At 32.5% G+C, this 144,179-nt stretch overlaps 7 protein-coding genes across 7 annotated transcripts in view; 5 read left to right on the forward strand and 2 right to left on the reverse strand.

Annotated features, from left to right (window-relative positions):
- The first annotated feature begins 24,703 nt into the window (after positions 1-24,703).
- Positions 24,704-81,909, forward strand: LOC110860865. Its single transcript, XM_035860695.1, has 7 exons — positions 24,704-26,177; positions 45,340-47,927; positions 54,771-55,068; positions 57,920-58,164; positions 73,101-73,392; positions 79,006-79,231; positions 79,906-81,909. The coding sequence occupies exons 2-7, from the start codon at positions 47,549-47,551 to the stop codon at positions 80,905-80,907; spliced, it is 2,442 nt and encodes an 813-aa protein (XP_035716588.1). The 5' UTR covers positions 24,704-26,177; positions 45,340-47,548; the 3' UTR covers positions 80,908-81,909.
- Positions 81,910-104,714: 22,805 nt separating this feature from the next.
- Positions 104,715-105,516, forward strand: LOC110860866. Its single transcript, XM_022109980.1, has 3 exons — positions 104,715-104,893; positions 104,955-105,062; positions 105,141-105,516. The coding sequence occupies exons 1-3, from the start codon at positions 104,715-104,717 to the stop codon at positions 105,514-105,516; spliced, it is 663 nt and encodes a 220-aa protein (XP_021965672.1).
- A 3,448-nt stretch (positions 105,517-108,964) lies between these two features.
- On the forward strand, positions 108,965-111,367 carry LOC118439415. The gene is made up of 2 exons (XM_035860712.1): positions 108,965-109,319; positions 110,826-111,367. The coding sequence occupies exons 1-2, from the start codon at positions 108,981-108,983 to the stop codon at positions 110,841-110,843; spliced, it is 357 nt and encodes a 118-aa protein (XP_035716605.1). The 5' UTR covers positions 108,965-108,980; the 3' UTR covers positions 110,844-111,367.
- A 5,758-nt stretch (positions 111,368-117,125) lies between these two features.
- LOC118439401 lies at positions 117,126-126,990 on the reverse strand. The gene is made up of 6 exons (XM_035860678.1): positions 126,953-126,990; positions 124,713-124,849; positions 120,792-121,009; positions 119,536-120,402; positions 118,199-118,552; positions 117,126-117,421 (listed from the first exon to the last, which is right to left on the reverse strand). The coding sequence occupies exons 1-6, from the start codon at positions 126,988-126,990 to the stop codon at positions 117,221-117,223; spliced, it is 1,815 nt and encodes a 604-aa protein (XP_035716571.1). The 3' UTR covers positions 117,126-117,220.
- Positions 126,991-127,128: 138 nt separating this feature from the next.
- Positions 127,129-128,215, forward strand: LOC110860909 (collectin-12). The gene is made up of 2 exons (XM_022110029.2): positions 127,129-127,340; positions 127,624-128,215. Exons 1-2 carry the CDS (start codon positions 127,274-127,276, stop codon positions 128,079-128,081), a joined length of 525 nt encoding a protein of 174 aa, XP_021965721.1. The 5' UTR covers positions 127,129-127,273; the 3' UTR covers positions 128,082-128,215.
- A 4,169-nt stretch (positions 128,216-132,384) lies between these two features.
- On the reverse strand, positions 132,385-136,190 carry LOC110860908. Its single transcript, XM_022110027.2, has 5 exons — positions 135,654-136,190; positions 135,522-135,574; positions 134,836-134,992; positions 132,930-133,280; positions 132,385-132,633 (listed from the first exon to the last, which is right to left on the reverse strand). The coding sequence occupies exons 1-5, from the start codon at positions 136,152-136,154 to the stop codon at positions 132,433-132,435; spliced, it is 1,263 nt and encodes a 420-aa protein (XP_021965719.2). The 5' UTR covers positions 136,155-136,190; the 3' UTR covers positions 132,385-132,432.
- Positions 136,191-143,847: 7,657 nt separating this feature from the next.
- Positions 143,848-144,179, forward strand: part of LOC110860867 — a 546-nt gene continuing 214 nt past the window's right edge. Inside the window, exon 1 of the mRNA XM_022109981.1 lies at positions 143,848-144,179. This exon is cut by the window's right edge and continues 214 nt beyond it. Coding sequence (XP_021965673.1) covers positions 143,848-144,179 — 332 coding nt within the window.

Below are 144,179 nucleotides of genomic sequence, written 5' to 3' on the forward strand. Positions count from 1 at the left end.
TCTGACAGCTGGCACCAATGATTTTCGATTGTCCTTTGATTGAAAATATATTTATAAACACGAATTTAAAATTTATGAACTCTTTCACGTGTCACTGATTGTGGTATAAGAAACATTTTCAAGTTAAATAGGTAGTGGAGTCGTGGGAATTTCTTGGAAAATTAATGAAATAATTTTACATCAATAAAGTTGTCTGAATCACAAGTAAATATGTCAGAAAACATACAAAATTGTATATGTTTTATGTACAATTTTGATACTGATCTGTGCAGAAATTTCAAGAATACGCCATGGAAAATTTTTATGTGAAAGAATAAAGGAAGATTCCCATCGGAATCTCTTAATTTTTCCACACATAAATTTATAAAATAATTTACAAAGGTTACAACAAAGTGGACTAAAATTGCACATGTGCCTTAAAACGAAAAATTGTAGTTTTTTCGTACAATTTCGATTTCAAACTCAAAAATCTTGACTTGTTCGAGCCTTATCCTGCCACCGAATATCCAAGAATCGATCCGAATAAGCTCCTCAATAATGAAACTACGTGACGATTTATTTATACGTTACGAACAGGTACGTGAATATAAATAATTCACAAAATTATTCCTGGAGAAAGTATGTCTCCATTTATTCAAACAAGGGGAAAACATTCATGCCGCGTGATTTATGCTCTGCTCGAGACAAAACATGGATCGGGACGGGAATAAGGATTGCGAATGGAGAATAAACGAGTCCCTCGAGAAAGGCAGGAAGGCTGACGATGAGACCTTGAGAGAAAGTCGACGAACAGAGTGAAACATTTATATGCAGAGAAAGTGAGAGAAAGTCGGTTGCATTTTTCTCCGTGAAGGTAATAATTGTCGCGTAAATGGCAAACGTATATTTCATTTGGAAACTTTACACATGCCACATTGACGCGGATGTCTGTAAACTCTGTAAATTTACGAAGGTTTTCACAAGGTGGGAGTAAATCGAGGGAAGGAAAACCAAGTTCATGATAATTTGCAGAAAAATATATGTAGATTTTCTGAGCAAGGTGATTTTGCATAAATTTTGCTGCAAATTATCATGAACTTGGTGCATATATGACTTCACCGCGCGGTGATGATGTTTCTCACCTAATGGTGCAAAAATTAATACCAGTCAGTGATAATTTGTCACCATGCGGTGAAAAACATTACTACCATTTCGTGAAGTATATTCACACCGTCCGGTAACGATATTAATACGGGGTTTTAAGACTGTTCAATCGTCAACTTTGCATAAATGTGCGTTGCATAATTTATACTAGTATATTGCAATGTATTATTTTTTAATAACTAATATTTTCATGGAACTGATACTTTACGTGAATCTTTTCAAACTTCATGTTTTCATAAAAAGAGAGTAAGTCGAGGGAAAATGTGTAATAAAATCAAATATTAAGCACAAGTCGTGGCTTTAATTGAAGATAATAATTTTCAAAAATATAGGTTGTAATTAACGAGGAGGTTTATAAATCTCGACTTCACAACAATGGTGCCCAAAATTTTGATTACAAGATTACAAACGCAGCTAATTTTGTACATATCTGGGCTCATACAAACTTTACAATATTTTCAAAAATTTTCGTTCGACTTTGAAATTAAACATGAATTTTCAAGATTGAACTAACATCATAAAACAATAAGAGTCAAACTTGCATGCAAAACGATTCGTCTTCGGCTAAATCAATCCTTAATTGATTAAGACTACATAACAAATTTAATCCCATGTAATCCTAATACCGAATTTAATTTAATCCTTAATCTGGAAAGTATAATCCCAATAACATTTTTAGAATCGACCCTTTACCCCCATGCCGTTATCCCGGTATTGTTATTGACATTTGTTATTACATGATGTATTTTGTATTTTGTAAGAACTTAACGTTGTAGTAAAAATTGAGGGGAAATTAGATAAATTAAAGGAAATGTATAGGTGATAATCACAGAAATACTAATAATACCAAAAATTTGTGTATAAAAGTTGACAATTTTTTATTATTTACTTTTGACAAGTTTTTCTGAACAGTTTTTTTAAATTTAATTTTGAACAGTTTTCAAATCTAAATCTGATCAGTTTTTTAAATTTAATTTCGAACAGTTTTAGTTTTTAAATTTAGTTTTGAACAGTTTTTTAAATTTAACTTGAAAATTACAATTTTGTAAGGGGTTAACGTTTGTACCAATAGTATTCATAAAATTTGGTGAGTTAAAGTACGTAATCAGATCCCCATAGCATGCTTCTTGTGTGACGTATATACATAGTTTAAAAAATGGTTATTCCAAATTTTAAAATGTGCTAAATTTCACCAAAATTATTAACGAGTGAACTTTTTCCTTTACAAAAAAAGTTTTAAGAGTTTGTGTTTAGGATTAAAATTTAATTTTTAATAAGAACTTGACGGCTTTAAAATTAATTGAAATTTTGTGATAGGGGTATCAAAATATTTTTGCATTCAAATTTGCTAAGTTTCTGAGTATTAGGTGAAATCATGTTTAGTCGAATTATTATAACAGTTCAGTGACAAATCTGGAAAATTGTTGCAATTAAGATTAATAAATAGTGATTCAATTCACACATGTTTATGCTCGTTACCCTGTAAGAATTTACATATTGAGTGAACTCACATCACGAAAAGCTTCGCAAATTTATCAGATCAACATAACATATCTAGTGTTTTGGATTTCTTGACAATTCTCGCAAATTTTGCTGTTTGATCAGGGACAACCTTCGAACGCGGTATCTAACGTACTAAAATTTATCATAACTTTCCAGAAATTTATATTTCGTCTCTAAAATTTAACAAATTTGCTTGAACTAATTTTTTAACGAGTTTCCCACTTTCAAGGTACACACATGTTGATAACTGATAAGTATCTGGAAATTTACAAAAATTTAATAACTTGCAAAGATTACAGATGCAAACACATTCCTAAATTCCTTAATTTCAGTTAAATATTAATAACTTTAGAAGCTGAAAAAATATTAATAAAACTTTTTTTTAGACTCATGCTTGTAATTTTATATTTGGTTTAGAGTTTTTCACATTTGCTAAAATAATTTTAAAAATCTTGTAATCAAAATGGTGCCACATTTTTGCATTTTGTTAATAAGTTCTGTTATCAAAATATTGATTATTATAACCGTCCGATGACAAATCGTTGCTGTGAGTAAGATTACTAATTCGCAAATGTTTTATGCAGTAAAGTGTGGCAATTTAAAAAATATAAATTTTCAGCATTTTTTGAAATAGATTATTTCAAATTTTTCATTTAGTTTGACGCCGTATAAATACAATTTGAAAATTTTGAATAAAATTGTGTTGATAGGTGTCTTGTGCTGTAATGTCCAGTAGTTTTCTTAATAGTTTAAAGCTCAATCAGCTTTTTTATTCAACAACTTTGCCATTTGGAAGGAAAATCATGTACGCATTAATCTGTATAAAGATTACGGAGATAAGTTATAAAAAATATATTGTAAATTATCGAAATTAATGAAATTGTAAGGAATTTTATACGCAACTATGCTGACGCAGTCCTTGGTAACTTTATAAAATCCATACATTTATAAACTATTTTCAAGGAAAATTAACCAAGTTTATTCATTGCCAGATCAAGGACGCATTTTTTATTTTGAAAAAGTTAGTAAAATTATTTCACAAAATTTGCCGATTTTACAAAGTTGCCAAGGCCAACGTGTATTCCCTGACAGTAAAAATTTCTGCAATTAGAACACGTATATCTGAATGAATTTAAATATGTTATTAAATTTGAAAAGAAGAAATTTCAAATTTCATTTTCGTTTTAAACTTTGTAAACTTGATAAGTTTGAAAGTGAAAAAAGTCCATTTTCTATTGGATTACAGAATTGGAGATTTCCTGGAAATTTAAGGACCTATTTATGTACAGGACGTAATTGATGGGTTGCATTTAACCCAGTTAACTTTAAACTCTAAAAAACCCGATATCTAGGTCAATATCGGGCGGTGACAATATGTGACTACCGCCATGCTAATATTTATTATCGACTGGTAGTAAATTAGTTACCGCGCTGGGAATATAAGAGTGTAACGATAGGGTAAAAAATATTACCAGATTGGAATAAATTTACTACCGGTCAGGAACAAATTTGGAGGTCAAATTCCAAAAAAAAAAGATCACATCTTTTACCTGCCCACGATCCCTTTGCGACCTTTATTTATTCAACGTTGCTAACTCGTCTTAAGGTTACGTAGGATGACAATTTGATGTGCCATAGATTTTTAGTATCACTTTACCCCAATTAAATCTCATTAAACCCAAATTAAAAAATTACAGCAATTTCATAAATTTTCAGATTAATGCAACATTTCATCCTTTAATGCAAATTGAATTTTTGGTAGTACAAAATTCGATTTTTAAAAAATTAGCGAATTAATTTGTTCGGAAATTTATCGTGAAAAAGATTCCTGGCTGGATCGCAGTTAATCCTATCCTTCCCATGTTAATTATAATTTATAATATAAGCCAAATGAGGTCAAAATGAGGTCAAAATTCCACCAAAATTGATCACATCTTTTACCAACCTACCAAGGATCCGCTCTGAATTGATGATGTTGATGCCATCCTTCGAACCACGAAAGGCAATTTACTCAGATTCGAAATTCCAGGTTGAGAAGAGGAGATCTCTCTTTTTGGCAGAATGCAGTTTAAGTCAGTGTTCCGAAAATCGGCCTGCACAAAATGGAAAGACGTGAATGAAATCAAATGCGATTTTAAATTAAATTTTACATTAAATTTGAAATATCAAAATTCAAATTTAAACAATTTAATGATAAATACACTAAAAAATCAGTGGACAATAAGCTTGCCTCAAATTGAGACTCTCAATTTAAATTTCTAATAACTGTTTTGATAACGGTTTGCTACCGAATGGTAACAATAATCTAAAAATTATCTCTTCTAAGGAGAAAAAGGCGCCACCGTGATCTCCTATCTTTTCACAAGATTTTTAGTTTTAATTATCTGCAAATAATTATTACAACGTTAAAATTATGCATAATTTTAAATTGCATGCAATTTAAAATTTGGTAGAAATTCATTAGTATATATTTTTTTACTTTTTTAAAAATTTCCTAAATTATTAACCAACATAATGAAATTAACCATAAACTGCACTCCTCTTATTTCAAATCGAAACCAATTTAGGAAATACTTTGAGAAATAATATTTCATAATAAAAACAGTCAAGTTTTGGAATATGTGCATTTACAAATAAAAATCTTATCCTTTTACCAGCAAAAGTTTTCAGAAATTAACAGCTGAAAATTTCGGAAACCTTGACAAGTTGTTTATCTTGGAAATTTTTCACGAGTTAGTCCTTTCTAAATTTGACGCACTCTTAATGATCCAAAATCTGGTTTAATAGTATTTTTTAAGACTTCCACCTCACGAATTTAGTTTGTAATGTGTTTAATTGATTGAACTGGAACTCAAAAGATTGACCACTGGCTTAAATAAGTTTGCAAAAAACTAAGAAGAAAAAAGTTAGCAAGGAAAAATGTATTACTTTCGCACGATGCGTTTGTTTGTCATGAACAATTTTGCATCATAATTTTACACCGTTCACAAATATCCGATTGAACTATTAAGAATAAAGGAGTCGTCGTTTTTTATACGTTTTTTTTCTGTCATAAAAACTTTAGATCCCTGCGTAAAACCTGTTTCATTGCATGAAACCCTGTTATTTTCTGGTGGTTTTGAATCCTCGTTTGGCCACACATTTCTCTTCTCCTCAGAATCCTTGAGCTATTTGTGTGTGCTTTCTCTTTCCTTTAGAAACAAATGGTTTTCGATGTTTCAATCCTTTCACCTTTCACTTTCATCCCATTTTAGAGATCACAAGCAGAAGAATCCGGACTAAACTAAACTCCACTAAATGGAGGAGAGGGTGTGCATGCGGTGTGCGAGCAGTTTGTTAACGGGAAGTTACGGCTGATTTGGTAAATGGTAAAATGTGGTGGTAAATTGGTAAGAAATTGGTAAAAAATTCAATTAAAATTTGTTACTAAATTCTAAGGGATTGAAAGATATTGGGAAAATATTACCGAATTTGGTAACAATTGATAAATATTACCAAATTTGGTAACAATTGGTAAATATCCCTAAATTCGGGACCAATTTGTAAGCATTCCCAAATTTTGTAATAATTAGATAAATATTCTCAAATCTGGTAATAAATTGGTAACTATTCACGAATTTGGTAGTTTCACGTCAGTCCTAACATTTTGTTACCGAAGTGGAATAACTAAATTTCAGGTAAAATTACAACGGTAAATAATTACTTTTGGTACCATCGGGTTTTTTGTAGAATAAAATTATCAAAAATTTCAAAATTCTTGTTACCGAATGTGCGACCAAAAATCCTCTGGTAAAATATTTACCACAAAAACGATGAAGAATTTGACACAATTTATGAACATCCCTTTTAACCAGGAGCTTTCCCATCTTATTGAAGTGGACCGAACGGCCTGCCTGAATTTTTTTTAAACTGGGATGATCTGGTTTGTTGGTTTGGTGGCCGTCTGGTCTGGTCAGATTTATGGCTTTCTCTTCCTTTGCAATTTTTTTGTTTCGACCATTTTTTTAAGAGGTTGGTGAGGCGAGTGGAGAAAGTTTTTAGAGGGATTTTTGACAGCGAAAGTTTCTCCAAAGGATTTAAAATTGGGAAACGAAGGCAATTATAAGAAGGCTTATTTTATAGAAATCTTGAAAAATAGGGTTTTGCGTGGGTAGGGAAATTGGCAAAATTTATGGCTAGATATAAGATTTAAGATTTTTATTTGCCAAATTATTTGCGAAATATGAAAAATAGGGTTTTCATGCAAAGAAAAAATTGTCGTTGCTTATTTACGTATTATTTGGAAAGAGAATAAGAATAAGACGTTCAAACAGTAAAAAAAGAAACCAAAAATGTCAAAAATTCAACATAAATGTGAAAATTTTACCAAAAATGTAAAAAATTCAATATAAATGAAATATAATTTTAAATTACACTCTTAGAAAACTGGTATTAAATCATTACTGACCAGAGTACATAACCGACATGGTAATAATGAGCATAACCTTTTAGTAATGTTCTGGTAATGAAAAATTTACCACTCAGAAACGGCCAATCAAGTAAGAAGCTATACTATCAAATCAATACCAATACTAACTGTCTCTCTATCATAGTTATAACAGTGTATGCTTTCTTGCTACCATTTTATAGTAAATCGTAACCATAATCGCGGGGTAGAACTGAAATATTCATGCAACTTTAACACAGCTTGACTTTACACAGTGTGGAAGAAAAGGGTTTTATACTGAAAATTTAAATTCCCATTGTTTCGAAGAGAAGAAGAGAGGATTAGAATTGAGATTGATATCTTAAAAGAATTGGGAGAATCGTGTAACTAATTGGGTTAAATGTGGGGAAAGTGAATTACACACTTTGTCCCAACTAAAATGTAATCCTACTTGGCGAGGTGTGCACGAAGGATGTCATGGATTTAAACTTGAGGGAATATTACACTTTTAGAAACTTGGTTACGATTATAACCAAAAAGTAAACGTATGTGACTCTACCGCCGTGGTTATAAATTTGTCATCCAGTGGTTACAATTGTCACAGACTAATTATGAAGTTTCACAGAATTGGCATTAAATTGCCACCAGAGCTAATAAATTTATACCCAGTTGGTGACAAATTCATAACCACAGCGGTAGAGTCAAATAAGTTCACTTTCTGGTTATAATCGTAACCCCATTTCTAAGAGTGTAGGGTGACCCACACTCAAAATAATTTGGTGACAAATATCGTCACCGTGTCTGGTCAGGTTATGCCTGTTTAAAAATATTCATTCAAAATTCATTCATTGTCAAAATTGGAAAAGAATTATTCAATCATTATTCATTTATTCAAAATTTAAATAAATATATATTTATTCAATATCCATTCATTCAAAATTTTAAAAAAATCAATCAGTTGGTGAATTATTTATTCATTCATTCATTATCTATGGATGAGTGAATGTGAACAGGTAGTAAACATGGGGGTCTGGTAAAGAGTTGTCAAAAATTAAAACAAGTTTCTCAAAACAAAACTCAAATTTAACTTATTCTAGTAGAAAATTTTGGTGACAAATTCTCTCCAGTCTCACACGCGGTGACGATTTTATTACCAACGTCAATGAATAAATTGAGCCACAAATTGTGCGAAAGGCCCCACATTGAAAAAGCATAAGGATTATACATATAGAGCGAGGAGTATAAAATGGTGGGCCAGAATTTAAATTCGATTACACAGCCTAATTTATTTACGATAATGGAAATTTAGCAAATCCCGTATTAATCGGGTACAGCTATTAAAGAGAAAGTCTGGGATTGCTTGGACAAGAAATCAATTACATTCATTTTTGCCCAGATTCTTGCTGAAAATAGTTTAGGTTTAATGAACTCACAGCAGGTGACTGATTTTGGTGGAGAGGTTAAGGTCAATATTTTACTGCTAATTTTTGTTCCACTGCAAGAAATTGCAAGAAAAATAAGAAAAGCAAGGTGAAAAAATTCAAGTTGATAGAATTACAAGGTGTAAAAAATGCAAGGCGCAAGGAATGCAGGAAATGCAAGGTGCCAGAAATGCACGAAGTTCAAGGTGCCAGAAATGCAAGGTGCAAGAAATGCACAAAATGAAAGGTTCAAGAAATTCACGAAATGCAACGTGCAAGAAATGGACGAAGTTCAAGGTGCCAGAAATGCAAGAAATCCCAGAAACTTCCGCCACCTATCACCTCATGTTTTGTACTACATTTAATTAAATGAAGTGTTCGCTGTCAGATGGGGGTTATTTTTTACACCTACGGAAGAAATTACTTATGCCTGCCAAAAAAAACATTTCGAAGAAATTACTGCAAGAAATATTTTTATTGCAAATCAGAAATAGAAAATGCATTTAGCATTTCATCACAAAATTATCACTACTTTTAAATTTCGATTACTTTTCAAGCATTCCCTGAAGCGTATTTCCAATATTTTTTATTAATCAATATGTATTGAAGTTAAAAATCACTTTTTTTAAGTGCAGCCTTCACTCACTTTTATCTAATCTCACATTATTATTTTCGTTTCCTTGCCACTTCAGTTCTTATTACTTCCACGGCTTGCCTTTATCCGGTTGCTTTTAGAAGTTTACAATTCTTCAATCTTTTTATAATCTCCGAGAAAAAAAGTTAGGGATTATATTCCACGAACGAAAGAAAGGTTAACAGTCATCACATTTTTACCGTGGTGAGCAGAAGAGTCGTGATTTTTTAATACTGTAATTTTGATAAAATATAAAAACGTGAGGAATGAAGATATGAATTTTTGCCATGCTTTGAAACCTATAAAATATTTTTTAGAAAGCCTAATCAAAAAATAATTAAAAGATCCATCGTTTAGATTTTTTTGCAACAATTTTTAAAATTTTATTTCATTCGTCAGATTAAAGTCTTGCTAAATTTTTTATGGTCTAATTTTTATTAAAATAGTAAATAAGTAGTATTATAATAATTTCATCAAGTTGACGAAGGATACAAAACTTGAGAAATAAAGACGCAACTATTGCCACACATTGAAAACCTTTTGAATCTTTTTTTTGAAAACTCGAATCTAAAGAAAAGCACAAAAATTTGAGAAATAAATGTGCAACTTTTGTCGTGTTTTGAAACCTTATAAAATATTTTTTTTTTGAAACGTAATCCAAAATAATTTAAAAGATTTCTTTTTGGTGTTTTGTTTAGGTTGATTTTTTTAATATAAAATATTGTCTAAAATTTTGCTTTATTCGTCACAAAGCCAAATTGTATTTTTGCTCAATTTTTTATAGTCTAATTAATTTGAATTAAGATTTTAAATTATTATTATAATAATAACATTAAATTTTACGAAATATAACAAATTTTAACAAATAAACATACAACTTTTGCAAACTTCGAAACCTTTCAAAATATTTTTTAGAAAACCTAGTCCGAAACAATTTATAAAAGGTTTATGTGGTTGTAGTAAAGTTTTGTTGACAACATTATTTTAGATCGGATTTTCTTTGTCAAAAGCCCAGATTACATTTTTCATAGTTAAATTTTACTGAAGGTTTTGCACAAATATTATTAAAGTAATTTTACAAATTTGACGAAAGATTCAAATTTTGGAAATAAAGATGCATTTTTTTGTCATCTTTTGAAACCTTTTAAAATACTTTTTAGAAACCTTAATTCGAAACATGTTTAAAGATTGTTGCCTTTCTACTTCTCGGATCCATTAAAGTAACATTTTATTATTGCAAGATTGTTATAGTCTAATTTTAATTAAGATTGCAAATAATTATTATATGTTACAAAAACTTTACAAATTTTATGGAAGATAAAAAATTTTTGAAATAAATATGCAACTCTTTTGTCATACTTTGAAACCTTTTAAAACATATATTTTTTAACATAATTCAAACCAATTTAAAAGATCGATGTGGTTGTCTAGTTGAGGTCGAGATTGTGTTTATTGCATTATTTAAAATTGTCTTTTTTTATTAAAATGTCAGATTGGTTAATTATTTAATTGTCCAATTTCAATTAAGATGGACACTACACTGTAAATAAAGTTGAGTAAAATTGCCACCAAAGCAATTATTAAGTAAAACTTACCCTGAGAAAGGTAAAATTTACTCAAGGTTGAGCAAAAATCTTCCAACCTTGAGTAAATTTTATCTTTGCCAGGGTAAATTTTACTCAATAGTTGCTTTGGTGGCAATTTTACTCAAAATTGAGTAAATTTTAATCAAATTTATTTTGAGTGTAGTATTATTACAATAATTATACAAATTTGAGGACAAATTCAAAATTTGGGACATAAAGATCCACCCCTTGTCATACTTTGAAACCTTTTCTCAGAAAGTGTAATCGAAAACAATTTAAAAGATCCTTTTAAGGTATGTATTAGCTGAGTGAGGGTTTTTTTTAGATAGAATTATTTAAAATTGTGCTTTATTTGTCATTTAACTAACGTCATGGTCATTATATTGACAATTTTAGAGTTTAATTTCATCAAAAATTTGCTTATAAATATTATTTACAATAAATTTTACCAATTTGACGAAATATACAAAATTTTGGAGATAAAGATTTAACTTTTTTCATACTTTGAAACCTTTTAAAATATTTCTTTAGGAAACCTAAATCTAAAACAATCCAAAAGATCTGTCGATTGCCCTTAAGCAGAGATTCTTTGACAGCATTACTTAAAATTGCGTAATTTATTGCTAAAGTTTTTATAGTCTAATTTTAATTATGATTTAACATAAGTATTATCTTCAATTATTTCAGTAATTTGATGAAAATATCAAAATTTAGGAAATAGCGATCCAACTTTTGTCATAGTTCGAAACTTTTTAAGATGTTTTTGATAAGTTTAAATTTTAAAAAACAGTTTAAAAGGTTCAATCCAAGCAGAACGGCATAGAATCATCACCAACCAGTGTACATAACCGGCGCGGTGATAATGGGCATTACCGTTTAGTGAAAAATATACACCGTCGTGGTGATGAAAATTCACCACTCAGAATCAAATTATTACCAACGTGGGGAGAAGGTATCACCAGCACGAAATGTATATGTAACTTCACCACATTTTTAACAGTACTGAAGATAAATATGGAAAATCTGGACCAATTTTTTATTAAACCTGTTTATTTTTCACAATTCTACGCTTAATCACAATTAACCGCTGTAAGAAATTTGTGTAGTCACACAGGTATTTCTTTCTCAGTCGCATTTTATATATTTTGGTCAAAATTGTGGAAATTATCGTGTCATATGAACAAATAGGCGCAAAAATAAAGTACATTTTCGTAAAAAGTTATAATCATAATGTAATTTCTCAACATATTATACAAACAATGCAACAAAATCTGCTAAATCCTTTAAAATAAGTCTCTTTTCCAAAAAATATATTCACCGGTTTCAAAATATTGCAAAAGATATATCTCAAGTTTCAAAAATTTTGTGAAAATTTTTCAATTCCACATTTGACACAGATTTGTCCCAGATTTAGACATTTATATAATACAATAGTGAAGAAATTTCAGAAATTTGAAGATATTATAATTCAGAAATTTTGCACTGTTAGAAATCTGGTATAGTCAGGCAGCTATTGATTTCTCGGTATTAAAGTTGCCCCCGCTTGGTATTAAAATTATATCGACCCGTAAAAATTTACTACCGATATTACAAACTTTAATACCGAGTTATGCAATACACGGTATTACTTATCAATACCACTTTGGTACATATATTCATTTATGATTACTATTATAATAATACTGAATTTCTACGAATGTACCAAAATTAGTGCGTAATAACTCTGTGCCCCAAGTCCAACGCTTTATTTACATGCCCTGGGCAATGCACATATATACAACTCGTAATACTATATTTAGTAAATGTACCTACATACTCTCCATCCACGGAGGTTTGAACTTTTACAGAAATTGAGAATTGTAAGAAACGAGGCCACTGTCAGTCTCAAATTCCTTCAAATCATGTTGACGGGGAACTTTGAGACTGGCAGTGGCGTAGTTTCTCAGAATTCTCAAATTCTGTAAAAGTTCAATCCTGCGTGGATGGAGAGTACATCGTAAATTTTGCATTTGTTAACTGAACTGTACATGATTAAGGTTCGGCCTAATTGCGAAAAACAAACTAATTGCCAGTAACGGAATTTATTTTCCTTTGATCTTCCATTATTTTAATTAACTTCTGCACAGTCTTGCTTTCACTGTACACTATCTTTTTTAACCTTTCTTCTCATCTCAATTAAACGAAAAAGAGAATGTTTAATCATCCCCGTATTTGAGTTCCTTTTTCTCCATGGTTAAAAAAGCTGATGATTAACATCGGCCAAAAAATAATGACGGTGTTCACGCAGGCCTTGGTAACATTTGGTAGCATTTCACGTAAATTTTGTAATTCCATAACCACGTAAACTTACGAAGATCAGCTGATGAACCAAAAATATGTCTTTTATCTTCATAAGGTTTTTTACGTTCGTAGGAAAAAAATTAGCTTCGAGATGTTCCCAAATTTCGTCAAATTGTAGTTATGAACTTACGAAGGCTGACATGAATTGCCTTATTGTAAAATTCGTAAATTCTGCAAACTTACAAACTTCTACAAAATTTTACAAATATTTCTGAGGAAAATTAACTTAGATTTTTTAAAACTTACTCAGATCAAGGGTGTTATTTTATTTTTAAAACTTTGTAAAATTCGTTTACCAAACCTATCCGATTTTAGAAGCTTTCAATTACTGTTATTCGAACCAAGCGCCACTGTACCTAAAATATTTTTAAATGGTTCAAATATCCTTGAATACTTTAAACGGCGTACTGCAGTTGCAAAGTTGCAAAAAATCCTATCTTAACACATTGTACTTAAAATCTGTAAAATCCTTAAACTTCCAAACTTTTACAAAATCTGACACGCATTTGGAAGGAAAATTAGCTTACAAATTTTTGTAACCTTGCTCAGATGAAGGGCGACTTTTTATTTTGTACAAATTTGTAAAAAAAATTATAAAATTTACGAATTTTACGACTTTGTCAATGACTGGTCTTTATGAACAAGTGATAAAGTGATAAAGAGGGTTGTCACATCACCTTCGTCACCTTCGTAACTGTCGTAAATAGCGTAAATTTACGACATCTACGAAAATTCCAAGCTTACAAAGCTTCGTAAATATACAGAAGGTTGAGACATCTTTTTCGTGCGTAAAAAAATTTTGTAAGCATAAAAAATCATGATATTTCGAACACCATAGTTACCGATGTTATTAGGGAAGGAAAAATTAGAAATAATTTTTACAAAATATTTTTACGAAGGGTCTTTCACGTCAACCTGTCGTAAATGACGTAAATTTACGAATATTTTTTTTACGAATCCACAGTTACGAAGGTCGTGGGAACCCTCAATGAATCTAAATCTGATCTAAATTATGTTTTACAATAATTTAAAAACGCTGTGATACTTTAAACGGCGTAATGCGGTTACAAAAAAATTTTTCCCTTAGCATGAGACATTGCACCAAACTGTATTTTTTTGCTATGCGGAAAACCTTGTAAATTATGAATTGCTAAAATAACAAAGCAATTCTTAGTGACCTGCAAAATCGATGAGTTTTGTAAAATAATTTTACAACCTTTTACAAAATAACGATCTGAATAAGTTTATGTTACAAAAAATGTGTAGACTAATTTTCCTCCGAAATATTTGTAAAAGTTTGTAAGTTCTTGCGTGAATTGTCCCAACGGGAAACTTTAACTTTTTTAAGTGAGCCGCAATCAAAACGAATTTGATGGAAAATTCCTTCTGATGTTCCATTACTTTAATTAACCTTCCAATTCCTGTATCCTTCTATTTTCACTTTGGAACATCTTTTCCTTACTTTTTCCCATATAAAAAAAATGAACCAAATGTTTAATCGTCCCTTTCCTTTTGAGTTTCTCTCTCCCGAGCTGCTGATGAGCCTGGTCTCGTCGTGCCAGTCATGCATGCATCAATGTTAAACTATTAATTGTTTAAATGACCAGAAATCAAGATAATTTCGATAAAAAATTTTCAAAATGTATTTCCTTCTTGTCTTTCATTATTTTCTTTTATTTTATCTAACTTTGCTACAAGAAGATACGAAATCTTGATAAAAAATTTTTAAAATTGATTTCCTTCAATCCTCGATGAATTACTTAAGATTTTTTTAACTGACTTAAAATCAAGATAATTTCGATTTAAAAAAATTCAAAATTTATATCCTAAAATCTTTGAGTGTTTAATTTGATTTTTTAGTTGACCTGTAATAAAAATTATTTCCTTCTCATCTTCCATTATTTTATTTTATTGTATTTTGCTTAAATTTGGTGGTAGAAGATACTAAATTCTGATAATATTTTTTTTATTGATTTCGTTCAATCGTTGAGGAATTACTTGATTTTTTTAACTGACCTAAAATCAAGATAATTTCGATTAAAAAAATGTATTTCCTTAAACCTTTGTATATTTAATTTGATTTTTTAATTGACCTGCAATCAAGATAAGTTTTACATAAAAATTATTTGCTTCTGATCTTCCATTATTTTAATTAACTTCCAATTCTTCTACTTTCCTTTATTACATCTTTTCCTTACTTTTTCCCAGATGAAAAAATGAAGCAACTCTTTAATCGCCCCTTTCTTTTGACTTTCTCTCTCTCTGCCGAGCTGCTGATAAGCCTGGCCTCGTCGTGCCAGTCATGCATGCAATGTTTGCTTTGGCATTTATGAAGTGAACGGAAGTTAAGCGGAGTAAGTGGGGAAGAAGTGAAAGAACTTTCTCCCTTCTCCGTGCGTGTGTGTACTCGAGTCAAACAAAGTACTTGACTTATTCACGAGACACTTGATAATATACTTTCACTCGGAAGCGACTTCAGGATGACTTGATGAAATGGGATGCAATGAAACAAAATGGACACTCTTAAAAATTTTTGGTAAAAGGACCGGTAAAAGTGTGAATTTATGAAATAACCGGTAAAAGTATGAATTTACCTGAAAAAAATTTAAGGTTGTAGGAAAAATTATGAAGTTGCGGGTAAAATTATCTGAATCTCCGGATAAGGTTGTTCAAATTTACCGGTAAAAGTACGAAGTTGCCGGTAAGATTAATTATTAATTTACTGGTAAAATAAAGAATCTACCTGTAAAATTATCTGAATTTGTGGGTTAACTTATCTAAATCTAGCGGTAGAAGTATGAGGTTGATGAATTTTACCAGTAAGTTAATCATATTACTGGTAATATTAATAGTTTATTGGTAATATTTATAATTTAAATTTACCGGTAAAATTAATAATTTACAGGCAAAGTTAATAATGTACTGATAATGAACTCATAAGGTTGGGAATACTTCAGAATGGAAATAATTGGTAACTTGCGTATGTGGCATGTGGAATTGTACTATTTTTTATAAATTGGTAAGGATTTATTACCAGTAAATTTTATTCTTTGATCAAAATAAATTTGTTTTGCTACCAGAGAAATAAAAAGAATTTCTAACCTCCAATCTTATTAGTACTCGCGGATTGAAAAATAATAATATCGGCATCCCAGTTTTATTCCTACCAGAATTGGTAAAAATATTTTTTTCTACCAAATTATCTCCAATATTTTTTTCCAGAACGTTACCAAAAAAATACTCCCACCCATCTTTAAGAGTTTCGCTCAATTTTGTTTTTGCTGTTTTTGTTTGTTTGTCTTGGGGATAGTTGGAAAAGTGGGGAATGGAAATCCGGGCAGAATGGAAGTCCCGACTCCGGGCAGAACCTACTCATTAATCACTTATTGCAATATTTACCTACCCGCATAAATTAATTAGTTTGACGAGGCCCTACTTTCACCAGGACTGCCTCGTTTGCGACGTTGTCGAGGTGATAATGTCGTGGCGAATTTGCCATGAATTTTGGTCAATTATTGTGATGAATTTTGGTCAGAATTAGTTCATAATTTATGTGCTTCTTTTTATCATGATAAATTACGGCTAAAATTCTGACAATTTAATAAAAATATGTAGATACAAAACTTTTAATGGAAACATGTAAAGTTTTTTATTTTTACTTTTCCAAAGTCAAATAAATCAATTTTTTAATGTTAGAAGTATCAACTAAATATTTCGTTAATTACGTGAAAAATTTACTAATCTCGTGGTAAAGTTGCCATGAAATTTTGGTCAATTATTCACAAGAATTGATCAAAATATCACAATAATTTAGTGTGATGAATTCTGCTCAAAATTATTGCATTGTTTATGTGCTTGTCTTCCTTAGGATAAATTACAGCTAAAATTTTGGCAATTGACATAACTCGAAAAATTCTATAATTTATTATGTAAATATTTTTTTTAAAAATATTTTTCTCCCAGAGAGATTGAATTTACCTAAAATTTTAGAAGTTACGAAAAAGTAAATTATACAATTTTTGGCGTCGAACATATCAAAATTTTCTTGTAAGTTTAGCATAATAAAAAAAACAGTACTGATTTTGCTGCATTTTTACTCGAGCTTCGTAATTCGAAAATGAACAAGAATGTTCAACAAAAATATTATTTACGAAGTAATCGTCGATAAATATTTCTGAAAATGCGTAACATCTGAAAACATTTTTTATTTGACTCTGGGAAAAAAATAGAGAAATTGTTCATGTTTTCGTTTAAAATTTTGTATGCACATATTTTCTAATCAATTGCCAAATTTTTTAGCTGTAATTTACCATGAGCAAAATAACCACATAAATTATGCAATGATTAATTCTGATCAAAAATCAGCACTATAATTAACCAAAATTGCATTACAAACTTACCACGAAATTATTAAATTTTTCAGAAAGTTATTTAGTTGAAAAATATTTTTGAAATTGTGTAACATTCGAAAAAATTTGATTTGTATTAACTTTGGAATAAAATTTAGAAAAACTATACATGTTCTTGTTCAATATTTTATTTTTACATATATTTTTTAGTGAATTTCCAAAATTTTGGGGGAAATTTTCTCATGAGCAAAACAAAAACAAAATATGCAATAATTGGCGAAATTTCCATAGAAAATTTCGCATCGAAAATTTACTTGCGAAATTTTTAGCTGATAAATATTTTTGAAATTACATAACACCAGAAAAAACTTGATTTATTTGACTTTGGAAAAAAAGATAGAAAAACTGCCCAATATTTTGATCCATTTTTCCCCTGCTGTTGTAGCAATGTTATAACATTTTGATGGAAATCGGACGTCGCGTTTTAACGTCACTTCACTCACGGGTCCATCCTCTCGATCCGATATGATCTCTCCAACCATCCATACACCAGCCCCATTTATGTGTTGATCGACCAACTTTTAGCTCCACTAAAATATTGGTGGATAGATAGATACCGGATGACGCTGGTAAATAGGGTTGTACGTGGGCTCATGGCGATGGCATATATTTGTGCATTTGTGGCATGCCAAATTTGGCTCAAATTATAATAAATGGAAAAATCTCCAAAATTCGAGGAACTTATTTTTATTCCCAAAATTATGGGAGATTATTTACTTTGATGCAAAAAAGGTTGCCCTTGGGCACTTGCCGATGGTATTTTTGTGTTTATTTATGGCATGCCAAATTTGACTCGAATTGTAATAAATGAGTGGAAAATGGCAAAAATGTACAAAATTGGAGGCACTTGTTTTTATTCCCAAAATTATGAGAGGTTATTGTGATGCAAGAAATTTCCTGGGATTTATGTTCATATTAAAAATTCCTGGGAGTTACTTTCTGCCCAAAATTTTTGGTATTTTGTACGCTCACAAATTTGGGCAGTTACTTTAATGCCAAAAATTCCTGCGATTTACTTTCTGCCCAAAATTCTTGGTATTTTTTACCATTGAAATTCTTGTCAGTTATTGTAATACAATAATTCCTGAGATTTACTTTCTGTCCAAAATTCCTCTTATTTCTTACCCCAAAAATTAAACCAGCTATTTTAATGCCCAAAATTCCAGGCATTTATGTTCATTCCAAAACCAGCTGGGATTTACATAGATATTTAACATTCCTGACATTTCAAAATTCCTATTATTTTTACCCCCCATAAAATTCCCCAACATTTATCTCCACTCTCTCTCTTCCCTGCCCATTTTACAACTCTACTGGCAACGCGACCTCCAATGTAACCATCCAAAAGATAGTTGAGTAGATAGACACACATCGGATTGCGTAGAGAAAATTTGGTACTTTCTCCACCGACTTTCACCAACCATGCAGGGTTTTTGGGGTCGTTTTGATCTGGGTCGGTCTGCTGGCTGATCTTCTCTCCGAAAGTAAAGTAAGTCCCAGAAGGATCATTCTGTTCTGTTGGGCTGGCTGGCTGGCTGACGGTGGGGAAAGTAAAGTGAAAGTAGGCAAGAGCGAGTTTTTGGATTGGATCGACATGACGGGAAAAGGCCAATGTTTCGATTCATGTATACACAACGGAATATCGGGTGGATGGGGGATAGAGAGACAGGGTTTCTGAACTAGGTTTGAGCGGGGTTTTTTAAATTTTGAAAATAATGTGCGAAATTTTTTTTCTTAGTAACTCGGTAAGTGTTGTAAAGTAATTTTCAAAAAATTTACATATTAAGAAGACGCCCTTGATTTGAGTAATTATTTTAAAAAATTGGAAGCTAGTTTTCCTTAAAGAGCTAGTTTTCCTTAAAGAGCTAGTTTTCCTTTACGGAATTTACAAGATTACCAAGATTAGGGCTTATTGTATTTCAAGACAAAATTAAAATTTGCAATTGGTCAGAGTTAAATGCCAAACTTAAAATTTGGTATGTTTTTATTTATTCAACACGTATTTTAATAGATAGCGAAACAGTGATGGCAAAGCATTAATAGTGTAATTTTACAAATATGAAAACCTTTAAATCTTTTTTATTGCAGGTAAAATTATATAAAAAAATAATTTAGAGTTTTTATTGCCATGAGCGGGTACAATTTTTGGTACAGTTTCGAGTCACTTGGTCATACCACCCGTTTCTTGGCAGGAGGGAAAAAGTCGGAGCAATCCCACAATAATTTCCATACGCAACTTAGTCAAATAATTATTATTGTTGCGAAATATTATACTGAAGAATGCAGTAGTAATCTATTACCAGACGGTGTAGTACTACACTCAAAATAAAAATTTGTCGAATCAACACCGCCGGTGTCAATATGACTTAACCGCCTTGGTTACAATGTTGAATCCGAGTTTTGATGATTATGATACCGGTAGTTATAATGTCATGACCGGACGGAAAAAATTCATTACTACTCGGAATCACAATTGTAACCAAGTCGGTTAAGCCATATATTGACACCGTTTTGTTTTGAGTGTATATTTTATTTTATCACGACAAAATTCTACCATTTATTAATAGCGTCAGCTACTTGTTGTGACCGTTTTGTCCGTCCGTGGGCAGGATATTTCTAGAACGCTTCAACATAATCTAACCCGGTTTTCGTCATTGTGCTTCTAATTTTTAGTTCTCGGTCGACTTGGATAATGGCATAAATCGAACCACCTCCCACGTGTTGTCGCAAATTAAATTAAATTAAATCAATTTTCATATCGGGTATCATTTTAAAGGGAATTTCACCACGAATTAAACGACATCAATGCTTTAGACCCTATGATTGTGAGGATAAGTTGAAAGGTTAAAAACGTATAATTGTCGTTTTGTAAAGGAAATTTGAATCGGTCAGACGCTACTTTCTTATATTCGTTTATGAGGGTTTATTTAGTATTTCATACGGTTTTTGAGGATTCTGCACGTCCATCTATCTGTCCAACAGGATCAGGCATATGTAAAGTGGTAAGTTGGGTGGTAAGTTCTTCATTGCCACACAACATTACTAAATAACATCATTACATAAACGGTAATGCCCATCATTAGTCATTACCAGTGCTGGTAGAGTCACATATATATGTACTCCGGTCATCAATGATTTAATACCAGTTTTCTAAAAGTTCATGGTAAATATATATATTTCTTAAATCTTCCCCAAACCCCTGCTCTTGCAAGAAATGAATTTCTCCCAATTTCATTCATGCCCATCTGATAAGTACGAACTTTCTCTTTCCCCAAAATATTGGCTCCAGCTCCAGAGAAGAGAAAGCCTCCAAAAAAGTAGCTTATTCGACAGAATTTAGGGTAAAATAAACACATCTTCGTCCACACTTTCCCTAAAATCTCTACTGCCCAAAATTGCCCTATTTGTATAAAATTGAACCATTTATTTTCATTTTGGCCCAATTTTCACCCATATGTAAACAAATTTCGTGTAGAAAAGAACATGCGGGAATAAAATGCGACAGATTGCTTTCTTCTTCCGTATATTTTTTTGGAATAAATTTGTATTTACATTTACGCTCAAGAAGAAGAAGAAGAAAGAAAGGGAAAGTTGCCGAGTGTAAAATTTGGGCAGACTAGAGAGATGCAAAATCCGGGCATGAAAACAAGGCCAGACCAGATTCCATCTCTTACGAGAGACAGATAGACATGCAGACAAACGGAGAAAGCGGAGAAAGAAAGTGCAGTAGTTTAGGGTTCGAAATTGGGGTTAAGAATGAGCCAGGAAGTATTCGCTGAGAGAGGGAGAAAGTTTGTGACATAAAAAACGTGAAAAAAATCATTTAAATCAAGAGAAAAATTATACATAAAAAAACTGATGGTAGGGAGTTAAAAATGTAATCTTATAAAATTTCTAGTGAAAGTAGACTAACAAATTAAGTTTCCGTTTTTTTTTTATTCATTACAGAAATTTATTTTAATCAAGAGAAAAATTATACATCAGGGAAAATAAAATAACAACTGATGGTAATTACAGTTAAAAATGTAATCTTATAAAATTTCTGGTGAAAGTAGACTAAAAAAAATTAAGTTTCCCGTTTTTTTTAAAGAAATTTTTCCAGCAAATATTATTTACAAAATTTGTATTTGTTTAAAGAGAAAAATTTAAACAAGATTTGAGGACTTTAAAACAAGGCCAGACCAGATTCCTACGAGAGACATGCATGTAAACTGGAAAGCCGAGAAAGAAAGTGCAGTAGTTTAGGGTTCGAATTTTGGGGTTAAGAATGAGCCAGGAAGATAGAAAAGCGGGGGAGAAAGTTTGTGACATAAAAAAGTAGAAAAAAAATTAATTTCATGCATGGGAAAAAATTAGGGACAAAATTGTACAAAGAGGAAAATTGAAAAAGTGATGGGAAAAAGGAGTTAAAAGTTGAGAAATTACGTAATTTTTAAAGTTTCTGGTGCAAGAAGGTTTTTTAATAAAATTTCAATTTATCCGTGTTTTGTTTTATTTCTAGAAGTTTTTCCGGATAAATTGAATACAAAATGTGTACTCGTTTGAAGTGGACAATAAATTAAAAAATTTAGACTTAAAAAATTTAGAAAATCTGTACCTTTAAAAAATTTCTGGCGAAAGTGGATTTATTTTATCGAATTTTTTCCGCTTTTTATTTTATTTACAAAAATTTCCCCGAACAAATTAGCTACAAAATCTGTACTTATTTGAAGAAGATAATAGAAAAAAACCTACGACAAGGAGTTAAAAAAATTGAGAAAACGCATAATTTGTACAAAATTTCGAGTGAAAGTGTATTTTTAAAAAATCGAAATTTTTCCTCGTTGTTTTATTTTCTTTAATTTTCACGAACAAATTAGCTACAAAATTTGGCCTTACAAGAAATTAGAAAATTAGCTTGTAGCAAGGATTCAAAAAATTGAGAAAACGTGCTATTTTAAAATTTTTCTGGCAAGAGTAAATTTTTATATCTAAATTTTTCCTTTTTTTATTTTTAATTCTTCACAGAAATTTTCCCTCCGTCTTTTTCCTACCACACGACACGTACACGCCCCACCCTCACCGTAAACATATCCCTGCTTTGAGTTTTGTGTGTGTACTTGTTCTTCTGGGCCGTTATCTGGTGGACGGAGGAAACTTGGCTGTAAAGAGTAAAACTTTCTCTGTGTGTGCCTAGTTTGTAAAGCGGTCGGTTTGGTCGACTGGTTCCACTACTCGCTTTCCATTCTAATTCCATATTCCCAACAAATTCCCTCCTTTCCTCGACTCCAAACTGCAATGCAACTCGTCGTCGTACTACTTTTTCACATTAGAGGCGAGCAAGAAGACGAGAAGAAACAGCATACCAGCGGAATGGACAGGGTTCCGCTGGTGGAGAAAATTCGAGAAGATGAAAAAAATTGTTGGAAATTTTGTGGGAAAATTATTACGTACATTTTTAGAAAACTGGTAATAAATCATTACTGACCTGAGTACAAATATTGTTACCGGAACAATTTTAAAAATGTGGTATACACTCCTCCGTGCTGGTATTGATTTGATAATAACTTCTTACCAGATTGGCAGTAGTTTATTTCTGAGTGGTAAATTTTTTATTACCACAACATTACTAAACGGTGATGTCATTTATTACCAGTGCCGGTAAAGTCATATAGGTAAGTATGCAGTCTAGTGAGTAATGATTTACTACCTACCAGTTTTCTAAGAATGTGCTAATTCTGGGGGTAAATTGTTATGTATGCGAATAATTTTATTCGCATTTTTGTACACACGAATAATTTAATAAAATTTAAAAACTTGTTAGAATTAAATTTATACGCCATTTCAAAAACATTCTAAAATATGGAAAACCTTATAAAATTTTTTAGATCTCCTTCAATTTCTTGTCCTAAAGGAAATGATTGGGAAGTAGATATTTTTTTACGCTGAATAAAATTGGATAGATTTTAAACAATTTGGTTGGTGGTCAGAGCTTATAAAAATTTAGGTAGATTTTTTGGAATATTTTTGGAAAAACTTGTGTGACAAGGTTGAAGTGCGAAATTTGAAACTAAAAAATTTCATTTTTGCTGAGAAGGGAATAAAATTACACTTTAACTTTCATTAGTAGAAAGTACTGCTTAATTTGATGTACAATTAGCGAAATTTGCGCAGTTTATACACACCAAATAAGTAAAATGACATGATAAAACGAAATTTCCAAGAAGACTGACGTCCATAACTTGATTTTCAAATTGTTGAATAAGTATTGGTTTGGAATTAGATATGATTCTTCTATCAAAATTTGTGCTTGTACTTCATACTTGGAAGGAAATATAAAAATCGGAAATTTGTACGCGAAAATTGTGAAGTATTTTTTTCGTAAAGTGAAATTAAACAGAGTTATTTCTGTTCCACTATTTACGAAAAATACTAAACTATATATATTACTGTAGTCGAATGAACAAAGATTTTTCCAGAGATTTATGTCCCAAATTAATAAATAACTTGAAATTTGTAATAATAAAAAAACTAAAAAACGTTTCCTTAGATCGACGTCCATAACGTGATTTCGATTTAACTGAATAACTTTGTAAAACGAAATAGGTGCAAAAGGTCCATGGTTTAATTATTGCATAAAAAGAATCTTTAAACCAAGGAATAAAAGACTAAAATTATTTTTTACCGCTGATTAAAAAAAATTGGCAACCTCCCTCTCCAAAAAAGTAACAATTTTGATTGAAACAATATTTTTCAAATTTTGTATTCAAAATCAAATTTTGAAAAAGTTTTACCATTATGTGTCCCCCTCCCCTTTACTCTCTAAAGATATGACTACTGCTGTTTCTCCCCACGCGAAACCCCACTTTGCTCTCCTACTCAAAACCTACTTATAAACTTAAAACCATTTTCTGGCTCAAGTTTGACGTCGATAATGTAATTTTTATTTTACAGAATAGCTAATTACGTTAAAAAAGGTGGAATAAATAGATCTGTTATCTAATCGATACTCATGATTTATTGGATTTAAAAAATCTCTAAAAAGCATAACAAATACCACAATTACTTTAAAAAAATTGGCAACGTGACTCTCCGAAAAAATTGGCAACGTTACCCCCCAAAATTTTTTTGTTCCAAATAAAATTTCCAAATTTTCACCATCCTACTTTCCACTCTCTCTCAGAATACTCGATTATTGGCAACATCACTTTCCAAAAAAATCAAATTTTTTTTACACAAACCAAAATTTCCAAATTTTCCCCCATCCTCTCCTTTCTAACCCTGTTTTGCCTCACTCTCTGAGAATACACGACTACTGCTGTTTCTCCCAACATGAGACCCACTTTGCTTTCCCCTTCCCAACGCGACGAAGCTCCACGAGGAGTCTCGTTCTCGTTTTGTGGAGGCGAAAGTTAGACCAGACCAGCCGTGCCCGATGTTTTACTTATTGCGGTTGGTCTGCATTTTGCCTCCTTGTTCGTCCGTACTTTCACTATATCCTTGCTCCCTCGAAGAGATTCGTGTCAGTTGGAAGTTCACCAGGGATGGGACAACTGCTTCTTCCCGGATTGAGCAGATAAGTTGGAACGAGGACTTGTGTAAACTGTGCAAATTATGTATTAAGGTTTTGTTTTGTTACGAGAGAAAGTTGGTTGGTGGTGAAAGTGTAAATAAATAAGTTTCTGAGATTTGTGTGTGGGTGTGACATTGAGGAAATTTAAAAACTTAAAGTGAAAGTTGACAGGAAATTGAAATATTTCAGAAATTTTGGAGTGACTGAGGCAGACAGACAGACGGATAAGTTCGGACTTATGTAAACTGAGTTATGTAAACTGTGTAAATTATTGAGGTTTTGTTTTGTAAGGAGAGAAAGTTGGTGGTGAAAGTGTAAATAAGTTTCTGAGATTTGTGTGGGTGTAACAATTCATGAAAGGAAAGTGACCGAAAAACTGGGTGAAAGTTGGGAAGAAATTGAAATTTGACAGAAATTTGAAGTGTGGAACTGGGTGGCGAAAGTATGTACAAATAAACTCAAGGCTTTTGTCTGAATATGTAAATAAGTTGAGATTTGTGTGGGTGTAACAACGTGGATGAAAGTGAAAGTTAAAGGACAACTGAAAAAGAACTGTGTGTAATATTTCAGATTTTTGTCAGAAATTTGAAAAGTGTTGGATTTTTAATAGAAAATGTGTCATTGGTGAAAGTATAAATGAACTCAAGGTTAATTTTGTCTAAATGAGGAGAAAATTTGAAATTCTTAGATTTGTGAAAATTCAAAGAGAAATAATGAAATACAAGTTTCAAATTTGAAAAACTTTGAAAAGTGTCGGATTTGGAAGGATTTTCGAAAAGTTACTGCCTGGTTAAAGTAAACCGACATTATTTTATAAATCTAAGGAAAAGTGTAAAAACGGAAAAGTAAAAGTTCCACAAGTAAAATAGAATGTTTCTTTTCTGAAAAATTTTGAACGTGTCGGAATGGACTGGATTTCCAAAAGTGGAGAAAGTTGTTGTTTTCAATTTGACACTGAAAGAAAGACGAGCAAGTTGGTTGGTGCAGGGATATAAATAACTGGACATTTTTTTCATTCCCATATATATATTGTCATGTCAACAATAAAGTAGTGCGGGGAAATTAAGACAAAGTGAAAGTCGGATGGAATGAAAAATCTTTTTTTCACGAAAAACCCAAACAGAAAATATGTCTGAAAAAATGTGAATCTCGGACATAATCTGGTAAGCAAAAATAATAAAATACCACAATTTTTAGAAATTGAGAAGTTAAATACAACCAGGAATTAATATTGTGGCAATTCGCACATTCTATGGTAACTTTGTAAAATTCGTAAGTTTTGAGCTACTATTTATAAAATTTTGTAAAGCTTCGTACTTTTAGCAAGTTTACGGATTTTACAAATTTTGAAGTACTTAAGAGACACAGTCCTTGGTAACTTTGCAAAATTCGTAAGATTTAGATACATTTTCCATCAAAAAATTTTGTAAAAGTTTGTAACTTTGTACATTGTGGGGTAACCAGACTACTAATTAAAAGAGATAGCCAGGCCAGTGGCGGTAGAACATAATAGTGGCTAATTGCCGACTTTGTAAGTTTAGGGATTGTACAGGTTTTACAATGCGTAAAAGTAGGAATTTGCAATCCAATATTATATTTTACTTAATATTTTGCGACTGCAGTACGCCGTTTAAAGTATCTTAGTATTTTTGAACTATTGAACAATAATTAAGATAGGTTTGTTGTAAACACGTCACACAGTTATTGCAAACTCGTAAATTTTGTAAATAATTTTACAAATTTTTACAAAATGAAAAGGCGCCCTTCATCTGAGCTAGTTTACAAAAACTTGTAACCTAATTATATTCAAAAATATTTATACAATTTTGCAGAAAATTGTAAATTTACAAAATTTACAATGTTTCCAAGAACTGCTTGAATTGCCTCAATCTTATTCTCTAACCTGGTAAATCATAAGAAATAAAGTACAATTTTTTTTCGTTAAGCTTGTTGACCTCGAAAATAAATAGAAAACATTTTTTTTTTAATTTCTAAAAAAATGAAGTATTGCCAATATTTGAAACCGGTGACAATTTTTTTCGAATAATTTATACGACGTCTTGTACCACAGATTCTATTGCACTTAATTCCATCCGATTCCATTTCATCATTTCCGTCATAAATTACCTCCCAAAAAATATTTCCAAAAAATCAGATCCTGGGCAGCAAACAAATTTTCAGTTAATAAACTTCATTTCAAATTATTAATAAATTATTCCTGTCCTTCATAATTTTCTTCGTTATTTCAAATTACCTCCAGGTAATAATTAATTAACTAATTAAAAACGAGAAGAGTGAGTGAAATGAAATCATATTCACCTACTTTCACCAGCCGCAAGTGGAGTGAAACTACTGGGGTGGCATTAGAATAGAGAAGAAAGAAAGAAAAGTACGTAATGAAATAAACAAAGCAATCAATACACAGGTGACGATGTGAGTGTAATTTTACTCCTGGGGAAGTGCACAAAGGATGGGAGAAATTTTTCAGAAATTTTGAAAAATGTCAAAGGTTAATTTTGCAAAAAAAATTGTACTTTTGCACGTGGTATTTATGGTGTTCCATATTTGCCCCAAATTTTGATTTCTAACACATGTCGTATCTCACGTTATAAGAAATTTCATAAATAAGGTTTTACGACATAAGTTTTTTCTATGCAGAAATCCGAGGCTTTTATTTTTGTGGAATTCCAGTTCCCACGCATATATGTACCTGCACAAAAAATATGTTGGTAATAAAATCGTAACCACGTGTGGTCACTATTTGACATTGGATAAAGTATATTGGTGAAGATTTGTCACCGAATGGAATCAAAAAATTTCCGCGAAACTACAAAATTTGACGCCTTCCCGTTAGAAATTTATGAAGTGAAAGGTCGCTACATTTTTAAATTTCCAGGAAATTATTGTTACCTCTCTTTACCAACGTGATAGAGCCTTGTACTTATGCGGTGATTATTTTATTACCAACTTATTTTGAGTATGGGCATGGGCGATTTTTCCCGGGTCATACATAACTTTTTTGTCTGGAGTGTTGTAAACTTTAGGAAAATGCGACATCTTTTATGCACAGCCCATCATCCCGGAATTGGCGAATAATACGGATATTTCATACTCGCTACGCTACATCCATTCTCTCCTCGGTCTTTTGTTTTCCCGTGTATTTTCACTTTAGCCAAGAGAATAAAACCGAGTGAAAGTAGGGTTGCGAAAATTTTCTTTGTTCGAAAATTATTAATATTTACATATAGCGTGCGATTTCTCAAAATTGTAAATAGAGCTTTTAATTTTGGATTACGGATTATTTCATTTATTTATTTAAATTAAATTAAATTAAATTAAATTAATCAAAAAAAGCATATTTTTTCATGGTTAAGTTAAACGTCGTTTTTGATATTTTTTGCATTTTTACAATAGTTCAGAGTATACGCAGATTCGATAAACACCATGGTTTTTGTTGCCCGTTCTTTTTTGAGTTGATTTTTTAAAATTTAAATTGACTTTTAAGAAATTTCAAATTTGATAACAATTGTTTAAATAATTTAAATATTTTTGATTCCGGAAACATCGAGTATAAGTCAAGTTAATGATTGCCTATTTCATATGTGTTCCTAAAAATGCGTTTTTTTCATTGGAAACTTAATATTTATCAAATTTCTAACCAACCCTAAACCAAAAGATAAATTCTTGTTTTTTAAGAATTTTAATTTTTCCTCGTGTTCTCACCGTCCATATTTTTTTCGTGCAACCCCATGTTTTTAAGGAATTTAATATTTAACCATGTTTTTTTGTATTTTCTGTCAATATTTAAACCTTGTATGTGATCCTATTCTTCTCATGTTAATTACAACAACGTGCATAGACAAATATTTGTTGAAATTTCCGTGAAAATTTATCACATTAATTTCCAAATTCCGCGAAAACTTATCTCATAAATTTTCAAATTACTTGGAAACCTACCACATACATAAATTTTCAAATTTCCTGAAAATTTCCCACATAAATTTTAAAGTTCTCTGAAAATTTACCACATCAATTTTCAAAATTCTATAATACCTTATCACATCAATTTTCAAATTACTTGTCAATTTCCCACATCAATTTTAAAGTTCTCTAAAAATTTACCACATCAATTTTCAAAATTCTATAAAACCTTATCATATCAATTTTCAAAATTCTATAATACCTTATCACATCAATTTTCAAATTACTTGTCAATTTCCCACATCAATTTTAAAGTTCTCTAAAAATTTACCACATCAATTTTCAAAATTCTATAAAACCTTATCATATCAATTTTCAAAATTCTATAATACCTTATCACATCAATTTTCAAATTACTTGCAAATTTACCACATCAATTTTAAAGTTCTCTAAAAATTTACCACATCAATTTTCAAAATTCTATAAAACCTTATCATATCAATTTTCAAAATTCTATAATACCTTATCACATCAATTTTCAAATTACTTGCAAATTTACCACATCAATTTTAAAGTTCTCTAAAAATTTACCACATCAATTTTCAAAATTCTATAAAACCTTATCATATCAATTTTCAAAATTCTATAATACCTTATCACATCAATTTTCAAATTACTTGCAAATTTACCACATCAATTTTAAAATTCTCTGAAAATTTACCACATCAATTTTAAAATCCAATAAAACCTTATCACATAAATTTTCACATTCCTTGAAAAATTACCCCGCAAATTTTCCCCGAACCCTGCATCTCCCTGCTTAATTTCATACTACACATCATTTTAATAATGCCCCCACTTCCAGCCGTCGGCAGACACAGAGAGATATCTACAAACAAAAAACGGGATTATGTGATCTTCTGGCTGCCTGGCATTATTATTCGACGTGCTCATTTTCGGATGTGTATCCCGTGTCAAAATATGATTCTATTCATTAAGTAAATATTTCATGCTGTTGCATTAATTCAAAGAGAAAAGGCGAAACAGAACAAAAGAAGAAGCGATAATATGTTTGTTCTTGCCTTGCTGGGTGGGTGGGCGAGTGGGTTACTTTGTGTTGCAGTGGCCGCGGAAAAAGGGGGACGATGTCCCCACGATTGTTCGATGTCTCCATCATATGCCCATGTTATAGGCATACCTGTTCACCTTCATTCATTTGACTGATTGTGATAGTGAATGAACATGAAATTCTTTTCATTTAAATGAACATGACTGAATGATTCATTTCACATTCATTTCACATGAATGAGGGGATTTTTCACTCCTTTCATTTTTCATTCTAAGCTTGATACATGGGGTGGAATAAGAAATGCAGTCAGATGGAGTGAAATGAAATGAATTTGAGCGAAAATGACTGAATATGTATGAAAATTTTCAGTCAGAAATCGTAATGAATTTTGAATGAAACCCAAATTTTTGAACATAAACCCTTTCCCCCTATTCTACAATGTTAATGCCCCCAGATGTCCCGACAGCTCCCGCGGCCACTGACTTTGTCCATGCAGAGCTGTTTGTGCGAGATATGGATGGTTGGCGGATGTGCTAAAGGATGATTATGATGATGAAGATAAAGATGATGAGAAGAAGGAAGGAAGGAAAGAGACGCGATTAGTGAAAGAGGGAAGAGATGCAGAGGGCGGATATGTATTTATTTTCGAATTGTTCATTTGATGACGACCGACGGTGGTGTATTTTATAGGTTACAAAAATTTCAAAATGTTTTTTTTACATATTGTTACATATTTCTAGGTTTTCAGACATGTTTCCGCTATTATTTAAAAAATACGTAAACTTTGTTTTTTGAATATTTCTTTTCTCAAAAATATGTGTCTACTGTCTACAATATATTTTGTAAATATTTCAACAATGTGAGACGATGTCTTTTGCTCACAGAAATTTGCTCACAAATAAGCTTTGGATTTGAATAATAAATTGAACAATATACATTTTTAGAAAATTGTTGTTCACGGTTTTTTCATACAATTTCGTCTATATTTTGGCATTTTCATGAATATTAAATGCATATAAATTTGGTCAGCTTATCGTAAATACATATCCGTCCTCTGGAGATGAGAGAAAGGTCATTAAAAGAAGAGCATGGTTACCATGGCGAAAGAGTCAAGATTATCTACCCCTTATTAAAGAGCGTTTCATGTACTTTTCATCTGTAAATTTTAAAGAATTTGTGGACTTTCTGAAAAAAATTATAGGTTTAATAGAAATGCAAAAAAGTACAGAAAATTTGTAAATTTTAGTTGCCAGGATTAGCTAACGTTACAATAGCGATTCTTGTATTTTTAAATTGTTAGTTCTTTTGAAACTTCAAATTTGTAAATTTATTCGAAAATTAGGAGTAATTAGGGGCTTACAAAGGACATATTTTTATCCACAAGTACAAAACTACTTTTAATTTAAATACTGTTCAAATATTTCATTTTTTTATCTAATTTTATGTTTTATGCACGTCTTCGGTCACTTTACATAATTTCTGCGCATATAACTACCATTTTACATAATGGTCATCTTACATAACTATCAATTATGTAAAACCTAACTTGGCATATTGCAGCCCAGTCCTATTACCAAACTCACATCTAACTCCGTTAAATGTTACGTAGAACGATTGCTATGCAATAAAAATTATGCAATATGGTTGTTATGCAAAGGCAAGTTGGGTAAATTGACCTTTATGTAAACTCACCGTTCTTGAAGAAAAAATTATATTTAAAAAATCTGTACGACTTACAACAAAACAAAGTAAATCAAGATCTTTATACATTGTTTTTAATGGTGATTACTTAAAATTAATTATTTCCGACGTCAAAATAACCCAATATTGTATAATAGCCTACAATTAATGGAGATTAATGTCTACACTTTTTAGATTTATAGATTTTGAAAAATTTGCATATTTGGATTACTTCTCATTTTGCATTACTTTTAGCAAGTAGTTCGCAAAATAATCTTGCTAATTGATATACGCTCTGATTTTGTAACGTAATTCGTAAATTGTTATATACTTCTAAAATATGCAAGGTTTACATGCACTACAAAACATTACAATGAAATATTTGATTACAAATTTATCGTAAACGTACAAAAATCAGGTATGTGTTTCATTAATTTGTCAAAAAAGCTTGTGAACAATGAGTGAATTTAAGGTCGAATAACTCCCTCCTGTGAAATCATTTATGGAATAAGGTCCAAATTTCTCACACTTTTCAAGTTTTCGGTATAATTTAATAAAATTTGTGTTTTCAATTTTGCCAACCTGACCAATTTAATTATTTAAATCTACACTTTTAAATTATCGCGTGATTTTGTAGTCGTATTAAAAATAAATAAAATTCTTATTTACTTAATTGATAGAAAAGATAAATGCTGACTACACAGGGTGACGATTTAATTCGACACAATGTCTCTGACATAGATTTCAGATGAAATTAGTTGATTAATTATTCTGAAATCTATTAGTCACAACGTTAAAAATATTAACATATTTAAATAGAATTTTAAAGTTTAGAGTATTTTTAGTTCATGAATTAAATACGGAATCGATAATAGGTTGACTTATTAATATAACACATATTAACATATTTATTTATTTATGCATATTTATCTGATAAAAATTTTGCAAAGAACTTTTTAGACTGGTTTTTGTAACGTCGTAAACAACGTTCGATGACAGAAAAAATCAGCTATAGTTGAACGCCATAATAGTATTTTTGTTAAAATTTTGTGACGTAAATGTAGAAAGGTCTGGCAAGGTCGTCTCTTGAGGGTTATGCTGTTAAAAATACGTTTTCTAAAAATTGCGAATAAATAGGGCGCCTAAATTTTCGAAAATCACGATATTTTGCGCCAACACAATTTTCAAAAAGCTGTCCAGTTTTTGAAAATGACAGGTTAACTTCATAATTTCTACACGCTTGAAAAAATTTCGAAGCGAAGGTTAGATTACAAATTTATCGTAACCTCGCATAGATCAAATCATCCGAGTTTAATTATTTTGTTTGTAATAGTTTATTCCATTGTTTTACAAACGTTGCGCGGTTAACGTGTTTTTTTCACTAAAATAACCAAAGATAACAAAATTTTTCTATAATTTACATTACCGCAAATTACGCGAAAATTCACGCCATCGTTGATAAATAAGGAAAGCTGTGAAATTACACAGGATAAATACATATAGACAAATCACGCAGTCAGTGCTAAGTTTTGTAAAGTAAATTAAGAAAAAAACAAGCTAATTTTCCTTAGAAATATTTCTAAAATTTTGTGAAGATTTGCTAACTTGCAGAATTTACAATGTTACCAACGACTGCGTTAATTGTCTCGATATTAAAAATTGCAAGAGTTTAGTTCCAAACTTCATATTTGTTTAACTTTTCCTCACGAAACCTAACGAATAGATCCATTATGGAAATTTAAATTTCAGACTGTGGCTTTTACCCCTGTGGGAACGATTTATTGCTTATCAAAAAGAAAATAAGAATCAATAAGAATCGCAAAAAATCATTAAGAAAATAGCCAAGTCGTAATTCTAAAAAAAGTACCATATTACACTACTTGACAAAAATTACGAAGGAAAAGTAGCTTGTAATTTTACTGTGTTTGCACAATTTACGTAAATTATCCATGCAAATTAGGTAAAAATTATACAATATTAAAAATTGTAAGGGTTTAGTTCCAATTTTGATATATAGCGAAGTTTGGTTATTTCAATGTAATCACAGGTGCATTGGCTTTTCCCGAGAATGTTTGAAATAATTTGATACATAGGTCTTTCAAAATGTGGGTGTTTTACCGCAGTGGTAATGATTTTTTATAAATAATTGTGCCCCTAATTTATTTTGTGACTGAAGGTTTGTCGGAAAAGTGTTGACTAGGGTTGCACCGAGTACTCGGCCGAGTCCTCGGCCTAGTTTTAAGGTTTTGGCACTAACCTAACTCGGCAAAGTATTATGGCACTTTAATTTACTACTTTTAAGGTCATCATCATGCACCTATGTTGATAATACCTATATAGTGCTTCTTAAACTCCCATGCATATTAATTTTTGTTATTTAAGTGTCACCGAGAGTTTCACCCAGTACTCGGCCGTACCGAGTATACTCGGCATGGCCGAGTACTCGGCCTGCAGAGTGAGTTTTTTAAAATTCCAGTGGAACTTATATGTTCAATTAAGGTAGATATTTTACTTAAAGGTAACTCAAATAAATAGTATCCAAGTTGTTTTTAAGTAAAAAATCTACATTTAATTGAACATACTAATTCCATTGAATTTTAAAAAACTCACTGGTACTCGGTGTGGCCGAGTACTCGAACGGCCGAGTACTCGGTGCAACCCTAGTGTTAACAGCCTACAAAAATACGAAATTTGCATTATTTGACAAAGATTACGGAGAAAAGTTAGCTCGCTAATTTATTTATTGTAAATTTCATCCACACTTGTTAGAAACCTGGTATAGCCAGGCAGGCATTGATTTCTCGGTATTAAACTTGCTACTGCTTGGTATTAAAATTACACCGATCCGTAAAAATTTGCAACTTATAAGGTAAAACTGAGCTATTACTACATGATATATATCATTTATCAATTCCAGTTTGGTAGACTTATATATGAATACCGCTTGGTATTATTTTAATGCTAGATTTCTAACAGTGCACAGACGGCAATCGGCCGCAATTTATGTAATAGATACAAGTTTTTACTATACTTCAGAAATTTCACAATTTACAAAACTCTCAATAATTTTATGATATAATTGTTACCGGCGGAGGTACTATGGAATTTTGCCTCTTGGTAACATTACAGTAACAAGTTGTCTTCTGAGGGTAAGAAATTTCCTTCAGAAAAAAATTATCACCAGAGTGTTGGCATTTGGGCCTGACCATGATTTAGCCTCTATACATTAACCTTAGGTAATAAAATATTACCGAAGTGGTAGAATTGCATAGTACCTCTGCTGGTAACAATCGTATCAAAAAATTATTGAGAGTGTAGGATTAGCCTAAACTTATCCTTACTAAACGCCTTTGCACCTCCATTACCTGAATTTATTTAAATTAATTATCTAAAAATTTCTTAATATTTACTGTGGAGTTTAACTAATACGCTTATACAAAGTCATTAATACGATTTTAAATGTCGTAAATATACAATTTTTTCACCTCATTGTAAGATAGTTGCATATGTACCTGTTCACTTTGTAAAATTGAAATCAACTTCATTGAAAATAAAATTGGCTGATCTCCCTTTGGAATTAAGTAAGTATTTTTAAGATCATTTTTTTAAATTATGAGTTAATTAATTAATTATTTAATTATTTAAACTAATGTTAAAGTTACATATTTGTCTAACCCAGTAAATTGTGACTAGATTTGTACAAAATTGTCACATTTTTACTTTGGAAACATACAATTGATTTTCACAGAATGTTACAAAATTTGGGCAACTTCTACGTCACGCCACAATTTTATAATAAAATTGTTGCATGAAATAATTTAATTAAGATGACTTCAGTTCCTTTCATAATTTTTTGTCAAATAGTTCGAACGAAAACGTGATGAAAAAATTTCAGAAAATTTCCTTCCCAATTTCAGAACAGTTTGTAAATTTACGGATTTTACAGAGAGCGTACTCACGTCAACCTTCGCATATCTCGCATATCTCGCAAATTGAGCATAGCAACATAACTTGCGAAGTTTTGCGAAATATGCAAGATTTCGCAAAAAATTTGCTGGAAAACCATGGGATTTTTTTCGCAAATTTACCCAGCAATTGAGCATGTCCTTATTTCTCAAAATTATTTCGCAAAGTAATTCTGCAAGAGAAATTACAGAAATCTATGGAAACAATACCAAAATAGGTGTTTTTCTGTAGATTTGCGAGATAAGGGAGTTTTGCGAAGTCATATTTTGCGAATCCTCTCACGACAGAAATATTTTGATCTTCGCAAGTTTGCTAAATGAGTTGCGATGCGAAATAAGAAGTTGTCGTGAGTACGCCCAGAGTTACCAAGGACTGCGTTAATACTCCTCAATTCTGTCTGGATTAAAATTCACCCCCAAAAATCCAAATGGATAATTTTATCTTACTCACTTTCACTTTAACTTTCATCTAATTTCTCTTCGTTCATGTATCCAATCTCTCCTTGATTCAAACTTCCGTCTGACTATTTTTAATAAGCTTCGAGGCAATTTACGCAGTCCTTGATAACTTTGCAAAATTTGTAACTTTTGTAAAATAATTTTACAAACTTTGCGAAAAAAGAGACGCACGTGAACTGAGTAAGATAATTTCTCATCGGAAATATTTTGTCAAATTTTAAAGTTTTAAAGTTTACAAAAATTTACAAGATTACAAGGCCTGCTTGAATATTTCAAAAATCTGCTTGAATTGAAATTCACTCCACAAAAATAGAAATTGCTAATTAAATTTCTTTATCTTCTTCACTTTCACCTACTTTCACCCACTTTCTCTTCGTTAACGTATCCTATCGCGTCGATTTCTCCAATTTCTCCTCGATCCATCCATCCATCTATCCATCGACTATTTTCTGATCCAATCCAGTTGAGAAATTGTTGTATCGCAGTGTTGTTGATAAAATGGGATCCCAAAGTAGATAACCCAGGAGAGAAAGTTCATGGCAGGGGAGAAAATAGAGAGAAAAGGGGCCACCTCTTCCCATCTATAAGTTTAGTTTCCAATGCGAGAATTGGATACAGTGTTTCGAGTGCAAGTAACCAGTTGCAAGAAAGTGTTTTTTGCAGATATTTTAGCTCATACCTGTTCAAAAATTTAGTTTTCATTCAAAAGTCACTCATCCCGATTTCTGACGGAAGGTTTTCATTCACATTGAGTCAATTTCGTTCAAATGCATTTCATTTCGCTTCAATTAATCAGGCTTCATTTCTTACTTCGCCTCATGTATTAAGCATAGGATGAAAAATGAATGAGTGAAAAATCCTTCATTCCCAGTCATTCATCTGAACTGACGAAATCCTTCAGTCATTTTCATTCAAATTACTGGAAATTCATTTTCGTTCACCTTTAATCTCCATCGTTATCACTCAAATGAATGAAAATGAACAGGTATAAGGTCACGAAACTAGTTCCTGCCGATATACTTCATACGGCGCGTGGCTAGATGGTGCATATTTCTGGCACTTTATCCCAGTTTCTTGCACTTCATATTTCTTGCGTTTCTTGTTTTGCAGTGCAAGTAGAAACGTAGTCCACAAGAAACGAAACACTGATAGGAAATCAAACAGTTTTTGTATTTCTCTCATTCTGATTCTTGTCAGGTGAACGGGTGGAGAAAGTGGAGAAGAGAAAGCGAAAGATAGATTCGGAGGAGGAGAAAGGAGACGATGAAATGAAATCGAATTCTTGCATTCCTTTCTGGTTGGCATGCCCCGTTTGGTTTAGTTTACTGTCCAATTTGTTATTACTCTCTTTTTGCTTGGATACGGGTTGGTAACAAAATCGTAACCGTGTATGTACACTTAGAAAATTCGTATTAAATCATTACTGAGCCGGGTACAAATATGACTTCACGGGAACTGGTAATAATGGGCATTACGGCTCAGTAATGTTGTGGTAACGAAAAATTTACCACTCGAAACAAACCAGTACCAATCTGGTAGGACGTTGTTACCAAGTCAATACCAGTACGGGCTTTATACACCAGGTTTTTAACAGTCTACAAATGAAGCAGTCCCACGCTGGCCAGGATTTGTGACCGAATGATAACAATAATTTCAGAAGAAATTCCTTACGGTTAGAAATTCCTCGAATTAGAATTCGTTAGAAATTGATTTAAACGGGTCTTCAATTTCCCTGAAATTATTGTTGCCATTTGGTTAGTAGAGCCACATAGTGACAACACGTGGTAATGATTTTGTTACCAACCTATTTTTAATCTACTAATCAGAATGGAAAAAATTCGAGATTGAAGAAAATTGACTTATTTGACGCCGATTAGAATATTATTGTGTATGTTAATACGTTATAGAATTCAAGATACACTTCAAGAAACAGTTAACGGCAACATCGTCAAGATTTTGTATTGACTACCCGCGGTGACAATTTTATTACCAAATTATTTAAAGTGTGCATACACAATGTGACGGACGGATATGCCTCCCACTCTTGGTCTGATAAGCAACTGCGTTAACACGTGGCTTAAAATGCATCAAGAAATTAAAGATTGGATTGAAATCATATTTTTTGTATTTTGAAATAATAAGCATGCATCTGAAAAGTTTCAGGTTTTTAATTTTGAAATTTTCTTCAATTTAAATATTGAAATTTTCAATATTTTCAAAATAACAGCGTGAATCGAATTGTCAACTTATAAGTTGACTAATCCTACGGGATTAGTCCGAAATTATCCTTAGTCTAAACGTCCTTGGCAACACCATTATCTGAATTTAGTTTAATTATATGACTATAAATTTCCCAATATTTAATGTGGAGCATAACTCTTAAAAATCTTAGGTCTTTAATATGATTTTAAATATGGTATAGAATTTTTCAACATATAAAGAATCTAAGCTTCTAATCTTATCTTCTCTAGTTTGTAAATATCTGAAATTTTTCGATTTTCTATATTCGTTTGTGCATCGTAGCAAAATTGTGATTACAAAAGTTTTTTTGGAAATTCGTGTTTAATATTTATGCTAAAAAAATATTTCAGTGTTTTGCACATAAAAATGATGCTCATTGAGCTTTAAACCCATTTCTATGAGTAAACCAAAAATGTCGGAATATTAAATTATGTAACTCGCACATTTTTAATTTTAAATGATCCGCAAAATTTTCAAAAATCCCGGATAGATCTCTCTGAAAATCATGTCTAATATTTTTTGTCTTCCAAAAAGTTTCACAAAGACTACGCTAGTTACTTGAGGATCTTTTAAAATTTGAAATTGATATGAAATATATAAAATTAGATGAGAAAATTTAAAAGTTCAAATTTGTAAGAATTAAATTAGATTGTTTGAATCTATCAACATTTTTATACATTGCAAATACCCTACTATTAAATTTGGCGTTTAATTCTTACAAATTGGAACTTTAAATTTTCTCATCTAATTTTATATATTTCATATGAATTTCAAATTTTAAAAGATCCTCAAGTAACTAGAATCCTGATACGGCCATTTGCTGATTTCTATTGATGGATACTACCGTTTTATATTTGCGCCTTACTCCGATTTGGGCACACTAATATTTCTAAACATTTTTTTCAAAATTTTTAACGCAATTGTCTTAAAACCAATGTTAAGATTACACAAGAAAATCATTTATTGGTCAAATATGCGATAATGCGACATCCCTTAACGTTTTTCAGAATAATTGGGGACTTTAAGTTTAATATAGGTGCTAGTTGTCGACGGTAATTATTACAAAATTTACACAAATTGAAACAAAGTTAACGAGGAAATTCACGCAGTCCTTGGTAACTTTGTAAAATCCGTGCGTTTTGTAAAATATGATTACAAACTCCTACAAAATAAACAGACGCCCTTGATCCGAATTTCACAAAGATTTATAAGTTAATTTTCCTCAGAAATATTTGTATTTCTTTTTAAGTTTCCAAGTTTACAGAATTACAAGGTTTCCAAAGCCTTTAATGAATTGCCTCACTGTTCTATATTTCAAGGCAGAATTGCAATTTTTAATTTGTCAGTCAGAGTTACATGCCAAATTAAAAAATTATCATGTTTAAATTCTCCATACATTTTATTAGATTCTAGACGAGTACAGATAGGTGATTTAAATTTGAAAATTTACACATTTAAAAATTTGAAAATTTTTGTGTCGTGCGTTTCCTGCCGATAACACTATCTGATAAACTAATTCTTAATACCTAATTTTTCTCCACACTCTAAATAAAGTTGAGTAAAAATTTGCGATGACACAACTGATTGTGCAAAATTTACTCAACAAAGGTAAAATTTACTTAAGGTTGTGCGAAATTTTTACAACGTTGCACAAATTTTAACTTTCATTTGGTAAATTTTACACAACCAGTTGTGTCATCGCAAATTTTACTCAACCTTGAGTGAATTTTAATCAAATTTATTTAGCGTGTAGTAATTAGGTCGAGCTAACTAAACAAGTTGTTCGATTCATCCCAAATTTCGTAGCGGAGTCATATTTCCCTCTATTTCCTTATCTTATCTTCATGATAACACAAAGAGGCGAAACCAACCTTCTTCTTTTCTTGGAGAAAGCATCATCTCACTCACTCACACAAAGAAAAATAAATAAATAAATAAACGCGGCCAGGAAAATAGAATGGATTGATTGCCGTCTCGTTTCGTGGTTTGGTTCGGTTTTGGTTCGCCCGTAGAATTGATTCGGTTTGATGATGGGTATTATACTTTGGCCAATTTTATGAGCCAATTACTTCCACCCGTGAGGCGGCGAAGAATGGGAGAAGAAAGTTGGCAGTGAGATGAGATGGGACGAGATTCGGAGAAAGCAGAGAAAGCGAAGACAAGTTGAAAAGAAAATAAGAATGGAAATTAGGCAATAAATTGATAACTTGATATTAAATGAGGAAAACGAAGAAGAAGAAGAAGAAGATAGAACTTTTGGCAGGAAATTGAATGCGTGCACTGTTAGAAATCTGCTATAGTCGAGGAGGTATTGATTTCTTGGTAATAAAGTTGTTACCGCTGGGTGGTAAAATGACATAGGTCCGTGAAAATTTGCAGCCAATATGGCAAAACTTTAATACCGATCTATTACCACACGGTATTCCTTCTCAAGACCACTTTAGAGTTATATATGATTACCGCTTGGTATGATTTTAATACTGGATTTCAACATTGTTAATCAAGCAGGTATTGATTTCAAGGTATTAAATTTGCTACCGCTTGGTATTAAAATTGTAAGTTTTTTTACCAATATGGAAAAACTTTACCAAATTATTTCTAGACGGCATTTCTTATTAATACTAGTTTGGTAGAGTTATTTATGAATACTGCTTGGTATTATTTTAACACCGGATTTCTACACTGTTAGAAATCTGGTATAATCAGGCAGGTATTGATTTCTAGGTATTAAACTTGATACCGACTGGTATTAACTTTATTCTGGTCTGTAAAAATTTGCTACCGAAATGACAAAACGTTAATATCGAGATATTACTACACGTATTACTTATCAACACCACTTTGGCAGAGTTATTGTATATTAATACCGCTTGGTACAATTTTAATCCAGGATTTCTAAGAGTGTGGAAAGAAAGGAGAATGAATTTTGTAAAGATAGAACGGTTTAAAAAATTGATTAGATTGATTTTTTTGGTGAAGAAAGGAGGAAAATTTGAGGAAAAAAGTGAAGATAAGAAAACTGTGAAAGAGAAAGTTCAACACGATTGGATTAAAGTTTAAATTTTTTTTGAGGAGTGTAGAAAAATGTTGATAAATAGGACAAACCTGTAAAAAGTTGTATATTTTTTTTAGAAAAAAGAATCCAAGTTTACATTTTCTTCTAAAGAGATGGCAAAAGATTGTGTTGAAATTGATTAGATTTTTCTTGATACAAAAATAGGACAAGGATCTTCTCGTTTGTAAAGAAGAAAGCGAAATTAATGATAAAATTGTGGATGAAAGGTGCAGAAAATCTGGTGAAATTTGTATCGATCGAGTTAGTGAAACAAGTTAGTAAAAGGCCATTGCACAATATTTTGACTTAGCTGAAAAGGGGCATTCGAAAGCGAAATTTTAAAAATTGCTAAGATTACACAGGATGACGATTTGATAATAAATTAAATGAAAAAATAAATGAAACTCATTTGCCATTTTTTGCAATAAATTTCCTCAGAAATTAATTCTCCTATTTTTTCTAATTGATAGCTTTACATAGTTTTAAAAAGGTTGATTTTTTTCAAAACTCATTAAATTGATGCCATAATTGTAGAAATTTTCATTTAAAGCCATTGAATCGGGGTAGAATGAGATTAAAAATCTATAACGGACTTATTCCAATACCTTAAATTTATATTCTAAACACGAAACTCGCCAGCTTTACATTTCTAAATGTAACATGTGACACGGTTTAAAATTGATCGATTCGATTTATCTCGACAAAAGAAAAATCGAGGAAAAAGTTCAGTCGAGAAATTCTAAAGAATCTCAAAAACCGAGAAGGTCGGATAAAAAATCAATAAGCTAAAATATTCTTACATGTTTCTGCCGCCATGCAAAATTTCATTAAAAACCTGCCAATTTACAACGCGAAATTCAGCAGAACTATAAAATTCCAAACTAAGCATTTGATCAGAAAACCGTGAAAGTTTACAAGTCAGCCATAAACTCAGCCAATCGAGCTAAAATGTTTTTGAATTATATTTTCTGCACATGCAAAATGTATTTTTTTTCCTAAAAGGCTGCAAATTTGTACACGAAATCATGAGAAGTACCAAATTCTGCACCAAAACTTGTACCTAAAAGTGAAATCATGCCACCTTTTTTCATTCATTCGTTATTCACCTCCCAAAAAAATGCCCACAAAAAAGCTTTCACAAAGTATGTCTAACAACTAAATTAATCACATTCTAAATTCTGATCTCATGGTTTATTTTCACAAATTAATTTTTACAAATACTTCCTGCCCGTGCAAAATATAGTTTCCACTAAAAAAACCCCACCAATTCGAAATTCAGCCCAACCACAAAATTCTGTAGCAAGCATTTTACCCAAAAGTGAAATCACGCCACTTCTTTACATTCATTTCTTCACAAAAAAATACCTACCAAAAGCTTTCACAAAGTATGTGTCGAAGAACTAAATTAATCACATTCTGATCTCATGGTTTAGTTAGCCTTCATTTTTATTGGGCCACGGACCGAATTGTTCAACTTTTCCTTTGTGTGAGGAAGGAATTTGCAGTCAATTCACGCCACACGACGTGTTCCTCCTCGCCAAATTTCCCCATTTCTCGGCCTGTCTTCACTCACTCTAACTTGCTCCAAAATGAGATCTCGAGTAGGAGAAAGGCGAAATTTGGATGGATTCCTTGGTGGAGAGTAACCTCTCAAAATTCTATCAATTTTTAACTACTTGCTGAGAGTACACTTCAACTTGTGCCTGTTTTCCTTCACCGATTGCTTGTTCACTCACTCACGTTTAGTTTGGTTTACAGAAACAGGGTTTGGAAATTTTGGGTGGTAAAAGAAAATCCAGAAATTTTTTAATTGTTGGTTTGGTACTTTTTTCAGTGAGTTTTGGGCGATAAAATCTAAATTTGAATGTTCAATTGGCAAAAAGGCAAAAAATATTTTATGCACAGATTTGACGCCAATTTGAATTATTTTCATATAAAGAATGAATAAAAGTAAATCAGATCGAGCACTAGCAAACCCAGAATTTCAAAGTTTCTGACAATTTATCTAATGCCCTGTACATTTACGTAGCATGTGAGAAATTGCTAAACAAATAGCACATTTTTCCGCCCTCGGGCAACTTCTTAACACTGGCAAAATAAGTATTTCCAATCTCTGCAGTCCTTCTTCTTTTTTTTATCTGAACGTTCACCCACAACCAGAGATGAATATGAATGAAGAACTGTTGTCATACTAGCAGATTTTTTTATGGTTACCCGCCCGTCCTGATTTGTTGGGTGCATATGCAGCAAATCGTAAGTCGGCCCCTAAAATTTCGAAAGTTTGGAGATTTTTTTGTAATAGCTTGTACATTCTTGTAATCTGTTAGAAATTGCGAAATAAATAACACATATTTCCGTCGCCAGGCATATTGTACGAACACTGGCAAAATTTACATTATAAAATTGCAAGTTCTACATTTTATGCAAAGCTAAAATTCAACGCCAATTTCAATTATTTTGATAGGAAGAAAGATATAAAATACATTAGATTGGGGACGGGAAATCAAGAAATTTCAAAAAATCATTGCTTTTTGGACATTTTGGACAAAACAAAATTAGACGTTGATTTGAATAATTTTTCATTTGCAGAATAATATAAAGCAAACCAACTCTAGAACTTAGGATTTCGAAATTTTGAGCATTTTATGTAATCATTTGTACATTATCGTAATGTAATCTATAAGAAATTACTGAACAAAATGCCACATTATCTCGCCGCCAGGCATGCTGAAGCTGAACACTGGCAAAATATTCACCACTGTGTCTGCAGTCCTTCTTCTTTTCTTTATCTATAACATTCACCCAGCTGAATATGAATGAAGGGCTGTTGTCATACTACCCGATTTTTTTTATTGTTGTCCCACCCGCCCTGATTTCTTGGGTGCACATGCAGCAAAACGGAAGTCGGCATTGCAGTCGAAATTCTATGCGGAGGTGAATGCATAATTGAGGGGAGAAAGCAATAATAATAATAATAATCCTTTTTATGGGGAAAGTGGAACGATTTTTGTACATGGGAGAAAGTATTATTTATTTATTGTTCGATATATAATCAGATTTTGGGTTGGAAATTGGGAAGGATTTGGATGTAGGTGAAGTGTGGGGAGGGGATTACGTTAACTTTTATGGGAAAGGTTTCCTTGGTGGTGTTGTAGAATTAATGCGGTTGGCATGGTTATGATTAGCGTTAGTCTGTCGCTATGGTTACGATTTTACGATAAATGCTGTTGCTATGGTAACAAAGATATTTTGCTGTCATGGTTACCAATTCTTTCCCTTCGGAAATTTTGCTAAGCTGGAGATTCTTGCAAATTTAGAGTTCTAAATTTTGCACCCCAGTTGTTCGCGAAATTGTGAATTTTATAGACACTCTGCAAATTACACTGTTAGAAATCTGGTATAGTCAGGTAGGTAATGCTTTCTCGCTACTAAAATGCTCCCGCTTGGTACTAAAATTATACCGCTCCGTAAAAATTTGGTACCGATCTGGTAAAACTTTAACACCTGGCTATTACTAGACGGTATTACTTATCAACACCACTTTGATCAAGTGATATATGAATACCGCTTGGTATTATTTTAATACTGAATTTCTAAGAGTGTACACATCTGTATCTATCTCGCCATACGGTTACCATCTCTCTCCTCTCCCAAAAATAAAATTCGTCCCGACAACCTCTCCTCTCATCTCTTCTAACAAATGACGTACATTCTACTTTCTCCAAAACATTTCTCCGTTTCCCTTTTGTTTTGATACTTACTCCTCCATCCGACCCGTCAATAATGGAGTACATGTACACCAAGCAAGCACCTTTCCCCACTTTCTCCTCTCCAAAAAGTAGCACATTTTTATTTATCTCTCTTCTTCTCAACAAGACAAAACTTTCCCCGAGTTTATTTAGACATCATTTTTCATCCTTGTTCTTTTTTTTCAGGGGGAAACATCAACATCTCCAACTTTCACTTGGATGCCATCCCAACAAAACAAAGTTCCCTCTTAAATGAAGAGATTACTCTAAAACCGCACCGAAAGCAGCACAATTTCATCCCGGAGAAAGCACCGGAACTCAAACTAAGAAAAGAACAAAACTCTTGAAAGCTGTTGATAACTTTCTCTCCAAAACAACGCCTCGTCGAAATGAAGCAATAATGACAAGACACAACCAGCTTGACGACTAAATCCTGGGTGAAAGTGAACCTTTGCATTGTCCCTTGTTGATTGTGTGACTCTTGAGAAATTCTCGTTTTGGTTGGCTGATTGAATTCAAAGGATAATAATTAATTAATTAAACAAGGACTTGAAATTCGGCCTTGGAAATTTCACCAGTTCAGAAAATGAAAACCTTTTGAAGACGCGAGGTCGTGATTACGGAGCGACTTTCTCCAATTGACATGACTTTCAGTATGATTTAGAATGGAGAAAGTTACACAGAAAGTTGGTCCTTGAAAGCTAATAAGATTACGAGAAAACTTGTAATACGACATTGGAACGTGGGGAACATTCGAAATTCTAAATTTTGTCATGTGACGTGACGACTTTCTCTCTGCCCAAGTAAACGAGGCGGAAACGCGCAGTTCCACTTCCATGATTAATTATGTATTTTGCAACCAGATGCGACCGAACGAGATGATTACATAGAAAGTAACGATGTGATGTTCATGGTCAATAAGTAATGAGCCACGGCACGGGAGGCAACCGCGGGATGGTGGGAATTTGAATAAATTCCCAAATTAAAGGCAGAGACCGCGGAGATAATTGGAAATTTGGAGGGGAGAAAGAAGGAAATCATGGGTTTGTCATCTTACTTTCATGCTACCTGTTTCGTCTCCTGGCTGTCGTTAAATTTCTGAAACAAATTTCTGGAAGTTTCAATGAAACAAAATAAATATAAAAATTAAGAAGCGAAATTAAGTTTCACCATCAATTTTTTTTAAGAGCAAGTTTCTCCGTGAAAAAATTAATGCAAAATTAACGCGCAAATTAACTTTCACCATAAAATTTTTGAAGAGCAAGTTTCATCGCGAAGAAATAAAAATAAAACCAACATTAAGTCGCGAAATTAGCTTTCACACTTAAATTTTTGTAACAGCAACTTTCACCACGAAAAAAAATAAATTCACAAATTCAGAAAATTAAACGAAAATAATTGGAAATTTATCGTGGAGGAAGGAAATCATGGGTTGGTCGTCTCACTTTCACGCTGCCCATTTCGTCTCTTGGCTGCCATTAAATTCTAAAATGTATAAGGTTTCTAAAACAGTGGAAGAAAATGAAAATGAAGAAACACAAAAAGTGAAAGTCAGATAACCGAGGAAATCGGTTAGGCGAGTTGATTTTGGTGTAGGAAGGAAGGAAGGAACAGGTATAAAAAATACCTGGGTAAGAGAGAAGACCAAAGAAAGATAGATAAGGAAGAGAGAAGAAGAAGATTAATAAGAAGACCACCAAAAAAAGTACCCGGGTAACAGAAAGGAACCGGGGTTCTAGACGAAAAACAGAAGAAAATTGATCAAGGATTTATTTGTCAATCTATCCCGGACAGAAATTCTTGGGGGATTTAGAACAAGTTCTGGGACGAGTTTCTCTACCAGGGTTATTTTTAGAATTTACTTTCTCCCAGTGGAACAATTTTTAAGGGCAAGGTTCACTAGGGAGAAATAAATACAAAATTAAGACGCAAAATTATTAACTTTCACCCTTAAATTTTTTAGGAAGTTTCACCGCGGATAAAATAACACAAAATTAAAGCGCGAAATTAAAGCGCGAAATTAAAGCGCGAAATTGACTTTCACCCTCAATTTCGTTAAATAGCAAGTTTCACCGCGAACTTAATAAATTCAAAATTAAGGCGCGAAATTAACTTTCACTCCCAATTTCGTTAATAGCAAGTTTCACTCTGAAAAAAATAACAAAAAATTAAAGCGCAAAATTAACTTTCACCCTCAACTTTATTAATAGTAAGTTTCACCGCGAACAAAATAAATACAAAATTAAGGCGCGAAATTAAATCGCGAAGCGAACGTTCATGACTAAATTTTTAACGGCAATTTTCGCCACGAAAAAAATAAATACAAAAATTTAACACGCAACTTCCAATTTTCAAAAAATCTCCCTAATTTCGACAAACTTTGTCCCTCAAAAAAATGACTTCAACTAACACACCTGCCGCTGGGGGGTCGTCCTCCATACCACCCGGTGCCACCCCGCACTCGACTTCCGGTCTGGTCGCGACCCCGATGCCACACCCACTGCCGGACATAATCGACTACAAAGTGAAACTACTCGGCCTGCTGCCGGACGGGTATCAGTACCCGTCCGGCCCGAGGAGATGGGACCTTTCGACAGCATGCTTTATCAAAATTCCATCCGAAATGACGTGCTACGAGGGGCGCGTGGATACCAAAGGGCATCCGACACTGATCGGGTCGGGCATCTTGGAGAGAAAGTATGGCCTTCAGGTCCACCTCCCAACTCTGGCGGAAAGTGAAAGAGCGGCCTCTGCGGCGAGAAGAAATGTGAAAGGTGGGTGATATGTTTTTGAAAATCTTGAAATTATGGAAACATAAAAAATGGCAAATAATTTTGCAAGGTGAAAGTGAAAGTTGAAAAAATTGAAAGTTAAAAATGTGCACTAAAAAACAAAGTCTTGTTTAGAATATTTAGGTGATATGTAGGTCAGATGAAATGATTGATTTTTTTGCAAATTTTGAAATTATGAAAAAAAACGAACAAAAAAATTGTAAGATGAATGTGAAAGTTAAAAAAATTGACCTAATCATTATTAAAACTTCTTGGGTTTTTGATTCAATTACTGGGATCATTAAAGCATATTTTTTTAATTCCACTAAATTTTAGTTAACTAATTTCAATAATTTATATATAATCGTGTTTATCATGGACTTACTAAATATCCAGCTATTTCTACTTCATTTATCTTTAACAAGTGTTATAATTATTTACAGAATATCACATTTGACGTCAAACAATTTGTAAAATCATTAATCCAAAAATATTTTAGTTTCTCTCAAAACCATCAAATTAAATTCGTTTCTTGGTATGTAAAAAAATAAAAAAAATTGAATAATGCATTCTTAAAAATCTGGTAGAGTCAGATATATATTCCGTACTGGCATTGATTTGGTAATAATTGTATTTGCCGAGTTAAAACCGCATACCTTTTCAAACACCCTTTCAAACTCATTTCATTTCACTTCATTGGACTTCATTTCTTACTCCGCCCATGTATTAAGCATAAGGTGAAAAATGATAGGAGTGTAAATTTTGTGAATTAAAAGTTTGGAAAATTAGACGCGGGTACGAGTTTACTAAAATAGTTCGGGACATCTCGTTATTTTGTGAGGTAAAATAACTTAAACACAAAACACTGAAGCGAGGAAATAATTAAGTCATAATTAATTAATTAATATTACTTTATTAGACAATTTTATTTTGTACCAATTAAAATTTCCTTGCATAAGAGATGAAATAATGGAATGATGAATTGGATAAATACACGATTACAAAGTTAAAAACTTTCCACCAATTTGGTATAACCCAGAACTAATGAACAAATCTAGTTTTACCTAGAAATATGTACCAACTCAAAATAAAAGATTTTGGGATTTGTGCTTTACAATTATACAAATATTCTTGGTTTTTTGAAATTTTAATGCGATTCATTTCGATGTTTGTAAGCTGTTCTGTTCAAGAAATAAAGAAGTGCTTCCGACATGTGTAAGTTTCTGATACATCAACGCAGTCCTTGGTAACATTGTAAATTCCGTAAATTCCGTCAACTTCCAAACTTTTGCAAGATTTTGTAAATATTTCTGAAACAATTTCCAAAAAGCTGGAAAAATGGCTAACAAACTTTCAATAGTTTTTGAAAAGTCATTATTTTCTGAACTACAATAAATTTCAAAAACATTTATAATTTTGTCGGCATTTAAATAATTTCGAAAGTTTAAAACTTGTAAAATTAAATCATCAAGCTTTATTATCTTATAAAGTATGTTATACGACCTTTACCATATCAAGTTTGGCATTTAACTCTTGCATAACCTGTAATTCTTCCCTGAATTTATTGAGACATTTCACGCAGGCCTTGGTAACATTGTAAATTCTGTAACCTTACCGACTTTATCAAAATTTTACGAATATTTCTGAGAGAAATTAACTCACAAATTTCTGGGAAAGTACTCATATCAAGGGCATCTCCTTATTTTGTAGTAAAATCTTTGTAATAAAATCTTGTTAATTTTACAAAGTTACCAATGACTGCATGAATTGTCTCATTGTCGAGAATTTATACCGTTACGAAGTTACATGAAATAAGTAATTTTAATCATCTGTTACAAATGTTTCTCAATTTTGCACTAAAAATAAATGATTTCGGAATTAAATTTATGCCATAAATAATGGCTATTTATTTAACCTTTTAAAAATTTGAGGTACATAAAAGGTTTAGAAATCTTGTAAGCAGAACTCAGAAACCTTAGAAATTTTTTGATATACCTACTATTGATTTTTAGTAACTATCAAAAAATTGGTCACGTTCTTAAGCATGACGAAGTGAAAGTCAATCCGACACAAAACAATGAAATCTATCGAAATTTGGAAGAAATTGTGTCCAAATTAGAGTTTCCACGGTGAAAGTTGCCGATACGCCTTTCACTTTGGTATAACCTAGAAATAATTCATAATGCTTACTTCTCGATTTCAGTGCACCAGGAAAATTTCCCAATTTTCGTTGGTGAAAGTGAGACCACAAGAGATACATTGTATTATTGGCGAGGTGACTAAATAGTTTATTTGACTTGGTTGACTCAGCTCTCACTTACTTTCCAGCTTCGAGTGAATCAAATAATGATGAGATTTATGACGTGCGGTATCTACGCGAGGCCAGAATGTGACATTGGTCGGAAACCATCCAAAATTTGGGATGATTTTAGACGGAGTTTTCATAGTGTATTTTTGAAGGAAACAAACAAGACAATTATTTTTGTACAATTTTTGCACTATTTTTGTAGAAGTAAAATTTTTGACGAAATCAAAAAAAATCTAATCAATTTTTGATTTTTTTTAAGAAATACACTATTTTTGATTTTAGGGATTTTTGATTTTTTGACAAAATACACAATTTTGGATTTTTTTGTCGAAGTATAGAAATGAACGAATTATGAAATGGAAGATTTTTGATTTTTATCGAAATACACGATTTTTGATTTTTGTAGAAATGTGCTTTTGTAAAATTTTGTAGAGTTTTGTAGAATTTAGTCGACATACACGACTTTAGATTTTGTCTGAGTAGTCATTTCTCTTTGGAGGTTTGAGACTTCCGATCTATGCCAACACGTTCGGTGTTAGTTTCCCTTGCGGATAAAAATGTGGAAAGAATGCGAACAATTTATTTAATGGGTTTGAGCGAGAAAGTACGCTTTCCCAGATAGTTTTTACACTCGAGTAGATAATGGTGATAGCAATGTGACAAATGTGTCCTTAACGGTTTAACGAGTATTTTACCTGGTGATATCGTAAGCAAAATGTGATGATGGGACTTGTGTAATACACTAATTTTAATTGTAATCCCAAGTTTTCACCGTTTTAGAAAAAAACTTGATTTTCTGCTTGATGACTTCATAAATCTTATCATTTTTTGATTCACTCGTAGTTAAAAGGTTGGTACGTAAGTCAACCAAGCCGAATAAATTATTTAACCACCTCGCCAATAATACGACGACCTTTGTCAACGGTCTACTTTTATCAGAATTTGGAAATTTTCGTTTTGGTAAGAAAACAACAAACAGGATACATAAATTATTTCTACGGTTCGTTCAAAAAGTAGCGATAAAACTCCTTATTACTTAATTTGCATCAATGTACCTTACTAAAATTTACGCTATTAACGAAGGTGACGTGAAAACCAGGAATTTTTTATTGAAATTAAACTTAATTTACTACAATTTGAGTAACTTAAATTCCGAAATCGTTTATTTTTGGTGCAAAAATGGTAAACTTTGTAATAGATATGTACACTTCAACATGGTATAGTTTATACTATAGATAAATACCAAATATATAATTGACGTCTCCAGCTTAATATTACCATCTGGTGTAAAAATCAATTAGGTAGTAGAATTTGCCCTGTGGTGAAAGTTGTTTTCCAACTAGAAAAGGAAATAATTTTCTTTTAAATTTCCTCCTTGTCGCTGAAAGGTGACGAGGCAAGAATAAGATCCAATTTAATCTTGTTATTCCAAAAAGAGAAAACAAAATTGGGAGGAAATGTGTTCCATTGTTTTTAATAAGTTATCAAGTTTTTACCGGTTTAATTTCCGATCCCGTATAAAGAACAAGAATTGAGATTTGCGGAAACATACGAATTAAGAAACTGCCAAAATTTTATAAAATTTGTTTCGAAGAAAAATTTGTAGGTTTAGTATTTTTAACGAGTTTAATTTTTCTTAATTTTGTAACGTACACAAATTTTTATTATGACAAAGTCTTGGTCACACTGCACACATCCACACATCGTCTACCTTTTATTAAAGTCTTGCTGATCTAAATTATGCAATAAATAATATTGGCGTAGTAGTAAAGCGACATCCAAATTAACTTTTTAAGCCGCCTCTGTAACTTGAAGTATTTCGAGAATAATTTATGAAATTATTTTTAAAAAAATGTGGCAATTCCCGCGAAATTTTGAGACTTTAAATTTGTCACACGTGAGCTACGAATCTACTCGTTATTTAACACTTTAATGCCAAATAATATTGCAATTGGGATTAAAACTACTCGTTTTTTTCGTACAATTAAAAAACTTATTACCGTGACCATTCAGTAATTTATACGACAACTTTGAAAAATTGCATCTTGAAATCATTCAACTCTTCCACGTATTTTGAAAATAAATTTATGAATCTATTTTCAAATGTGGCAATCAATTCTCGCGAAATTTTTGAATTTCAAATTTACAATATGTCGGCTACGAATCTATACTCTTTATTTAATCCTTTAATTCAAAATAATATTCCAATTGGAATGAAAACTATTCTGTTGTGTCCAATTAAAAAAATTATTACCGTGAGAATTCAATATTTTAAATTCACAACTTTAACTTTCACAATTTCACAACTGAATTTTGAAATCATTCAACACCTCCGTATATCCACGTAAGAAATTTATGAACCTATTTAAAAATGTTGCAATTCACGCGAAATGTTTGGGACTTCAAATTTGCTAGAATTAAGCTACGAATCTTTGTATTCCTTTATAATGCCAAATAATTGGAATTAAAATAATTGGAATTAAAACTATTCTGTTTGGTATACAATTTAAAAAAAAGTTTATTATCGTGAAAATTCAATATTTTATTTTCAACTTTGGACGATTGTATTTCGAAAATATTCAACTTACAGGTTTGTAATGTCTTATCGATGATTGTAACACGGTAAACTTCGTAACTTTACATGAGTTTATCACTTGTAAATTAGCTCAGTAAGACTTGGAGTCCAATTTTTAAAATTCAGTATGTATCAAGTACAAATTAGTATTTCGATTTTGCTACATATATTCACATCAAATTTGATTTATTTTTAGCATTTTAATCAATTATTGGGTTTCCTAAGATAGAAATTAAGAGAAACAGTGAGAGTTAATAATTTTATGTAAGATTTGAAGTCCAATTTCAAAAAATGTGTTTCAAACGCCTGTTCCACAGGTTGAAGGTGTGTCTTCATAATTTATCAAAAAAAAATCTCAAATTTTTTCTTGCCATTTATACAATTAAAAAAACCACAGAAGGACTTTTAAATCTTGCTCACCTTTTCGGAAATAATTTCAAAATGGATAAAATTTCCGTCATTGACCTAATTCATTTTTCAAATTCGATCCATTTATTAGGATAATTTATGAATAAATATGTTTTCAAATCTGCCAAAATTAGAAGGAATACATGTCTTTTTGGCTTTCAACTAAAAAAAACATGAACTATTTTAATATAATATTTGTTGTGTAATTTTTGCATAAAATTTTTGCATTTTTGCATAAGTTCCCACAAATACGGGTCGCGAGAATCTCCAAATTTTGCGAAAGTTACAAAGTTGGCCAGAGGTTACAAAGTTTCTCTGGTCACAAATTCGTCACCACGCATGGTAAATATATGGCTTTACCGTGTTGGTAAAGATTTTTGCCACCGAAGGGTAACACAAAGTCATGTTAATTCAAGATTATTATAACACATTTTAATCAATGTCCAACTGGATCGTGTCAATTTCAGATTGTTTTAAGTGTGAACACGACACTCTTAGAAATCCAGTATTACAATAATAAAAAGCGGTATTCATACATATATGACTCTACAAAAGTGGTATCGATAAGTAATACCCTGTAGTAATAGCTCAGCATTAAACTTGTACAATATCCGAAGTTTTTTCTGGTCCGGTATAATTTTAATACCAAACGGTAGCAACGTTAATAATACCTGCCTCACCATACCAGATCTCCAACATCATGCACGCTATTTTACCAGTATTGTTACTTTTGCATCTAAATATCAGAGTTTTTTTTCTTAAAATGTTGCATTTTGCATAAGGACGTCAAGCCACGGGTTTGATTATTTTTTTTATAAATCTTCCCTGGGTAATAAAACATTTCCGTAATCATCACCCAAAAATTGAGGAGTATTGTACATTCTAAATCATTTGGAGACAAATCGTACCCCACAAAAGTGCTTTATCCTTCTATTTTTGGACAATCATTAAGGTGACGTTTTATCACCATATATGAGTCTACCAGAGGGTGTTGATAAGTAATACCGTATAGTAATAGCCAGACATGTTCAGATTCATTCATTTAATGGTGAATGAATAAATTATTCATTCAATATCCAAAACTTGAATGAATATTGGATGAATATTTTGTTCTGATTTTTGAATAAATGAATACTGAATGAGTATCTATTCAATTCGTGTGAATGAATAATGAATGAATATTTTTTTTCATCATTCATTTTTTACTCAATGCATGAGAAATTCATCTGATAATGTGAATTTTTAATAAAATGAATAATGAAGGAATGGTGAATAATGAATAAGTGGTGAATAATGAATAAATGTTGAATAAGGAATGAATATTTTTTTCAAGGCTTTAAATGAATGAACCTTGAATGAATAAATATTTTTTGAACATGTATAGTAATAGCTGGGTATTAAATTTTACTATATCTGTATATATCAAATGTTTACGGACCGGTATAATTTAATACCAAGTGGTAGCAACTTTAACACCGAGAAATCAATATCTGTCTGACCACACCGTCAGATTTCTAATAATTCATATTTCACCAATTTTTTCGTAAATTTTCAGACCATCGCCACCACGTCCACTCGCATCACCGCGTCAATGAAGACGACGACGAAACCCGTGGCGGCCTGGACGACGGGGGGAAACAGCTCGACGACGACATAATTCAGGAAGAAGACGAGGAAGGGAACTCATCCGGAAATGAGTCTGGATCCGAAGGGTCCGAGGGGGATGTGAAACTGCATGGCCAAAACGTCCTCGGACCCCACACCTTCATCTGTCAGGGATGCCAGCATAACGCCGTGCAAAATCAGAAGGACAACTTGATGACGAAATGGCTCAAAAATAATTTTGATCCGAGGTAAGCAACCGAATTTGTAAAATTTGTCATCAGTTTTTTTGAAGAATTTTGACCGATTTAAAAAAAAAATTTTTTGAATGAATTAAAAAATATTATTTGAATGAGTTTAAAAAATTTAAACATTTATGTTTGAAAGTTTTGCAACCTTCATTTATTGGAATATAATCTATTTTTTTAGAAAATGGGAATTGTCGGAAAACTTTGGCATATTTTTAGACGAATATTTTGACCCAATTTTTTCTTGAACTTGAGTGAGTTTTAAGCGAATTTTGATACATTTATGGTGAAATTTTAACCTACTTTTTTGTTTAGAAATTGTAAGGTTTTCAGGAAAGTTTGATATATTTTTTAAGCGAATTTTGGCCAATTTTAGAACTTGAATTCTTTCTGAATATTTTTAGGATTAGTGTTTAAATATTTTAATAGAAATTGCGAGATTTTGGGAGAACTTTGACTGACAGTTTTAAGAAAACAAAATTTAAGAAAATTTATAAGACAGACTTTATATATTTTTGAGAATTAAGAATTTTCTGAAAACTTTGACATATTTTGACAAATTTTGAACTTCTAAGAGGATTTTGACATGCTTGCTATTTTAATTATAGAAATTATGACATTTTCGGATAACTAGGACTTATTTTTGGAGCATTTTGACTGATATTCTTGAACAAAATTTTTCCGAGAATTTTGACATATTTTCCAAAAATACTAAACAGTAACGCGCAACAATTTTAACCATAACTTTTTTGCCCGTCATTTTAAACCCCTATCCAACATTTCAGTAAATCATAAAATCATTAGAATTTTACTCTACTAATTTCATTAGCCTTTCATTAAGTCTGACAAACTTTTACGACGCTTGAATTCTGCAATTTACATATTTTTTTGAAACTGATTTTAGTGAAACAAATCAAATTACGCACCATTAATATTTTATTCCTTCATCGATACCCCTGAATAACATAATAGGCGAACAAATTATACAAATTGCACAAACTTGGCAAATTTTGCAAAATTATTTTACCAAAAAATTTGATCATAAAGACTTTGTAAAGGTGGGAAAATATTAATATCTAGATCGAGTCCCTCTATTTTGTACAAGTTTTTGCATTAATTTTAAAACATTTACACGGTTTATCGGGTTACAAACATCAGATTGACTTCCATAATAGAGAATCTCTATTAGAGATTCTTGAAGAGAATTAGTTTTTAAAAATTTACAATTAAAGTTTACAAAAATCCATCTAAAATATTTCGTAAATTATGTAAAATTGTAAGGGTTCGCTTCCAATTGCTATGTTTATTTAATTTAACTTGATCATATAAATTAAAACAGATAACAAGGTTGCTTGATACTTCAAAGTAAAATAATTTGTAACGACGTACTTAATGTTATTTTTTGACGTTTTACCCCGGTGGTAATGATTTGTTCAATAATAATCAAATTTATTTATCGAGCAAATTCACTCCTAAATTGTGTGCACAAATTTGGCAACTTTGACAAGTTTGACAAATTTGGAATTCGCAAGTTTGTGTATGTAAACATGTTGCGTGTGTACTTATAAAAATAAACCTACAGTGCAGACTCCATATAGCCCGAGTCAGGGGCATAGTCCCTGACTCAATAAGTCAGAGCCCGCTTCTAATTTTTTTTCCGAATTGACCGACATAATATCACCAACTTCCGTGTTGTGGATGGTTAAAAGTTTATTAGATAGTTTCTACCATTTGGTACCAAATTTTTGAATTAGTTACAAATCATGTGCCTTGACCACCATGACCAGTGGGCTTCTTTAACATCCTGAAGTTCTAAGCTGTATGCATGTGCTACCCAGCAGTGGTTTTCACTTTTTCAGCCTCCATATCAAATTTCAGCTCAATATAACGATTTTTAAAAATCAGTATGGGTCACCCCATAGGGTCACTCTGGTTGCACTTTGCTCACTTTTAACTTCATATTCTTTAATTAGAAGCCATTAAGTATAATTGTGCCGGATTTCAACTTTTTAAAGCAATTTCTAAAAATCGGTATGGATCACCCCATAGGGTCGCTCCAGATAAAAATTTTACCAATATCATCTCATATTCTTTCATTAAAACCCATAAGCAACCTCTCCACCAAATTTCAGTTCGATATGATGGTTTTTAAAAATCGGTATGGGTCACCCCATAGGGTCACTCAAGATAAAAAATTTTCCAACTTGAAGTCATTTTTATCTCGTAGGAGCCATTAGCAACCTCTGTACCAAATTTCAGCTCTCTACAACAATTTTGAAATTTTGGTACATAGTACCCCACCCACTCCGATGACCCCCACCGGTCAACCACTGGACCGATCACGCCCATCTTCGAACTCGTTTCCTAACTTTGTCCAATATGTGTATGGTAAAAATTTCAGGTCAATCGGTTCAGCCGTTTTGGCTCTATCGTGCCGGACAGACAGACAGACGGACGGACATGACGGTTCCATAAGCCCTGACTCGGGCTAAAAATTGTGAAATTTTCTAAATTTTATATCGATTTTTGTGCTTTTTACCGTATTGGTAACAATTTGACCTGGAAAATTAGGAGCAAAAATTTCGCACGAATTGAATTCGTCAATTTATTCACAACGATGTTATTGCAAAAATTCTGAAATTTTGTCTCGATTTTGTGCTTCACCGCATTGGTAACGATTTGCTCCACAAATGTTACAACTGCATTTATTTATTGAGGAAATTCACCCAAATTGTGCTGGAAATAAGTTCAAAAATTTGACTCGAATCGAATTCACGATATTGCGAATATATTAATGATAGAAAAAATTGCGAAATTTTGCTAATTTTGTCTCGATTTTTGTTTCTATTTCCAGGAGAGACGTTCTTCCCGATATTGTGTGTCGCCGGACGGTTTTGACCTACATCATGACGCAGAAGCAGCCTTTTATCCTGAACGCGAAACGGATCAGCTTCACTTCCTCGCAAGATCCGGACCGGAAGGAGTTTAAAGTGATCCATGTGGAGTTTGATTATCTGCCCACGCTGGATTTAGATCCCCATTTGCCCGGTGGGGGAACCTCGGTCGGGGAAAGGTCGCGGAGTCAGATGGGAACGTCAAGTAAGTGTGCATTCAAAATATTTTGGTACCAAATCGCGTTGGCATCCAAAACTGGGAGATTTAAAAAAAATACTGAGAGATTTTGAAAAAGTGGCTTCCGAAGTATTTTGGTTAGGCAAATTTTTGTAAAATCGGTTTTAAATTTTTCGATTGTGGCAAACTTCCGTAAAACCGGTTTTCGGGTTTTTCTAAAATCGGTTTTACAACAATACCTGTTCTTAAGTTATAAAAGTTCGTACAGACAGTGTGGGAAATGTAAAGTATAAATTTTTAAACATTAATTTTGAGAATAAATTCAGAACAATTAATTCTTATATGAAATATAAGAAATTTCAATAATAACTGCAAAACAATTTTTATTTTAAAAAATTGAAGTGCGATAAAATCGATTTTTTTTAAGAAACCGGTTTTTAGACAAAATTTTGAACGCACTTCGATTTCAGATATAACGAAAAAAATTTACCGGAGTAAACTTTACAAAGTTACCAGCTTACTATTAGAAATAATATACAGAGTAATTTTAATACTACTTTAAACTTAAGAAACACAAATATTTAAACAAATTTAAAAAGTGCTGCGTAATTTTACAAATTATTACTTACAGCTGGGAAGTAAGTTTTTCTGTAAAATTTTGACGCCAATACTTAAGTTATATTATTAAGTATCATTGACACAATGAAAAAATATGCGAATGGTGAATGCCAGAAATAATGCCAGAAATAATGCAAGAAATAAAAATTTGATAACCGCACCCTACATAAAGTTGTGCAAACTTTACAAAAATATTGTACAAATTTTTGCCCAATTGTGCTATCTTTTTTATTCGACCTGACTTAATTTATTATAATTTATTAACATAAATTACTTATTTCGGGATTAGAAGTTTACAAGTTTATTTTAATTTCAATTTTAGTTTTAATTTTTCTGCATTTTTAATAAAATTGTGTAAAATTAAGCAAAAATTGTGTAAAATTAAGCAAAAATTACGTAAAATAGAGGATGGTACAATTAGTGGGCAGAATTTATAAAAAAATATTTTAAATTTGGAGTTGAAGTTTTATCTTATTGTATCGTCCTCTATTTTAGTCAACGTTGCTAAATTTTTCCACAACTTTATTTAGAGTGCGATTAACCTAGTTTGGAGAAAGTTGGGGTATTGATTTAAATAATTAAATTTTGAATACCAAGAAATTTTTCCTGAGCAATGCACACAATTTTTTTCAAAATTATAAAGTTGACATGAATTTGCACCGATTACGAGGTTAAATCAGGGATTATTTCTAGCCCAAAAATGCCAGGATACAACGCCAGCCAACAGTTTTATAGATTTTTGAAATGCTTATCAACATTCTAGATGTTCGATGAGTCATTTACGAAGTTTCAAACTTTACAAGCACAATTATTCCTTATTTTAACAAAAATTATGAAACTATTATTGAAACGTGGAAAACGTTCCTTTTCTAACGTTCTTTTATATCAAGCGTTGCAAGACAGTCGTCTGATAATGCCCCACCCTCAAGAATCGGGTGGCGGCAGGTTTTAAAAAAATTGTGAAACAACCTACAATGTTTTAAAAGCTTTCCGAGGAGACAAACTGATTTTAGAAATTTAGAAATTACGATTCAAAACGTGGAAAACGTTCCTTCCTTTTCTAACGTTCTCTTGTATTTTGTACCTGTTGGGAGGAAGTCTGATAATGCCCCATCGTCATAAATCCGTTGGCGGCAGGTTTAAAAAACTTGTGAAAAAAATGCACTATTTTAAAAACTTTCCCCATCCGAGAAGACACGCTGATTTTAGAATGAAGTAAAAGTAGAATAATAACGTCACGAACGCAGCTTTCTACTCGAGTATTTTCTTTCCTTTTTATATTTTTGCATTTTCCCACTTTAAAATGAAATGAAAATTTTGCAAAATTAATCTGGACTGAAAGTTTTTTTAATCTAAATTTGGGAATAAACAATACCGGCGTGGAAGTAAAGCAATCTCAAAATCTAAATTATGGAATAAACAATACCGGCGTGGAAGTAAAGCAATCTCAAAATCTAAATTATGGAATAAACAATACCGGCGTGGAAGTAAAGCAATCTCAAAATCTAAATTATGGAATAAACAATACCGGCGTGGAAGTAAAGCAATCTCAAAATCTAAATTATGGAATAAACAATACCGGCGTGGAAGTAAAGCAATCTCAAAATCTAAATTATGGAATAAACAATACCGGCGTGGAAGTAAAGCAATCTCAAAATCTAAATTATGGAATAAACAATACCGGCGTGGAAGTAAAGCAATCCCAAAATTTAATATTTATCCGAGTCTGTATCGCAACGTTTTTTAAAAGAAATTTATGAATCTATTTAAAAATCTAGCAATTCCCGTGAAATTTTAGGACTTCAAATTTGTTAGATTCAAACTAATTTTAGAATGAAGTGAGAGTAGAATAATAACGTCGCAAAAGCAGCTTTGGGCTCGAGTATTTTCTTTCATTTTTATATCTTTGCATGCATTTTTCCCCTTTAAGATGGAAATTGTGCAAAATTTATCTGGACTGCAGAGAAAAGTGGATAAGCTACATCAAAATTTATTTTTTTAGCCGACTCTGTATCGCAAAAAATTTGGGAAAAAAATTTTTGAATCCCTTTAAAAATATAGAAATTCCCACGAAATTTTGTGATTTAAAATTTGTTGTTGATGTTGTAAATTGTTGTACCAATCTACTTCGTATTTCACGCTTTAATACCAAATAATATTACAATTGGAATTAAAACTATTCATTTTTTGTACAATTTTCAAATTATGAAAAACAATATTTTAAATGACAACTTTTGAAATTATTCAACACCTCTGCATCTCCACGTATTTTAAGAGCAATTTTTTGAACCTATTTAAAAATGTGGCAATTCCTGCAAAATTTTAGGACTTTGAATTTCTTGGAGACAAACTGATTTTTTTTAGAATGAAGTGAAAGTAGAATAATAAACTGTCGCGAAAGCAGCTTTCGACTCGAGTACTTTCTCTTTTTTATATTTTTTGTGAAACTGTGGAACGAAGATGTGAGGCGAATGAATAAAATTTTTAAGAATTGATGGAAACCTGGAGAAAGTTGGGGGATAAAGTTTGGAATAATTTATTACAAGAATTATTATTACTAAAGGAAAGAAGTGGGAATATTTTCAGAGCCGGGACAGGGTTCGAAACTTGATGGTTTTTTGCAAAGTGGAGCTTTATTTATGGTGTGTCAAAAAAAAATTACAATTTTGTTGTCCTTGTTGGGAATTGAAAACAAATATGTATTCTCCAAATTTGTAATTCAAACTACAAATGAGTTCAAAATTTTTAACCTAAAAAACTCTTTTTAACAAAAAACGCTTTTTAATACAATAAATTTTGTACAATTATGTACCAATTCAATTATCAAGGATCTTGTCCACCGTTAGTTTAAAATCACTTGAAAATAATAATTTAAGCCGTGCAACCCATACAATTTCATGATTTTAATTTAACTTAAAATTATATTACTGGTATGATTACAATTTTACCGGTCAGTAGCAATTTACTATTTATTATCCATACCACGTTGATCGAGTCTTACATAAATACCGCTTGGTCTTATTTTTGTACTAGATTTCTACGATTTCTAAGTTAACTTGTCACTAAAATAAACCCTCCCAACGAATATAAAAAAGTAGCGTCAGAGCGATCCAAGTTTCCTTTAAAATGATCCCATATCCCTTGACCTCGATCTCAAGGTCATGACGTCAAAAATATTAACGTCCATGAAACCGCCGTAAAATTTCCTTTAAAATGACATCCCATATGACAGTTATGCATTTTTTGACCTTTGACCTCGTCGCCAAGGTCACGAGGTAAAAATATTAACATCTTTGAAATCTCCGTCAAATTTCCTTTCAAATGATACCACATATGAAAATTAGAGTCAAATTTAATCTTGACCACACCCCCTGGCGCTGTAGAGTGTGGTCCGATTGACCCCATTTTCGAACTCGACCGAGAACTAAAAATTAGGAGCACAATGGCCAAAACGGGGTTTGATTATGTTGACTCTTTCTGGAGATATCCTGCTTACGGACGGACAGACGGACGGACAGACGGACAAAACGATCACAATAAGTAGCTGACGCTACTTAATAATATAAATTAGCACGTTTTTTGTACCGAGGAAATACATCCACCCCTAATTTTTGCATTAGACTAATTGCATGCATGAGTAAAATTACGCGACATCCAATCATCAAAAAAATCCTTTATGTAAAAAGGTGTTTATTCAAAAAAGATTGTACAATATGTATGAGATGACCTTTATGCAAATTCCCCTAGAACCTATGCACTTATATGAATTGAATACCTGGTTGTATTATCTTGATCCTGGATTTTTAAGAGTACCTATATGCACAGTTACAAATGATGGAGTGAATTTGTTCCATATTCCTGAAAGATCTTCACGCCATATAAAATATTTCCTACTGCAGCAACATTTACCTGAATGGTCTCAGATCGCGAAATTGTTGCGTTAGAATTTCCTTAACTGTTAAAAATCTGGTAGAAGTACATATATATTCCGTACTGGAATTAATTTGGTAATAACTTCTTACCGGATTGGTAATAGTAGTGTGTTTCCGAGTAATAAATTTTTCATTACCAAAACATTACTGATTTTATTTTTCGCTACATATTACATAAAATTGAGTCTAATTGTCCTCTAACAATTGTGTCTGGGTGAGAATCCCATGTGTTTTTCTGATTTTGTCCCTTCTTACACAAAATTGTTGGCAAATTACTAATTACAAAACCTACAGTGCAGACTCCATATAGCCCGAGTCAGGGACATAGTCCCTGAATCAATAAGTCAGAGCCCACTTCTAATTTTTTTCCGACCGACATAATATCACCAACTTCCGTGTTGTGGATGGTTAAAAGTTTGTTAGATAGTTTCTACTATTTGGTACCAAATTTTTGAATTAGTTACAAATCATGTGCCTTGACCACCATGACCAGTGGGCTTCTTTAACATCATGAAGTTCTAAGCTGTATGCATGTACTATCCAACAGTGGTTTTCACTTTTTCAGCGTCCATATCAAATTTCAGCTCAATATAACGATTTTGAAAAATCAGTATTTGTCACCCGATAGGGTCACTCTGGTTGCACTTTGCTCACTTTTAACTTCATATTCTTTAATTAGAAGCCATTAAGTATCATTGTGCCGGATTCCATCTTTTTAAAGCAATTTCTAAAAACCCTATGGGTCACCCTATAGGGTCGCTCCTGATAACAATTTTACCAATATCATATCATATTCTTTCATTAAACCCCATAAGCAACCTCTCCACCAAATTTCAGTTCGATATGATGGTTTTTAAAAATCGGTATGGGTCACCCCATAGGGTCGCTCAAGATGAAAATTTTTCCAACTTGAAGTCATTTTTATCTAGTAGGAGCCATTAGCAACCTCTGTGCCAAATTTCAGCTTTCTACGACAATTTTGAAATTTTGGTGCATAAGACCCCACCTACTCCGATGACCCCCACCGGTCAATCACTGGACCGATTTCGCCCATCTTCGAACTCGTTTCCTAATTTTGTCCAATATGCATGTGGTAAAAATTTCAAGTCAATCGGTTCAGCCGTTTTGGCTCTATCGTGCCGGACAGACAGACGGACAGACAGACAGACGGACGGACATGACGGTTCCATAAGCCCTGACTCGGGCTAAAAAGACGTAGATTTTCAATTCAAAGAGCTTGCACCTTTCCGTAAATTAGTAATATCTGGTAACAATGTGTTATTTTTAATTTTAATCGTTAGAAACTTGTGGATTTAGTGGATACATAAATTTTGCCAAATTTCGAAATTGGTGAAAATCCTATTTTTTAAATATTACTTATTTGGTAAAATTGTAACTTTTTCGATTTTTTAGCTTATTGTTCGCCAAAACTGGCAGATTTCTATCTGTAATCTTTGTACATATTTTCATTTCAACATTTGCAGGATTAGAAATAATGAAGTAATTACAACAATAATTAACTGGAAGACTTTAACGCCAAATTAAATGTTTCCCAAAATACTATATGTAGATAACGTCGAAGATTTAGTCTAATTGCACCACCACGGTAAATACGAAAAAATATCTTAGCAAAAAATATCAAACTCACAACAAAATATGACAACACGTAAATGTCATACATAAATACACAAATTATATACATCAAAATTTCTGAAATTATACTCTGTGCAATATTCTTTTTCACAAAAAGTTCCAAAACTTGCGTAACAAAATGCTCATGTTAAACTACAATGTGACGAAAAATTGAATTACTAAAATATGAAAGAATATAAATTTTATAAATTCTGTATACAAAGTTGAAAAAATATTTTTTTTATGATGGAACGCCCCAGATTTTGAAACCCTGGTCGTCCAAGATTTCTCCACCAGGAGAGAAAGTGGGACGATGATGACTTTTCACTTTTTTATTATTCACTTTCCCCATGAAAAAATGATGTATTGCGTCCACCCTATCGCAACCGTGGGTGCATACGAGCTTTATTATGAATGCCATGTTACTGGCTCCGTTGCCCTGCTTTCTCTCACCAGTGCAAGAAAGAAACTCAACTTTCTCTTCTTCTTTTGTGAGGAAAGAATACGTAACTTTTTGATTAATAGAGTCAAATCTCGAGTAAAAAATGGAGATTAAGAAGACGGTGAAAAGTTGCAGTTAATTAGGTATCTTTTGATTAATTTTTTTTAATGTTTTATGTAAAAAAAAGAAAAGTTTTTGAAAGAAAATTTATTGCATTATGTGATAAGAATTTTAAAAATATTGAAATGAAGATTGTTTCCGTGTGCAATTTCAGAAATTTTATGGGGGTTTCAAGAGATTTTGGATTTCTAGTTTTATCAATCTTAGTACATGTGTGATAAGAATTTTAAAAATGTTAAAATTAGAATAATTTTCGTCCGTAATTTCAGAAATTTGGGTTAAATATACAAAAAAAATTATGGTCCGTTTTAACAATTTCGTCTAACACATTTTGTGCAAAATTTTGATTTCCTATTGAAATTAACTTGCTCAGTTTAACTTTCTTGAAATCTAACAAAAGGACAAAATAATTACAATTTTAGCGCAAATGAGCGTAAATTTATAAATATTACGAAGGGAAATCTAGCTAATTTATTTATCGTGAGCTCTAAAATTGGCATCGCTGATAAGTGGGATAATTTTTTAAAACAAAACCCCATAAATTTCAGGGTTACAAAAAATTTTTCCAGAAATCGGTAAAAACTATTACGAAAAATTATGTTCAAAGCTGAATAATTTCCCAAGCTTATCCGATGGACCAAAATTGTGGATTTTGCGAGCCCGAAGGGCGAAGCAAAATCCTAATTTTGTGATATCTTCCGAACCCGGAAGACATCACGCAGAGAAACAGTTGTAGTGGCTGATTCCGGTATCAGGGAGACAGGCACGATCTGCCATCTTTCAAAAATAAAACAAACTTTTTCAACACTTCCACCAACCTCAGCCCGGCGTGGTCCTCCATCGTCACAGTATTCAAAGCGACTTAGTCTACGAAGGGGGTGGGTCGGAGGGCCGTGATGTCTTCCGGGTTCGGAAGATATCACAAAATTAGGATTTTGCTTCGCCCTTCGGGCTCGCAAAATCCACAATTTTATCTCATCTTCCTCTCCGTCTACATCACGGAGAGAAACAGTTGTAGTTGTTCAAAAATAAGTCGACGAGTATAGCAATCGGGAAATTATTAATATATCAAACGAACAAATTTATTCAAGTATACAAGTATTAACTTTCAACACAAAATCACTAATTAATATTTAAAATAGATTCCGCAAATTCAGCGTCATTAATTATTGGTCGGTTATAAAACCTGGCAAAAACTGACGAATTTTTTGACCATCCGACTCTTTTAAGAATGCTATCTATATGTACACCAACCTTTGCAGCCTTGGAGGTTGATGCATGCCTAAAACTATGTGCTTTATAATTTTCAGAGGATATTCCAGCTAAATCTAGGACATTTACTAACCAACGACTAATAGTTTCTGACCCCACAGCTTTATGTGGCTTAGCGAATGACAAAAACAGCTCGTCATTATTATTTCTAACATCTTTTGTACAATTAACATATCTGATCAAAACTTTAACAGGGCAAATCTCAAAATTTTGGAAGGGTGGTAAATAAATTACGGGATTACTTCTAGTTACAGTGGTTGTTTTCATTCTATCATTAATAACAATTTGAGCAGATTCACTTATATGAATATTACTTAATCTTATACTAGCTAATGTCTGCACCCTTTGACCTGTGGCCAACGCCAGAATCGCCACTGTTTTAAATGTCAATTCCTTCAGGTTACACGAATTAGTTTGAATAGACTGTAAGTAAATTAAAACCTTATCTGGATTCCATGTGATACTATACCTCGGTTTAACTGGTCTTAGCCTACTAATTCCCTTCATCAAATCTACAATTATCTTGTTTTCGCCAATGGGTACGCCACAAATTTTACCAAATACTGCAGAGATGGCTGACCGAGCAGTATTTATAGTGCTATAACTTAATCCTCTTTCATATAAACTACTTAAAAATTCCACATAATGACAAAGATCTTTTTCTTCTGGACACCAATGCTTAATTTTACAAAACTGGATCCAGCTATCTAATGAAGATTTATACTGTGCCCACGTTGCTGCGGATTTTGATGCTTGTAACAATTCGAGTGAGGTGTTTGATAATCCTAAATCTGTCCATTTTTTCCCGATAAGACTGCGGTCATCAAGCTGAATCTCGTGTTTATCGTTCGGTAACATTGTCTGTACGGATCGAATAATAAATGTCTATTAGGACCCATAATTATTATCTCTGATATTGCAAGCATTTTATACAATGGGAACCAATGTTGTGTTTTCCAGAATGGTGCTACCACTATTATTTCACATTTATCCTGTTTAATTTTTTGAATTGTTTTTGCTACCATATTAAATGGAGGAAAAGCGTATTCACCATCAAACCAAGTAAACAAAAAAGAATCAACACCCTGAGAATATGGGTCGGGTATGTACGAATAAAATTTTTCACACTGTGTCGTTGAATGGGATGCAAATAGATCCATGGTAGGTTGCCCAAATGTTTTACAAATTTTTTGAAAATAATTTCCTGAAAGCATGAAATCGGATGAGCTAGCTTTTTCACGAGATAATCTATCTGCAATCACATTTTGTTTAGTGTTTATGTAACTAGCCGTGAGAGTGATATTGTTTTGCTCTGCATATTGCCAAATCTTTTTGGCGATTTCATGCAAATCTGGTTTGCAGCCACCCGACCTATTTATGTATGCCAATGTTGTGGTGTTATCCACTCGTAAGAGAATATGAATATTTCGGTCCTTAATTAGTGCCTTCAAACCAAAATAAACTGCATACAATTCCAATAAATTTATATGATAGGATAAAAAATTAGCGGACCATGTTCCTTTAGTCTCTACACCTTCACAAAATGCGCCCCACCCAAGGAGAGAGGCATCGGTAAACATCTCACGGTCATGTTTTGAGTTGATCTGAAACTATTTGGCAAAACCTGGATCCACCAAGTCAAATCATTTTTTGCTATGTTGGAAATACAAATTTTTCCTGAATAATTATTATTATTATTAGCCAATGCTGCAATTTTCTCGATTTCTAATTGTCTTGTATATAAAAGCCCATATCTAGTAGCAGGTACGGCTGCGATTAATGAACCAATCAATTCTGCAAGCTTCCTAATTGTAATTTGCTTAGATTTAATTACTGCTGCACATTTCTCACTTAAACTTACTTTCTTTTCCTCAGGTAATGACAACAACATATTGCCAGAATTTATCATAAATCCTAAATACCTAACTATTTTGGATGGCAGCAATTGAGATTTTTCTCTATTAATTGTGAAACCTAGCTTCTGCAAGGGCGAAATTATTTTTTCCATGTTCGTCATACACTCGTCGTAATTATTTCCAAAAATTAAAATATCATCTAGGTATGCCAAAACTATTACACCTTGTGACCTTAATTTTGCAACAATAGGCTTGGTTAATTTTGTAAACAAATATGGTGCCAGTGAGAACCCAAATGGAAGGCAAGTGTAAGTGTAAAGCTGCCCATTCCATCTGAATTTCAAATATTTTTGACTAATTTCACCCATTGGGACTGCATGATAAGCATCCTTCAAGTCTACAACAGCCATAAAACAGTCTTTTGTTACAAGGTCGCTAACATTCTTAATTGTCTCCATCTTAAAGTGAGGAGACTCAACAAATAAATTAAGCTTTCTTAGATTTAAAATAGGGCGTCTAGTGCCGTCTGGTTTAGGAACTGTAAACATTGTGGAAACAAATTGACCTTCCTCATTATCTGATTTTATAATAGCCCCAGTATTTAATAATTTGTCAATACTCTCGTTAATCAATTTTTCATCGGAAGGAGAAAATGTTGGTACTATGGGCTCAACGGTTTGGAAAGGAACTGATTTAAATTGAATCTCATAACCCTTAATTATACTTAAAATAAAACTATCTGACGTAATTTTACCCCAATGCTCATAACATTTTACTAATTTACAAGCTTTACAACTAACCACTGGTTTTAATTTCTTTGCGGGCGGAATGGTTGACTGAATCTCGATTGTTGAAATTGTCCGCTTGGCCGATAATTTTGCTGGCGAAACTGCCCGTTCCCCCTCTGATGACGGAACGGGCGATTGAAGTTTAAAGTATTCGGAGAGCTGAAGTTTCGTCGACTAGCATAATTCTTGTTGTATGGTTGAAATCGACCCCCACGAGATGATGTGTTCCTCAGCAGAGTAGCAGTGGCTTTAGAGTTTTTCAAACTTTCGTTCAGATCATTGCCAAACAACCATTCTGTGCTAGTGACCTGATTTATAAACTTTGTATTCAATACAGGTAATACAGAATACATTAAATAAACAATGCAGGATTTATATTTTAAACTTTACCTGGGATGTGCAAATACCAGCATATTCGGGATTAAGATACTTTCTCATATCAAGCCGCCTGGTCAAATTCAACTGTTGGACCTGATCTCCCAAGATGTTGGCTGCATCAATAGATTGTTTTACTATTTGGCTTACAACTTCCTTTGGAATTTCAGCTTTTCTTTCGAGAATCTGATTTGTAATCATTGTTAAAGCAGTTAATCCTGTACTTAATGCTTGTTGTTGCTGTTGTTGTTTCACATCTTGCAATCTTGCGTGCGACGGAATGATTCGCCAAATTTCATTGTTAACCTTCAATGGAGCAAATTGTTTACAATTTGCCGGTGTCTTCAGGTTATCGCGCAACTTTGTTTTAGATTCTTTAGACAAAGGGCGAGTAATCGTTTTCAAGAAACTTTCAGCAACATTCTGCGAAACATCTGGACCAAGCTCATTTCCTTTTTCTATATCCTCCAGCAATTCATTCACCTCAATTATTTGAGGGCCTGCTATAAAACGAGCCACTTTATTACACGGTAACCAGACTCGTCGTAATTCAAAATTTTTCATGTTGCAATAATTAAAAATTACCATCATCACTGGATGTTCCTTTGCCGAGCAATTTTTCAGCTTCATCTTCAATTTCATCGTCCGAAAGACCAAGTGACCATTTCCTGTTATCGGTCCCTGTTTTTCCACTGAGCTGCGCCTTGAAAATTTCTAAAGCTTCTTCGCTCTTTTTCAATCTTTCTTCCAAACTAGCATTTTCTTCACGCTCGGTCATCTTTGTGTTAAAAGAAAAATAATTTTGTTGCCTTAATAAAATATTAAAAATCTACAATGATTGGTTATTGCCGTTATCCTCATCGAGGGAACGTTGGCTTCTTTCTTTATTTTCATTACATTCTCTTGACTAGTTTAATCTAATTTGACTCGCAACTTTGACTCGCAACTTTGACTCGCAATTTGACTCGCAACTAATTTGAATTAGAAATAAAACTACCTCCGACCCCCCAAACCAAAACTGCGCTTACCTTCGAGTAGTTCTGCTGCTGTTGTACTAAAGTAGGGCTGGGTGTGGTTGAAAAACTGAAAACTGGATCAATTAGAATTTTTCTTTCACCAAAGAATGTGTCTCCCCGATTGCCAAAAATCAACTGTGACGATGGAGGACCACGCCGGGCTGAGGTTGGTGGAAGTGTTGAAAAAGTTTGTTTTATTTTTGAAAGATGGCAGATCGTGCCTGTCTCCCTGATACCGGAATCAGCCACTACAACTGTTTCTCTCCGTGATGTAGACGGAGAGGAAGATGAGATAAAATCCATCGGAGATAAAATCGGAAAACCATGTAGCATATAGACAAAAATATGATCTGGCACTATTTTACGTTCTAATTTGTTAAAAAATAATTAATTTGGCGTCAAAATGAGGCACTCGGTAAAGTTGCCAACTTAAGTTTCAACTTACACACCTACAAATATTTCCGAGAAAATTAGAAAATTAAAATTTTTGTAGTCTTACTCAGACCAAGGGCATCATTTTATTTTGTAAAATTAGTTTACAAACTGTAAACTACCGCAAAAGCTAAGCTAGTTCGTTAGTTACCGTTAGTTAAACTACCGGTAATAACTTACCGAATTTTAAAAAGTTACCAATGACTGCGTGAAGTGTCTCATATATTTAGGCCATGATTTAGCTACGTACATGCATAATGATTGTTCTAATCAGTGTTACTATCCTAAGAATAAGACACAAAGCTTATCTGATTCAGGAAGACGTGAAGTTAAAGAATTAAAATAATCCATGTTAACGGCTTAGTCATTTATATATCAAAATTTGTAAAAAAAGAGGAAAATTTATTCCGAGGCGATTCACACAGTCCTTGGTAACATTAAAAACCCGCAAAAACCAGTGAAAACCCGTACCCGGATTTTACGGATATTACGGCTAGCGTGAATTGTCTCTTTAAATTTCAAGGAAGAATTAAAATTTGCATCAGGTAAATACAAGATTTGTAAGATTTGTAAAATTTGTACATTAGCGGGAGTTAAAGTCCAAAATTAATATGTATGATGATTTAATGATGTGAACATATTTTGTTAGATCCGTACTACATCCCCTTCAAGTAAAAGTAAATAAACAAATTATAAGAAATTTTAATAAATTTCATTTTATTGGCGATAAATTCCAAAACCAAAGTTTTTCTTGCCAGCCTCATGTTGAGCGGTTAAAATTTTACCAATAGGACTGCGTAAAATCTGTAAACGTACAAACTTTTACAAAATTTTACAAATATTTCTGAGGAAAATTAGCTAACGAATTTTTTGAAACTTACTCAGATCTAGGGCGTCTCTTTATTTTTTTTGAAGTTTGTAAAATTATTTTACAAAATTCACAGATTTTACCAATTATTAATGACTGTGTGAATTGCCTCAATATACACTCTAAATAAATTCGATCAAAACTTACTCAATTTTGAGCAAAATTGCCACCAAAGCAACTATTGAGTAAAATTTACCCTGACAAAGGAAAAATTTACTCAAGGTTGAACAAAAATCTTTCAACCTTTAAACCTGAGTAAATCTTACCTTTGTCAGAATAAATTTTACTCAATAGTTGCTTTGGTGGCAATTTTACTCAACTTTATTTACAGTGTATAAACTAAACATTGTTTTCCTGTGCTATCTTTTTTTATTAACTTCAATTATTGAAAATCTAGAAAATCTACTAACAATGCAAGTCTTTTACGTGTACAACGCAGATCTGATTGGGACCAATTTTATTTTGTTCACCACAAAAAATAAGCATACCCGTATTTTTTCATTTTTCATAATGCGCTAATGTGAGCGCCAGGCGCGAATTTTAAAACATTTTTCAGTCAAAACCTCGGTTTTTAAAAAATCTGTAAGTTTTCGAATTTTGGCGCAAATCCAAAAATTCGAAAAAATGTCTCTTCAGAATGACTTACCTGACTTATGAAAAATCCAATTGTCTCGAAATTGGAATTTCAAAATTTTTTGCCACTTTTTGAAATTCATTAAAATTATAAACTCTTTCAAGTTTTTAAATTTTCAAAAAATAATGTATGTGGATTTTTCATAAGTCAGGTAAGTCATTCGAAAGAGACATGTTTTGGAATTTTTGGATTCGCGCCAAAATTGGAAAAGTTACAGATTTTTTAAAAACCGAGATTTTGCCTGAAAAATGTTTTAAAATTCGCGCCTGGCGCTCAAACTAGCGCATTATGAAAAATGAAAAAATACGGGCTGATTTTTTGTGGTGAACAAAATAAAATTGGTCCCAACCAGATCTGAGTTGTACACGTAAAAGACTTGCATTGTAAGAACATTGAATTCTACCAAATTCTAAAAAAAAATTAGTGTAAAATAAAAAAAATATGTTTAATTTTGACAGCGTGATCATTTATTCTAACTTTTGAATTATATTATGTACCAACCAGATTATCTCCCTGTTTGTTACGAAGATTAGGTTGTACACTTTTAGAAGTTTAGTTATAAAGGGTGTTTCTTTATCTATTTTGTAAAATTTTGAAAAATTATTTTATAAAACTTACGAATTTTACAAACTTCCCAACGACCCATTTCCTTAATATTTCAAAACATTCAGTACTTTACCGTGTTTATCGTAATGACGCGAAATTGTCCTGATTATATTTACCGAGTTACAAAAATCTGGTCAAATTGTGTAAATATATTTTTGAAATCTGAAACTTTGGATTCTTTGAATCCATTTACTTACTCAAATAAATTTTATGAAATCTCATTTTTCGTAAGCCCATAATTTACCAAATTACGAAAATCTGACCGAATTTTGCCCATATTAATTTAGAAAAATCTATTTTTTTTAAATGAATGAAAATTGAATGAATAAAAAAACGGATAAAAAAAGAATAAAAATCTCTCTTCTTTTACAGAAACATCTGACGGGTTGCCCACCTCGGAGAAGAATTTTGACGCGGAATCCTACTACGAAAAACCCAACCTTATCGGCTACTTTGCGGGTAAATTGTCCTGTAAAGTGCCCACCTTGCCGCCGGAAAGTCGGTGCATCCGAATCCTCCTGTCCGCCATAGTTGATGGGCTTTGGAGACAAAAAAGTGACCCCGAATTTTACTCGGCCCACGATCTGGCCGAAGTTAAAAGCACGATGGACACCACGGTCGTCTCAGATCCGAAAAAGGGAGGAAATCCACACTTTTTTAAGCAGTAAGTGTAATCCGAATTTTATTAAAATACTTGAGAACTTCCTAGCATGTTGAATTGACTAAAATCAAAATTTGGGAACTTGTACATTTAATTCTAAAAATATTGGAAATTGTGGGGCTTTTTACTACTTTTGTGAAAAGAGATTAATTGGAAATAATTTGAAATTCGCAGATGAACAAAAAAATAAAAATTTTAATTTTCGTTAATTATTTCATATATTTTTGAAATTAGTGCTTTGTCCAAATTCGTTTACCAAAAAAATTGTAATAAATTGTCGACATATTTACAAAATATATACATATTTTTGGAAGCAGTATCAAAAATATTTACGTATTTTTTTCAGAATACGTAGTTCGTATTTAGAATACGTATTTCGTCAGAAATATTTCTAAATATTTATAAGTACGTCGGAAAACCTAGAAATCTACCAAAATATTTTGAAATATTCGTGATGCGAACACATTAAAAAAGTTTGGCTGTCGCTGGTCATAAAATGAAAAAATTGAAACTAAATACATATCCGCCCTATGATAATTAAAAATTTATAACAAAAAAAATTCAAGCATTAAGAATTGTATCAAGTTCTCACTCAATATCCTCACGAACTTTTAAAAGTCACCTTAAACTCAAACCGTCAGTGGAACAATCTAAATCAATTAGTGTTCATCATACATCTAAAAAAATTAATGAAATTGGCGTTGGTACCATGCAATTTAAAATTTGCAATCCAAAATTTTGAATTCTGGTCATTTTTCAACTTGATTAGTGATAAACTATAAAATGAATAGGAATCATATCCTCTCCTGGTCATAAAGTATTTCTGTTTTTTTAAGCAAGAAAATGTTCAACTTTTGTTTAAATTTATTAAAAATGGGATTTATTAAAATCAAAACCTATTAAAATCAAGATTGAGAATGATACTTAAAGGTTTCGTTTACTACATTAACTTGTGCTTTTGTAAAACTGTAATGAACCATTTCAGACAGGTAACATACGAAAATTATGTGATTTTTGTTCGCAAATTTACCCAGACAATTATGCACAATGTCTCTAGTTCATGAAGATAAGTAGTAAATGGCGAAATATAACAAAGGCACGACGAAGGCATATTTTTAATGAAAATCTCATATGGCCTTCGTCCCACGCTGTTAGGAAATTGTTTGTTTGATTAATTTATTTTACAAAATTGTAGTACTTCAAAAATGTAAAAATAATTAAGGCCAACAGAGTCCAGTGTGTTTTGCCAAAGGAAATTATTATTTTTTACCCCAAAAATACATTTTTTCTGAGTTTCTTTGTATTTTTAGGGTAAAAACAAAATTTGTTAAACTTGTTCAAATACCATTTGTTTCTCCCCACTTGAGTGATTTTATAAAATATTTTCAAGTTTTCATAAAGATTGCATGCATTTCCCTCAAAAAATAACAATTGTTGGTCTATGTTCTGGGAAAAAAACTTGATTTTTTTAAGAATCATCTACTCTTATTCAACTTCTCTATTATAGTATTCTGATATACCATTATACAGTGGTAGAAGATGAATCTTAAAACTTAATACATATTTAAAAATGTAGCGATATTTTAAACGGCGTACTGCTGTTACAAAATATTTATTCATTTTATATATAACACTTTCTATCAAAATATATTTTTTTTGTTATGAGGAAACCCTTGTAAATTATGAACGGGTAAAATAACATTTGTGAAAGTAGTTTGTGTTATGTATGAAATTTTAAAAATCGTGTTTTTTATTGGCAAATTTGTTGTGCAAGTTAATAATTTTTTTGGAAAAATCTTTTGGAAATTTAATTCAGGCAAAGGTTTGTAATCCCGGAAACTGTAATGTACTTTGAAAAGTCATGGCACAAACTTATACAAAACATATGATTACGGAGAAATTTACTATGGGCTAATCTGCTTTAATTAATTGAATTAACAATTACTTAAGTATCAGGCATTCATTGTTTAAAAAATACAATAATTAACACAAAGTAATCTCCGAATTATATCTAATACATCGATAAACAGTTAAAAATGCTGCGATACTTTAAACGGCGTACCGCAGTTGCAAAAAATTCTGGACTATCTACAGACATTTTTTTTACTATGAGGAAAACTTTGTAAATTATGAATTGAAAAAAATAATCGAGCAAACTGGCAACTTTAAAAATCCAAAAAGTTTGTAATAGTGGTATTAACAGTAACCGATTATAATCGTGAGGACGATTATAATCACAATCGATTATAATCATATACCATGAACGCACCAGATTATTGTTGTATTTTGATTATTTTGCCTAAGATATCCAGCAAGATTCATTAAATAGTATCATAGCAACGGCTACTTTTTCGGACGCTTTAAAAAAATTGCTTTAAAAAAATTGCATTTGGATCAAGGATTATATCCAAATAATCGTCCTCGGAGAGGATTATTTTTTTGACGATTATACTGTTGGTTATGCGGAGAGAGTTGGAATCCATCGCCGATTTACGTTACCCGAATGAACCGAATCGCATAAGGTTATCTAATTATTTAATAAGAAGTTCTTTTATTTTGACGTAAAAATCATTCAACTTTGAGCCTGGAATTTGGAAAATTGAATGACTTTTACGTCAAAATAAAATAAACTGGTATTAAATAATTATGCGGTTCGGCTGATTCGGGTAATGTAAATCGGCGATGGATTCCAACTCTCTCCGCATAACCAACAGTAATCACATTGGTTTATTTTTCCCCATAGAGAATTTTTGGGTGATTATAATCGATAATGATTATAATCGCAATAATCGGTTACTGTGAGTACCACTAATATAAGTTTACGAACCTTTACAAAATAAAAAGAGGCCCTTAATCTGAACAAGTTTACAAACATTTCAGACTCTATGTACAAGTTTGCACGTTTACGGAACTTACGGATTTTACAATGTTCTCAAAGAACTGCGTGAATTGCCTCAATATTTACCAAGGTAGTGCGTGTCAAAATTTTCAAAATTTAAAAAGAAACGATTGAATCCTACTCCAAAATTTTGCCACGTTTCCCAAAATTTTATCTATTTTAATTTTTCTCTTACTTTCTCCAGCTTTAGTTCCATTTACATACTTAAAATAAATGGAAATGGCATTGATAACACGCAATTCAAAATACATCAAGAAGAAAAGTATAATCTTAAATATTGTTGACCACTTCAAAAACGCTGCAATACTGTAAATGGCGTACCGCAGTTACTGAAAATTCTTATTCTGTGGAAGCGATTTTCTGCCAAAATGTTTTTTTTTCTATGCGGAAAGCGTTGTAAATTATTAATCGCTAAAATAACGAGGCAATTCAAGCAGTTATTTGTAACTTTGTAAAATCGACAAGTTTTGTAAAATAATTTACAAACGTACTCCAGCTTTACTTCCTTGAACACACTTTAAATAAATGGAAATTACACTAATAACAAGCAATTCAAAATATAACAAGAATGGACGTGCGATCTTAAATATTGTTGACCCCTTCAAAAGCCCTGCAATACTGTAAATGGCGTACCGCAATTACACAAAATTCTTACCCTGTACAAGCGACTTTCTACCCTATTTTTTTTTATTTTTTTTGCTATGCTGAAAACCTTTTGAATAATTAATCGCTAAAATAAAGAGGTAGTTCTCAAAATTGTTTACCGGTACAATAGTCGTAAACTCTCAAATTGTACATTATTCTAGTTCAACGCGGATTCATATGCCTCATTATTTTTCAATTATCTAATGGGCATTGACGTTTTTTAATAAAATAATTAACACAAAATTATCTGAAAATAACATCTGAGAAATTGTTAAACAGTTAAAAAACTTTGCGATACATTAACTGGCGTAGGCAAATTCCTGCTAGACTTTTTGTACTATGCGGAAAACCTTGTAAATTATGAATATGCAGTGTCGTTCACAACCTGCTATCGAGCCGTTTTTCAAATCTCCGGTGTGGATTCAATAAAATTTTTGTCGCGTCATCTTAATTTTGCAGTTGAGAAGACTTTCGGATCTTCACTGGTTGCCGTTATTCCGGGCATAGCACTAAAAGGTGGAAAACTGTCGAGCAGAGTTGGCAGCTCGGCTCGACATTTTTACACTGTTAAAAATCTGGTAGAGTGACATAGACACTCCGTGCTTGTATTGATTTGGTAATAATTTCTTACCGGATTGGTAGTAACTTGTTCCTGAGTGGTAATACCACGACATGACTGACCGGTAATTCCCGTTAAAACCGGTGCCGGTAGAGTCACATGTGCACTCCAGTCGGTAATGATTTAATACCAGTTTTCTAAGATCTGACTTAATAAATAATATTTGAAGTAACCTTACGAGGTGAAAATTACAAAAAATAGGGTTGATTAGTTTATAATAATTTTCAATTATTGGTTCATCAATTCGTAACCTTATAAAATTTTAATATTCGCATTATACAAATATATTTCAAATGGTTTGAAATATATTTGTAAAAGGTTGTCATTTGCAAAAAGTTGTCAATGAGGAAATTGTGCCCGATTGGGGCTATGAAATAAATTGAAATTGATATACTTGTTCATGTAGTAGCTGGAAACTTTAAAAAATTAAGAAAACTCGACTAAAATCTAATTGAATCCACACCAAAGGTTTGAAAAACGGCTCTATAAATAACAGCTCGTAAACAGCACTGTAACTTAAAAAATCCTGAAAAGTTTGTAATGCAATTTGGAAAAGTTTTACAAAATAAATAAACGCCCTGGACGTTAATAAGTTTACAACAATTTGGGAACTAATTTTCCTATATTTTTGAGGAAATATTTACGAAATATTATAAAATTATTTTAAGATTTGTTAGAATTTAACGTTTTTAATAGAATTTGAGATTTTCAATAATAGTAAAAAATTATAAAGGTGTTACATATTACGCAGAAGAAGACATTACATAAATATTGTGGTGGTTTGGACAGGTATTTGTACGAAACGATGTACATACGTAACTTGTACGAGACGTGTTTTTTTTCCTATGTGGGAGTCCTTGCAAATTATGAATCGCTAAAATAATGAGGCATTTCACGCAGTCCATGGTAAAATTCGTTAATTTAGTAAACTAATTTTACAAGCTTTTACAAAATAAAAAGACTCCCTTTATTTGAGCAAGTTTACGAAAATTTAAAAGCTAACTTTCCTCCGAAGTATTTGTACCACTTTGTAAAAGATTATACGTTTACGGAATTTTATAATGTTAGCAACCCTGCGTGAATTGCCTCGGTATTCACGAAAGTACGTAGTTAATGTAATATTTTCAGTAATTAAAAAGAAACGATTGAATTAAAATTTTTACAATTTTTGCGTTAATCCAGAAGATTTCTATATATTTTAACTTTATTGTTGCAAAAAATACATATTTCTATTTACGGGACTTTCTACTGAGCTTTTTTTCTTTATGCGAAAAACCTCGTAATTTATGAATTACTAAAATAATATTTACGAAAGTAGGTTGCATTCAAATTTTCAAAACTTGTGCATAAACAAACGAATGCATCTTTCATTCGTAAAATTTAGAGCCTTAAATTTTTGCCAAATTTCACACAGAAGATTTATTTATTTGAACTTTCTCCTTGCTTTCTCCAGGGTTCGGATGGCTCACGCTTGGGCACAGTGTCATCTCGTCGGAATTAACAGAATGATGGTTGGCGTGCACACCTTGGTTCCTGGCAATTTCGCAGAGGATCACGAATTTGATCCCGCCTATGCCTTGACATCCCGGCCAAAACGGATTTTGCAAGAATTGTGGTTGTACGATGTTGAAAAGATGCCAAATGCGGTTAAAATCTCGTCGGATGAGGACGGATTTCGGGTAAGAAGGCTGGCAATTCCACATCATTTAAATAATGAGGGGCGTTCTCATGGCAACGTGAAAATAAGGGAGGATTAATTTGAACTTTGTCGCAAATAATTTGGTTTGGTGGCAAGTTTTTGAACATTGTGGGGAAGAAGTGGTGCAATATTTTTTTTGCAATTTGTTGCAAAGATTGTTTAAATATTTTAACAAATTTTGCAAATATGTCGATTTGCAGACAGCGCTGAACTTATGATATTGTAAATGTAATTGGAGATTTAACATAAAAATTCTTAAATTAATATTCGATTTAATAAAAAAAATCCAACATTTTTTGTATACAATTGTGTATTTTGCCAGAAATTAGGCGTATTCACGTCAAGTCTAATTTTGCGAATTTTGTAAATTTAATAAACTACGTTCCCTCATATAGCGTAAAAATTTTGCGAATAAAAATCAAAACAAAATCTTGCGCTTTGGTTCATTCAATAAAATTTTCCAAAATGTAATTTGTATTTTCATACAAATAAACCGCCAGATAACCTCTCAGATTTTTTAATTCCTATTTTTTTGAACACACAGTAATGCACTCTAGTTTATCAATTTTATTAAATCAGCCACTAAATTCGATACTGTGAGTACCCCTAAATATACATCTCCATAATTTCTAATCCCACTCTTTCTTTCCCTAGGCTTGGACACCTACCGACCTAAAATGGAAACTATACACTGCCCTACAACAAATCCGCGCGCAAGTCCAACACTCCGAGGACAACGTGACGCACCGCTTCCTTCACTACTTCAATGAAGACTTCCTCGTCCCCTTGACCCTCGAAGAGCTCCAATTCGAATGGAAAGCCATCCACGACGCCAACCGCACCCTCACCTTCCGCAACGTTCACATGGTCCAAACGTCCCCCGACGTTATTGAACTCTCGATGGAAGAGGTGGAACAAGAACACGCCGAAAAACAGGTGGACCACATCCTCAACACATTTCTCGGTCTCGGAATCCCCATTGAAACGGTCAAAGTCGTCCGAATCGTGGGATCTGGTCGCACCCTGGAAGTCCTCTTTCCTTATGAAGCCCTCGCTCGGAGGGTTTACACGACTTGGCGCCTTTTTTCGGGAAGAAATCGCTACTTGCCCCGGGGCTTTGAGAAAATCCGGGTCGACGTCAAACGCACCAAGCGGCAAGAACTAGAACGCATGCGCAGGAAAGGGAGCGGGAATATGTTTTACTTTGTGGCGCAGAGTGCCCCGGTGAGAACGGGAGAGGCACGATATACGCATCAGCATCATCCTTATGCTTGCTATCAGTGTGGCGGGTCGGGAGGAGCGGGAGCGGGATATAGCGCGGGCCCCTCCGTGATACAGACAGGACCGATGCCGCCGGCGCCAAGTTCAAGTTCGCAACAGCACCAAAGGGATCACGGGATTCAGTTTATTTTACCGGGGGAACATTACCCCGTGCCGAGCGGGAGGCATCATCACGCACATCATCATGGACACGGACACGCGCATGCGCATGGGAAACATCATCACGGCGTTGGAATGACGGGCCCGGTGGCGAGTTCGGCGAGTAATGTGAGTGGTGGCGGGAGAACGTGTCCGCGAGGTGGGGCGGTAGGCGGGGGAGGAACCAGAGAAGAGCGGGAAGAACCGTGGCGATATACGCAGACGATGTGGCGCTAATTTTAAATCGATAATTAAGTTTAGTGAATTTTGTAATAATTAGTATAGAAAAAAACGACGCGATTTTGGTTGTAATTTGGTTGAATATTTGTTTTTTCGTAATTTAATTTGTAAAATTATTTGTAACCATGACAACCTATTTAGAAAATTAATGTCGGATAGAATAATGAGAAAATAATACTCGATAATTCATAAGTAAATGTGTAAGTAATTAAGGATTAATTCCTACATAATATCTATTATAAATTAAAAATCATAACTAACTTATCTGATTCCTACTAATTCCTAGCAACTAATTAAGTAATTAACAGATTAATTAACTAAATAATTAGATAATTACCTAATTAATTAATCTATAACACTTCACAAAAGGAAACTGCTTATTATACTGTGAGCAACAAACACACCTGACGTGCTTCAAGTATTGGCGACTAACTAATTTGCCGAGTTAAAAAAATTACGCTAGTTACGGTCGGTCAGTCAAGGTCCACGCTCATATTTTATATTTGTATCGTGACCATAAATTAATTAGCATAGTTAAGAAGTAATTAACTAATTAACGTTAGCAAACTGATTAAAGCGTTAATGTGTGAATGTTTAGAATCATAATTATAAATTGTAAATGTCCCGCTTTTAAATTTCCCAAGATAGACTTAATTTTACTTTAAGAATTAATTCGAAATTCGACAAAATACGGTTTACAAAATTTGCACAAGAAATTGGCACAGTTCGCACCGTTAAACATTTAATGTACATAGATATTCTCAACATCATTTATGCAAATTATTTGCTATCCATTCTACCTACAACTCATAAACAACTATATAAACTTCACAAAATATTAAATAACGGCGTTGCACATCGCAATCCATTGCATTGACACAATTCACGCAGTCCTTAAACTCATAAAATCTGCAAGTTTTGTAAAATAATTTTACGAACTTTTCCAAAATAAAAAGCCACCCTAGATCTGAGCAAGTTTACGAAAATTTGTAACCAAATTTTTCCGCAAAATAGTTGCAAAATTTTGTAACTTTACAGAATTTATGGATTTTACAATGCCTGCGTGAACTGCCTCATTAAAATGAATTTGTTACAAATTCAAAAAAATGCTTGTTACAAAAATTGGCACAGATAAGTATTTCGCACTGTTACCCAGTTACATTTTTTTCGTAATCCGTAATTTATGCCAATTTGTGTGACAACGACGAATTCGGCACCTCAAAATCTAGGTACAGCTCGTAATGCTCTATATACCTTTACAAAATTTTACATAACGCCGTTGTACATTGCAAATCACGGATTTTCATAAAATTTCACGCGGATTTTTTTAACCCTGTAAATTTCACTGTGAAACTAACTTTTGCAACCTAAATGGACGAGCGGAAACTTACAAAACTTCGTAAATCAACGTTCCCCGAAAAATTATTGGAATTAAGCTTTCAATTTTACTATGTTTACAAGGTTATTAAGTCCGGCGTGAATTACAACAATGATTAATTAAGTCACTAATTAATTACGAAGATCTTAATGTGCAGTGTTTAATTAATTAAATAATTAATAAACTAAGTACTTAATAATAGATTATTAATTACATTTTATTGCTACTTTCACACACAAAGTTTAACCATATTGTCAAGTAACTATGGCAACCTGCTCATGCTCAACAACACGCTGTAAATTAAATCAAGGTCTCTCATGTACATATTTACATAATAATTAAAATATTCATTAAAAAACTTGTTAATTTGAATGAATTAGTTAATAAATATTGTCTCTTTTCGAAATGTGTAACTTATGCGAAATCATTGCCAATTTGTGATTTATGAAAAATTGATACATATATTGTTAACAAATTTGGTAAATATTTAAGATCTACTTAAATTAATGTAGGATTGGATTACGAAAATACTTGCAAAAATTAAGAAAACTCGTGCAAATTAATTTGTCAGATATTTAAAATAAGTAACTATGTGACATGTATGTAATGTGAAATGGATTATCTAATTGTGATTAAATATTGAAAACATTTGTCTCGTAAAGCGTTGTTTTTTCATGATTTTTTCCTAAATTGTGGATTTCTTGGTTGTTAAATTTTGAAGGATTTAGCATTTGTAAATTTGGAAAATTCACTTCAAATTTTAAAACATCTGAATTATTTTAACCTTATACCTGTTTTTGTTTCCTTTAGCCTTTAACGTAGCGATTTCATAAATAATGGATTTTTTTAATTCGTTCAAAATCCAATTGTTACAATGGAAACATTCAATTCAACATCAAACAAATTCATCTAAAATCATTGAGTGAAACCTACTCTTTGAAAAATTATTAAATCTGTCGTTAAAGCTAACCAGTTACTAATGCACTGAGAGCATTGTTTCGTTTCTTGCGGGTTTGCTACAAGAAATGCGAGGTGCAAGAAACTGGGAGAAAGTGGAGGAAATGTGCTCCATCTAGCCATGCGCATGCGCCGTACGAAGTATAGTGGCGGGACCTAATTTCTTGCGCCTTGCATTTCTTGTAGATCAAAATACCTGAATTTTCTCGGTGTGCATAAATATTCACACTTAAACTTGGCATATTTAACTTGTAAATCGCGCAAATTGATTTCAAAATCCGAGTTTCCGTGAATTTTTTAATGAAATAAAATTAATGATTCTATGTAATTTCCCTTCGTAATACTTGTAAACTTTTAAACGCTATGTATCGGATTATGGATCTTCGGTTGTATTAGCAAGTTATAAAATTTGTCACAAACATTACTGACGTTGAAGTCCTTCCGAAAATCTCGTGGTTTTGCAGTAAAACTATTTATTTTAAAATTGAGAAAGTTTGCACAAATTTTTAGCTCGAATTGGGTGCACCAATAGTCCCAACAATTTATTTTTATAACATGAAAATTATGAAAATTTTATTTTTTGCAGCGAACAATCTACAAACAAAATTTAATCGATTGCTTGCGTTTGCATCTTCAAGGTTTCAGCTGTGAGGTAGTCTGGAAAATGTTTAATTTGGCGTCAAAGTCTATCGCTTTTTAAATTGTTTAAAAATTCTTTAAAATTCAAATTCTTTAATAAGGTGACGAAATTTAGTCGAATTTATGTAACCATATTATGAGGACAATCGCTCAAATCTACATAAATATGTAACAAATAAATAAAATCCATAAATCTACACTCTTGGAAATCCAGTATTAAAATAATACCAAGGCTATTCATTCATGTAGGACTCTCCCAAAGTGGTATTGATAATTAATTACACCGTGCAGTAACAGTTCGGTATTACAGTTTTATTGTATTGGTTAGAAATTTTTAGGGACCGGTATAATTTTTATACGACGCGGTAGCAACTTTAATACTGAGAAAACAATACCTGCATGACTATACCAGATTTCTATCAGTATACGCTCTTAGAAATCCAGTATTAAAATAGTACCGACAGGTGTTCATATATGGCTTTACCAAAGTAGTTGTTTATTTGTAAGTAGTATTTATAAGTAATACAGTGTAGTAATACATAACTTGGTATTAAAGGTTTCCCATATCTGTAGTAAATTTTTACTCTCTTGTATAATTTTAATACCAAGCGGTTGCAACTTTAATACCGAGAAATCAATACCTGCCTGACCAACATTGTATTACCAGTTGACACAGGAAACTGGAATTTTCACCATCGACCCACCTTAAATCATTAATTTCCTGTCGCCTTATTAACAAATATTTTATTTAGTGACACGAGCTTTCAGCAATTTTGGAGTTTAAATTTTAAAGAATAAAAAATTGACCTCTAACAGAAGATTTTTCAAAATGAGTCAAGTAATGTCACACTGGAAATTAATGAAGCGTGAAAAGGAGATCAATTTAGGAGAAAAATTTGATATGGAACTTTCCCTTGTGTTCTTTCGAATGATAACAAATTAAGGAAAGGATTTTACGATTTGATCACTTGCAACAAAAAATTATCCAAAAGTTTTATAAAATTTCATGCAAATTGAAAATCATTGTTTTTTAATTCGATTCATTTCATTACTATTTTATTAAGTATGATAGATTTTAACGACGTTTCTGTTTTTTTTAGGAGCGAGCATATTTTACTATATTTCTCAGGTAACTTCTCGCAGACAATTACGTCAACCTTTGTAACTGCTTAAGGTTCGTAACTTTGCAAACTTTACATACATGTCTAAGGAAATTTGACCTATGAACATTTACGAAATTAAAAAAACTACAATGTTTTTGGCTCGTAAACATGAAAATTTGTAAATAGTTCGGAGCATTGATAATTGCATTTTTAGTTAACACCAAGGTTGAGATATGCCAAGCGTGTGTAAACTTACAAACCTAACGCAGGTACAAACTTGACGTGGCCGTCGTTTATTAATTGAGCTTATTTTATTGAGGCAATTCACCCAGTCATTTGTACCTTTGCAAAATCGGTAAATTTTCTAAAGTAATTTTACAAACTTTTACAAAATAATCATGATCTGAACAAGTTTGTACAAATTTATAAGATCGTTTGCTTAGAAATATTTGCAATATTGTGTAAAAGTTTGTAAGCTTAGGGATTTTATAAAATTACCTAAGCCATCGTGAAGTGCTTCAATATTTGTTTTATTTTGTGTGATGAACCTTGGCGACGTTTTTATTTTCTAAAAACGAACTTCATACATACCATATTAATCAGATTTAATGCCTCCTCTGGCACTACACTCTTAGAAAACTGGTGTTAAATCATTACCGACCGGGGTACATATGTGACTCTACCGGCGCTGGTATTTATGGGCATTACCGTTCAGTAATGTTGTGGTAATGAAAAATTTACCACTCAAGAACAATTTACTACCAATTCGGTAGGAAATTATTACCAAATTAATACCAGTACGGAGTATCTATGTGACTTTACCAGATTTTTAACAATGTATATCAACGTCATCTTTATTAACTATTTATTAATTAGGCTTATTTTATTGAGGCAATTCCCCCAGTCATTTGTAACTTTGAGAAACCGGTAGGTTTAAGAAAGTAATTTTACAAACTTTTACAAAATAAAGAGACTCCCAGGATATTAGAAGGTTTACAAAAATTTATAAGCTAATTTTTCTTAGGAATATTTTTAAAATTTTGCAAAACGTTGTAAGCTTACGGATTTTACAAAATTACCACAAAGCCTCAATGATTGTTTAATTTGATATGATGAACTTCGGCGACGTCTCAAATTTTAGATATGAACAACACAATTAAAATATACCTAAGATATTTTGCATATTTTGTTGTTGGTGGGCATGTATTTCCAACTTTATTAACTATTAATTAATTGCATTTTAGTATTTAACTTCTTAAAAATTAGAAATACGACACAAGAAAAATCTGAGTCATTCTTTAAAATGAAAGATATCCTCGTTTCCTTGACATTGAGGCAATTCACGCAGGCTTTGGTAACGTTACAAAATTCTTAAATTCTGAAAACTTACAAACTTGTAGAATTTCCCAGAGAAATTTTGGTAAAATTTTTAAAAGTATGTAAGTTTACGAAATTTGCGGATTTTACAAGGTTACCAAGGCCGGAATTATTTTGTTTGATATGCGTTAAACTTTGGCGACGTCTTATTTTCTTACAGAAATGAACACATTAATAATTTAAACATTTCTTAGATAGCTCGTTCGTTCTGTGCTAATTTTTTCCATTTTAATACTATGAATTTTCCTCAGAAACATTTGCAAAATTTTTAAAGTCTGTAAATTTACGGAGTTTGTGGATTTTATAAAGTTAATATTTTGTTCAGTTCTCTACGATTTTTTTAAGAAAGTTATGAACTTTTGAAAAACAAATTTTGCGAATTTTACCAATTCTCCCATAAGCGCAATGTTAAACTTTTCAAGATATCAAGATGTTCACATTGAGTTGAGCTATCGATTAAAAAATAAAACCTCCAAGGAAAAAAATCACTGTAAGATTTGAAAAATGGCTTTAGTGTAAAAAATTGTGACATTTGACCTTTTTGAGATTTTTTAAAAACAGGAACGGCATCCACGACAATCTGGGGTACTACCTTGCAAATTTTCAAGCCCTTATCTTCGTCAATGTGCGAGATAGAATACTTTTTCTACCGTACAATTTAATTTGCTCGCCACTATAATTAATTACATTTTATCATTTAAATAATTCGCAAAAATCACAAACACGACACAAGAAAAGTCTGCGTCATTTCGGCATTTTTTTAAAAGAAAGATATCCGTTTCTTCTACCAAGGGACAAACGTTCCGAAGAAAACTAGTTTCCGTGTATTCGTCAGTGGACTCAATGTCAAAAACGGGTTTTCCTGAAGATATAAATGTTCCCAAATCGGCACAATTATTCGTTGCGGAACAGTTCTACATAAAATAAAAATGACGAGCTACACCCCCGGCGCTTTGCGCCTCGCTATGATTGCGTACTAAAAAGTAGATTGTTTTCATTACATAATACATGAGGTACTGAATCCGTTTGCCCCCAAAACTCCTTCTACCCCGCCTACCCCAACTACCAGCAAAACCCAGGTAAAACCCCTGGGTGTGGGTTTTCAATAGCAAAACCCCGGGGTTTTCCTTACCCTGAATATCAGTACGAAAAGCAATGCATGTTCATATAGATGTACATATGTATGTAATATGTATACTAAATGCATGCATGCAATTCTGATTTAAGCTTATAGGAAAATTATATTTTAAGCTATTTAGAAAATTTATTTTGCAATTTTATTTTAAACCTTTTTGGCAATTTTATTTTGAAATTTTTTGCAATTTTATTTTGCGCCTTTTGCAATTTTAATTTAAACATCTTTATAATTTTATTTTACAGTTTTTTTTGCAATTTCATTTTATACTTTTTTCAGAATTTAATTTTCTGTTTTTTTCGGAATTTTATTTTCAGCTTTTTGCAATTTCATTTTATACTTTTCAAAATTTAATTTTAGGCTTTTTTAAATTTTAGGTTAAGCTTTTTTGCAATTTTATTTTAAGCTTTTTTCGAAATTGAATTTTCAGTTTTTTCGGAATTTTATTTTCAGCCTTTTGCAATTTCATTTTATACTTTTTTCGAAATTTAATTTTAGGCTTTTTTGAAATTTTATGTTAAATGTTTTTGCAATTTTATTTTAAGCTTTATGCAAGCCTAGTTTATACTTTTTTCGCACTTTATTTTTCAGGTTTTTTGCAATTTTATACTTTTTTGCAATTTAATTTTCAGTTTTGTAAGTAGGGATAGTATTTGTTCAACATATTGTGATCATTTTTTAACTAAAAAACTGCACTTTTATAATACAGTCGCCAGCATGAGTAGTACATGTAAAGAAGGGAAGGGTACTTGGGAATGGGCATACATATTCTGATGTGTAAAATGCAAGGTTGCCATTGCCGACTGAGAAGGTGGGGAGGGAAGAGAGAGAGAGAGCGAGCGAAAGAGAACGTGGCAACGTCGCACCCAACTTTGTACGTACCAAACGAATGAAAATAGTTAAGAGTGATTGGAATGGTTATTTTTTTATTCAATTTTATATTGAGGCAATTTACACATTGATTGGTTACCTTATAAAATTAGTAAATTTTGAAAAATAATTATAAGAATTTTTATTAGTCCTTCCTTGATTGTATTGTGATTAAGTTTACAAAATTTGTAAGCTAATTTTCTTAATGTAAAATTATGTAAAAGTTTAGGATTTTACGGATTTTATAAGTTCCCATTGATCATCTTCAAGCAAATTACCAATTTACGCCGGCCTTGGTAACTTTGTAAAATCTGTAAACATTTAGAAATATTTTTAAGGGAAATTAGTCGACAAATTTTCGTAAACTTACTCACAATCAGATCAAGAGCGTCTTTTATCTTTTGTAAAATTTTGAAATATTTTCATACCGATAATAATTTAGAGACGGATTTGACTTGTAAATTCATAAAGATAAAGATTCGTCTACGTCACTTGCAGGTTTGCTAGCTTGTTTAGAGTACTTGGAACGTTTATCGTTACTGACTATCTATTAATTTTTAGTTAGTTGAATTCTATAAACTTTTACAAATTTTACAAATATTTCTGAGGAAAATTAGCTGACAAATTTGTGTGAAGTTGCTCAGATGAAGGGCGCCTTTTATTTTTTAACAGTTTGTAAAAAAAATTTACGGATTTTACAATATTGTCAAAACCTGCCCCATCGTAAACTAACACGAAATAGTAAATTATTGAGTCAATCCATACATTGCTTGGTAACTTTATAAAATCCGCAAATTTTGTAAACTAATTTTAGGTATAAACTCTTACAACGTAAAAAGATCTGAGTAAGTTTGCAAAAATTTGTAAGGTTATTTTTCCTCTCAAATATTTGCAAAATTTTGTAGCAAATTTGTAATTTCATAAAATTTACCAAAACCTGTGTGAAATTATCTAATTTCCAGTTTTGGAAAATTTTTTTAATGTAAAAGAGGTGAGTTAGGTGCTTTATCAAGCACGCGAATTTCTCTCCGTAATATTTGTAAATTTATGATTTGTACGCAAATGGATCAAGAATCTGTTCTGGTTTGTCAGCTATTAAAAAATTTGCAATAAACATTACTGACGTCGAAGTCCTCCCAAAAAATCTCGTAGTTTTACACTAAAACTGTAACTGTTTATGTATGTTAAAGTTGGCAAAAATGTGAACTGAGTGTGACAAGTAGTCCCAACAATTTATTTTTATAACACGTGAAAAATTATGATCTACAATTTCATTTCTTGCAGGGAACAATCTAAAAATGAAATTTAATTCAAGGTACATAAAGTCTCAGACATCTGACAAGGTTACTGCGCTGAAGTAGTTTAGAAAGTAATTAATTTAGCGTCAAATTCTTCCAGTTAAGATTTAGATAAAAACTCACTTCATTATTTGTAATTCTAGCAAATACGAGAGAAAAACATGGATACCAATGAAATCTGGCGGTTTAGGCGAATTAAAAAGTATACAAAGAAAATCAAAACAGTTTATACAATTGCGTCCAATAAAGTTTGAACTGGAATGTTTTCACTAATGGGACGAAATATATTCGAATTTATGTTTCCGCTGAATTTATAACAATCAAAATTTAAAATTATCACAACGATATACTGCTAATTTGTTACAAATTACTTAATTTACAATGCATAAGAGCCATTTATTTAATTTAGGATAAAATCTTTCTCTAATTTCACAATAAATTTACCCGGCTACACTGTTAAAAATAGTGCTAAGGCATCTCTACACTCCGTTCGGTAATGAATGAATACCGTTCTCCTAAGAACGTAGCAATCTTCTCTAATAAGTAAAAAAGGCAATTTTTACGAAGACAATCGCTCGAATCTACATACATACATATGCAGCGAACAAATAAAATCCATCAACCTACACTCTTAGAAATTCAATATCAAAATATTACTAAGCGGTATTCGTATATGACTTTTACCAAAATGGTAATTATAAGCAGTACCGTGTAGTAATTGCTGTGGGTATTAAAGTGTTCCCGTATCGATAGCAAATTTATTTGTACCGGTATATATAATTTTAATACCAACCGGTAGCAACTTTAATACCGAGAAATATGTACCTGCATACCTGCTTGACTAACATCGTACCATTACCATTTGAGACAAGTAAACGACGCACCTCTTATCAAGAATTATTATGTTGCATATTAAGAAATATTTTATTTGGCGTCAAGATGTTTCAGCGATATCGGATGCTTAAACTTTGAAGATTAAAAATAGTGTGGCTTCTGACATAAGACTTTCTAATCTTTCTTTGTAAATCTTTCTTCTCCTATTTTTTTCGTGTTACTTGATGAAAACCAGTCATTTCATGTACTGATTGAGAAATAACACATGAATAAATGCTAAACAAACAAACAAAATGAGCAAAGTAATGTCACAGGAGAGATTAATTTTTAACTTCTTAAGGACGAAGTACACACATTGTTTTGTATTTTATTTTCCGTTGAGGACGAAATACACAAATGTGTGTACTGCATAAATTACCCTGACATCAAAATTTCTCAAAAGTTAGAATATTTCTTCGCTATTTTGTGGAAAACTCGATGGCAAAAAAAGGATTTTAAAAATATTTTTCTCCGAAAATTGTGGAATTTTCTCTATACCGACCAACGTTAAAAAGTGGATTTCTCCTGTTTTTCGTAAAAAAGCTCAGAAACTAGGAAACTGGTTGAAATAAATATTCCTTCTATTATAGGAAAGCATGAAAATTTTAATTGGCTTCTATCAGGTGTAATTATTAAAGCGACAAGAGAAATACGCAAGAGAAATTTTCTTTAAAAATCAGTAGTACGAAAGAGGTTAATTGACAAGATTAATGAAGCTTGAAAAGACAGATAAATTTGAGACAAAAATTTTATATGGAATTTTCCCTCGTGTTACTTCAAATGATAATAAACTTTGCAAAGGATTTTCTATCACTAATAAAACGAAAAATATCCTAATTTCAAAAATTACAAAAATAAATTGTAAATCCTTGCCCATTTATTCCGATAAATTTCATTATCATGTTAGTCGCCATGATAGACTTTGACGACGTTTCATTTTCTAGAAAATAACTACATACCTAATTCTAAGGTGAGGTAAAAAAACTATGGTTACATTTACACCTTAGTATGCATTCACCTCCCCCTTCGAAAACCTTGACCGCCGCCTACAGCCAAGGGGGTGCGTTTTAGAGAAAAAAATAAAGAGAGCAAAAAATCAATTACGGACATAATCTAGTGCTATTGAAAGGGATTTTTCGATATGACCTCCCAGAAAAAAGTTTTGATGGTGGTGAATGGTTGCGTTTCGCAATTTAAGTATGAAGGAGACTACCTACATAGCTGGGTATCTAAATTTATGAAAGATCGCCCCCACTTTCCTATAAGGGGAAACAGGAATTGGGTCAATTGGTTGAGAAACCAGCGACTTTTCCCTATAACGAAAATTTCCGAGTGGTTGCTATATAGTAACTATATAGTTACACCCTCGCCATGGAGTAATTTATACTTTTAGCCCGTGCCCGGGCTTATGGGACCGTCATGTGAATACGATAGCCTTGCAATTTTGCCATATTCATATTGGACAAAGTTAGGAAACGAGTTCGAAGGTGGGCGAAGTCGGTCAAATGATTTACCCGTGGTCAGCTAAGTGGGTGGGGTGCTATTCACCAGATTTCAAAATTGTAATAGAAAGCTGAAATTTGGCATACAGATTGTTAGTGGCTTCTAATGGAAGAATATGAATTCAGATAGGAAAAATTTTAATCTGGAGGGACCCTATGGGGTCACCCATACTGATTTCTCAAAATTATCAAATCGAGTTGTAATTTGGTACAGCGATTTCTACTCGCACCTACAACCTAAGGGAAGAATATAAACGGGAAGTGGGAAAATATTTATGTGAAGGGACCCTTTGAAGTCGCTAATTGTCCCCAATGGTGTCATATATAGCTTTAAGTTTACACATTAGCCAAAGCGCAAATTTAAGTGGGTTAGGCATATCGACACTTTTAAAACCTTTGCTGTAAATTTGAACGAATTAAATTGGTTCCGCAAGCCTAACGGTGTAAATGTTGCTTTGTAAATAACATGCAATAATGATTATGTTCTATATTTGCTTTTAAAATTCAAACTTAAAAAAGAATTAAATAAAACATATCTTGAAAAAGTAAAAAATTCTAAGGTGAAGAAGTGCACTTAAAAGTACTAAACAAGCTCCCTCCGCTATCCAGATAATTTTACTTCGCCTGGGCTGCCCATTCTATGCAAAAAATATCTGCCAATATTAAAAATGAAATTATATGTATGTTAGTAATATTGGATGCAAAAAATATCGACAGAGACAGTTTTGGCGTCACGTAAGAAAAATAAGTTAGAATTCATTTCTTGGTCCAAAGCTAACTTTTGAATTAGTTAATATCCACATTTGGTGGCAATTCATACGAGTAATGGTTAATTCGTCCCAAAATATTTATTAATTATTTACATAACGACGTCAACATGACATGAGTTGAACATGTAAGTCAGAATGTATGAACTGATAAACCGGTATATTTTAAACCTATTGTATACAATTGCAAGACAATCATTGTTATTAGATTTGTTGGGTGACTCTTTGAGCGACTTATTTGCAACCTATTTTTATTACAACAGATATTTTTTGCATAGAATGGACAGCCCAGACGAAGTAAAATTATCTGGATAGCGGAGGGAGCTTGTTTAGTACTTTTAAGTGCACTTCTTCACCTTAGAATTTTTTACTTTTTCAAGATATGTTTTATATTATTCTGAGATAAGGTATTGCTAGTTTTGTTAGCCCGGTTATGAAACAATCGTAGAAGTGTATTTCAAATTGGAAATCCTTGTTCATTAATTTGAAACATTTAATTACGATTTTATTCGATATGATCGACTTTAACGACGTCTCTATTTTTTAGAAGCGAACTATATATAATTATATCTGTCAGATAACTTCACCGTTCACCGTTTATCGTTCACCGTTTATTGTTCACCGTACTTATTTTCAGATTGAGTAAATATTTATTAAGGGAACTTACGTCAACCTTTGTAACTGCGTAAGGTTTCTAACCTTACAAACTTTTACATACATTTTTAAAGAAATTTGACTTACGAACATTTACGAAATTTACGAACTACAATTTTTTTGATTCGTAAACAAAAGTTCGTAAATAATTCGGGGCTTTTGATAATTGCATTTTCAGTTAAAATCAAGGTTGCTATACGTCAAGCGTGGAACTCATTTGTAAATTAGGCTTATTTTATTGAGGCAATTCGCCCAGTCATTTGTAACTTTGTAAAATCTATGTTTTGCAAAGTAGTTTTACAAACTTTTACAAAACAAAGAGACGCCCATGATCCGAGTTTGCACAAATTTATAAGCTCGTTTTGCTTAGAAATACTGGCAACATTGTGTAAAAGTTTTTAAGCTTACGGAGTTTATAAAATTACCAAAGTCTGCGTGAATTGCCTAAATATTTTTGATGAAGTTCGGCGACTTCTCATTTTTTTTTACGAAATGAACCGCACAAGTTACATATACGTCATATAGGTCGTTTCTCCTTTCTGAATGTATTTTCAACTTTATTAATTATCTATTAACTATGAATTAATTACATTTTGTTATTTAACTTTGCAAAATTATAAACACGACAAGAGGAAAGTCTGCGTCATTTCGTCGTTCTTTAAAATGAAGGGTATCCTACTTACCCTCACTGAAAAAGCAATCCTCACACGCTTTGGTAGCGTTGTAAAATTCGTAAATTCTGAAAACTTACAAACTTGTAGAATTTTTCACAGAAATATTTTTAGTATTTTGTAAAGTCTGCAAATTTACGGATTTTACAAGGCCTGCGTGTTTATTATATTTGACACGCGTTAAACTTTGGCGACATTGTTTTACAAATGAACCATGAATACAGTTGACACATTTTTCAGGTAGATCGATTGGCGCGTATCTATTTTTTCCATTTTCTTAGCTATTAATTAACATCTTTTATCATTAAATAAAATTCCTTGCTAACTTTTGTAAAATCCGCAAACTTACAAACATTTTTAAGGAAAATTAGCCTATATTTTTTGTAAACTTGGCAAGTTTACGTAAATGTGAGTAAGTTTTCCTTACTCACAATCAGATCAAGGGCGTCGTTGATATATTTCGTTTTAAATTTTGAAATACTTGTACACCGATAATAATTTAAACACGGATTTGGCAAATCCAAAACGAAAAAGATCTGCATCTTCATGTGTCTAATGTTCTTCGTCCGCTTATGGTGCTTTGAATATGTATCGCTACTTATTATCTACATACCTGTTCACTTTCAATCATATGATAAAGAATGATAATGAATGAAAATGAACTTCCTGTGATTTGAATGAATATGAGTGAAAGATTCAGTCATTTCAGATGAGGGACTGTGAATGAAAGGATTTCTCACTCATTTCATTTTCACCATATGCTTAATACATGGAGCGAAGTAAGAATGAAGTCAGATGAAGTGAAATGAAATGAGTTTGAAAGAAAATCACTGAACGTGAATGAAAATCTTGAGTCAGAAATCAGGATGACTGAGCTTTGAATGAAAAAAGTGAACAGGAATAATTATTTATTAACTTTTGATTAGCTGAATTTTACAAATGTGTAAACTTATACAAAATTTTACAAATATTTCTGAGGAAAACTAGGCTACAAATTTTTGTAAAGTTGCTCAGGTCAGGAAATTACCCGCGTCGAGACGCCATTCTTCCCAAGCTGCCTTGAAATATGTACATCGTTAGAAGTCTGGTAATACCGATAAAATAAAAAGTTTGGCAAAACACCGGTAAAAATTCGAAAATATTTTTAATAAATATTTTACCAAACTTGTAGCAAAGAAGCGAACATTATAATGTTGTTTTTTTAAATTATGATTAGAAATCTGTTATAGTCAGGCAGATATTCATTTCTCGGTATTAACGTTGCTACCAATTGGTATTAAAATTATACCGACTCAGATCAAGGTCAAGGTCTTTATTTTGTAAAAGTTTTGAAAATTATTTTACAAAATTTACGGAGTTTGCAAAATTACGAAGGGCACCGTAAATTTGAATCATTATGATGAAGTTAAATCTCATATACGATATTGTTAAACATTTTAAAAATATTATAATACTTTAAACGGCATTCTTTAGTTGCAAGCAAAAAATCCTACTTTCACGCATCATGCTTTCTACTAGAATGTTTTTTTTTGTACGGAAAACCTTGTAAATTTTGAACCAAAATGATGTAGCAATTCACGCAGTCATTAGTAACTTTGTAAATTTTGTGAATCAATTTTATGAGCTTTTACAAAAAATAAATAGACCCCCGTGATCAGACACAGTTTACAAATGTGTAAGCCAATTTTCTTTTGAAATATTTGTGAAGTTTTGTAAATGTTTGCAAGTTTACGGATTTTATAAGGTTACCAAGGCCTGCATGAATTGCGTCAAAAAAAATCAAATTTTCTACACTACTGTTCATCGATTATTGTAAGTAGAAAAAGGACGAACATTTTACTGAGAAGATATTTGGGCGTAGATTCAATTACTTAAATAATTTTAACAGTATTGAAACTGCTCTAAAATTTCGAAATTGGCGACATCCCCATTTTATCAACAACACTGCGATGCCACAATTTCACAACTGGATTGAAACGGAAAATAGTGGATGGACAAGAAATTGAACAAATCGGTGCCATAGGATTCGTTAACGAAGAGAAAGTGGGCGAAAGTTAATGTGAAACTGAAGAAAATACAGAAATTTAATTAGCCATTTCTATTTTTGCACGAATATTTCTAAGCACAGATTTTTTCCGCAGGGAAGTTTTACGAAATTTGTATAAATATCATGTCTTCGTATAACCTAATTAACGATAAACTATAGAACAACCTGAAATTATGTATCTTACACAAAGTAAACCGATAATCATTACAACGTACAAAATTGTAACGTGGCATCCAATTTGTCCAATTTCTAACATTCCGAGCAAATCAATTGTTTCTTTTTAACTTCAAAAGTTACAAGGCAACAATTTTGTACCAATCTGATCAGATTTACTGGGTTACATAAATACCATCATGAATAACTTCAACACAGTCTAATTATTTAATTAATTAATTCATGATTACAAAAAAATGTCCTAAAAAAATATGAAAAAATACGAAAGGATGATCCGCGATTTAATTACAAATTAATAAGAATTTAATTAGAGAAATTCGACAGGCACAGTGTTGGAAATATCGTATAGCCATGCAGTTATTGATTTGTCGGTATTAAATTGCCACCACTTGGTATTAAATTATACCGGTCTATAAAAAATTGCTATGGATAAGGTAAAACTTTAAACCCTGGTTACTACTACACGGTATTAATTATTAATACCACTTTAGTAGAGTTATATATTAATACTATTGCGTGGTATTATTTTAATACTGGATTTCTAAGAGGGCACATATGCAACTATCTTACAATGAAGTGAAAAAATCCACGCTGGTGTTTGTTTGTAAATTGAGAAATTTAGGTGTAAACAGTGTGGTAAAAACTTTTATCTATTACATAAATCGCCGCCGATTGCAGACTTGGCATTAATCCGAAGCTTACAATAAATTAGTAAACTAATTTTACTCTGTAATACAGGTCAAATAGTGTAAAACTTGTATTTTTTATACTTTCAACTCTTTTCAGGCAAGATGAATTCACAACATCTAATTGAACTTTCTTCACTGGGATAAATCATGATCAAAATTATAAAAATCATTACCACCGCAGTAAAGCCGCGGTGGTAAAAAATGTGTAAAAATTAGAATGAAATCATGTACATACATGTATATATATATATGCACACTCTTAGAAAACTGGCATTAAATTATTACCGACCAGAGTACATATGTGACTCTACCGGCATTGGTATTAACGGGAATTAACATTCAGTAATGTTGTATATAATAATGAAAAATTTACCACTCAGGAATAATTTACTACCAATCCGGTAGCAAATTATTACCAAATCAATACCGGTACGGAGTATCTATGTACTGACTCTACTAGATTTTGAACAGTGCAGACTTTACAAGAAATTTGTTCTGAAATGAATGAATATCATACCTACAGATCTGTCATTCAATTGCATGAAGAAAAAGTTTAGTAAATATCAAAATTGGAACTAAACCCTTACAAGTTTTAATATTACATAATTTTGGCTTAATTTACGTACGTGGATAATTTCCGTAAATTCTGGAAACATCCTTTGTTCGTAATAAGTAATCCAAAACGGTTATGGTTGAGGAATTATAATTAAAGTCATTTTTACATGCATTGCAAAAATGGTTTTAATTATAATGCATCGACCATAGTTATACGGCAAATTGATGAACTTCAATAAATGAATTTCCAATAAATATCAGCAATTATATATGATGAGAGCAAAAATTTTGCTAGCGGTTAAAAATTAGTGTTACATATATTTCGGGCGAAACTAGTTTATTTTTGCAATTTTAACCTCTTCCATACCACTGATAAAAATAAATAAAATTTGTCTTGGGTATGATGTTGATTTCTTAATTACAACTGATAAATACAATTTTCAAACAGTTTCCAATTTTGTATTTTCTTGACGAAAAATGCGAAAAATCCAGGTTTTATCAAAAATGTTAGAAGCAAAATATCAACTTTTTATCATCGGGTTTTCCATAAAATAGCGAAGACATGCTCTGAATTTTTAGAAATTTAGGCGTCAGGGTAATTTATGCATTTGCGTATTTCGTCCTCAAGGGAAAATAGAATACTACACGAGTGTGTGTACTTTTACGTTAAGAGGTTAATTCGATAAATTTCATTCATATTTTCTCCGATAAGATAGACTTTGGCAATGTCGCATCTTATAGAAATAAAGTACAAAGCCAAACTCTTAGAAATCCCGTATAAAAATAATACCTAGCGGCATTCATATACGACTCTACCATAATTTGATTCATAAGTAATTGCTCTATTTTAAAGTTTGTCCACATCCGTAGTAATTTTTTACAGACAGGTATACATTTAATACTAAGCGGTAGCAACTTTGATACCGAGAAATCATTACATTACCTGCTTTACTATACCAGATTTCTAGCCATGTAAAGCCTTTCACAGATAACGTGCTCTTTACGTTTATATTTATTTCTAATTGTTAAATGTAAAATGATGTATTTATGAAATTGTTTTATGTATTTTTGTAAATTGTTGAATATGCGTGTAAGATTGCCCCGTGACGTGGTGGTGGTTGCCATGGTGACGTCAGGGTGGGATTTTGGGTGCGCGTCTCTCTTTGTTATAAGTCGTAGTAAATAAGTAGGTAGAAGAATTCTACACAGTCGAGTTTTAGTCGTTGTCAGAGTCAGACATTTTGGATTTTAGTCGTCGTGGCAGGCAATCAAGTTTAGAATTGTTAGTTCTTTTTTGTTGCACGATCAATTTATAATTAAAGTAAGTCATCAATCAACTCGTGTTGTTGCAGAGCTCTGAATTGTGTTGACCATCGTTTAATTGATTTAAATAAAATCTAGTTTAAGTAGATAAAATAATCGTATAATTCACTCAGTCACTTTCTTTAATTCCAACGAGCAAAGCACAATTAAATATTCGTAAAGACACTATACTCCGGGTAGGTGATAGCTTGGTTTTTACACTAATCCTTTTAACTGCTTATTAAGGTAGTGAAAAAATCATACATTTTTTAAATAAAGTGTTATGAAAATTGCAAATTATTTTCTCTTTAATTCGATATATTTCGATTTCACGTTGGTAAACTTTGGCGACGTCTCTATTTTCTATAAATGAACTACGTAGCTACAATATTTTTCAGATGCACGCTCCATTATATTTCCAAGATTAATTTTAAAGTTGTTAAAATTGAAGTAAACTAAAATCCGTTTTGACAATTTTGACATTTATTTACTCGAAGCAAATACTTTTGATGTATTATTTCGAATAAATAAATTTCCTTACACAAATCGTGTACCTTTTTAAGCGAATATTTTTCAAGCTTCAATATTTTTGAAATCTACCGAGTTTAATTTCGATTTCACCGAACTAACATAATAACTTGAGCACAAATAATCGGCGTTTATAATTCCACCCCCACTTCGTTTTATGAACTTGAATTCAAACGAAAATTTCACCTTCAAAAATTTTTACAGATCTAAATTTTTACAAATTAGTTTCATGGCGTTAATGATTATCTACATAAATTGTGAAGAAAGTGTAAACAACTGCAATTTATTTCTCTGTCGAAATGTGTACGAGAATACCGTCGGAATAAAATATACAGGAATATTACGTCTCGAATTTATTTTTCAGGTAAAATAAATGAATTATATCATTCAGGTAAAATAAATAAATAAATTGCAGATAAGTTGATTTCTAATAATATTTGTTTTAAAAATTATTTTGCTTAAGGTACCACAAGAGGTTGAATATTTCAATTTTTTATGGACTTAGCAACATGATTTTTTAGAGAACATGAGTCAAAACATGAAGTACAGCTCTGCATAGAAACAAGGGCATTGGGGTATTTTTAAGAGCTCCCCGAGATGGAGGGGGAGGACTTTGAGGTCATACTGGTTGTTATTTGGAGTCACTATATATTTCTGCAGGGTGTATAATCGGTTTGTGGGCTCATTTGTGTCGGGTAATGAGATGTGAACCATTTTTGTCCTCAGAAACATAAAATAATAGGGAGGGGCAAGTGTAGAAATACTATTTCGAAAAGTATGGAGGACAATATGGAAATGAGACCCATTATGCTCCCCATGTAAAACTATTTCGCACGATATGGGAATCGTCGCACATTTGTGCTCCGGATGGTTTTGACGCTAGGACGTTTTAAAAAAATTTCATCACTTTATACTATTTTGGCTATAAATACTTAAGTATAAGCAACAGCAGAAGGGGGCATTTACCAAAATTTAGAGCAGTATATTTTTTACAAAATTTCTATTTGAACCAAATTTCTACCTACCATAATTTCTGAGAAAATTACAATCAAAGTGAGTGGTATAATTCCTTGCCAACTCTCTTGTGGTACCTTAAACGCATAACAAGTGTGAAAAGTATTTAATTAAAATTTGAAATATGAATATTTCAGAAGTCAATCCAAAATTCCTCGTCGGAATACAAAAATATGCAGAAATATTTACATGCTGTGGCAACTTTCTTACAAAATAATTTTAAGCATTCACATCAAATTCACTTCAATTTTATAGGTTAACTCAAAGTTGCAGGTATTTATGAAACTGCAAAATTCAGGATTTAAGAACTTTCTTGTCTCGTCCGATCATTTGGGATGGGACGATTTATTTTTGAAAGTTATTTCCACACGTTAAAAATTTTGCAACTTCAACGATTTTTGTGAACCTTTAGGAAAAACAGTTCAAATACTCAGAACAGAATGAAACCTGCTTAAAACAATTAGCAAATTAATTTCTTCAAATATTTACTTCGGCGTTGAAGTCCAAACACAAATAAGTTTTAAACAGATGTACATTTGCCGCAGGAATTTCGTTTAAGTAAAAATTTGCTACCGATACGGTAAAACTTTAATACCGAGCCATTACTGCACGGTATTACTTTTCAATACCACTTCATATATGAATACCGCAGGTATTATTGTAATACTGATTTCTAAGTGTGTACGATTTTGATGAACATTTAGAAAAAAAGGCCGTAATCCCAATTCCCAAAAGAAGAGCGAACCTAGTGCCAAATTGTTAATCAATTTTTTAACACAATTTACTTCAGCGTTGAAGCCCAAAATAGTTTGAGGTACATCCTTTACATTCATGTTTTACGTACAAACGTGTAATTTCGTAAATTTCGTAGATTGTAAGCAATTTTTTGATATATATTTGGTGTGCCCCGATGAAATTTGATGTACTCAGACGAAGCCTTGTGCAATAAATTATAGAGACAGCTCACGCATTAGTAACTTTGTAAAAATCCATAAATTTTGTAAAATATGCAATTTTATTTAAAACCAGGAAATGTATATGACTTGAAGATGTAAATATCCGTGCGTTAAGATTGAAATTTTAGTTATAATTATTTGGTAAAATCATTCAATTTTATTTAAAATGTCATAATTTTTTTACTGCAATGAATGGTTAGTCAATTTTAGAGCAAAATTTTGTGCCAAAATGTCACCCATTTTTTGTTGCATTTCGTTCGGGTAAACAAATTCAATCAGCAAAATCAATTCAATTTTTAGTCGAATATTTTCAAACAACAGTGTTTTTGAAATCAACCAAGTTCAGGTTCAATTTCCAACCCACTTTCAGAGTTATAAATAATGATTTTAATGCCAAAAAAAATTAACCATATTAACTATACTCTCCATTCGCACACAGTTGAACTTTTACAGAAATTGAGAATTCCGAGAAACTACGGCACTGTCAGTCTCAAATTTCCTCAGATTATGATGATGGGGGACTTTGAGACTGACAGTGCCGTAGTTTCTCGGAATTCTCAGTTTCTGTAAAAGTTCAACTGTGTGCGAATGGAGAGTATGTCTGAAATATATGATCTACTATGTTCTTTTACTTGAAGATCGATTTCCTCAAAATAAACTATCGACTTTGATCTATTGAAAAAACAATTCACACAGTCTTTGGTAACATTGTAAAATCCGCAAATTTCGTAAATTTGCAAATTTTTGCAAATATTTCTGAGTAAAATTAGCTTACAAATTTTTGTAAACTTACTCCAATCAAGCGTGTCTCTTTATGTACATACAAAAAGTAAAACTTTGTAAAATTATTCTACAAAACATCCGGATTTGACAACGTTTGGAGACGTTTCCAATGACTGCGTGTATTTCCTTAATAAAATTGCAGTCCTCATTTGAGCTAAACCCAAGAAATATGCACTTAACCTAAATTGACAAATCGCTGATAAATTTCTTCACAAATTTTTCTTCGGCGTTAAAACCAAAACAAAATTAGTTTCAGCCAGGTGCACATTTTTTTATGCAAGAATTTTCTTTCATAATTTAACTTCGCAAATTCCATAGATTGGCAACAATTCTTGGATAACTTACCTACCTTTACTGACAATGCACTAACTTACCTGCATTCATAAATGCATACATTGCAACGATAAAACGCATTATGTCCGTGTCAAAACTTAAGCATGAGTTTGATTGATAACCCAGTAGTTTCGCCTTATCTGCACTACAGATATGCATCATCACACACGTAAATTACTCCACCTTATCCTTCCCCAAGCCCAGAGTAGTTACCCTCTCTTCACACCTACAACAAAAAATACCCCTGTCCAAAAAAATGGGACTAATTTCCTCCCCAAAATTTGCAATAGTGCTATACACCCTCGCAATAATTCGCACATGCGAAACTACCACGACCACCCTTACAAAAAATGGGGTCTTTCACCCCTCCACTGCTCCCGGAGCAGTGGAGGTGTGATAATTTGATAGAGTCCGGCCGAAGATATTCTACAACGACGCTACCACCGACGACGACATTCAAGTACGTTCTTATGCACAGATCCCATTTTATTGAAGAAATTCAGGTGGTAACTTTGTAAAATCTGGAAACTTACGAATTGTAACAAAATTCTGAAAAATGTTCAAAAGAAATTTTCTATTCCTTACGTTTACAAAAGATCGACAAATCTTTATCATTGTAAATTAATTAACTTTTTTGGTATTTATTTCTTGGCGTCAAGACTTTTCAAATTCTTGAAAATACCGAGAAAATTAACTCCATTGTTTGCAAAATTACGTTACAATCTTTCATAAAATTTAATTTCAGAAAATACAGACTCTCAAGCAATTCACGCAGTGCTTTGTAAAATCCGATAACTTAAAAACTTTCACTCATATTTCTAAGGAAAATTAGTTTTCAAATTTTTGCAAACCTGCTCAGATCAAGGGTATCTCTTTATTTCGTTAAAGTTTGTAAACTCATGGGTTTTACAAAGTTACTAAAGACTGCGTTAATTGCATCATTAATTTTAAGAATAATCCTCTTTCTCATTATTCCCCAGATAAGGCCGTGGCCCTTTCTCGTTCGACTATCTGCTCGGAGTGACCACCTTTGTCGAGACGGGAGGGGACTTTGTCTTCATAGATTACGACCTCCCACTAAATGTCATCTGGCAGTATCGAGCAGCTGGAAAAACGGTCATGTGTCATGTCGAATTCAGAGGTCGACGCCGATGGTAACATCGGCGGCGGCTTGAATTTCACTAAGGGTCGGCGGCGGCGGCGCCAATTGGTAAATAATTTTTTGTGAGCTTTTAAAGAGCTATTTTGTACTTTTTCGGTCGCAAAAAAACGTGGTCGGGTAAAAAAAAGATGTACGCAATTTTTTATCATTTATGTGTTTCCACATGTCATAGTTTTAAACCCTTATATGTACATAAAAGCGTTATGTCTCTCGGTCTGTTTCTGTGCACGTGGGTAGATGTAGGATAAGGGACCACTGATAACGTCAAAGGTAAAAATGGAAAGCACTTTTTAAGTTAAAATTATAACATCTCCGATTTTGACAAAAGCATTTTCATTTTTTAACGTCTAATCTTTCACCAATTTTTATAACGCTGCAAGTTCGTTTTGATTATGTGTAGCATTACTTTAAGACAATGCTCAGAATTATTATTCGGGGGTTTTAAAACACTTCCGCGTTTTTCAATCTTTGTAATTTAAATTTAGCATTTTGAAGATTAAGATATCAATTCTTTAATAAGAAAAGATTTCCACCCGAAAATTTTGGAAATTTTAATATATTTACATACATAGTAAACTTTGAAAATTTATGGAAAGTTATTTCGGGTACAATTTCCCACTTTCGTGATAAAAAAATCTTTATAATGGCTTTGTGAAGATATTATAAAGACGCCAAATTAAGGTTACGCCAAAATTAATAACTTACTGTTGGTTATGCGGAGAGAGTTGGAATCCATCGCCGATTTACGTTACCCGAATCGCATAAGGTTATCTAAGTATGTAATACGAAGTTTTTTTATTTTGGCGTAAAACCCCATGTTGAGACTTTTACTTTACTTTTAATTTAAGTTTGCTTTCATAATAATTTCGGATTAATTTCCTGCGCAACAATTTATACTTTTCATTAAAATTCACAAAAAGTTACCATAACTTTGCTTTCAATTTGATTTCACGAATTGCGAAAAAAACTATAAATTGAAATAAAGGAAATTTCCTCAATTTAATAAATCCTTCCGGTTTCATCTCCACACATCCAAAATGATAAATACTCGTGTTCTCGTGAGAATTTTGCTGGTTCAACGTCTTCGGAAAAAACTGGCGAGAAAGAAGAGATCTTGTTATGTGCGTCAACTTTTCATGACGAGGAATTGTAATGGAGAATTGCAACTAGTCAAAGATTTACGAGATGACCCACTCTATCACTTTCGATACTTCAGGTATGCATATTCATTGAGAATACGATTATGGCCCCATGATTATAATTATTTATTTTATTAGAATGACGAAAGATAATTTCGATTTTCTTTTGGGATCAATTAAGAAGGACATAGCACACAAGGGTACCCACGCTAGGCCAATATCTCCACTCGAACGTCTCGCAATAACGTTAAGCTGTGAAATTCTTCTCACTAAAAAATTATTAACCAAATAGAAACTAATGTGAGTATATTATTATTGGCACAGGTACCTTGCCTCCGGAAATTCGCAAGTATCACTCGCCATGAGCTATAGAGTCTCCCCCTCGTCGGTCTGCCTTATCATACGAGAAACCCTTACTGCCATTATAAAAACCTTACAAAGCACATATTTACCGCAACCAACTCAAGAAACCTGGACGGCTAGCGAAGCTCGGTACCGCTTATTGTGGAACTTTCCGCACGCGGTGGGCGCCATCGACGGGAAGCATATTCGTGTGAAATTGCCCCCAGCTTCCGGATCACTGTACTACAACTACAAAGGTTTCTACTCCATTGCCTTGTTGGCAATTGCAAACGCAGATTTTCAGTTCCAAGCCGTTGACATCGGGGCGTTTGGCTCAGAATCAGATGGTGGAATCTAGTCCAAATCCAACATGGGACAACTTTTAGAAGCCGGGCAGTTTGGCATCCCACAACCAAAACCTGTTTCTGCCACGGGACCTACTTTACCCCACGTGATTCTTGGAGATGATGCATTTCCACTTCAGAATCATATTATGAAGCCCTTTAAAGGGAACTTTCTATCCCAGGAAAACACTACATTTAATTACCGGCTATCTAGGGCCCGAATGACGGCTGAGAACAGCTTTGGAATTTTGGCAGCTCGATGGAAAATTTTTCACTCCGTAATAGAAGCTGCCCTGAATCTGGCTAAATCAATTATTATGGCATCAGTTTTACTACACAACTTCTTGACCAGCCAGAGTGACTTCAACAACATCAGTGCAGACAGAGTAGAAAATGGGGTAATGATCGAAGGATCTTGGAGACAAACGGTGCTGGGTGATCGCGGCATGATCAACATTCCACAACAAGGCTCCAACAACTACTCCAGGAACGCTGCTCAAGTCAGAGATGATTTCACGGAATACTTTATGTCGAATGAAGGAAGAGTAGGATGGCAGGATGCTCATGTTAATGCCGGGCGTTGATATTATATTTTTTTCGTGTAGTTAATGATGTATTTATTTGAATTTTATTCCAAAAAGCGGCAATATTCGGGTTTATTTTCACTAGTTGTATGTAAACAAGTACAAAATTTCAATGATACAACAATAAAATTCAATATTTGAAAATTCTAGAAAATGTGGTTAATAACCAAATACTGGTAATCTACAAAAACTCAGTCTCGGAGTCGTAGATAATTTCGTGAATTTTTAACTCACACCTGCTTTCTAGTCGAGAATCTGACTCATGCATTCTTCTTAATTTTGATGCAACCATTTTCCCAAAAATATCGAACTGGTCCTCCTTCTTGTCACCTCCATCTTTTACGAACTTGAGCATTTCTTCCTCAAACGGTTCCAATTTCCTTTTCTGTTGTAAAATGACCCAATATAAATATATAAAATAAGCAAATATGGTAATAGTTTTCATGGACATACTCCGGAGAACTTCATATGAGGTCGTGGAACTACTTTTTCTTTAGTGGCAGCACTGCTTGATGTTGCGGTTACACTATTGGCGTCCTTATTTAGTAAAAATGGTCCTAGTACTTCTGCATCTTCAGTGCTCGGCTGACTTGCGACGATACCGTATCCAATCTCTCCCAATTCGAAGTCATTTTGCAGGTCCTACATTTGTCAAAGTCCTGCGGAAAATAACACCAAATTATCTAGAAATGAGGATGTGGTATGAATTTCCTTACGTGGCCTTAATATTTGTCCCCGATATAAAACTCATGGCGTCCTAATGACGGAATGAATGTCTCGCCTCAGCTTCACTTCCAGTTGGCAACGAACGACGGCATGCAAGAAATTGGTTCCGTAAATTTTCCCAAATTTTCATGCACAAATCAGCTAGTCAAATAGTAATCAAGAGCAAAATTAACCCTCCACAAATGCAACCTTTAATTACTTTTTACAGTACCTGGTTTGTTTAATTTCTCTCCGATCGTGACAAAAGTGTTCTGCCGTTTCGATTTGTTCTTGAAATCCAGGTTTTTTATCTCCCAAATATGAGGTTCTACTAGACGTATAATGTTGTCCTCAAATGCATGTTTGTCTTCGTTTGTGATAAACTCTGATTTTATTGACGATTTTTTAGCCATTTTGACCAGAATTTCGATTGAATTTTTACTTTGAAAAAAGTTGAATTTTTTCAACTTTGCAAAATGACGTGAAATTGAAAGCAAAGTTAAATTATTCCAAGTGTAAATTGATGGAAAAATTAATGTCGTCATGACGTGAAAATTTTGCGAAAATGAAATGAACCCGAATATACTATAAATTCATGTTCCATGAAAACAAAAGCAAAATTAAATTAAAGTTACGTTAATAGCCTAGTATAAATTAAGCTAAAATCATTCAATTTTGTGCCTGGAATTTGGATAATTGAATGACTTTCACGTCAAAATAAAATAAACTGATATTAAATAATTAAGTAACCTTATGCGATTCGGTTCATTCGGGTAACGTAAATCGGCGATGGATTCCAACTCTCTCCGCATAACCAACAGTATCTTCAAAAACGCAAATTAATTGAAAATTCAACTGGTAAAAATCTTGGAAAATTTGTTCCATTTTTCATAAATATTTATTCTAATGTTATTCTAATACTTTGTATTGGTCATAAATAAGAGATCATCAAATGAAAACTCTAGTTTGAGACTGAAAATATTGTTAAAGGATGACTTTTGTAATTATAATTAGACCAAAATCTAGTGTTCAAGCCAAAATAAAATCGGCGCCAATTTTTTTCTGCGGCGGCGTCGGCGCGCCGTTAATTTTTTTCGGCGGCGGCGGCGCGTAAAATAGTACCGGAGCCGGCGGCGTCGGCGGCGTGTGGTCGGCGGTGTCGACCTCTGATGTCGATGTAGTAAGTGAAATTTTACTCCGTTTAATTTTGCAAATTTAAACTATATAAAGCATATCTCCTTTTCTCTCTCCACTCTGCAGACAGAGCAGGAGAGGCTAACTTCACTAATGTTGGGGTAACAGGCTTATCGACGGGCCTATTTTGCACGTCAATTGACGGGCTTCTACACTATTTCAAGATAATTCATACAGTTCTTGGTAATTTTTTGTAATCCGGGCGAAAATTTCTACAAAATTTCCTGACTCGTAAACCTCAAGGGCTGATTATCCAATCTGAAAATACTTTCATTTAATTTCATCATCTTACTTCTTAAGATCGGCATTTAACTCATACAACATTGAATTTGTCCTTGTAATATGATAAGCGAATTCACGCAGGTCTTGGTAACATTATAAAATCCGAAAATTCTGTACACTCACAAACTTTTACAAATATTTCTGAGTAAAATTAGCTCACAATTTGTGTAAACTTGCTCAGATCAAGGGCGTCTTTTTATTTTGTAAAAGTTTGTAAAATTATTTTACATAATTTACAGATTTTGCAAAGTTTGTATATATCAAGAACTGCATCAATTTCCTCAATATTTATATAAATTCAGGCGGATTTTAGAAATATTGAGGCAATTCACGCTAACATTGTAAATTCCGTAAACTTACAAACTTTCCCAAAATTGTCCAAATATTTTTAAGGAAAGTTAGCTCCCAATTTTTTGTGAATTTGTCCAAATCAAGTGCATCCTTGTAGAAGGTAATACAATTATTTTACACAAGGCATGGATTTTACAAGCTAGCATGAATTTGCAAAAGTTTTATTATTTTTCTGGAAACTTATTAAAAGTATTTATGTTCACATAGCAAAAAATTATTATTTTGATAAATTGCCAAGTAAACACTACATAATTGTAAGTTGACAAGTTCAATTTTCAAACTTTTTGCGAACTTTTATATTTATTGCTAAAGATGCAAAATTTTATTACATACCCCAATTATTTTGTCAGGGTTTGTGGGAAATGCGGCGTCCGGACGCGGACAATTTTCCGTCCCGAGTTCTGGGAAATGTCGCCTGGCCGGGCGAAAGGTGGCTGGACATTCGAAACACAGACGTCATCCTGCCCCTGATGCGGGAACGGTTCAGGTCCGCAGCGGCCAAGGGCTGTCACGGCATTGACGCGGACAACATGAACGCCTGGCTGGAAGATTCCGGATTTCCGATCACCGAAGAGGAACAACTCGAATACAATATTTACATCGGGCAGGAAATTAAAGTGCTCGGAATGCTGGCAGGACTAAAAAATGCGCATCAGCAAGCCTTCAGTCTTCTCCCGTATTTTGACTTGGTCGCTGTTCTGGTAATTACAAAAAAAAATTTACTCAATTTTATATTGAGGCAATTTACACATTGCTTGGTTACTGATAAAATTTGTAAATTTTGTAAAATAATTATAAGAATATTTATAAGTATCCTTCCTTGATCGGAGTAAATTTACAAAATTTGTAAGCTAATTTTCCTAATGTAAAATTATGTAAAAGTTTACGGAATTTACGGATTTTACAAGTTCCCATTGAACATCGTCAAGCAAATTAGCAATTTACGCCGGCCTTGGTAACTTTGTAAAATCCGTAAAACTTTTAGAAACATTTTTAAGGAAAATTAGTCTAAAAATTTTCGTAAACTTACACTCAAAATAAGGTAGTAGTGAATCATTACCACGCGGAATGACTATGTGTCTCTACCACGCCGGTTACGATTTGTAGTAGAAATGGTAATAATAATTTCAGGGAAATTCAAATTCATTACCAAATACTAAAGAAGTGAATACCATTGTGTATTAAATTTGAATTTCCCTGAACTTATTATTACCATTTCTACGACAAATTGTCACCGATGTGGTAGAGACACATAGTCATTCCGCGTGGTAATGATTCATTACTACCTTATTTTGAGTGTACTCACAATCAGATCAAGAGCGTCTTTCATCTTTTTTAAAATTTTGAAATATTTTGATACCGATAATAATTTAGAGACGGATTTGACTTGCAAATTCATAAAGATAAAGATCCGTCTAGGTCGTCTGCGGGTTTGCTGATGTGCTACTTCGAATGTTTATCGTTACTGATTATCTATTAATTTTTAGTGATTTGAATTCTATAAACTTCTAAAATTTTACAAAATATTAAATATACTGAGGAAAACTAGGCTGAAAACGCAAACTTATTTTGCAAAAGTTTGTAAAAAAAATTATTTTACAAACTTACCAGTTTACGGATTTTAAAATCCTGCCACATCGTAAACTAATGTGAAATGGTAAATTATTGAGCCAATTCATACTATTTCATACACTTGGTATGAAATCGTCATACAATTTTAGGTACAAAATAAAAAGACGCCCTTTATCTGAGGATGAGTTTACAAGTTTACAAAAATTTGTAAGTTTATTTTTCCTCTCGAATATTTGTAAAATTTTACAACAAATTTGTAAGTTCACAAAATTTACCAAAACCTGCTTGAAATTATCAAATTTACAATTTTTAGTGAATTTTTTAATGCAATAGAAGTGATTTCTCTAGCACGCGAATTTCCCTTCGTAATATTTGCAAACTCGCGTAAATTTGTTTGCAATGCAAATGGATAAAGACTCTGTTCTGGTTTGCTAACTATTAGAAAATTTGCAACAAACCTTACTGACGTCGAAGTCCTCCCAAAAATCTCGTAGTTTTACACTAAAACTGTAACCGTTTATGTATGTTAAAATTGAGAAAGTTTGCAAAAATGTTAACAGGGTATGACAATTAGTCCTAACAATTGATTTTTATAACACGTGAAAAATTGTGATCTACAATTTCATTTCTTGCAGGGAACAATCTACAAATGAAATTTAATCCGAGACACATAAAGTTCCCGACATCTGACAAGATTACTGCGGTGAAGTAGTTGAATAAGTAATTCATTTAGCGTTAAAATCTTCCAGTTAAGATTTAAATACAAACTCACTTCATTATTTCAAGCCCTCGCAAATACGAAAGAAAAACATGGATACCGGTTTAGACGAATTAGAAAGTATACACAAAAAATCGAGAAAGGTTATACAATTATATCCCATAAAGTAGGAAATGGGATTTTTTCACTGGAGCGAAACATGTATATTTGAATTTATGTATCCGCTAAATTCACAAGTTTCTAACAATCAAAATTCAAAATTGTCACAAACGATATACTATTAATTAATTTACGATGGATAAGAGCCATTTCTTTAATTTGGCATCAAATCTTTCTGCAATTTGACACACAAAAATTAATCTGCTACGCTTTAAAAATGTTGTGAAGGCATAAATACACTCCGTTCGATAATGAACGATTACAGTTTTGCTAATAGTGTAACCATCTTACATAAGTAAAAAAGGCGATTATTACGCAGACAATCGCTCGAATCTGCATACAAAAATAAAATCCATAAATCTACACTCTTAGAAATTCAGTATTAAAATATTACCAAGCGGTATTCATACATGACTCTACCAAAGTGGTAATTACAACATAACCACTACCGTGTAATAATTGATGGGTATTAAAATTTTCCCGTATCGGTAGCAAATTTTTATGTACCGGTATATATAATTTTAATACCAAGCGGTGGCACCTTTAATACCGAAAAATGCATACCATATCTGCTTGACTAACAGTGTACCAGTTGAGACAACACCAACCCAGAGACTCATCTTATATTAGCAATTATCATGTTGCATATTAAGAAATATTTTACCTGGCGTCAAGATCTTTCAGCGAAATTGGATGTGTGAACTTTAAAGAATAAAAACAGCGTGACTTCTAACGTAAGACTTTCCAAACTGAGTTAGGTATGTAATGTTACACGAGAAATTAATGTTTAATTGACAAAATTAATGAAAGGTGAAAATGCGGATATCAATTTGTGACAAAAATTTCATACGGAATTTTCTTGTGTTCTTTCCAATGGCAGTAAACTTAGAAAAGGAGCTTTCTACGATTCAATTAATTACACAAAAAAACATCGTCCAAAATTTGTATAAAATTTAATGCAAGTTGGAAAACATTATCCTCCTGAATTCGATGAATTTTGATTTATCATTTTCTTTCCCATGATAGACTTACGATAATTAATTTTGGAAAGGATTTTCTAGAATTTTTCTACGATTCAATCACTTATACAAAAAACATGCAAAATTTTTATAAAAGTTTAAAATTTCACTCAAATTGCAATCCTTGACCATTTATTTCGATAAATTTCATTATCATGCTATTCGTCATGATAATAACTTTGACGACGTCTCAATTTCTAGAAAAGAACTATATACAGCTAATATAATTCTGAGATAAGGTATTCCCATTGTTTGTTTAAAAGGTTATGAAAAAATCGTAGAAGTGTTTTTCAAATTGGAAATCATTGTTCATTAATTCGAAACATTTCATTACGATTTTATTCGATATGATCGACTTTAACGACGTCTCTATTTTTTAGAAACAAACTACATGCTACTATATTCCACAGATAACTTCGTCGTATTTGTTTCCGGTTTTTATAAATATTTATTGAGGGAGGGAACTTACGCCAACCTTTGTAACTGCGTAAGGTTTGTAACCTTACAAACTTTTATATACATACATTTGTAAGGAGATTTGCTGAGGAACATTTACCAAATTTACGAACTACAATGTTTTTGATTCGTAAACAAAAGTCAGTAAATAATTCGGGGCTCTTGATAAATGCATTTTCAGTTGAAATTAAGGTTGCTATACGTCAAGCGAGGAAGCCCCTTGTTAATTAGGCTTATTTTATTGAGGCAATTCGCACAGTCATTTGTAACTTTGTAATATCTAAGAGTAGTTTTACAAACTTTTATAAAATAAAATAGAAGCCCATGACCCGAGCAAATTTGCACAAAGTTCGTTTTGGTTAGAAATATTTGCAATATTGTGTAAAAGTTTCTAAGCTTACGAATTTTACAAAATTCCCGAAGTCTGCGTGAATTGCCGCAATATTTATTTTATTCGGTGTGATGAAGTTTGGCGTCGTCTTTATTTTCTAGAAATGAATCTGAATAATGAATGCATAGTCAGATATCTCAGATATTCTGTATGTGTTTCCAACTTTATTAACTATTTGTTGATTATATTTTATTATTAAACTTCTTAAATATTAAAGACACGTCACAAGAAACGTCTGCGTCATTTCGTCATCCTTTAAAATGAAGGATATATTCAATTCCTCCACCTACACTAACATTGAGGCAAGGCTTTGGTAACGTTGTAAAATTCGTATATTCTATAAACTTTCGAATTTGTAGAATTTTCCACAGAAATATTTGCAAATTTTTTAAAACACTGTAAATTTATGAAATTTAGGCATTTTACAATGTTACCAAGGCCTGGCATGTGTGAATTCCCTCTTCATTTGATGTACGCTAAATTTTGGCGATGTCTCATTTTTTAGAAATGAATCACATGCATAAGTAATATATTTATCAGACATATTTCAAGTATGTACTTATATTTCCAACTTAATTAACTATTAATTAATTATATTTTCTTATTTAACTCTTTTAAAAATTACAAACACGACACAAGAAAGGTTTGTTCTTTAGAATGAAGGATATCCCCGTTTCCTCCACCAGGGGACAAACGTTCCGAAGAAAAGTGGTTTCCGTGTATTCGTCCGTCGACTTGATATCAAATACGGGTTTCCCTGAAGATATAAATGTTCCGAATACGGCACAATTATTCGTTGCGGAACAATTCTAAATAAAATAAAAAAACGATTTAAATGGTTAATTTTATCAATTTTTGTAAAATTTGACATTGAGGCAATTCCTGCAGTCATTGGTAAATTATAATATGTATAAATTTTGGCACCAACTTTAACCGAAACCTTGATCTGAATAAAGTAACAACAATGTTTGAGATAATTTTCCTCAGAAATATTTATAACGTTTCGTAAGTTGATAGAACTAAATTAACCAAAAATTATAAAACAAATTACAAATAGTATTTATTAGAACCTTGTTTTTAGAACTAAAAGTAAAATCTGTCTTTAAATTATTATCGGTGTGAAAATATCACAAAATTAAAAATCTCAACTATATAAAATTTGTAACACAATTTTACAAACTTTAACAAAACAAAGAGACTACTGACCTGGATAAGTTTGCGAAATTTTGTAAACTAATTATTTTTGCAAATATTTGTAAAATTTTGTAAAAGCTTGTAACTTTACGGATTTTATAAAGTTATCAAGCTCTTTTCGTGAATTGCCTAAATATTATTTCATAGACTTTTTCTGTAATAATTTACTTGAGCAACGGCAAAATCAAAGTTCCCCACTAATTCGGAAATTTGACTGTGATCATTTTTAATCCAGCTAACATTCGCAGATTTTTAATCTCTGCTGATATCCCCCGATTGTAAAGTAATTGATCTTCCGCCGTTAACGGAAATCCGGTTTGTGCCTCGAATCCGTTCAAATTATCGGTGTCCACGCCTTTGCACCCTTTTCGTTCCGCCGCCATAAATCGCTGTCTCATGAGCGGGAGGAGAACATCGGTTTGGCGGATATCCAACCATTTTTCACCCGGGTAGAGGGCATCGCTTCCGATCAATTACCCGCGTCAAGACGCCATTCCTCCCACCGATACAATAAATAATTTGGATAAACACCGGTAAAAATTCGGGAACATTTTACAAAGATGAAAAATAAATTTTTTAAATAATTTACCAGACCATGGACTGGTAACAAACAAGCGAACATTATCATGTTTTCCTGCAAAATTATGATTAAACTGTTAGAAATCTGGCACAGGCAGGCAGGTATTTGTTTCTCGGTATTAAAATTATACCGGTTTGTAAAAAAATTGTACGCACATGGTAAAACTTCACTACCCCTTTGGTAGAGTCATGTACGAATACCGTCTGGTTTTATTTTAATACCGGATTTCTAAGAGGAGAAATACTTTTAAAAATCTGGCAAAGTGGCTCGGAAATAAATTGGTAAATATTAATATGATCACTAATTATTTGTTGCTGATTAAGAACTTTTGGGAATTTTGACGTTGTCCTGGTGCAAATATAACGAACGTGGGTTTAAAAACATTGCTAACAAATTTGGTCTTAAATTGTTACCGTAATTTCTACACTGTTAGAAATCTGGTAGAGTCATGTTTGCAAATGTTTGCTTGATATTTTTTTAATAATTTCGACGCCAGGAGAAATATTTATTATTGAGCTATTTTGCTCGATAGTTAAAGATATTTTGATTTAAAAAAATGCATACATGAGTTTTTTTTGGAAACTTACCTTAAAGTTTGGGAAACTTCGTCAAGACCTCAATTACTTACACTATTTAACATCTAGTAGATTCACGTATATACTCCATTGATTTGGAATAACTTCCTAGTTCCTACTGGATTGGTAGTAGTTTGTTTCTGACCGGTAAATTTTTCATTTCCACAACATTACTAGAGGATAATGTCCCATTAGTATCAGTGCCGGTAGAGTGATATAAGTTGGTTGGTAGTGAGTGCTGCTATTAAATTCAAGTTAAAAAAATAGTGCATTGAATTATAGTTTTTGAGGAGTGAATTTCTTGACAGTTAAAAAAAGAAGGTAAATTACAATGAGGAAATTCACGCAGTGCTTGGTGACATTGTGAAACCCGTAAATTCTGTGAATTTCGCAACTTTTATAGAATTTTGCAAACATTTCTAAGGAAAATTCCCTTCTTGCAAACTTTTGCAAAATTTTTGCAAACTTGCTTATCTCTTTATCCTGTAAAGATTTATAAAATTATTTTACAAAATTTTTGGATTTTACAAAGTTACAAACAACTGGGTGAACTGATTCATTCCAAAACCTTTTGTCCCTATCTAAAATATTTTATGCAGTTCAGTCAAAATTTCTGCGATTCTTTGAACGGCGTATTGCGCCTACTTTTAGGCATGACCATTTCTGCAATTTTTTTGGCTATGCGGAAAATCTTGCAAATTAAGTGCTAAAAATATTTTTAAAAGTCCGTAAATTTACGAAATTTACGCATTTTACAATGTTACCAAGGCCTGTGTGAATTTCTTCGTTATTATTTTTTATGTACGTTAAACTTTGGCGACGTCTCAGTTTTTTTTTAGAAATTAACCACATAATTCATAGATTATTCAGATGCCAAGTCTCCAGTTGATAAGTATTTCCACCTTTTTAAAACTATTTATTAAGTATTAATTAATTACATTTTGTTATTTAACTTCTTAAAAATTACAAACATGACACCAGCAAAGTTTGCGTCATTTCGTCATTCTTCAAAATGAAGGATATCCTCGTTTCCTCCACCTCGAATGAAATTGAGACATTCACGTAGGTTTTAGTAACGTTGTAAAATTCGTAAATTCTGTAAACTTACAAACTTATAGAATTTTTCACGAAACTATTCTAAAATTTTGTAAAAGTCTGGAAATTTACGGAATTTACGAGCTTTACAAGGTTATTAAAGCCTTGTGAATTTCCTCGTTATGATTTTTTGATGTACGTTAAACTTTTGCCACGTCTCAGTTTTTATGAAGGAACACATAATTAGGAAATTTGCAAGATAGGTAGGTAAATTCGTGTACGTTCGCATTTTTCCCATTTTATTAACTATTATTTAACATACAGATATTTTGTTATCAAATAAATTTCGCAAAATTGCAAACACGACACGTTGTGTTAGACATTTCGTTTCCCGTTATAAATATACTTCCAACTGTATTAACTATTTACTAACTATTGATTAATTATATTTTGTTATTTAACTTTTTTAAAAATTACAAACACGACACGAGAAAAGTCTGCGTCATTTTGCCATTCTTTAAAATGGAAGATACCCCCGTTTCCCCCACGTCAACTGACATTGAGGCAATTCACATAGACATTGGTAACGTTGCAAAGTTCTTAAATTTTGTAAACTTTCAAACTTCTGGAATTTTCTACAGAAATATTTGTTAAATTTTGTAAAAGTCTGTAAGTTTATGGAATTTACGAGGTTACCAACTTGGTAATACCAAGGCCTGTGTGAATTTCCTCGTTATTATTTTATTTGATATGCGTTAAACTTCGGCGACGTCTCATTTTTTTAAGAAATTAACTACATCTTCATAGATTTTTCAGATGTCAAGTCTGCAATATAGAAGTACGTACAATTCTTTTATTTATTAGCTGTTAATTAATTACATCTTATTATTTAACTCTTAAAAATTACAAACACGACACAAGAAAAGCCTGCGTCATTTCGTCATTCTTTAAAATGAAAGATATCCCCGTTTCCTCCACCAGGGGACAAACATTACGAAGAAAAGTGGTCTCCGTGTATTCGTCCGTCGACTCAATGTCAAAAACGGGTTTTCCTGAAGATATGAATGTTCCCAATACGGCACAATTATTCGTTGCGGAACAGTTCTACATAAAAAAATAATAATCGCAATGGTTATTTTTTATAAAATTTGATATTGACGCAATTCACGCAGGCCTTGGTAACTGTAAAATTTATAAATTTTGTAAAATAATTTTACAAACTTTCAAAAAATCCTTCCTTGATTGGAGTGAGTTTACAAAATTTGTATGCTAATTTTCCTCATGCAAAATTATCTATAAGTTTACGGAATTTACAGATTTTATAAGTTCCCAATAAACTCTATCAATCAAATTGGCAATTCACGCAGGCATTGGTAGCTCTGAAAAATCCGTAAACGTTTACAAACATTTTTAAAGAAAAGTAGCTTACAAATTTTTGTAAACTTACTTACTGACAATCAGATCAAGGGTGTCTTTTATATATTTTTTAAATTTTGAGATGTTTTCATACCGATAAAAATTTAAACAAGGTTTTGTCTTGCTAATTCAACAAGAAAAGATCTATTGATGTCGTTTCGGTGTACTTGTGTAAAGTAAAATATAAGTGTACTAAATTAGAGTATTAAATGTTTATCTCTACTTATCATTTATTAATTGTTGATTGTTTGAATTTTGCACAATTTATAAAAACTATACAAAAATTTTACAAACATTTCTAAGGAAAATTTGCTTACAAATTTTTGTAAATTTGCTCAGATCGAGGGCGCTTTTTAATGTTGTAAAATTTTGTAAAATTATTTTACAAAATTTTCGGATTTTACAATCATGCCAAAACCTTGGTGAATCGCCTCATTATTTCATCATTTTTATGTAATTACTTACTTGAACAACGGCAAAATCAAAGTTCCCAACTAATTCGGAAACTTGACTGTGATCATTTTTTAATCCAGCCAACATTCCCAGATTTTTAATCTCTGCCGCGATCTCTCGATTGTAAACTAATTGATCTTCCGCCGTTAACGAAAATCCGGTCTGTGCCTCGAATCCGTTCAAATTATCGGTGTCCACGCCTTTGCACCCTTTTCGCTCCGCGGCCATGAATCGCTGCCTCATCAGCGGGATGAGCACATCGGTTTGACGGATATCCAACCATTTTTCACCCGGGTAGAGGGCATCGCTTCCGATCACTTCGGGCGGGAAATTACCCGCGTCAAGACGCCATTCCTCCCAAGCTCCCTGGAAATAAGTACACTGTTAGAAATCTGGTAATTCAGATACAATAAATAATTTGGTACAACACCTGTAGATTTTTACACTTGGTAAAATGTTCCCAAATTAGTACCGGTGTTTTGCCAAATTATTTATTGTATCGGAATTACCAATAAAAACACCGGTACTTATTTGGGAACATTTTACCAAGTTAAAAAATATTTTTTTGGAAATAATTGAGCAGACCATAGACCGGTAGCATACAAGCGAACATTATGTTTTTTTGCAAAATTAGGATTACGCTGTTAGAAATCTGGTAAAGTCAGGCAGGTAGTGATTTCGAAGTATTAAAGTTCTACCGCTTGGTACTAAAATTATACCTGACCGTAACTAAGTTGTATAAATGTACAAAAGTTACAAAGTTTATAAAACTTGCGGATTTTACAAAGTTACGAATGATTCGTAAATTGCGTCATTCTAAAGGTTGCAACGTATCTATAATATTATTAAAATATTGATCTGCGATACTTTTTACTTACGGCGCATTGCAGTTACAAGAAAAACCTACTCAAGTTTTCTGACAGGTTTTTATTGCTATGCTAACCTTGTAAATTTGTAAAAGTAAGTACTAACTTACTTTTACTTACTTTTAGTAATGAAGAAATTCACGCAGTCATATGTAATTTTGTAAAATCGGCACATTTTACAAAATAATTTAGCAAACTTTAAAAAAATAAAAAGATCTATGAAAGTTTACAAATATTTGTAACCTACATAATTTGCCTTAGAAATATTTGTAAACTTTTGGAAGTTTACAAATTTTACAGATTTTACAAGGATACCGTTACCAAGGCCTGCGTGAATTGCCTCAATGTAAATAACAAACTACAACTAAACCAAAATAATTTACAGGTGAATTTAATTTTCTAATGACATGCACATATCTATTTTGTAAATTATAATTATTAATACTCGAGCAAAAAATCGCAAAATTTCCATTATTTCCTTACCACATTCACGTAACACATCACCGTCCTTCCCGCCGCCGCATACTGGCTAATAATCGCCTGGGAAAGATCCAAATCCAGAAAAACATAGTCTCCAGGCGTATTATAAAATCGATCCACCCCGATCAAATAATCGAAAGAAAACGGTCCACTGCCATCTTCCCCTTCCGGACACAACGCTTCACTCACAGATTTCATCAAATACACCAAATCATCCCAATTTCCCGCCAAAAAAACTTTTCCCACATCGCCCCCCGTAATATCTAGAAGCTCCATCTCACTAACAAATTCCGTAATTCCGAGCGCATACAGCATAATTCCGTGCCCTCTCGCGGCATCGGCCTCCTCCTTCGTTTTATCAGGCTGATTTGAAATCCCGTCCGTAATGACGATCAGATGTTGCGGTTTGGCGCGCGTATTATTTCGGAGGGATTCGGCAGCCACCGCGATTCCTCGGTCGGTCGGGGTGGGACCGGCGTGATACCGGGCGGACAGGATGGCCTGCACGATTTCGTCGGTGGATTGGCCACTGGTTAGATCGATGACGGTTTCGACCCCTTCTGAGTAGACGATCAGACCGAATCGGGTTTCGGGGTGGGATGTAAATGCGGTGGAAAGGTTGGCCACGAAGGATTTGACGGTTTGGTAGTTGTCGAGGCCGATGGAGCCGGAGGAGTCGAGAACGACGATAAGGTCGAGGGTGGAGGTGCAGGGGACGACAGGGTCGGGAGGGGGGAGGGTGGTGGTGGTTGGTGTAGTTGTAGTTGGTGTGGTCGTGGTGGGGGTGGTTGTAGTTGGAAGGGGTGTAGTCGATGTGGGGGGTGATGACGACCCAGTAACGGGGGGTGCCGTGATCGATGTAGTGTTGACCTTTAATTATTTACAAGGAAGTGAAAAGTCGCAATATACATTTAAAATTAAGCGCCATAATTTACAACGTTTAAAAAATTTTGTAAAATTTTTAGCTTGAAATGCATAGAAATTTGCAAACCAGAAAAATACATGGGTCGAAATGATAATTCTCCTACCACAATTCACTTTATTGCGGCCACTCATGTCAAACTAAGAATTTGCAACGTTTACAAAATTTTGCAAAACTTTATACTTGAAATGTATACGAATTTTTTGACTAAAATAAAAACGCCGAAAAATGTATCACTGAAAATAATTTGAAGAGTTTGCAAAAGTTTGCAAAGTTTTCATACAAATTTGGAAACAAAGGAAAAAATACATTTTGTAATATCAAAAAAATCTCATACCTCGCAAATATATCGGAGCGTTTCCGTGTCATCTACAGAACTCCATCCGGCCGAAAACTGATTCGTGTGGACCAGAGCGATCCTAGTTCGACCGTTTGGAAAAGGCGAGGGCTGACCTTCGAGCCAGGCCGTGTACGTCAGCGGCGACCCGAACGAGGCGGCCCACACGTACTCCTGGTTCGTAATGACGTATTGCCCACTCGTCCAAAAGGTCGAACCTATTTATGTACATATTACCAATTAAACAACGAGACAATTCAAGCGGACCTTGGTAACTTTGTATGTAAGGTCTGAGGGTATTCATTATTTCTTCGTATCCTTAGTATTCTTCGTATCGTAAAATACTTACGACGCTTATGAGATTTTGTAAGCGTCGTAAGATTTTCTCATCGAAAATCACGTTACTACGCTTACGATTTTTACTAAACCTGACCCCTTGTTTTTTCTTCGTAAACTATTTTACGATACTACGGATACGAAGAAATAATGAATACCCTCTCTGTAAATTTACAAAATTTTACACATATTTCTAACGAAAATTATTTTTCAAAATTTTGCAAACTGTGTACATTTTGCAAAATTACGTTACAATCTGTCATAAAATTTCATTTTATAAAATATATTTCATAAAATACAGACACTGAGGCAATTCACGCAGTCCTAGATAATTTTGTTAATAGCTCTTACAAATATTTTTCAGGAAAATTAGCTTCAAAATTTTTGTGTAAACTTACTCAGCGTTCCTTTCTTTTGTAAAAGTTTGTAAAACTACTTTGTAAAGGATTTTACAAAGTTACCAAGGACTGCGTGAATTGCTTTAATAATCGTTTAAGGTAATTTTTCGCTAAGCTAAAGAGGTTCACACGTTAAATTTACACACAAGTTGTAAGGCGTTATCATTTTGTATAAACTATTTTACTAATTTTACAGGTTTTACAAGTTACTAATGATTGCGTGAATTGCCTAAATATTGACGTAAATTAGTAATAAGCTATACAAGTATCGAGACAGAGAAAAGATTGATTCCTTGCAGAAATTAAAACAACAGGCAGTATATAACTGTTAAATTTTTGTAAAACTACAAAAATTTTAAATTGTATGTAATACAATTTACAAAATTTGAACTAACTTACTAATTAATGTTTTAATTATTTTTTGTATTTCAGATAAGTTATGACATTTAGAAGAATTGTTGTATTTTGTAATTTTACCCTCTTCCTCCAACATGTTACATTTTCTAATTTAGTAAGACAACTCTTTCTTCAAATTATTATTGGCATGAAAATTCTCAAAATTTGTCAAATCCACAAATTTCAAGTTTTCTCAAGCACAATAATTACTTAGAATGTCAGTTGTTTGTAAGTTTTGTAATTGTATCACATAATTTTACAAAAATTTAACAATATAAGAACATTATAAAAATTTTAGTAAGCACTTTTTTCAAGTTAGTAATCAATCGTTTTAGTGTCTTCATAGAGAGCAGAGACAAAGTATCAGGACACTTGGTAGTTTCAATAGGAAAGTGGTAAAAAATGGTCGTAGGAATCTGAAATTTTTATAGAATATGGTACATATATCCAGCCACACCTGACAAAAATTTCATACGTTTTCCTGGAACAATAAATTTCCTACATAAGTTCAAAGCGAGGAAGTCGAGAAACGATTTTTTTGTAAGTACCAAAATTTGAGTTACAAAGACTCGTAGAAGACCTGACTAAATTTCAAGGAAGAAAGGTTTGGCCGTGAAAAAATTAAAATATACACACAAAAGTATGGAGAATCCGAAAATGTCAACTTCAAAAAGCCACCACAAGAAAAAATCACCATACTGACCCCTTGAAAATGAAAAACGATTAAGTTTATTTTTGGAAAATGCCGCTCCACGTTTGTGTCTGATGCGGCCATGAAGTCGAAGATTAATCCAAACTATGCGCATCATATGAAGGCTCCTAAGTTGTGGGTCAAAGCGTATTCAAAAAAATCTGCAGCAAAGAATACGGAATGTCAAGAAAAAATGATGAACACAAGCCCTTCCAAATTTTACAACAAAATTTCACCAAAACATTTGGTAATTGGCGACGAGTCTTACGTCTTCAAGAACGTGACATAAACTCCGGGAAGGTAATTTTTCATGGGAAATATATGTCTCAACTGAAAACCGAAGAGAAATAAAAACGTTTTTCAAAATTTATCAAGAAATCTTAGGTTTGGCAGGCGTTGGGCCAATTTTGGCATTTTTCGGACCCTTCAGTTCAAAAGGGGTGTGAGAACGCACAGGTTTATTTTCAGAAAAATGTGATAGGCCGTCGGATTCCTTTCATCATGGAGTACAATAAAATATAAAATGCAATTTTTTGGTCCGCCCTTGAAACAATCTACAATGCAACAACTACCAAGGAAGAAATCGAAAAAAAATTCAGTTTGACGTTGAAAAATGAAAGTCTCACATTCAACACTTATTATACCCCAATAAAAAAAATTGGGATATATGTAAGAAGACATACTCCCAGCTTTGTGAAACAGTCGAAATTTAAAGAAAATTTTGGTTACGGAGGGAGAAAATTAACAATGAAGTTGCAAAGTCTTCCGAAAAAGCATAAATGGCGGGCGCGACGAAAAATACTAAAAACAAAGTGGGTAATGTCTCGTTCCTTCACGAATCCCTAACGTTAGTAATGTTTACAACATCATACAAAAAATTGAGATTTCGAAAAATCATTTTTGACCATTTTGAGGCCGAATTACCTAGTGTCCTGATACTTTTTCTCTGCTCTCTACGTCACTTTAACTACTAAGCCACTATTTGGAGATAGAAATTGAGTAACTCAAATTGTTAATTTTTGTTTAGCTGACAATGTAGGTCTCCCAAGGTATGCTCACAGATTTGGGCCAAACTAGCGTCAATCGATCACAAATATAATTAGCATGAAATTTGCAAATAGAACTATCTGCCAATGCTCAAGTTTAGCGGAGATATTTGCATAAAAAGAGTAGAAAACGCACCCCCAAGGCTGGGAAATTTTTCACTTTCCAAATTGCTGCGCATTTTTCCCGCTTTGGATGCAAATATCTCCGCCAAACCTGCGTATTGGCAGATAGTTCCGTTTGTAAATTTCATACTAATTATATTTGCGATCGATTGACGCTAGTTTGGTCCAAACCTGTGAGCATACGTTGGGAGACCTCCATTATGAGTTCTGTAAATTTTGGTTTTTAGTTGCAAGAAATTTTAAAATCTTCGAATTTGTATAATTTCTAAGATTGCATATTCCTAAATTTGTAAATTAGTAAAATTATTAATTATTAACCCGTTTCCGTTTCTTCCCAATTTGTATCTAAGAAAGTGTAGCTAATTAAAATGTAATGTACATTAAGTTAGGCATTTAACTATTACACATTTTCATTCTTTCTTATAATTTAATGAGAAAATTCAAGCAAGCCTTGGTAACTTTGTAAAATCCGTAAATTCAGTAAAGTTACAAACTTTTACGAAATTTTACAAATATTTATGAGGAAACTTAGCCCACAAATTTTTGTAAACTAAATCATGCTTTATTCGATAAAAATGTGCATGATTATCTTACAAGATTTAACGGTTTTACAAAGTTACCAAGCACTGGGTAAATTGTCCTTGTTTTTGTTAAAGATTGTAACATAATTTTACAAAATTTACACAGTTTACAAAAATTGGAGTTAATTTATAAATATTTCTGAGGAAACTTAGCTCAAAAATTTTTGTAACCTTACTCCTCAGATCTATTTTGTAAAAGTTTGTACGAGTATTTTACAAAATGAACCGATTTTACAAAGTTACCAAGCCCTGCGTGAATTGTCTCAATAATTATTAAAATAACTAATAATGTTTTTAACGTTTTTAATAACAACTTTACTATCATGTCAATTTTCCTAATTACTACTTACCCCCACTTCCACGTCGCTCGAGCCATTCATTAATTCCGACTGCTTCCTCTTCCGTTTCGATCGAGACGAGGTGACCACCGGTGCCAAACGTATCGATGCAATCTTGTATGACGGCCGACCATATTCCGGAGAAAGCACTGGAATTTATTTTAATATGGCCTTGATTTTTATGCTCATTTTACATGCACTCTGAATACAAATGAGTAAAATTTACCCAAGATTGGGTAAAAAAGAGGATGACACAACCTAAAGGTACAATTTGCAAAAATTTGACCAAAGTTGTGCAAAATTTGTCCAACGGGTGGATAAATTTGTTCACAACGTTGGCTAATTTTGACCTTTTCGTTGTGTAATACTCTTTTTTTTACCCAACCTTGAGTAAATTTTACTCATTTGTATTTAAAGTGCGATGCTTACATATACATACACCCTAAATAATTTGGAGACAAATCGTCACCCACACGGTACTATATTTTTGGGTAATATTAAGAACATGTTCTGTGACAAAAGTTTTGTCACCAAACGGAAAACACGCAAATCAAAAACTCATGCACCAATGATACACTATTTTTCTAATTAAAAAAACTGAAGATTTTTTTTATTTCTGTATCTGAATAAGATTATTTTTTCATGTGTATTAATTTTTCGATTCATGTCGTCAAGACTTTTTGGTGCACGAGTTCTTGACTTATTTTCCTCATCTAGGTGATAAAACGTTTCCGTAATCATTACCCGAAAATGGAAGACTACAGTAGGCTCTAAATAATTTGGGGACAATCGTTCCCTGTGGAGGTACTACCTCTATGTTTGGGTAATGATTCCGGAAATGCTTTATCGCCCAGGGAAAATAAGTAAACAAAAGAAAAACTCATGGCTTGAAGTCGTTATTAAAAATTTGGTACTTTCATGAAAAATTCTTATAGTATTTAGATACAAAAAAATCAGAAGTGACAAAATAGCGTCCCATTCAATACATGCGTTTTTGTCTCGTGTTTTCCATGATGTCAGAAAACTGGTATAGTCAGGCAGTTATTGGTTTCTCGGTAGTAACGTTGCTACCGCTTGATATTAACATTATACCGGTTCGTAAAAAAAATCTTCCTACCAAACTGATAAAACTTTAATACCGAGCTATTACTACAGGGTATCAATACCACTTTAGTAGAATTATATATGAATACCGCTTGGTATTATTTTAATACTGGATTTCTAAGAGTGCAATTAAAATTGTTGCATCTCATTTCCTTACCTGGCATAATATCGCGACTATTCAAATCCTTGTCGCATCGAGCCTAGATACTGGAACCTGTCCTCATCTGGAATTTATAAAGGGAACAAACCTTTGTAAAAATATTTACATAATTTGATTTGATAAATTTTCAAAAAATACCACTTTGACCCAAAGCGCTGCTATCCAACAATAAGGTAATTAAGGCGGCAAAGTAGAGTGACTTCATTGCAAAAAAGCAATTCTTTTATTCTAATTTAATCAAACCTTTCACTCGGAACAAGGGAATGAATGTTAAAAAGTCTGAATAATATTAACTCTTTATATATTTGCCAATTACATGCGAAATTAATTTAAACCAGCAAATTTACAATGTTAATTCATACTTATGTAAACATCAATACTCTGGCGCACTTACGACACAGTTGACAGTTTATAAAAACCTACATTTGTAAGTCTTTAATTAAACGAAATATGTATGTATTGCGAAATAAGGTGGAATTTTGCACATGTATAAATTGCACAACACACTTAGTCCGAAATTCTGTCAACTTTACACTCTAAAAAAAGTTGTACTAAATTTGCCCAACCTTGAGTAAAAAAGAGGATGACACAACAGTCGAGGTAAAATTTGTCCAACATTGAGTAAAATTATGATGATGATGCACCTTGTTCGCACAACGTTGGGCAAATTTTACTCAATTTTGGACAAATTTTACCTCGACTGTTGTGTCATCCTCTTTTTTACTCAATTTTGTTTAGAGTGTATCCTTGTCAAATCAAACGTGATGGATGTGAAGGTAATACTACTTTAAATTGCACATTATCATCACACCTCCCTGGAAATTATGTACATCTCATCCTCAGGTGTCAAATGAATGATTAAGGAAAAATTTCGTTGAATTCTAGTAATCTTTGTTGACTCAAAGTTACAAATCACAAATCTCACCTCGCCTCATCTACCTAGATAAGTGGTCCAAATAGAACGGTGTATCTATGTGTGTACACACACCTCTTGTCAATAATTGCTTGCCCAATGGTCTTATCCATTGATCAACTCGGACATGAATGACAGTACACGGCCGTTTGATAAAAAAGGGAAGAAAATTCAACGAATTTTCGGACACTGTTTCATACTCGGACCTTTCTTGATTGACAGGTGGCTCTGAACTTGAATGTCAAGTGGAGCACAGAACTGAAACGCTACAACCTATGTACTTCGGAGGGAGAGGGGTATAAAAAGAGAAAAAATTTGACCAATATGGCACACTCAATTATTACTGCGAAAATAAAGTAAACTGCAATAGCCTGCTAATTAAATCAATAAAATAAAATGTCACCTCTTCTCGGACTAATTCTGCTTGTCGGGCTCACAGTCGCTTCACCGGCGGCAAAAGATGGTAACGAAATATTGACAAAAATTCACTCAGGTCTTGGTAACATTGTAAAATCAGTAAATTACGTAACCTTCTTTGCAAACTTGTACACAATTTTGCAAATATTCCTGAGGAAAATTAGTTTATAAATTTTTGCAAACTTGCTCAGATCAAGGGCGTCTCTTTATTTTGTACAACTTTATAAAATTATTGTCAAAACTTACAAAGGTGCCTAGATTTCTGCATGAATTGCCTCATTTTCAATTTATATTTCTAAACTATTAAAATTTTCCAATTTTGTTTTCAGTCCAGAGATTCGAATATCTCGGCTCGCTCCAAGTGCCATCTACCCAACCGGGCCGTCAGTTTGAAGAGCATCGCTACTACGCTTCCGCTTTTTCCGGCATTTGGCAAGCCGCCATTCAAGATTGTCAAGACACTTTCGGTCCAAATGGTCACCTCGTCTCGATCGAGTCGGAAGCCGAGGCTAGCGGGCTGAACGAGTGGATTGAACGGCGGGGCAGCGGGGGGTCCTCGTTTTGGACGAGTGGTCAATACGTCATCACGAGCACGACGTGGATGTGGGCGTCCGTTTTTGGATCCCCGCTCAGCTACACGGCTTGGATGGAGGGCGAGCCGACCCAGTTCCCGAATGGACGCCATCGTATCTCTTTGGTCCACGTGAATCAGTTTTCGGCCGGGTGGAAGGCCACGTTAGACTCGGAAACGATGCGATACGTTTGCGAATTTCATGTTCAACCTTAAATTAACCATTGGGTATTATTTCTATGAATTAATTGCGAAATTCGCAATTAATTCGCAATTCCATTAATTCACATTAATTAATGTTGAAAGAAAATAAATAGCGAACATTTTAAATTGTTCCAAAAAGTTAAAAATTATTAAAAAATTCGGAAAAATCTGCTTTGAAATCTGCTTATGAAAAATCATAAGTTTGCGAATTGTATGTTCAACCTGAAGTAAATTGTTGGGTATTATAATTATTGCGAAATTAATTGCGAAATTCGCTTGGAAGAAAGTACATTAAATTTTGAATTACAAACTTAATAATAATTGAAAATTCCTTAAAAATTCGTTTACAAATCTACAAAATCCTTTAGACTCGTTATGAAATGAGTTAATTACGTCAATTAAAGAAAACAAATTTAAACTAAAGCTTAATAATTACTGGGTTTAGTGTTGAATATCGTTAAAAATTATGGAAAATTCAACATGAAAATGTATAAAATCTTATAAGAATCGAGGATTAAATACTTCAATAAAAATAATTGGTTTCCTGACGGCTTCAAAGTGAAGCATAAATTGATCTTTTGATAAAAATAAATTTATGACAGACTTATGATCATTGTAAGGTTTAATGCATAATATTACATAATAAATCCATACCTTATAAAAATAGATTCTCGCAACCACTTGACTTCCTACGTTGACTCACTGACCTATATATTTTTGCTCCATTGACCCATCATTATTTGCAATGCAGGACAAACTCAAGTGGACAAAATTAAATTGGTGGATTGCATTCCACAAATAAATATAAAGTACTTGACTTGAATAATGCATAAACGGATCAATCAATTGAATCTGTTTATGTACACAAGGTAAACATTTATTTAACAAGGATGCTCCTGTCAAGATAAAAATTTAGCAAAATTTTCGGCGAAATTTTGAGTTGAGTTACTCAATCCAAAATTTGTTGACATACACAACCTGCGTATGTCAACAATCGATCACTTCGTTATCCTGGTGCATAAATAATGTCAAGTGGGCATAATAAACTACTGTAAATATAGAGTAAAAGTGATGATCATCCGTATGAGAATGGTTAAATGCAGTAGAACAAGTTAATCTCTGGTCAGGTTTAGCTCAAATTTTGTCCAAATGTGACATCGAAAGTGTGTCTTGAGTCAATTTCAAAAGTATGAGAAGACCGGATGACATGTAGGTGAATGTGATAATTTGCACCATTCTTTTAAATGGTTGTACTTAGAGTGGTAAACTTTTGATGAAAAATTACTTCATTAAGCTCCACCATTTTGCTTTTAATCACATTTTTAACACAATTTATCGAAAATCAAAGACATACTAATATTTGGTCATAGAGGTTCACTTAATTTTTAACAAAATTTATTCCGGCGTTTAACTCACAAATTAAGGCAATTCATTGGGAACTTTGTAAAATAATATGACAAACTTCTACAAAATGAAGAGACGCCTTTGATCTGAGCAAATTTGCCCAAAGTTATTAGCTAATTTCGCTTAGAACTACTTGTAAAATTATGTAAGGGTTTGTAAGTACGGATTTTACCGCTTCTACAAAATTACTAAGGACTGCGTGAATTTAGTCAATATTTAAAATTTTATTTAGATTGCTGACAAAGTTCTCTTCCGAGAGATATCCATTCCTCCTCTCTGTTTTCATCCCCGATTGATGTACTATTTACCTAGAATGTTTACATGATTTAAACATATTAATAACTTTTTTCACCACTATTTAATTCATATTGAGGCAATTCACGTCAGTCTTCGTAACCACGTAAACTTACGAAACTTGCAAACTTTTTATGCAACTTGGGAGCATTTCGATGGCAATTTTTCCTTACGAAGTTACAAAAGCTTACGAAGATGAACGGCATGTTTTTCGTTCGTAGGTTGATCTTCGTAAGTTTACGTGGTTACGGACGTACAAAGGCTGACGTGAAATACTTCATTTTCTTACTCGCACCTCACAAATGTACCGGAAAATCTCACTGTCATACTTCGCACTCCACCCGGACGTGAACTGATTGCGATGGACGAGAACAATTCTGTGATGATTGTTCGGAAGTGAGACGGGTTCACCACTATTCCAGGCTGTAAAATTTACATATTTCCCAAAACCTGACGCCCACATCCAATCTGAATTAATGTTAACGTATATCCCACTCGTCCAGTATGTGGCACCTGGAAAATATTGAGGCAATTCATTCACGCAGTCCTTGGTAACTTTGCAAAATCGTACTGTTTCTAAAATAATTTTCCAAACTTTTACAAATATAAAATGACACCTTGACCTGAGTAAGTGTACACAAATTTGTAAGTTAATTTTCCTATGAAAATGTTTGTAAAATTTTTGTGAATGTAGACAAGTCGTGGATATTACAATGTTACAAAGGCCTGCGTGAATTAAATTTCAAGGAAGAATTAAAATTTTAATTGTTAGAGTTTAATGCCAAACTTAATGTGTTGTATGTTTTGGTTAAGTACTTTTTGTGAGATTCTTCTCTGGTTAGGCTTTCACGTTAATAAATCAGAAAATTTTGAAGTTGTAAAAATAAAATTTTTCTTGACAGCTTCTTATCGTATTGAGCAGTTAAAAATTTTCACGACACGTGGTCACACAGCATGCTTCTTGGCATTTAGTTGAATGTATTTTTTTGTGAATTGCTAGAGTCACAGATATACTCCGTACCGGTATTGATTTGGTAGTAATTTCATACCCGGATTGGTAATAGTTTGTTTCTGAGTGGTAAATTTTTATTACAACAACCACAACATTACTGGCCGGTTATTACCAGTGCTGGTGGAGTCACATATTTATGCACACCGGCCAGTAATAATTTAATACCAGTTTCCTAAGAGTATAGTAATTATATACGGAAAGAGTACGGCATCTTACCCCCACTGCCACGTCGTTCCAGCCATTCATTAATCCAGAGGGCTTCCTCCTCCGTTTCGATCGAGACGAGATGACCAGCCGGGCCGAACGTGTCGATACAATCTTGAATAGCGCTGCACCAAATGCCAGGAAAGGAGGAGGCGTAGTAACGCCATTCTTCGAAATTGTCACTTATCGAGGAGCCAAGATATTCGAATCGAGGATGGTCAACTGTTTAGAGGAAGAAGATTCAATAAAGTAATTTTTATGCAGTCCTTGGTAACTTTGTAAAATCCATAAATTCTGCAAACTTACAAAGTTTTACAAAATGTCTCAAATATTTCTAAAGAAAATTGGCTTATAAATTTTTGCAAACTTGCTCAGATCAAGGGCGTGTTTTTACATTGCAAAAAGTTTACGAATTTTACAAAGTTGCTAATGGCCAAGCGCTGCTTGAATTCCTAATATTCACATTAAAGGTTTTTCTTTTGAAATAAAATTGAACGTACCATTTTGTCCCACAACGTAATAAAGACTTATGAATAATACCGTGATGAAGAATGTCATGATTCTGCAGGTATAAATAATCATAAATTTGCAGAATTTTCCACTATTTGCAGTGTCAGTTTGATTGATAAGGTAAAAATGAGTGACCTTGTTTTCAAAATTTTGTAAGGCTATAGTTAATTACGCAAATGAACAAGGATAATTTTTCGATTTAAGCACTCAGGTGCATATTTGTATGTGTGGAAATGATTGACAGAAAATAATCTAACAATTTGTCAACACTCAAACGAGAACGAGAGGGTTGAATAAGTATTTATTTATATACGCTGTTCATCATTCAAGGTGAAATGCTTTGATAAGACGGGACAAATTTCGTTGAAAATTTACTACTTGACACACGAGGCCACCAGACATTAAGTAGAATCTTGACACATGACGAAATCTGACGAATGGACTATTTCGCAAATAAATATGTGTACATAGTACGCAAATATTACACTCTTATGTAGGAAACTGGTATTAAATTACTGCTGACCGAAATTCAAATATATGACTCTACCGGTACGGTAACATATAACCGGCATTAGCTTTTAGTAATGTTGTGGTAATAACAAATTTACCAATCAGAAACAAACTGCTACCAAGCTGGTAGTAAGTTATTACCCAATCAATTCCAGTAAGGTGTATAAGAATATGTGACTCTACCAGATTTTAGCAGTGTAAGATTTTCGATCCCCGATCTTTTTACTTCCAGGAAACGGAATTTTAAATGTGGAAACTTTAAAAAGATACTTATCTGTAGTCGAATGAGTGATAAATTTAACGTAAATTATGCATTATTGCATAAATATTTAAATGAATCAAATTAAATGCAATTAGTAATTGATGAATTAAATATGTAAATAAAACATGTAATCGTATTTTATTTATTGTTTTACTTAATTGCCTATTTTATACACAAGCCACACGAAAGTTTTCATCCATGTCGAAATTTTTGAGGATGAAGGAAACCCCACTAATTTCCCCCAAAGGGCAAACATCCTTTATAAAAGTGCTCTCTGTATACTCGCCGGTAAATTCGATCGAGAAAACGGGCTTATTTTCCGATATGAAAACGTCAAAATAATCACATTCGTTGTAGGCGGCACATTCCTGAAAAAAAATTCAAGTGTACGAGTTAAATGCCAACATTAATATGTATCATGATTTAGTTTTATTTAAGTAATTTGCAAGATCAAGATTCGACTTTACAAATGTTACCAATTCACGCGTGAATTGCCTCATTGCAAAATCCGGACATTTGGTAACCTTTTTTGACCGGGGAAACTTCCCAAAAATTCATTTGCTTTTATTTTCTTAGAAATGTTTGCAAAACATTTACAGAATTTGCGGATTTTACAAAGTTACCAAGTCCTCCGTGAATTTTTAATTTGTTCTTAAAAAATTACCAGAACAGCGACCAAGTCAAAATACGGGAGAAGACTGAAGGCTTGCTGGTGCGCATTTTTTAGTCCTGCCAGCATTCCAAGCACTTTAATTTCCTGCCCGATATAAATATTGTACTCGAGTTGTTCCTCTTCGGTGATCGGGAATCCGGAATCTTCCAGCCAGGCGTTCATGTTGTCCGCGTCGATGCCGTGACACCCCTTGGCCGCCGCGGATCTGAACCGTTCCCGCATCAGGGGCAGGATAACGTCCGTGTTTCGAATGTCCAACCACCTTTCTCCCGGCCAGGCGACATTGCCGAGAGCACGGGATGGAAAATTGTCCGCGTCCGGACGCCACATTTCCCACAAACCCTGACAAAATGACAAGTTTCCAGAAAAATAAAATAAAGTTTTCCAAAATTGCAATAAGTCAATTCACCCTAACTTTTGAAATCCGTATCTTTTTGCAAAATAATTTTTATAAAATAAAGAGATGCCCTTGTTCTCAACACGTTTACAGCAATTTGTGAGCTAAACTTTCCTTCGAAATATTTGCAAAAGTGAGAATTGTTCGCGTTCGGACGCCCTGACAAAGTTACCAGAAAAATTAAATAAAATATTGCAAAATTACAAAATTCAAGCCAACTTTTAAAATAAGTGATTCTTGTAAAATGATTATAGAAACTTTTACAAAATAAAAGGATGCCCTTTATCTGAGCAAATTTAGAAAAATTTATGAACTAATTTTCCATCGAAATATTTGTCATATTTGTAAAATTTTGTAAGTTTACGGATTTTACAAGGTTATTAAGGCCTGCTTGAATAATTTCCTCATTAAATTTCAAGGCAGAATTAAAATTTGTAATATTAAATGCCAAAGTTAATATTATTACATATATTTTAATTCGTGATACAAATTTTTTTAGATGTATAAATCATTGCGATTATATTTTTGAAATTTGAAAATTTTGTTTATTTTAAAGCCAATACAATTCTAAAGAATTCTTTGGCATTGAATACTTATTGTGATGAGGACTATAAATTAATTTCACTTTTTTTTGGAAACTTAGGAGATCAAGGGCGTCTTTTTATTTTGGAAAAGTTCGTAAAATTATTTACAAAATTTAGGGATTTTATAAAATTGCTGATGACTATAATTGCCTCATTATTTTAGCGATTCATAATTTACAAGGTTTTCCACATGGCAAAAAAACATTATGGTAGAAAGACAGGTAAGAATTTTTGTAACTGCAGTAAGCCGTTTAAGCAGCGTTTTGAACAGTTTATCAAAATTTGAGATGTGGCTGCTTGGAATGTAAATTATGCTTTGAAAGAATAATTTTTTTTCTAATAAAATTTTAATGCATTCTAATCCTGAATTTAATCACAAATTAGCGCGTTTGTAACCCAGTAACTAAACGTGTACAGTAGTTTCCGCGATTAAAAAAATTCACGTGAATTACATTTCCAAAAAGTACAAAATCTATTAATAGATTTCCTAGTAATAACTTTTTTTAAATGTTAACATTACATGTAACACAACTTTCGCAAGGCAACTTTCATTTTTTTTGCAACTGCTATACGCCGATTGAAACATCGCAGCGTATTTAAACAGTTAAACGAAAATTAAGATCCTGAATGTCAGTTTCATAATTATTTTATAAAAAAATAAAAAATAAAATTTCAATCCGGCTAATCTTAAATTTAATTAAAGCTACTTCTTTACCAGATAGTAACCCAGTAAACTTCTCGTCACACATAAGCTTGCATCGTGACCTTATAAAACATAAATACATACAGTTTCCGTACCGTTTCCGTTTCCGTTACAGGATTACAAAAATTGGTAAAAGTTTATAAAATGGTTTTATGAGTTACAAATGGCTGCATTAATTGTCTAAACTTTGCAAAATTACAAGGTTTAACTTACCACGTCGACATGACACATGACCGTTTTTCCAGCTGCTCTATACTGCCAGATGACATTTAGTGGGAGGTCGTAATCTATGAAGACAAAGTCCCCTCCCGTCTCGACAAAGGTGGTCACTCCGAGGAGATAATCGAACGAGTAAGGGCCACGACCTGGTCTATGGGGATAAATGAGACGAAGGATTATTCTCAAAATTAATTAGCAATTCACGCAATCATTGGTAACTTTGTAAAATTCGTAAATTTTTCAACATAATTTTACAAACTTTTCGAAAATAAAAGACGCTCTTGATCTGAGTAAACTTGTAAAAATTTAGGAGCTAACTTGCCTTAGAAATATGCGTAAAAGTTTATAAGTTACTGGATTTTACAAAGTTATCTAGCACTGTGTGAATTGTGTCAAAGTCTGTGTTTTATGAAATTTTATGAAAGATTTTAACGTAATTTTACAAAATTTGCAAATACAGATTACTGGAATTTTTAAGAATTTGGAAAGTCTTCACGTCAATAAAAAAAATCTCAATCAGTTATTTAAACTAACATGTTTAAGATCTGGTCGACTTGATACCGAAATCTTCTTTTGAAAAAATGCGAAAATTGTGTTAAAATTTGTAAGTTTCCGGATTTTACAAAGTTACCACGTGAATTTCCAGTTCAATGAAATACGATCTGTGCATAAGTACGTACTTGAATGTCGTCGTCGGTGGTGGCGTCGTTGTAGAAATATCTTCCGCCGGACTCTATTAAATACATTATTTTTTCAAATAATTTTCAAAATTTGCTAAATATTTCTTATTTCATTTTTTTATATTGCCTCACCTCACAAATATACCGGAGTATAATCGAATCATCCTGCGACATCCACGAGGACGGTGACTGACTCACATAATTCAGGGCTAACCTCCTCCTCGAATTACTCGAGTCAGGCTGCCCCACCCCCCAATTTGTATACGCGGAAAAATCCACCCCCTGATTTCCCGTCCAGTACCACTCCTGCCCCACGCCCGTTGCCGAACCGCTCGTCCAATAGCGTCCCACCATCGCGCCTCGGGAATCAAGCCATTCCGAAATCCAATCCGATTCCACTTGCGTCTCGATATTGAGCAGGGTCCCATTTTCGCCCAGGATGGCGAGACAATCCTGCGCCGCTATGACCCACACGGTCGCGACGGAGCTGGCGTAGTAGTTGGACGCTCCGGGGGCCGTGCCGGGGTGGAAATAGCCATTTTTTGCAAGGGTGGTCGTGGTAGTTTTGCATGTGCGAATAATCAGTAGCAGGAGTAGCACTATTGCAAATTTTGGGGAGGAAATTGGTCCCATTCTTTTGGACAGGGGTGTATTTTGTTGTAGGTGTGATGAGAGGGTAACCACTACTGGGCTTGGGGAAGGATAAGGTGGAATAATTTATGTATGTGACCATGCATATCTGTAGTATCGATAAGGTGAAATTATTGGGTTATCAATCAAAGTCATAATGCATAACGTAGACAAATTGCATTGATTAAACATACATTCATAATGTTATTTATGAACAAATTGTAAGTAATACACTTTAATTGGGATGTAATGTGACGAAACAAGAAATTTCTTAAATGTTAAATTTTACACAGTTTGGTAACAAAATCGTCACCTTTTGTAAATATGTCTGCATAATTTATACCGATTGGGTGGATTTTTGAAATTCATATTTCAAATTTTGAAGTAAACATTTTTTTCACTTGTTATGCATTCCAGTAAAATAATTTTTGAAGCAAACATCAACCGAATTTAATTTTACTGAAAAAGTAATTTGGTCACAATATTTACAATTTATTTCAACGATATTCTAGCACAGAGGAATAAATTGCAGTTTTTACACTTAGGTATCTATCTTTCGTATAGGCATTACTGAGGGTTAGGCAAGATTATAGAACGTGTAGCTATTTGCCCATATACGCGAAACAATGGCGCTAATTCCAAATATTTGAAACTTTTCTGGAAGCTTGGTTCAAGCTGCGCCGTTGCCCAAAAGCTCAATTTCGAAATTTTGTAAACGATTCCAAAAATGGACCCCAAAGAGCTCCATGCTGTTAAAACAGTTTGCCAAGCAATAATGACGTACAAAAAAATACTAAACCAACTCCAGCATTAAAAAATTATCATTTCTAATGGCCCAATGTCTAAAATAAAGGATTCAGTTGAAAAAAGGAACCAGGCAAGAAATTTGATGGTGCCACACTCGTCGAAGGCATGTCCCCCGAACTGTAAGAAACCCGACGCTCGTGAGAAAAATTGATGTGGACAAGGCAATAATTTTTTTATCAATACAAAATCAACTGGCCACGAAGTCTCAGATCCCTGGGCGTACACTAAACTGAATTAATCATCAAGATATGCACAACGTCAGCGAGAATCAGGAGATATGAGGTTGACACGAAACTTTTTTTCTGACAGCGCTCGGATTACCACCCAGTACGCAGCCATTCTTTTTTCAATATTCGGAATTTAAATTATTTTGCATAAAGATAAACTAGTTACGTCCGGTTATGCGCCTCTAATGCTTTAATTTTGATTTGAAACTTCAGATCGACAATTTTTTCAAATGGACATAAAATTTTTTTTATGCAATTTGCAAACTTTTAGATCAACAGTGGTTCAAAGAAAATCTACTGTCGGCTTTAAAAGCCCGGCTTTTTGGAAATGATAACTTCATTCCTCATGAGAAATGGATGAGGAATACGATGAAATCATTCAAAATATCCAGCAACGAATATTTCGCCCAAAAATTAATAGTTTTCGACACGTTCTATAATCTTGCCTAACCCTCAGTAGTGGCATGAGGCTAATTTATAAAAATTCTGATTATTCATAAAAATTTGAAGTCGTTGATCACATTATTAACGAGGCTATTTTGGTTTGTAATTTTGTAAGGATATTCACGCAGCCATTGGTAACTTGGTAACTTTGTAAATTCGTAAGTTTTGTAGAATAATTTTACAACCTTCTACTAAATAAAAAGACGCCCTTGATCTGAGTAAGTTTACAAAAAAATTTGTAAACCAATTTTTCCTCGAAATATTCGTAAAATTTTGTAAAAGTTTGCAAATTTACGGAATTTTACAATGTTACCAAAAACTGTGTGAATTGTTTTTTTTATAAAATTGGTATAGATCAAAGTCGATAGTTTGTTTTGAACTCGGACTTTCATGAAAAGTTTTGTTAGATGGAATAATTTGTAGTCAAAATTACGTTTTTTTTGTATTCTAGTCATTGTTTTAGCTTTGGTGAAACTGGGATTGAAATTGAAACTGAACTTGGTAGATTTCAAAAACATTTAATTTTGCGAAATATTCGATTAAACGTAGAGACGATTTTGTCGGTGGAATTTATTAGCCTAAAAAAATCAACAAAACGGATGACAAATTGAGAAAAATAAGTTTTGCTTTTGAATTGACTCTAAAAATTAAAGGTGGTAAAAGAAGTGTGATTTTTAAAAAAGCAATAGTTATTTATTACAATTTTGATTTCAACATACAAGTTTTTATATTTTCAATTTGCAACGCTGCTTAAAATAAATTTATTAAACCTATAAATGTTACAAAGTTACAACTGACTGCTTGAATTGCTTGAATTGCCTCTTGATTTATTTATTGTAACAGTTTTTGTCGTAATGCAATATATCAAACTTCGTCAGGCACACTATGAAAAGTTTCGAAAAATTCTTGAAAATCTAGGAAATTTATGAAATTAAATTTACGAAACGAAATTTCTGCGTAAAATGCGTATCTGTTTTAAACTTACAGATATGTTGTTTGTTGTTTAACGCCGAACTATATTTTGTAAAGAAATAAATTTACAAATTAACTTAACTAGGTTCAAATTTGTTCTGCAGCGAATCAGGATTTTTTTAACAACTCAACAAAAAGTTGTAAAATGTTTTACGGGTAAAAATAACCAGGGTGTGCTACGGTAGCACTGCTACCCCGGGTTTTTGGGGTATTGATGGGTTTTGGGTAGCAAATATGAGCAATACCCACGGGTAGTCGGGGTTTTCAAATTTTATAAAGTATGATAACAGGGCTTTACTAACAATTCTATAGTGTAATAAATTATTTAATTTGAATTAATTAGCAGCTTTGTTGCGAAATTGCTGAAAAACCAGACTGTTTTCACAACTTATTACATGAGGTCGTCGTGATTCAGTGTGCCCCAAAACTCTAACTACCCCGATTACCCTTACTACCCGCAAAACCCAGGTAAAATCTCTGGGTATGGGTTTACAAAAGCAAAACCCCGGGGTTCTCCTTACCCTAGAAATAACTTAAAAATAATTATTGTCTCCAATCATCCTCTGACGAAACAAAAAAAATGTGAATCTTAAATTTTGCACAGTTGCATAAATTTATGCAACTTTAACTTGATAAAGTTATAAAAGTTGAGTGAATTTGACGTGAACTCTCAAAATTTTTGGTACATAGCAAAATCGTCACCGTATATATTTCTGTGTATTTTGGGTTGTTCAGGAAATTTTTCATCTTTGAAAAAAAATTTTTACCCACGCATTGCCACGAACTTTTCCCGTACATTCGAAGTTTGGATGATTTTAATTTTTAACTGCAATTTCCCACTTCTAAGACCTGCATCTCAATGTTATGGTGGTGGTTTTTTTTAAAGCAATTATCTTCAGTTCACCCATGATAAAGATTTCATAGAAAAACATTAACAGGATCAATAATTACCTATAACTGATTTTGTCTCGAGCGGGGGCCGAAAAATGTATGTTACAAGATTAAATTTACTCCCTTTACGTCATCAGGCACATGACGTAAAGGGTTTAAATTGTAGGTGATTTATGTGATTTATCAAGTTATCTATGTACAAATTATTGAAAATCTACGAAATTTACGAAACGAAATTTGTACCTAAAATGTGCATGTCCCAAAATTATTTTGTTAGGGATTCACCGCCGAATGAAAATTTTGCGAAAAAATTAATTACTTATTTATCTTTAGGTCCACGGACGTTCTAGGGTTTTTTGTTAAGCTTCATCAAAATCGTTTAAGTTACAATTTTTTTTACGATTAGTAATAAACTTAAAAAACTCACATTTGCACAATTTTATAAACTCATACAACTTTAACTTGATTAGAGTACCTGTAAAATTAGTGAAACTAGTTTATTTGGTAACAAAATCGTTACCGAATGTATTTCCAATGGTGAATTTTGTGTCGATTTTCAAAGTTTATCTGTACGTTTTAAATTTTGAAGTAAATATTTCTTTCGTGTGTTATCTTTTTACTGATGACTTTTGATATATTTACTGTTGATTCTGCTGAGAGAGTTGGAATCCAGAATCCATCGCCGATTTACATGAAAATCATTCAATTTTTTTCCCAATTCCAAACATAAAATAAAATAAATTGGTATTAAATAATTATGCGAGTCAGCTCATTCGGGTAATGTAAATCGGCGATGGATTCCAACTCTCTCAGCAGAATCAACAGTATGTTTCAAATTTTTAATTAATAATTTTTCGCTTGTTACGCGTTTAGGCAAAATAATTTTTTAAACAAACATCGACCAAAATAAGTTTCCGTGAAATAGAAATTTGGGAAGTAATATTTCTGTATATTTCATTCCGACGGTATTATCATAAACATTCTGACAGAGAAATAAATTTCGGTTTTTACACTTTCTTTACAATTTAGATAACCATTAACGCCATGAAACTAATTTAAAAAAATTTAGCTTCGTAAGAAATTTTTGAAGGTAAAGTTTTCGTTTGAACTCAAATTCATAAAACTTGATTCAACAACTTGTAAGTAAAATTAGTAAGGGTATCGAATTAAAATTATTGTGTAACACCGAATGCATTTCCAATGGAGAATTTTATTTCGATTTTTGAGCTTTATCTGTATATTTTACATTCTTTCAAGTATTTCTTCCGCTTGTTATGCTTTTAAACAAAATCTTTTTAAAACAAACATCAACAGAGCGTAATTTACTTAAAGAATAAATTTCTGCATATTTTTATCCCGACGGCACTCTCGAACATATCGTAATCTGACAGATGAGTACCATACGGTTTGTACACTCAGTTTTACCTTTTGCATAGTTATAACCCCACAAGATTAATTTATAAAAACTCACATTATTAACAAATATTTTAAGTTGAGTTGGTCCTTAAATATAATTTATTTAACTTTTCTGTATGCATAGCAAAATTTTTGGGAAGCTAAACTCAATTAATATTTTGTTCCATTAAGTTTTCATATCCCTTCTATCCTATTAACGAGGACAATTTGTATTGTAATTTTAATGAAGCAATTAACGCAATTGCTGGTAAATTTATAAAATCCGTAAATTTTGTAAAATAATTTTATAAAAGGACGAGACGCCCTTGATTTGAGCAAGTTTACAAAAATTTGTAAGCTAATTTACGTCAGAAATATTTGATAATTTTGTAAACTGTACAGAATTTACGGGTTTTACAAAGTCATCCAGGCCTGTGTGAATTATCTGATTAAATTCCAGCCAAGAATTATAAATTGTAAGACTTAAATGCCAAGCTTAATACGTATGATGATTGAGTTATGCAAATATTTATTTAAAGATTCGAATTTTCACATGTATGAAGTTTACGGATTTTACAAAGTTACAAATGACTGCGTGAATTACTTTCATAATTTTGGTTATTTTATCCAATTTAAAAAAATTACCAGAACAGCGACCAAGTCAAAATACGGGAGAAGACTGAACGCCTGCTGATGCGCATTTTTTTAGTCCGGCCAGCATTCCCAGCACTTTAATTTCTTGCCCGATGTATATGAATATTGTACTCGAGTTGTTCCTCTTCGCTGATCGGGAATCCGGAATCTTCCAGCCAGGCGTTCATGTTGTCAAAAATGTTTGACTAAACATTCATTTTCGAAATTGGCCACTGTTCAGCCAATATTAATGGTCTGAAAGGTTTCCTGGCAGATTATTTCATAATATTTTTTTAAAAAGCCAAAAAAAAAATTCTAATGAATTAGTATCGGCTGAATAGTATTTTGTTGGCAACTTTTTTCTCAATATTCATGTTGCTGTGCTAACATGCGAACGTATAATGAATACACCCAATAAGTTTCCTGAAAAAAATAAAACTTTGCAAATTTAAATATCAAAAAAATTTACTTTGGTAAAATCCGTGTATTTTGTAAAATAATTTAATATATTTGGACAAAGTGAAGAGACACCCCTAATCTGAGCAAGTTTACAAAAATTTGGGGATAATTTTCCTTTCAGAAATGTTTGTCAAATTTCATAAAAGTTTGTAATTTTACAGAATTTACGTATTTTACAAGGTTAACAAGTCCTACGTGAATTACTTCCTCATTAAATTATAAGACAAAGTTAAATGCCAAACTTAACATTTATTATATTTTAGTTCATTAAACATATTTTATTAGATTAGTATAACACTTGATGGTTAATTTTTCAAAATTTGAAACTTTGTTTCTCTTACTGCAGATACAAGTTAAAAAATTCTTTGGCATTGATTCTTTATCGTGATGACCACGATATATACAGCTAAATTTTTTTGGAGAACTTACTCAGAGAGTGTTTTTACGTTGAAGGTATGTAAAATTATTTTACAAAACTTCCGAATTTTACAAAGTTACCAGGGACTGCCTAAATTGGCGTTGTTTTTGTTAAAGAGTGTATGGTAATTTTACAAAATTTACACAGTTTAAAAACATTAGAGTTAAGTTACAAATATTTCTATATTTCTGAGGAAAATTAGCTCACAAATTTTTGTAAACTTACTCAGATCAAGCACGCCTTTTAATTTTGTAAAAATATCTAAAATTGAGTTCATACAAATTGAGTTGATACAAATTACTGCATGAATTGTGTAAACTTTGGAAAATTACACGGTGTAATATTTCACATACCAGGTCGATATGACACATAACCGTTTTTCCTGCTGCTCTATACAGCCAGATGACATTTAGTGGGAGGTCATAATCTACATATGAAGACGAAGTCCCCTCCCGTTTCGACAAAGGTGGTCACTCCGAGGAGGTAATCGAACGAGTAACGCTACGTTTAAAGTTCAACTTTTAACTTTACTCTGACCTGAGCGTTCCCTTGCCATGCCGATGACTTTACCCATGTCAATTTTAAGTTCGGGCCAAAGTTCAATGACCTCGAACTTTCTCTTGACAAAACTTTGCTTTTCCTCCACAACTTGAAACATGTCCACTTTTCGAAGTTACATATTTTAATCTAGCAAAAATGGCTCCGTCTAAATTATTAAAATTACTAATTTTACGACAAATTTGTAAAAATCGACGCCGCCGTGAACGAACAATGTACATCCGGCAAATTTTTCGTAATCGAGCGGTGAATGGAGAGTCATTTCTTGTTGAGAACTGAAAACGGACCCAGAATATCATCATCGCTATTTCAGGTGACATTTTTCTACAAAACTATTGTTTTTAATAATATTACTCGAAATAGAATTCCAACTAAACTTATTTATAGGATGAGCAAAAATAATTTTGATGAAATTTTGAACACAATTAAACACGAGATTGATAAGAGAAGAAACCATGCTTTCCCAATTCCTCCAATAACGAGATTGGCGATGACTTTGAGGTGGTCCTATGCAATTAATATGCGTTTGTTTGTGTATTTAAATGTATGTATGAAATTTGACATAAGATATTTAGCAACAGGGAGTTCACAAATTTCACTTGGGCTCAATTACCGGATTTCACCTTCTTCCGTTTCACGAATTCTCCGCGAGACTCTTGCAGCAATTTCCGACAAAATGGGTATGCATATTATACATAAAATTCGAAATCAAAATATTTATTACAGACTGACCCAAAGAATATCTATGTAGGTTCACAATTCCTTCCGGTTCCAAATAAAGAAAAATTCTTATCCGTGGCGGAGGAGTTTGAAAACAAATGGCATTTTCCTCATGCATGTGGAAGTCTGGACGGGAAACATCAGGATCAAATCCCCAAAACGATCGGGATCAATGTGTTTCAACTACAAAAAATTCTACTCTAAAGTCTTGTTTGCTGCTGCGGACGCAAATTACCGATTTTTAATGGTTGATATTGGCCGGGAAGGGTCATCCTCGGATTCTGGGATTCTGGATACGTCACCCATCGACAAATTCATAGAAAATGCTTCGTCGTACCTTCTTCAACCAGCCCGTTTATCAAACGGTGTTGAACTACCATACGTTTTCTTAGGAGATGAAGCATTTCAGTTGCAGCCTAATCTCATGAGACCCTTCCCAGGAAAGTACACTACGAAGGAATGCAGAATTTTTAATTATCGGCTATCCAGAGCTAGACTTGTCGT

Source organism: Folsomia candida, unplaced genomic scaffold, assembly GCF_002217175.1.
Source record: "Folsomia candida strain VU population unplaced genomic scaffold, ASM221717v1 Fcan01_Sc035, whole genome shotgun sequence".
NCBI classification, from domain to species: domain Eukaryota; kingdom Metazoa; phylum Arthropoda; class Collembola; order Entomobryomorpha; family Isotomidae; genus Folsomia; species Folsomia candida.

Excerpts from the sequence above, each read along its gene's own strand:
- LOC110860908 (XM_022110027.2), bottom strand. The coding sequence starts at position 136,154 with ATGGGACCAATTTCCTCCCCAAAATTTGCAATAGTGCTACTCCTGCTA. Across the intron at positions 133,281-134,835 it reads TCATGTGTCATGTCGACGTG|GGTTTGTGGGAAATGTGGCG; the intron begins GTAAGTTAAACC and ends TCATTTTGTCAG. Across the intron at positions 132,634-132,929 it reads TTGACTTGGTCGCTGTTCTG|GAATGTGCCGCCTACAACGA; the intron begins GTAATTTTTTAA and ends ATTTTTTTTCAG.
- LOC110860866 (XM_022109980.1), top strand. The coding sequence starts at position 104,715 with ATGATAAATACTCGTGTTCTCGTGAGAATTTTGCTGGTTCAACGTCTT. Across the intron at positions 104,894-104,954 it reads TATCACTTTCGATACTTCAG|AATGACGAAAGATAATTTCG; the intron begins GTATGCATATTC and ends TTATTTTATTAG. Across the intron at positions 105,063-105,140 it reads CTCGAACGTCTCGCAATAAC|GTACCTTGCCTCCGGAAATT; the intron begins GTTAAGCTGTGA and ends TTATTGGCACAG.
- LOC110860865 (XM_035860695.1), top strand. The coding sequence starts at position 47,549 with ATGACTTCAACTAACACACCTGCCGCTGGGGGGTCGTCCTCCATACCA. Across the intron at positions 47,928-54,770 it reads GGCGAGAAGAAATGTGAAAG|ACCATCGCCACCACGTCCAC; the intron begins GTGGGTGATATG and ends GTAAATTTTCAG. Across the intron at positions 79,232-79,905 it reads CGGATGAGGACGGATTTCGG|GCTTGGACACCTACCGACCT; the intron begins GTAAGAAGGCTG and ends TTCTTTCCCTAG.
- LOC110860909 (XM_022110029.2), top strand. The coding sequence starts at position 127,274 with ATGTCACCTCTTCTCGGACTAATTCTGCTTGTCGGGCTCACAGTCGCT. Across the intron at positions 127,341-127,623 it reads TTCACCGGCGGCAAAAGATG|TCCAGAGATTCGAATATCTC; the intron begins GTAACGAAATAT and ends TTTTGTTTTCAG.
- LOC118439415 (XM_035860712.1), top strand. The coding sequence starts at position 108,981 with ATGCGGCGTCCGGACGCGGACAATTTTCCGTCCCGAGTTCTGGGAAAT.
- LOC118439401 (XM_035860678.1), bottom strand. The coding sequence starts at position 126,990 with ATGGATAAGACCATTGGGCAAGCAATTATTGACAAGAG. Across the intron at positions 118,553-119,535 it reads TGATGTGTTACGTGAATGTG|GGAGCTTGGGAGGAATGGCG; the intron begins GTAAGGAAATAA and ends ACTTATTTCCAG. Across the intron at positions 117,422-118,198 it reads TTGATTTTGCCGTTGTTCAA|AACTGTTCCGCAACGAATAA; the intron begins GTAAGTAATTAC and ends TTTTTTATGTAG.